General features: G+C 42.9%; 1 protein-coding gene across 3 annotated transcripts; it reads left to right on the plus strand.

Moving 5' to 3' along the window:
* Nucleotides 1-49309: 49309 nt before the first annotated feature.
* Nucleotides 49310-112992, plus strand: LOC148112429 (uncharacterized). 3 transcript variants are annotated; one of them, XR_015729505.1, is made up of 5 exons: nt 49310-49529; nt 57396-57650; nt 79818-79918; nt 91656-91766; nt 92080-92278. XR_015729505.1 is itself a non-coding variant. In XM_087876727.1 (4 exons), the coding sequence occupies exons 1-3, from the start codon at nt 49480-49482 to the stop codon at nt 79897-79899; spliced, it is 387 nt and encodes a 128-aa protein (XP_087732853.1). In that variant the 5' UTR covers nt 49310-49479; the 3' UTR covers nt 79900-79918; nt 111892-112992. The 3 variants fall into 3 exon arrangements, 2 of the variants coding, with proteins under 2 accessions (XP_087732853.1, XP_087732852.1); XM_087876727.1 differs by lacking the exons at nt 91656-91766; nt 92080-92278 and adding an exon at nt 111892-112992; XM_087876726.1 differs by lacking the exon at nt 91656-91766 and having other exon boundaries at nt 49311-49529.
* Nucleotides 112993-130530: the final 17538 nt, after the last annotated feature.

Here is a 130530-nt window from a genome sequence, read left to right on the forward strand (position 1 = left end):
GCCACAGCCACGTTGTGGCTCTTCAGCCAGCCTTGCAAAGTAGTCATGGCCACTGGCAGCACTCCTGGTCTAAGAGGAGGGGGGCCTCTCTTTGCGTGCTTTGGGACTGGAGGCAGAGGGGCTGGCCAGGGAGCTGGAAAGCAAGTCAAGGGGAGGGGGTCCTGAACAAGGGAATTTGCTCTGCAAGGCAGGCTGTGATGAGGCCATGGCCCAGGCTGAGACAATGGGCTGAGGAAATGATTCTGCCTGAGAAGAAGCTGTAAAAATGTATTTACTTTCACAGCTATTGCCATCTTCCTAAATGCTGAAACTTAAAATGTTTTCCTTCCTCCTCCTCCTCCTCCTCCTCCTCCTCCTCCTCCTCCTCCTCCTCCTCCTCCTCCTCTTCTTCTTCTTCTTCTTCTTCTTCTTCTTCTTCTTCTTCTTCTTCTTCTTCTTCTTCTTCTTCTTCTTCTTCTTCTTCTTCTTCTTCTTCTTCCTCCTCCTCCTCCTCCTCCTCCTCCTCCTCCTCCTCCCCCCCTCCTCCTCCTCCTCTTCTTTCTCTTCTTCTTTTCCTTCCTTCTTTCCTCCCTCACCCTTTTCTTTTTTTACCAAGTGCCTCTGGGTGGGATCCAGACTGGGTTCATATGCCATCCACAGCCCCCCCTCAAATCTCAGTGCAATAGATGGTGCTTGTGCCAGGTCTTGATTACACATTGTTCCCTTTTCTGAAGCAGAACATTTCTAGACGGCATAATTACTGTTGTGCATCAGATGCACAATTGTCTTAATTGTGCCTAATTAGGCCAACCGTTTTTTAAAATACCCAACCAGGATAGCCAGACATGACCCAGCTGCCTGTTCGGGGCAGAAATCTATAATTCTGCTTCTGTCTTTCTGACTGAAAGGGTGGTAAACCATGGATTATCTACGGCACCTTTGCATGCAGATTTTTATAGTAAGCTTAATGACTCATTCCTGGGAGGAATCCAGGTTTCAGTTGCATTTTCTTCAATATCTTTTGGGACATCAACTCAAGTCACCTGTTCCTCCAATGCTTTCCAAATGGTTTTGCAAGCAATGCTGAAGATTGTTCCGGGTTTTCACCAAACCAAGATGGTGCATATTCCAAGAGGAAGAAACAGGCCTCTGCCACATTGCCCATGCTCCTGCTTCCCACCTGGGACGAGAGGGAGGCCTGCTTGTTGTCTTGAGACAGGCAATATTTGAAAGGAAAAGGAAAGGGAAGCCCCTCACAAAACCCATGCCCTCCTCAGGGGTCTTGATGGGAATGGTCCTCCATCTCCAGAGGGGTTGAGGTTCTCCTCAGCTTCAGTCTTGCTGGAAGCCATCTGACAAAATTGTTCCTGGTTTTTGGGCTTAGAACTTAGAACATAGAATCATTGTATGGGAAGAGACCTTAGAAATCTTCTAGTCCAATCTCTGCTCAAGGCAGGAGACTATACCATCCCAGTCACATGGTAGTCCAATCTGTTTTAGAAAACCTCCAGTGACAGCACCCATAAGTTCCAGAGACAAGTCATTCCACTGATTAACTGTTTTCACTGTCAGGAAATTTCTTCTGAGTTCTAGATTGGATTTCTCTTTGTTAATCTTCCATCTACTTCATGTCCTGCTCTCTGGTGCTTTGGAGAATCAGTCAACCCCCTCTTCTTTGTGATAGCCCCTCAAGTGCTGGAAGACAGTTATCCTATCCCCCCAATTCTTCTCTTTGACAGGTTACACATACCTAGCTCCTTCAACCGCTCATCATATGATTTAGCTTCCAGACCCCTTAGCATTTTTGTTGTTCTACTCCGAACACTTGCACGGGAAGTCTTAAAATACAATTCACACCATAGTGCTAATTGCCAAAGTACATGGAAGAAGTAGGTTCTGGGCATTACTCTGTGTGTTAGCACACAAAGGCAGACACTTAATGAACACGACTTCTCCTGCTGTTCACCCATTAGCAACGAGGGTCTGAAACAGGGCCTATGACAACATATAGACTGGGCTTTGAGCCCTTCTGCACCGCACTGCTCTGTACTTCTCTTCTGACCCAGCTGGGAGGAAGTTGCTTGCAACCACAATGACTTCTGAAGGTAGTCCTTGCCTTACAACCGTTCATTTAGTGACGGTTTGAAGTTACAACAGCACTGTGAAAAAATGACTGATGATCAATCCTCACGCTTAACAATCATGGTAGCATCCACTTAGAGGAGGAAACAAACCAATCCCATCACTATTAAAAGGGGTGGTTGCTGCAAAGATGCAATGGCCAGTTCACCTTCACCTGAGACTAATTATTGCACAGGTAAGTCCTTGACTTACAATCATTTATTTAGCAACCATTCCAAGTTACACAAGCACTGAAAAAACTGGGTTACAACTGGTCCTTGCACTTACTACCATTGCAGAATCCCCACAGTCGTGATCAACATTTAGGCACTTGACAACTGGCACATATTTACAGTGGATGTAGCGTCGAAGTCATGAGGCTGCCCTTTGCAGACTGGCTTATGGCAGACAAAGTCAAGAGGGGGGGGAGCTGAATTCTCTTAACGACTATGTGATTCACTTGACAAATGCAGTGATTCATTCAACAACCATGGTTTAAAAAAAAAAGGCCACGAAATCAAGCACAACTTACTTAGCAGCCATCTTGCTTGGCGATGTAAATTCTGGCCCCAAGTCAAGGACTACTTCCGGGTTCAACCTTGGGTGATCCTGACCAGACAGTAGAATAGAAACTAAGTTTGGAGTGAAGCTGGTAGGCATTTCTCTGGTTTCTTGCATGACAGAATGGAGCACACAGCACAGAGCGTGCATACGTAGCACATAGAGATAACCCGCATTTTACACCCCTTTCAAAAGACAGAAAGAAAAACCTAAAAAGAGAACAACAAGATCAGAATGCTTCCTTGCTAGCAATCAACACCTAGATAAGCAAGAATTAACGCTAGGATCAAGGAACTACCCAGAAGAAAACAACGCTCCCACCAACATTGACAGGGTAAGCCACGGTGTATAAACAGAGAGCAAACCCCACTCCCTTCTAGTACTGATGATGTTAGCCTAGTTGGGTAATGAAACATCTGCACAAAAACAACCAAGCCCAGATGTCTCAAAAGTGCTCCCCCACCCCACAAGGTAACAGGATTTACTTGTTTTTCTTTGAAGACATCTCGCTTCTCATTCAAGAAGCTTCTTCAGCTCTGGCTGGATGGTGGGGAATGGAAGGATTTATAATCCTTGCAGACAGCTGGTCATTTGCATCCTTTTTAGAGAGTCGTTGAGGCCACTTGGAGGTTTATCTGTGTCCTCGGGGTCACCTGAGTAGTGCAAATGGGTATGGAGCCTACTTGGAACTGCTGAAAGGACTGTGGCTGTGGACTGGAGATAGATGATGTCATATCCTCCCCTCCCCCTCTGTTGAGAGAGGGCTGCTCACTGTTGACACAGTGATTGTGTCAACAGTGAGGGATCTTTGATCCCTCTTTCAAACTAGTGGTCCTCTCTGTCTAAAAGGTGGACTTTGCTGTCTTCAAAAGAGTGGCAGATACAAATATGACATCATCTATCTCCAGTCTACAACACAGTCCTTTCAGATCTCCAAGAAGGCTCCACGCCCATTTGCACTACTCAGGTGACACAGATAAAACCTCCAAGTGGCCTCACCAACTCGGTAAAAGAATGCAAATAAATCCTTGTATTCCCCACCATCAAGTCAGAGCTGAAGAAGCTTCTTGGATGAGAAGTGAGACATCTTCAAAGAAAATCAAGGAAGTCCAGGTGCCTCTTGAAAAAAAAAATTACCTTTGGGACAACCATGAGCTGGATGACTGAGTTGACAGCCGAGTGCCAAGGACTCTACAGAATCATCAACTAGTCTGATAACAATTTATTTTACAATTACACATTATCAAATAGAATTGAAGCCTGAACTGCTTCTTCTGGGGATCATTAAGGGAAAATATCCTAAAAAGATTAAATATTTGACCATTCATGTTATGGTTGCACTCGCACAAGCCTGGAAAATGTCCACCACACCGACAGATTGTGTAATAATCTGCAAAATTTTTGAATGTGCAGAAATGGGCAAACTTACCATAGAATTAAATAACAAGGAAGATTCAGAATATTACTCAACCTGGGAAAACTGGTATCAATGGATAGAAAATAAAAATAAGAAATATATAGATCAAAATAAGGCATAAATTGTGTTTACATTTATTTGATCAAGAAGGAATATCTGAGAATAGAGTTAAGATTTGTGTACTTTTGGAACGACGTTGAATTTTACAACTATCATGGATGTATTTTTGTTAAAGATATATTTGTATTAGTATTTTAATATTTTAATCTTTAATAAAGGTTTTTTGAAAATTTAAAAAAAAATATTTTACAGTCTGGTATCATATAATCCAAGATTTACCCCTTGATACTCTCCCTGTCAAAACCCTGATTTTATTATTTTAATTTGGAATGGAATTAGATCCAGATAGTCTTCATTTAGTGACCACCATTGGGACCATCAACTCGGTCATTAAGCAAAGTCATCATTAAGTAAAACACAATTTTACAATCCAATTTTAGATTTTCTTGGCTGGTCAGACCTACGAAGGTTGTAAATGCAAAGATCGGTCACAAAAGTTATTGTTTCATCACCATTATAGGTATGAACAGTTGCTAGATGATGTAGTTGCTAAACGAGAGCTATCTGTAGATAGAACACAACCCCTTTGCACAGTGGTGGGTGTCAAATTTTTTACTTCCGGTTCTGTGGGCGTGGCTTGGTGTGCATGGCAGGGGAAGGATACTGTAAAATCTCCATTCCCTCCCCAATCCAGGGAAAGGATACTGCAAAATCCCCATTTCCTCCCGATCAGCTGGGATTTGGAAGGCAGAGAATAGATGGGGGAGGGGCCAGTCAGAATTTTTACTACCGGTTCTCCAGAACTGGTCAGAACCTGCTGAAACCCACCTCTGCCTTTGCAGGAACTCTAATCCTTGCCCCAAGATGACAACAATTTCCACCACTTTCAGTTAGCGAAGGTTCAGTCAGTCTCCTTTTGGTCTCATTTCAGAAATGAAAAGAGAGATATGTTGCCCCTTCTCTTGGGGCCCATGGCTGGGGTGGGGGAGAGGCAGGGAAAGCCACCCAGTTTTCCCAAGTAGCCAGTGATGACAATTGGCACTTACATCCTCTTTGCACTGATGATTGGCGGTCACAACCTGGAGGGGTGTGATACCATCGGGAGCCTTGGGAGGTCCCGAGTGACCACCAAACAGAGGCCTCTCTCAGCGTCTTTCCTGGGGAGGCTGTATCTGATTGATAACGCTGGGCACATCCTCTAGTGCAGCCAGGCAGAAAGAGGAATGCCGGAAGGCAGGGAGCCATTGGTCCAGGCAACTCTGCTAACAAGCTGCTGGAGGAGGCCCCCCACCCCCCACCCTAGTTGATATTCTGGTCAGGGATTCATCAAGTGACTGAGTTACGGAGGTGCGTAGCTCTCAACAAACCACAGCGCCCAAGGGGGTACACCGGCCGATAGCCCCATGTGCAGCTCCCCTCCCTCCCTCCCTCCTGCTTGCACCAATGCACATTTCATGGTACGGGTGGCCTGGAGAAAGGTTGGATCTTCTGTGATGTCCCAGTAGCTGCACGTCTGCTTGCTGGTCCTTTATTGAAGATCTTATTTCATTCCTTTCTTATCTGCCTTTCATGAATGCAGAGCTGCCCAGGGTGCTTAGAGTGCACAGCCCAAGAAATCCCAACTCTGTTTTAAATGGTGGATCAGAAGACTCTCATTCAAGTCAAGCCAGATTCAAAACATAAAGACTCAAAAGTATGAGACTTACATCTAAAAACACAACCTTTTTGAAAGTCAAAATAAAAACACTTTAGAACTTCCTAACATGCTGGCTAGGGGAATTCTGGGAGCTGAAGTTCACACATCATAAAATTATCAAGGTTAAGAAATACTGCTTTAAAACAACACAACAGAGATTATAATGCCAAGAGCAGGGGTGAAATGCTCCCGGTTTGGACCGGATCGCCTGATCTGGTAGCGAGGGCGGCAGATGGTTCAGAGAACTGGTAGCAAAAATCCCTCCCCCCCCCTCCATGCCCAGCTGAGCCGCCGATCATCAGAGGCTTTTTTTTTTATTTTTAAAAGAATTTTTTCTACAACCTTTTCGGCCGAAAAAATGCTTTTAAAAGTAAAAAAAAAGCCTCTGATGATCGTGTGGTTCATCTGGGATCATCAGTGGCTTTTAAAAGCATTTTTTTCTACAAAAAATGTTTTTAAAAGGAAAAAAAGCTCTGACGATCAGGCAACTCAGCTGGGATTGTCAGAGGCTTTTAAAAGCATTTTTTACAACCTCTTTGGCCGAATAGGTTGTAGAAAAAATGCTTTTAAAAATTAAAAAGAAAAAGTTGGCCACACCCCTCAGTCACATTACCCCCCCCAAGCCATGCCCACAGAACCGGTAGTAACAAATTTTACATTTCACCAGTGGCCAAGAGCCACCAGTCCTATGATTCTATTTGACCCAAGGTAACACAGGTGGGTATATATATTAAGGGCCTTGACAAAGAGCCAAAATATCACACACCCATCTGCACACACCCAAGATAAGGCATTCTCTAGGTTAACCCTTGCAGGGCAAGGGAACTGACCAAGGAACATCACATCTGAGCATAAAACCCCTCGCCAAAGAACAGGGGGAAACTGCAACATGGTTCCTCCATTGTGCTCTGGCTTAAGAGAAGGAACATGTCTGCCATAGGAAGCCACCAAGTCCCAGAACAAGGCTGAGAGGGTGATGGACTCGGGGTCATGTGAAAAAGGGCTAAAATTGGGATTGCCAAGGATTTCCGCTGATGCTGTCTATTGCTAGTGCGGTAAGCCTTCAAGGAGGCAGAGGCAGGCACAATTATTCTGGAAGGCATGGTGGTTTGATCTTGTTAATGTCCTCAGGTGCTTTCTCTAAAGCCCAAGTCATCACGCTTACCTCTTCAAGCCTAGGATGCAATGATCTGAAATCTAAACAGAATTGCTGCCACAGGTAATCCACAACTTATGACCACACTTGGGACCAGAAAAGTTGTCATTAAGCAGTTAGGTCACTAAGCGAGACATCACTTAGTGACCTTCCCTGCTGCTTCCCCATTGATTTTGCTTGTCAGAAGCCAGCTGGGTAGGTGTTCTGCCCCAGCTACGGACCCCAAAGAACGCAGCACACACAAAGTCTGTACAAACCTTAGTTTACTAAATTAAATCAGACTTTTTCAAACAAAGGCTGTTAATTAACTTTCTTAACAGCCTACAAGAATCCAAAGAATAAATAATCGTAATCTTACTATGGTTGGCAGAAAGCCCAGAAGCAATTTGCAGAGAACTAAGATCAAGGCACGAAGGATAGTGAACTAAGTTGTTCCCTGCAAATTGTCTTAGTCATCGTCCTTCCTTAAATAGGCTAAGGGAGTGGCCAATTAGCCCCAAGCCTTACTCTCGTGGAGACCTCCTCCTGAGGAGCCACTCCTGCCTTTTGGCAGCTCTGTGCGCCCGTGCATCGAGAAGGGGCTCCTTCTATTCTTCCTCTTCACTTATGGGAGCTTCTGGAGGTTCTGAGGGCCCTGGCTGAATCCCTGCCTCTGGCACCACATCTTCTCCAGCCTCCTCACTGTCCGACTCGAGCGCCAGCTGCACAGGCTGCTGACGCAGCACCACACCAGCCTCCTCGCTGTCAGAATCAGCTACTAGCTGCACAGGCCGCTGACAGGCCATAACAGTAGGTCGCAAGTGATAATTGTGTGACCCCAGGACACTGCAACCAGTGTAAACGCAACCTGGTTGCCAAGCATTCTAATTTTGTTCCCATAACCCAGGGGCACTGCAATGGTCGTAACTTCAGGGACAAGTCTTGTCCTTTCATTCACCACCATCATAATTTCAAATGCTCATTAAAGGAAATGTAACTCGAGGACTCCCTGTAGTAAGAATCATAGAATTGAAAGGGATCTTGGAGATCTCTAATGGAATTTCTGCTCAGGACACGAATTCTTAGATCAGAGGTCTTCAAACTTGGCAGCTTTAAGACTTGTGGACTTCAACTCAGAGAATTCTGGGAGTTGAAGTCCACAAGTCTTAAAACTGCCAAGTTTGGGGACCCCTGCCTTAGACCATCAGACAACGGTTGTCCCAATCTTTGCTTGAAAGCTTCCAGTGATGGACCTTCCATGACTCCAGGAAGCAGGCTGTTGAGTGGTTTCACAACATTCATGTTCAAGAAATTCCTCCTTATCTTGAAATCGGATCTATTTGTGTAAAGATTCCACCCACTGATTCTCGTTCTACCCTTGGATATTTTGAGAGAATACCTAAATCTTCACCCTTGGGACATTCCTTCACACGTTGGAAGATGAACATTGTGTCCCCTCACCATCTTCTCTCCACTCCAAACATACTCAATTCCTTCCAGTCGTTCTGCAGAATTCAGTTCCACGTCCCTTACTGTCTCTGTGGCTTTTCTCTTCCCAATACCTCACCATCCTATAGAGTAAGGCTTTGGCATCTATGAGGAATGGTCACAGAAGGAAAAGTATTACAACAACTATTTTAAAGATGCATTTTTTTCATGACCAACGTATCCGCTGCAAGTGTTGCTACTACCCGTTGCTCTGGTGTTCGGTCGCACTGAAGACAGAAAATAATGGAAGACGCAACATCTCTTGAAAAATCAGAGACGTTTTTGGAGCTGGTGGATTCAGAAAAGGAAAAGAAAGGCTCCTGTCATGTGAGGTTAAATGAGGCTGATTTATATTTAGCTTTACATCTGTTGTGGCAATACTCTTGTTTTGCATGTTGTAGTTCTTCTAGATCAGCATTTCTCAAACTTGGCAACTTTAAAATGGGTGGACTTCAATTCCCAGAATTTCCCAGCCAACTGGCTGGGAAATTCTGGGAGTTGAAGTCCACCTATCTTGGAGAATATTTTTGGACAGGGGGTCAAAAAAGTCAAGATGGTAGCTGCAGCTGTGCTGTTGAAGCTCCGCCCCTTTTTAAGTGCTTCACAACCTGTAAGAAACGGTTTGGTCTTTGATTGGAGGGTTGCAGATACTATCTTGATATATTTTTTCGTCCCTGTGAATCTCCCACACAATTCATAGGTCCCCCCAAAATGGCCAAAGAAAAGGATAATTATATATGCAGCTATTGTCCACTTAAATTCCAAAAGTCAATTAAAGACACAGTGACAATTACCTGGTGAATCTCAAAATTTAGCATTGTTGATATCTTCACAAATTGGTGGAGGAAAAAAAGTGATCTTAAGAAAGAAAGAGTTTTAAGGGAAATTTCTTAAAGGAAGCATATAGAATCTGAACCATCTACTAGGATATATATATATAAGTTGCTGTTAAAACTTGACAAAGATAGAAGGTATAAAATGGATGCAAAATCTAAAAGAAATAATTGAAATACAACAATGGGAAGAATTATGGAGGGAAAAAAATCAATAAAATTTACCCCAAACTACATTTTAAGACAAAGTTGGTATGAAATGTTTACAGATGGTACATAACTCTCTCAGTAATGACAAAAAATAAATAAATCATATAATAAAATATGTTATAAATGTTGTGATATAAAAAGAACATTCCATTATATGTGGTCATGTAAAAAAAAACCTCAAAACTACTGGAAAGTAATACACATTTAAAAATCTCTTAAGTCTTAAAAATAAAGTTTGAATTGCATCTTCCATTTTTTATATATAATTAGGATTTCTTCCAAAACACCTAAATAAAAAAATATCCCGATATATTGAGATATAAACTGATGGCCACAAAGAAAAACATTAAAAGAACATTTTGTCAAAGATACCAGAGTAGGAAGGCCAGTTGGGAATACGCAGCAAAGGCAAAATTAAAAATCCACACTCAGAATATATTGACCAAATTTAAGCTGGAAAAGCTGCCTGTGTATTACACATCTTAGGATGAGATAAACCTAGAGAGCGTGGTTTTTAAGGGGGAAACAATTAACACAAGGACTGTAATCAGAAATAATTTTGAATGTTTATAAACATGTTGATTAATAATTCTCATTTGCGGTTTAAGGAAGGGAGGAAATTTGAAATCAAGTAGTATTTATGTATTTATCATTTTTAAAAGAAGAGCAAATGACCAAACAAACAAAAAAGATAGCTACAGAAATATATCATCAGTAAGCGGACAAAGGAATTACCAAGATTGTATATTAAGGGCTCAGTTTATCACTGATGATAATTTAACCACAACTAAAAACAAAAACAAAATACAGTTTGTATAGACATTTGATAGTTTGTTGTGTTTCTGATATCAGTTCTTTACATTAGTCAGTTCTTGGTACCCATTTATACTTTAAATATTTACATTTGCCTTGTGTAATATTTTGACTAGCAAGAGAATCTTCTCTGCCACTGCCCCCGCATTATGGAACATCTCAGAGGTGAGGTGGACTCCCACTCTCCTGGCCTTCTGTAAAGGGGTCACAACCTCACTCTGTGGCCTTGCTTAGTGGACACAAAGGTCCATGCAACCGTGGGGCTGGCTAGCGCCATGAGAGCCCTCCCTTTGCCCTGAGGTTAAATGACCACCTTGCATTGCATTGTTTTTAATTCTTTGAAATTTTTCAGTGCTATAATCTTACAATTTTAACAACAACAACAATAATAATAATAATAATGTAGCAAAGAACTGGTGGGATCATAAGCCTGAAAACGTGGTCGAAAATGAGCATGCAAAACTACTGTGGGACTTCCGGATACAGACTGACAAAGTTTTGGAACACAATACCCCGGATATCACGATTGTGGAGAAGAAAAAAGTGTGGATCGTCAACATTGCCATACCTGGTAACAGCAGAATTGATGAGAAACAACTTGAAAAGGTCACCAGATATCAGGACTTGAGAATCGAACTGCAGAGACTCTGGCATAAACCAGTGCAGGTGGTCTCAGTGGTACTCGGCACACTGGGTGCTGTGCCTCAAGACCTAGGCAAGCACTTAAAAACAATTGGCACTGACAAGATCACCATTGGTCAGCTGCAGAAGGCCACCTTACTGGAATCTGCTCACATAATCCGCCGATACATCACTCAGTCCTAAACGCTTGGGAAGTGTTCGACTAGTGACTTGGGATACGAAATCCAGCATGGTCATCTCGTTTGCTGTGTATACTGTCATAATAACTTTATTGTCGTTGTACATATATACACAGTATACCCATACAACGAAGCTCACTTAACACCCAAAGACCAGGTCCAACACACATAACAATCCCCACCCCCCCACCCCCCACCACAATTCTCCACCCCTAAACCACCCAAACATCCACACAACAGACTACGTAATGCTGTCCAACAGCTCACTGATGGTGGCCCTTTAGTTCATGGTTGAGTGCAATTATAGCTCTGGGATAAAAACGATTCAGAAAACGTGTGGTCCGAGTTTTAATCGTTCTGTATCTTCTGCCAGAAGGCAACAGTCCAAAACGATTGTAAGCAGGATGAGAAGAGTCTCTGAGAATGTTGTGCAACTTCCTCAAACAGTGAGATGCGAAGATGTCGTCCAGGGCTGGTAGTTGGAGTCCAATGATATTCTGGGCAGTTTTAATGATTCTCTGTAGAGCTTTTTTGTCTGCTGCAGAGCTGCTCCCATACCATGCAAGAATGCCGTATGTCAAGACACTCTCAATGGTGCTGCGATACTGTTTTATATTGATTAGATTCTACACTGCCCAGAACTTCTCCTTGAGGGAAATGGATGGTCTAGACCAGAGGTGTCCAACTCAGATCTGGCCCACAGGACCATCCTGGAAACAGCAAAGGACTGGCCCGCGGTGCCTTTGCCAGTGAAAGTACAGCTCCATTTTCGCTGGCAGAGGGTTGCAGGAGGCGATCTCAGCCGAAAATGGAGCTCGGGAACCTGTTTTCACTGGCAGAATGCTCGAGCTGCCACAGGTGCCCCCGATATGAGTGAGGTTGAGCTGGCCATGCCCACCCTGGTCCGACCCCTCCCCCTCCAAGGTACAACCCTGATGCAGCTCCTCAATGAAATCGAGTTTGACACCCCTGGTCTAGACATATGCAATATGAATGAATGAATGAATGAAGGAAGGAAGGAAGGAAGGAAGGAAGGAAGGAAGGAAGGAAGGAATAAAGGTGGTATATCTAAAAGCCAATCTTGCTTAAATTTGGATCGAATAGTTTATAAATAACATTTTACAGATAGTCCTTAACGTACGGCCATTCGTTTAGTGACTCTTCAAAATTAACAACGCCACTGAAAAAGTCTTTGCATTTACGACCGTCGCGGTGTCCTTGCAGTCACATGATTGTGATCTTGGGGGCTTGGCAATGGGCTCACATTTACAAGAGTTGCAGCATCCTAGAGTCATGTGACTGCCATTTGCAATCTTTCCAGGGGGCTTCCAACAAGCAGAGTTAATGGGGGAAGCCAGATTTGCTTAACGAGCACATGATTCATTTAACAACTTGTGACAAAAAAGCTTGTAATGACTCACTTTATGAACACATTGGTTAATCCAGAGGTCTTCAAACTTGGCAGCTTTAAGACTTGTGGACTTCAACTCCCAGAATTCTCCAGCCAGCATAGCTATGTTGAAGTCCACAAGTCTTAAAGCTTGAAGACTTCTGGGTTAAGCTATGGAAGTTCCTGTCCCTCCCAACTGTCTTTTTCTCATATTTCTCTTATATGATTACATACATTTATCCTTAAATAAAGATAGTGGTGATATTCAGATTCAGTGTTTTATAGCAAAAGGAAGAAATTGCTGAAGTGTCTCACCAACTCACACTCCCCCACAAATACGTTTACCCTCCCTCCTGAATATTTCGCAATCTAGAAATCCCTCTGTCTCACTTCTAAATGCTAGCGCATATCTCGAATATCATAGAAAACGTCTGTGGCAGACTGGAACGGGGTCGGAAACACTATTGTTGCATCTGAAATGTTGCACTGCAAGGCACCTCTAGTTGATAAAGATGACAATTTTTATTTGTCATAGTTACCATCACAATCTAATAAAAGTATTTTTAAATGGCTTCTCATGGCAAAAAAAAAAAAACCCCACCCCTAAAATGATTTAAAATGTAAAGATGCATCTGTCTAAAATTGTTGGCTCCATGCAGCTCATATGACAGTAACAGAGTTGGAAGGGATCTTGGAGGCCATCTAGTCCAACCCCCTGCTCACGCAGGAGGCCTATACTAGGGATTCGAACTGCCAAACTGCCGACCTTTCTAATCGACAAGCTCAGTATCTTAGCCACTGAGCCAGCTAGCCAGGGACAACAATTATCCAAAATTGCAAGTTGTATTGCTTTGTGCAGCAATGCATGGATCTAAGGATGAAGGTTCAATTGCACCATTGCAGCTGCCACCTTGATTTTCTCTCTCTCTCTCTCTCTCTCTCTCTCTCTCTCTCTCTCTCTCTCTCTCTCTCTCTCTCTCTCTCTCTCTCTCTCTCTCTCTCTCTCTCTCTCTCTCTCTCTCTCTCACACACACACACACACACACACACACACACACACACACACAGAGGGGTGAAATGCTCCCGGTTCGGATCGGATCACCCGATCCGGGAGTGATGGAGGCGGATGATTCGGAGAACCGGTAGCAAAAATCCCTGCCCCCTCCCCATACCCAGCTGAGCCGCACAATCATCAGAGCCTTTTTAAAAAACTTTTAAAAGCATTTTTTCTACAACCTCTTCGGCCGAAAAAATACTTTTTAAAGTAAAAAAAAAAGCCTCTGATAATCGCGCGGCTCAGCTGGGATCCTCAAAGGCTTTTAAAAGCATTTTTTCTACAACCACTTTAGAGGTTGTAAAAAAAATGCTTTTAAAAGCCTCTGAGGATCCCAGCTGAGTTGCCTGATGGGCAGAAGCTTTTTTTCTTTCAAAAGTCTCTGACGATCCAAGCTGAGTTGCCTGATCGTCAGAGGCATTTAAAAGAAAAAAAGCCTCTGCCGATCAGGCAACTCAGCTGGGATCGTCAGAGACTTTTGAAAGCATTTTTTTTCACAACCTCTTCGCCGAAGAGGTTGTAGAAAAAATGGTTTTAAAAGTAAAAAAAAAAAAAAAAAGGCCATGCCCACCCAGTCACATTACCCCCACCACCACCAAACCACACCCACAGAACCGGTAGTAACAAATTTTAAATTTCACCACTGCACACACACACTATCCACCGATAACACAAGGCATTTCCATTCTTTCTCGGCTCAGCTCAGTTGCGATCGCTGTAGAAAAGCCAATTAGATTTATAGCAGTCTATGATGCATTTTATTCCTACACACACACAAATACACAACCAACACCAAGTTTTCATCCCACTGATTGATTGTACCCGCAGGACCCTTGTTTCCTCTGTAAGGAAGTGGGATTGAGGGGAATGGTAGTTTTAGATACCCTCAGGTATCTACCCTCAGACCTGGAGAAAGCTGTTGCAACTGATCAATCTTGATTAAGATCAGCCATGCTTCCAGGCCAGGACTCTCTCTCTTGATAGCCATAGCAATAGCACTTAGACTTATATACCACTTCACAGTGCTTTACAGCCTTCTCTAAGTGGTTTACATAATCAGTTTATATCCCCCAACAATCTGGGTCTTCATTTTACCGACCTCGGAAGGATGGAAGGCTGAGTCAACCTTGAGCTGGTGAGACCCGAACTGCCAAACTGCAGTCAGCCGGCAATCAGCTGGAGTACTCTGCAGTACTACGTTCTAACTACTGCACCACCATGGCAGATCAACTTCTGATTCAACCTTCAGACGAAAACGAGACTCACCACACCAAAACTGCTTTCTTATTCAGAGCCTTGGACCTCCTGTTCTCCCAGGAGATGCAAGAAGAGACTCCGGGCAGCTGTTCTTCAGAATCAAAAGCTGCACATTAGCAGGGCGCATTCTCCTTGCCTGATGCGCCAGGCTCTTTCTGGGCTCAGGAACGCAAGTCTTCTGCCCCCAGGGGGCTCAGCTCCAAGGCACATCCCCTATACAGCCAGCTCAAGTCAAGAAAAGCAGCAGCACACAGCCAGCAACATTAAAGGATGGAAATGGATATTTGGGGAGGGGGGCGTAAAATCAAACAAACCAAGCAGCTGAGTCAATGCAAAATAGAGTCCTAGTATTTCATATTCTCTCACGGGGTTCAACTCGTCTTTCTGTATCAGGTCTGCTGAACACCTATCTGTGCCCATTGCTCTCCTAAACAGTGCAGGAAACCATATTCAAGGTTGTATTGCTGTTGCAACAGGGGTAGGTTCCACTTACCTTTACTACCGGTCCCCTGCATGGATTGCCCTTGTGATTATGTAGGACAGATGGGGAGAAAGCTAACCACCAGACTGACCAAGTGAGAGGTCAAACAAGAAGACCCAAACTCATTTGTAACCTCACATTGCAATAAACAAGGACATACATTCAATTTTGCTGCTACTAAGATTGTTGTACTAGCAGGCACAAAAACAGCCAGTGAAGTGATTGAAGCCTGTTGAAATGGGCCTCTTGTCAGTCCAAAAGCTCAGAAGACTAAACCTCTGGTTATGGTGGTCGACCCAGATTGGATCCTGCAACATTATCCTGGGACACGTCTTCATTTGTGAATTTCTGCTTGTCAGGGATACATAGGCAGAGGTGGAATTCAGCCGGTTTGGACTGGTTCAGGTGAACCAGTTGTTAAAATTCTGCCCAGTTTGGCAAACTGGCTAATCCAACCACTGGCTGGCCCTGCCCCGGCCTTTTTTGGGGGCATTTTTGGCCTTTTTCCAGGCTGTTTTCCAGGCTGTTTTCTGCCATTTTTGAGGTGAAAAAGGCCAAAAAATGGGCCAAAAACAGCTGGTTTGGGGGCTGTTTTTCAGCCATTTTCTGGCTGTTTTGGGGCTGTTTTCTGGGCTATTTTGGCTGTTTTTTGGGCAAAAACAACCTGAAAAACAGTCAGAAATTGCCTAAAAAAGCCCCGAAAATGGCCCAGAAAACAGCTGGAAATGGCCCAGAAAATGACCCCCAAAACAGCACAAAAAAACAGCCTGAAAAATGGCTGAGAAATAAGCTTTTAAAAAGGACCATTTTCAGGCTGTTTTTTGGCCGATTTTTCAGCCATTTTTGGGCCGTTTTTGGCCGTTTTCTGGACAAAAAATGTCAACAGCTGTAAATGACCCAAAAAATGCCCCCCAAACACCCCAAAACGCCTAAAAATGGCCTGGAAAACGGCTGTAAACGGCTCAGAAAATAGCCCGAAAATGGCCAAAAAAACAGGCTAAAAAAGGAAAGAAGGAAGGAAGGAAGGAAGGAAGGAAGGAAGGAAGGAAGGAAGGAAGGGGTTAATCCAGCTTTAGTTCAGTCTCTTTCAGAATTGCCTGCACAGAAGTATTGTCAATCCTTCTCCTGCTATTTATTTATTATTTTTGGGGTACAAATGGCCTTTAATTGTAAATTGCTTCTGTGGAGTCAATGGGATTTATTGGCTCTGCCACCTCAGGTGTGAAATATTGGCTGTTATGACACAATATATTGCTTTTTAATAAGCTCAGCCTCCAATGTCTTCCTTTCCATGGTGATGGGAGCAGAATGCTTTGCTGGTCTCTCCCCATCCTTTCACGGGGGAGGGGGGGCATTTGCACCAGGAAATGAAATTAAATGAAATGAAGTTAACCCTTTCATTTCTGGAGGTGTTGCGTATAGGCCAGGGGTGAAATGTAAAATTTGGTACTACCGGTTCTGTGGGCGTGGCTTGGTGGGGGGTGTAATGTGACTGGGTGGGTGTGGCCAACTTTTTTAAAAAAAACTTTTCAAAGCATTTTTTCTAATGCTTTGAAAAGCCTCTGCCGATCAGGCAACTCAGCTGGGATTGTCAGAGACTTTTCAAAGCATTTTTTTTACCACCTCTTCGGCCAAGTGGTTGCAGAAAAAAATGCTTTGAAAAGCCTCTGATGATCCCAGCTGAGCCGCGCAATCATCAGAGGCTTTTTTCTTAACTTTTAAAAGCATTTTTTCGTCGGAAGAGGTTGTAGAAAAAATGCTTTGAAAAGTAAAAAAAAAGCCTCTGATGATCGCGCAGCTCAGCTGGGCATGGTGGGGGGGGTTGCAGGGATTTTTGCTACTGGTTCTCCGAACCACCCGCCGCCATCGCTACCGGATCAGGCGATCCGGTCCGAACCGGGAGCATTTCACCCCTGGTATAGGCCCAAGGCCTGGGAAAAGGGAGAGTGGCCAGGAGGCGGGGCTGGGTGTGATGAGTGATGTTGAGTTGGCCATGCCCACCCAGTCACTTGACTACCTGGCCAGAGAACTGGTTGTTAAATTATTTTGAATCCCACCACTGTACATAGGGTACAACTGGAATTTATTAAGGCATCCAGAATTGAAGATTTGTCATGGATATTAATTATGGAATATTGGAAAGGCCAAAACAGGATCTGGTTTGAGCTATGGTTTGCATTAATCTGTTTGGTTTGCTTTTCTGGCAAAGGCAAGAAAGAGGACTTGGGAACAATCTGGTCAAATTTTCCCCAGTCATTTAATTTTGAACACAAATTCCCACACATTCTCTTTCACTTGTTATTCCTGTTGCAAATTTTAATCTTAAAAGACATATGGGCTGTTTGAAAGGCTAACTATTGTTTTAGTGTGCTTTGTCAGTATTGGTATCACTGAAAGCTTAATTACATTTTTATTTGTTATTTGTTTGCACCAATATTATTGCTATGATTATATTGTTGGAGCTTATCATCTAAGAAACTGAAACGAAGCAGGAAAATAATTTATTGGTTTCTGCCAATCCAAGAACTTCTTCATTTCTAATCCAGTCTTTAACAACCAAAACAATACCTACAGTATATACATGGACATCACCAGATGGAGTAAAAGTAGTCCTTGACTTACCAACCTCAACTGAGCCCAACATTTCTGTTGCTAAGTGAAACATTTGTTAATTGAGTGTTGCCCCATTTCACGACTTATCTTTCCACAGTTAATAATCAAATCACTACAATTGTTCAGTTAGTACAGATAGTGATTAACAGAGTTGGAAAGAACCTTGTAGGTTGTCATCTAGTCCAACCCCCTGCCCAAGGAGACCCTACACCAGGGGTGAAATCCAGCAGGTTCTAACAGATTCTGGAGAACCAGTAGTGGAAATTTTGAGTAGTTCGGAGAAGTGGCAAATACCATCTCTGGCTGGCCCCAGGGTGGGGAGAGAATGGGGATTTTGCAGTATCCTTCCCCCTGGAGTGGGGTGGGAATGGAGGTTTTGCAGTATCCTTCCCCTGCCATGCCCACCAAGCCAGGCCTACAGAACCAGTAGGGAAAAATTTTGGATTTCACCCTTGCCGTACACCATTTTTGACAGATGGCCATCCAGTCTCTTCTTGAAAGCTTCCAGTGATGAAGCTCTCACAACTTCCGAAGGCAACTTCTGTTCCTTTGATTGATTGTTTTCACTGTCAGAAAGTTCCTCCTCATTTCTAGGTTGAATCTCTCCTTGTTCAGTTTCCATCCATATTCCTTATTTGGCCTTCAGGTGCCTTGGAAAATAGCTTGACCCCTTCCTCTCCGTGAAAGCCCCTCAAGTATTGGAAGACTGCTATCATGTCTCCCCTGGTCCTTCTCTTCACTAGACTAGCTAGGCCCAGTTCCTGCAACAGTTCATTGTATGTCCCCTAATCATCCTGGTTGCTCTAGTAACATGGTTGTTAAGTGTATCTGGTTTCCCCATTGACTTCGTTGTCAGAAGGTTGCAAAAGGTGATCACATGACCCAGGACACTGCAATCGTCAGGTATCAAGTGTCTAAATTTTGATCACATGACCATGAGGATACCACAACTGTCGTAAGTGTGAAAAATGGTTATAAGTTACTTTTATATATATATATATATATATATATATATATATATATATATATATATATATACACTTTTTTATTTTTCAAAATACAAACATTCCATTTTTCCTTACACAGTGTGTCGTCTGGGTTCAAATATCTCTGGGTGCCAACCTTCAACATTTACAACATTGTTCACTTTAATATAATTCTCTAATCTTAAAATTAGAGTGTGTTCAACAATTAAACATTATAAGCCTATTCATTTTTCCTTTTAACGTGTCTTCTAGTAAAAATACAATAATAATAACATTACACATAATTATCCTCCTCATCCTAATACTAACAATTATCATCTTATTTATACCTCTATCTTAACATATTTTCTATTCTTCTTTAATCTTCTTCTTTTATTTCCAATTTCTCTTTTTTATTCTCTAACCATTGATAGAATACTTCCCATATCATATAATATTCAGTTTGTTCTTTCTCCTTAATTGCTAGTGTTAATCTATTCATTTCTGCACATTCTAATATTTTCCTAATCACCTCCTCCTCAATAGGAATCTCTTCACTTTTCCAATGTTGTGCAAATACAATTCTAGCTGCAGTTAATACATGGATAATTAAATAAGTATTCTCTTTATTATAGCTTTTGGGTAAAATCCCCAGCAAAAATATTTCTGGTTTTAGCTCAATATGTTGTTTTGTCATCTTTTCCAACCATGTCCTTATTTTTGTCCAATATTTTTGTGCTTCTACACATGTCTACCACATATGATAGTAAGATCCAGGTATCTGGTGGCACTTCCAATATTTAACTGACTTATCTTTAAACATCTTTGCCAATCTTATCTAATTCTATCGTGTAACCAAAATTTTTCAGCCATCCTATCATTGTCTCCTTTACTTGTTCCTCTTACAATTTTATACCTAGTAAGTAGCTATACAATTTCTTTATCAATGTTTCTTCTGTTCCTGTAAATATTTTATCTAATTCTGTTAGTTCTTTATAAAAACCATGTAATTTAGCATCTTTCTCATATCTAGAATGTATCTGCACTTGTAAATACCATGATATTTTTATTGATCCCTTGCTCATTCATTTCTTGTTTAATTTTGAGTTCCCCCTTTTCATTCAAAATATCTTTATACCTAACAATATTTCCCATATTAATAACATTTGGGTGAATCAATGCTTCCATTGTTGAAAGCCAAACTGGTATCCTCAAATAATGTTGTTCTTTAATTTTCTCCCATACTAGTATTAATGCATTCCTTATGTAATGTCTTTGAAGATATCCATGTATCTTATTTTTCCCATACCACAAGAAAGTATGCCAGCCCAATTGTAGATCATGCCCTTCCAACGTCAATAGTCTTATATTCCTCAATACAATCCATTCTTTCATCCACATTAATACAGCTGCCTGGTAATATAATTCCCAATTTGGTAACTCAAAACCTCCTCTGCTTCTTACGTCTTGCAACATTTTTAAACTAATTCTTGCTTTTTTCCCTTGCCAAATGTACTTATGTATTATTTTATTAAGTTCCTCAAAGTATTTTTTTCCCAATTTTATCGCAGTTGTTTGAAATAAGTATAGCAATCTTATTTATTATTTATTTATTAGTTTAATTTATATGCTGCCCTTCTCCGGAGACTCAGGGTGGCTTACAATGCTTTAAACAATAGCCTTCATACTTTTGTATATACTTGCTTAGTAGGGCTTTTATATTTATATAAAAATATTTAATAATATTCCAATGTATTTAGGATTGTTCTCATATTGTCTTTAATTTGTCTCTTGGGTAAAAACCATTTTGGTCTGAATGTATAAATTGATTTAAAAATCGTTTTAGCCTTTCTGCAATTATTGAAGCAAATATTTTGTAATCCGCATTCAACAAAGATATCAGTCTATAGTTTTTTATCTGTTGTAAATCTGCATGTTCTTTCAGTAAGAGGGTAATACAGTATATGCTTCCATCCATAAATTTAGTACCTTTGCCTCTAACAGAAGTTCATTGAATACTTCCAACACTGAAATACTTAAAATATCTTGCAAGTCTTTGTATAGTTCTACTGGTATCTTCCCATTCTTTTGTCTCTTGATTGCTTCTGTTAATTCCATCATTGATATATGTTCGTCTAACATTGCTTTCACTGTTTCGGGTGTTTTAGGTAATTCCATTTTTTCTAGGTATTGTTTTATTTTTTCTTCTGCAATTAACTCTTGGTCATATAAGTTCTTATAATAATTTTGAATCACTTTCATTTTGACGGTGAATATTTCCTTCATTGTCCATTAGTTTATGTATCAGTTTCTTTTCTTTTTCTTTTTTTCAGTTTATCTGCCAGCCATCTTCCTGGCTTATTTGCATTCTCAAAGAAGTTTTGTTTGACACTTTTAATTTTCCATGCTAGTTCTTCTTTATCTATCGAGTTCAACTTATGCTTCATTAAGTCCATTTGGTTCTTTATATTCTTTTTTTTTTGTGTGTGTGGATCTTTTTGTAATTCTATATCTGGTCTCTTATATTCTTCTTCTAATGTCCTTCGATTTTGTCTCTTGTTTTTGTTCTGTTTTCCTCTATATGTTATAGTTAATCCTCTAATATATGCCTTAGCTGTATCCCATACATTTTGTAACTTCAAACGGTCACTAAAAGAACTGTTGTAAGTCAAAGACTATCAGTACACAGAAATCAGATTGATTGTATATTTTGTACAAGCTGGTGGAAGACTCATTTACAACAATAAAGACAAGGCCAGGGATTGATGTTGAAACAGATCACAAATTGTTCATTTGTAAGTTCTGTTAAAGGGACGCAGTGGCTCAGGGGCTAAGATGCTGAGCTTGTTGACTGAAAAGTCGGCAGTTTAGTGGTTCGAATCCCTAGTGCGGCATAACAGAATGAGCTCCCATTACTTGTCCCAGCTTCTGCCAACCTAGCAGTTCAAAAGCATGTAAAAAATGCAAGTAGAAAAATAGGGACCACTTTTGGTGGGAAGGTAACAGCGTTCCATGCGACTTTGGTGTTTAGTCATGCTGGCCACATGACCATATTTAGTCGGGAACAACTAGCATATATGTGCGAGGGGAACCTTTACCTTTACCTTAAATTCTGTTAATCTACAGGTGATCTTTGAATTATGACCATAAACACACCCTACCCAATTTTATGACCTTTACTGAGCCATTCATTAAGTCAACACTGTAGTGATTAAGCAAATCCATGGTTTATCATGGGCAAAGTTTTGCCAAACACCAGAAGTAAATGCTGGTTTTCAACAAAACTAAAAGCAAGGCCACATTTAAGACTGCAAACGGCCTTAAATGTAGCTGTGTTGCCAAAAGTCCCCGAAGTTCGGTCATGTGACTGTGTGTGTGTGTGTGTGGAGGGGGCAGGTTGGACTTAAAATCCAGGTTGTAAAATAGCCCCAAAATGGGTCCATCGTAACTTTGAATGGTTGCTAAGTGTTCAGTCATTTGTTGATGACTACCTGTAACATACTGTAGAACAGTGTTTCTCAACCTTGGCTGCTGGATGATGTGTGGATTTAAACTCCCAGAATTCCCCAGCCAGATCTGCTGGTTGGGGAATTCTGGGAGTTGAAGTCCACACATCGTCCAGCGGCCAAGGTTGAGAAACACTGCTGTAGAAGAAAGCTAAGTAGTTTCCAAGATGTGATCTTGAACCCACCAGGAATCTCTTTGAAGTTCTGAACCTTGATGATGGGGAACCAGAGCAACTGGGGAAAATTGTTTAGAGAAATAAATTGTCAAATAAGTTGTTCAGGATAAATATCAGATAAATATCTTCTGCTCAAGATCAAGAAACACAAGAAAGCATACTGGGTGTCAGAACAAAACGGGAGAAATTGCAGTGTTGATGCCTACTATGACATCAGTCCCTTTCCTTTCCTTAGTTCCCTTCACATGAGCTCCAAAGCCTTCTCAGGTGGGCAAACCTCCTTCTGGGCTTGGTTTTAATTCTTCCTCACCTTGGAAATTCCAAAGTCTGTTGTTGGGGGTTCCATTTCTACAAAGTAAATTGCCTCTGGAAGTAGATGTCTCCATATCTGGATGGACAGGAATTAACCATTTATTCTGTAAAAGGGGCCTCCTGGACCCACGACACAAGGGCACTTTTGCTGAGATATCTTCCCCCACACGGAAGCTTTTGAACTTTGTGCTGCTAGTGTGTGCCTGGAAGCTGTTGTGCAGTGCCAGGGCTTCTCTCTACGTAAATGAGGAACTATTCCTGCTTCTTTAACACATTGCTACATAGAGTTTTCCTTTCTGCTGCTGCTGGGCTAGCCCCATTTCCTGTGGTTGGGCTTTCCCTCCAGCTGTTTTACCGAAAACCACTCCAACTCTAGTTCTTGCAATATTCTGAAGGTTCCTTGGTGGAATTCCCCCATTTCACTTTCTTTTTCACTTCAGGATGTCAGGTCCCCAGAGATCCCCACATTGGGCAAGGCTTGTCAGAAGCTAAGCATGCTGCATCAGCTTTCCAGCAGTGCCTTATTTCCAGAAGATGACTTTTGCTGAAGTGGCAGGAAGAACCGGAAAGTTGCGTCGCTCACTGATAGACATGGGCAGCAGGGAACAAAAAAGTGAAATGATGGAAGCGTAGGGAGTGGAAAGGTGAGCTGAGGATAGGTCAAAAGCCAGGAAGGCTGGAAAGGTCTAGGCCAGTGTTTCTCAATCTTGGGCACTTGAAGATGTGTGGACTTCAACAAATCTCTTACACTACTTTTTCTATTTATTTTTTTTTAGAAACTTAGATGACACCTGAGTAAATGAAAAAAGGGGAAGGAGGGGTAAAATGAAAAAAAAAGGTACTATATAAATGTACGTTAAGGATGATATGTGTCTAACCAGCAAAATAGAAAAGAAATTGAAAGGAAAATGTGGGTAAATATAAGATCCGGGTTGCTCGAATACCATCTTGACAAAATGTTGAATTGAAAATGGACACAACAACAGAGAGGGAAGGGAGAGAGGAGTAGGAAGAAGAGAGGAGAAGGGAGAGAAAGAGAGAGAGAAAGAGAAGAAAAGGAAAAAGAGAGGAAGAAAGGGAGGGGAAATAAGAGTAGGAGAGGGTTAGAAAGAGAAGAAGAGGGGAGGAGTGGGGGAAAGGAAGGGGAAGGAGAGGAGGGGAGGGGAATAAGAGGAGGAAAGAAGAAAGTTGAAAAGAATAGAAGAAGGTAGGGAAGGATAAGAGGAGAGAAGGAGAGGAATGGTTGTTGTGGAAGAAGGGAGATATGGAATGGTAGAAGAGCAACTCCAAATGTATTTTAAAATTTTAGGGTGAAGAATGAATCAATATGGAAACCACAAGATAATATGTGTGATAAGAATGGTTAAAGAGATTGTACATTTATCTATGTTTTATGAGAAATAAAAATAAAAAACTTTTATTTAAAAAAAGAACAAATCTCTTATACTACTTTTCTGGATCTCGCAGGTCAGTGCCTCCTGTTGCCAATTAATCCAGGGATGCCACCACAACAAGAGGATGATGTTGATGCCAACCGAACTGAGCACAAGGCCCCTGACCTACTTGGCATCAGGAAGATGGTTATAGAAGCTTCTTCAGCACTTGCAAGTCAACATTGGTCACTAATGCTTGGTGGAAAGATGTAGGAAAGGGCATACAAAAAGCATGGAAACTATGCGGCCTGCAACTGACCCTTTGACTCCTACCAGGGTTGGGGGCAGAGATTCAGGTCAAAGGTTGTGCTTTTTTTTTTCCATATGAAGGGATTGAGGACATGCCTTGCCAAGGTTTCCAATACTGATAGTCCTCGTTTAGCAACCACATTTAGGACCAGGAACTTAGTAATTAAGCGAAGTGGTTGCTAAGTGAAACCACAACTGTGTTTATGTTTTGATTTTAGCTTTCCTTTGCTTTACAGATCTGCAAAGGTCATAAATGTGAGGATTGGTCCTACAGTTACTTTTTCATCACTGTCAATTACGGCAAAGAGTTGCTAGAGAGTCACTAAACAAGGACTGCCTCTACCCATTTTTTCTTCTAAATGCACCCAATTCCCAATCACAGACCTACTTTGGGACTGGCCCTACTCACTTCTGAAGTCCTTCCTCCAAGCTGGCACCATGTGCAATAGTAGGGTGAGGTTGGAGGTCTTGAAATGAAGCTCTCTTCATACAACCATTTTAGCAGTATTTACAATGGAGATGTTCCAGAGCAGCAATCTTGTGTGTTTTCTTCCTAGCTTTTCCCACCAATTATCCATTATTTTCATTACCACCAAAAATCCATGAAGGAGAGAAAGATGGACTGATATGTGTCGGAGGCAGAAGCCAAAGAAACCAGAAAAAGCAGTAAGAAAACATAAGAGGAGGATGAATAGAAGACAAAGATGACTGAGCCCCCAATGAAATTCAACAAATGACCCAGAGGGATTGCACAGGATAAGATACAACTGAGAAGACCCAATTATTTTGAGTTGATAGTGCCCAGAAGTGCCCATTAGAAAACATCCTGGGGGAACTACAAGCCATCATGTTGAGTTCACGTTTCCCTCTCTCTCTCTCTCTCTCTCTTTCCCTCCCCCCCCGACACACACACACACACACACACACATTAAATCCCAAGTGTGTCCTCGAAAGAGAATGAGATTGAATCACTTCTAGGCATCTAACATATGGTTGATTAAAATAATTTACCGGTTTACTCATTTATTCATTAATTCATTAATTAATACTGGAAAGCAGACAGCCCGAGTTCGAGAACTGAGCATCATGCGACAGTTGAGCTCCCATTGCCTAGCTCCTGCCCACCTAGCAGTTTGAAAACGGGCAAATGTAAGTAGATAAATAGGTACCACTTCAGTGAGGAAGAAACAGCGCTCTGTGATGTCATGCTGGCCACATGACCATAGAAACATCTTCAGACAGTACTGGCTCAATGGTCCTTGAAACAGAGATGAGCATAGCCCTCATAGTCGGTTAGGACTAGCGGAGTAAAATCTGCAGAAACTTGTTTCCTTTCTTCCCCTTAATATAAGGTGACCAGATGTCCCGCTTTTGGCGGGACAGTCCCGCTTTTGAGCAATTTGTCCCGCGTCCCGCGGCGTTTTAAAAAAGTCCCGATTTTTCTTTTCTTTTTTTTTTTATTGCAAAAGTTTTACAATTACATTTTCACCCCTTTTTCCTCCCCCGCCTCCCCCCCCAGACTTCCCAACCTCCCTAACCCTCCCTAACCCTCCCCTCCCCCCAGACTTCCCTATAATATACTCATACTCATAAAAAACCCTTAATATAACACTTATATATAAACTTGAACCCCTCCCTCCCCTGTATAATTTTTTTCTTTACCTCATTACATTAAAATATTTCCAATACATTATTTTCAAATAAAAGCTATTTGATACTTTCTAGTTTGATATTTGTTCTGAACATATTCTATCCACTTTTTCCATTCCCATTCATAAGTCTCTTGTGAACAATCTTTTAAATATGCTGAAATCTTTGCCATCTCTGCAAAACTGGCCATCTTCAAAGTCCATTCCTCGATAGTGGGCAAAGCTTCATTCTTCCAGTATTTACCTATCAACAATCTTGCTGCTGTTATCATATACAATATCAATTTTGTTTCACCCAATGTAAAACCCTTAACTATACCCAATAAAAACAGTTGTGGAGAAAATTGAATTTTTTTCTTTAAAACATTCTGCATGACCCACCAAATTTTTATCCAAAAAGCCCTAACTTTCCTACAGGTCCACCAAACATGATAATACGTAGCATCCAAACATTCACATCTCCAACATTTTGGCTGAACATTAGGGTACATACATGACAACTTTTTGGGATCTAAATGCCATCTATAAAACATTTTATAGAAATTTTCCCTCAGGTTCTGCGACTGTGTAAATTTAACATTCTGAACCCAAATTTTTCCCCATGTTTCCAACATCACCGGTTCTTCAAAATTTTGTGCCCACTTGATCACACAATCTTTAACTAATTCAGTTTCTGAGTCCCTTTCTAGCAAAACATTATAAAGCCTTTTGATATGCATTGGACCTTTCTCTCTTATATGTCTAACCAATTCTTCCTCATGCAACATAATACCAGTTTTTTGGTCCTCTTTCCATCTCAATTGTAATTGATTATATTGTAACCAAGTTAAATTAATCCCTTCGTCCAACAGTGTCTGCAATGTCTTCAGCTGCCATCTGCCCGCATCTGTAAAAAGAACCTCTTTGTATAAAAACCCCCCGAGTGACATTATATTTGTATTCCACAAAGTATGACCAAGATCCAGCCATAGCGGTATTTTATAATCCCATTTGAGTCGATGCTTCTTCCAAACTCTCATCAAAGAGTCTCTAAGTATATGACTTTTAAATACTTTATCAACTTTGTCATCATAAAATAAGTAAGCATGCCATCCAAATTCAAGATCAAAACTTTCTGCATTCAATATTCCAGCCTTTTTACTTCCAAACCAATCACTTGTTAAGGTTAAAGCTGCTGCATCATAATATAGCTGTAGGTTTGGAAGTTTAAGACCTCCTCTTTCTGGAACATCTTGCATAATTTTCAATTTCACTCTCGGCTTCTTCTCGTTCCAGACGAACTTATTCACTCCAGATTGCCAAACTTTCAATTGTTTATCACTTTTAAGCACCGGAATCATTTGAAACAAAAAAAGAAATCTTGGCAAAATATTCATCTTAACTGCTGCTATTCTTCCAAGTAGAGACAGATGCAGTTTTTTCCAAGTCTCCATATCTTTTTGCACCTCTCGCCACAACACCTCATAGTTATTTTGAAACAATTTCATGTTTGATTCTGCAACCTGAACTCCTAGATATTTTACCTTAGGTACAGTCTCAAAACCTGCCCTCCTTTCAAGCTCATGTTTGCGATCTTGTGTCATGTTTTTAGCTATCATTTTAGTCTTTTTTGGATTCAATCTAAAACCTGAAACTTTACCATAGTCTTGTATAATGTCCTTCATCAAGATTATTGATTCCATTGGTTGTGATAGGGTAACAACCAGATCATCTGCAAATGCCTTTATTCTATAATCCTCTTGCCTAATCTTTATACCTTTCAAGATATTAGAGTCCCGTATTGTATTTAGCAAGACTTCTAGTGTTAAAATAAATAAAAGTGGGGACAACGGACATCCCTGTCTTGTTCCTTTTTCAATTTTAAACTCTGTTGTCAGACTTCCATTAATAATGATCTGTGCCTTTTGCTCTTGATAAATTGCCGAAATCGCCTGTATAAATTGATCCCCAAAGTCCATCTTTTTCAAAGTCTTTAATAGAAAATTCCAATCCACTCTATCAAAGGCCTTCTCTGCATCCAAAAAGACCAGCACTGCAGGGATCTGTTTATTCTTCTCAAGATATTCCAATAAATCTATTACTTGCCTTACATTGTCCTTCATATATCTGCCCTCGATAAATCCCGCTTGATCATCATGAATCACCTTTTGAATTACTGGCATCAACCTGTTGGCTAGTACTTTCGCAAAAATTTTATAATCTGTATTCAAAAGAGATATTGGTCTATAGTTCTCTGGTTTTTTAGGACCGATTTGTTCTTTTGGTATCAAAGATATATAAGCTGTTGTCCATGATGGGGGTATTTTACCCCCTTGCTGAATATTGCAAAATAAATCTCTAAGTTGTTCCACCATTTCAGCTTGCAAAGTTTTGTAATACACTGCAGTCAAGCCATCCGTGCCAGGAGCTTTGGCTGTTTTTAACTGTTTAATTGCTACTATTATCTCCTCCTCTGTTATAGGATAATTCATTCTTTCCTTTTGTTTGTCAGTAATTTTTGTAACTCTTTTATCATTTAAATATTTTTCTATAAGTCCGTTCTGCACCTCCTCTTTGGCATATAGTTTGGTATAATAGTCCACAAAAGCTTCTTTAATTAATTTTTGTTGAAAGATTTCTTTCCCTCCAATATCAATACTATCAATAGTCCGTATACTTTGTTTTTTCCTCAGTGTGTAAGCCAACCATCTGCCTGGTTTATTAGCATTACAAAATGTGTTATGCTTCGCATATTGTAAGTTTGTTGCAACTTGTTCCGCCATAAGCATTTGAAATTGGTCTTTCAAAAGTTTTATAGCACTACGTATTCTTTCATCTGTTGGATTATTAATAAGTAACTGTTCTTTATTCTTTATTTCTATTTCCAGTTCAGATCTTTTCTTTTGTCGGAACAGTCTATGTTTAGAGTTCATGTAGATAAGTACCCCTCTCATATAAGCTTTACTTGCATCCCACACAATTTCAATTGGGGTACCTTTATTCAAATTTATTTCAAAAAATTCTTTCAAGTGCTTTTTAAGTTCTGTTGTATTTTTTTCATATCTAAACAAATTCTCATTTAATCTCCAAGAACGTCTCTCAACCTTGTCCATCTCAATTTCTATCCATACTGGGCTATGGTCAGTCAAAGTTCTTGGAAAGATCTTTGTTCTTTTTGTTTTAACAAGTAAATCATCTGTCAACAAAATAAAGTCAATCCTAGAGAAGGATCTGTGTCTATCAGAAAAAAAAGTATAGTCCAATTCTTTTGAATTATGTATTCTCCAAACATCTTTTAGTTCCATATCTTCTTTCATGTCAAAAAAGGTCTGTGGTAATCTGAGTCTAGACTTTGCCAAACTCTTTTTATCTAATTTAGAGTCGATTACTCCATTCCAGTCTCCCATAATTAAAATAGATCTGTAATCCCATTGCAATATTTTAGTATGTAACATCTTATAGAAATAGTCCTGTTGTTGATTGGGAGCATAAATCCCAATCAGAAGAATTTGGCCATTTGCTATAGACAATTCAATTGCTACAAACCTACCATCTTCATCTGTTTCTATAACTTTAACTGTTAACTTTTTATTTACATAAATAACCACACCATTCTTTTTTTGCGAAGTTGAAGATATAAAATGTGTTCCTAGTTTGGAGTTTATCAAATATTTTTGATCTTGAGTTATGATATGCGTTTCTTGTAAACAAATTATATCATTATTAAATTGTTTCAGATATATAAATAGTTTCTTTCTTTTTTGTGCTGAATTCAACCCATTAACATTCCAGGATAAACACTTAAACATCATCAGCCTCTTTCTGGAGCAAAGAGCAAAATAATTGAAGGTCATCCGAAAGCTTCGATCTTGCTCCTCCCATAGCTCCAGTCTCTTGTGCAGTACTCTTATCTGCCTCCTTGTCTTGTCTTTCCTGTTGTTGTTGTTGCTTTTGTTTAAGTAACTTAGCTTGAGCTCGAGTTATATGTTGATCCTTAACTTCAATCATCCGAACCGGGTCCGAGATTGGAGAAGATTCCAGCAGGGGCTCATCCAGAAAACCTCCTTCTGCACCTTGCACTTCTTCTAATTCCTGCTTAGACTGTTCTTGCAGTTCTCGTTGGGGTTGCTTCTCTTCACTCTCTTTAATCTCCAAAACTGTAGATGTACGTGGAGATGGTGTTCTTTCCTTAAAAATAGTAGTGTAGAAGTGCTGTGCCTTCTCCACGGTATTCAAACGGTATCTTTCTCCCTTGTATCTGAAAATTATGCCAACTGGTGCGTCCCACTGGAAAGGTATCTGTAAATTTTGCAATTCCTTAACAAGAAAGCCAAATTCTTTTCTGGCTTTCAGCATTTTAGGAGGCAATTCTTTATAAATTCCAATTCGTGAGCCCCCCACTTGTACAGAAGTGTAAAAGGATTTTTGCAGGATATCGTTTCTTATTTCTCTATCTGTAAAATATATGACCACATCTCTAGGTAATTGTCTTTGTCTGGCCACCCAAGAGTTCACTCTGTAAATTTTGTCTATTTTATGAAAAACCACATCTGGATTAACTTGTAAAATCTTAGCCAGGGCCTCAGAACAAACTTGTCTCAAATCCTGTCTTTCCTCCTCTCGAATTCCTCGAAGCCGTATAGCAAACTCCATTGCCCTGAATTGTATCATGACAATCTCGTTTTCAACTCTTTGCATTTTATTATCAACATCAGCAATTTTATAATCATTGTCTTTCATCTTAACATTAACTTCTGATTTAAGTTCTTCAACTTTAAAATCAACTTTCCCAATAAATTCTGCCAGGCCAGATGCCACTTCTGATATTTTTTTGGTCACCTTGTTTTGATTCTGTTTCACCATATCTTTAACTTCATTAACTTCCTGCATAAACTCCTGATGTGATTTTTGAAGTTTATCATGTATCTCCTGTTGAGATTTTTGAAATTTGTCATCCAAAGTTTTAGAAATAAATTCTTTTAAATCTCCCACATCAAATTCTTTTTTCTGAGTCTGTAGCTGTTGAGCAGGGGGAGGCTGCGTTTCATGTTTGTGTGTGGGGGATCCCCCCCCTAATGCCTTCCCTTCCTGCTTCTTTGAAGCCATCCTGCCACATGATCTAGTTTTTCTAAAGAGGGAAGTTCCTTTTCCTTTCCCTCCTGCACAAAGACTTCTAAAAAAGTCCCCCAGATTTGATCAAATAAAGGTTGAAGTAAAGCAAAGTCAAGTATTGAAAAGGGAGAAATTTTCCACTTGTTTCTCTTATTACAAACAAGGCAACTTTGTAGCAACTTGGAAACTTTGTAACAAAACAAGATAACTTCACCAATCCACACTCGCTGGCTCGTTAACTCTAAGGCTGAGCGCCATGTTTTTTCAAAGCACTTTCACTCATTCGCATTTTTCTCAGTTTAAAAAGTCAACAAAGCGCTAATACTTGCGTTTCCAAGTTTCAGGATTCAGGTAACTTCACTGTTTATTAAAGCTGGTTCTTTTCGCTTTAAGTTTCCTGCAGCCGGCTTGTTCTGCGAAAGCAGAATCGTCCCACGTCGCCCGGAGTTTCAGCAGGTTGGGAGGGAGCCACGCCTGTTCTCTCCCCAGAAACTTCCCTGGGGGGTTGCAGGGGCTCGACCTGTGCCCTGTGATCTCTTCTTCCTCAATCCTACGGATTTGGAAGTTTTCAAGCCGCTTCCTCGTCTCGGAGCGGCTCTACGGGCGGCGGGGCTGGCGGAGCTTCAAAAGGCGCCGCCGTCGCCGAAGACAGGGAAACCCAAAAGTCCCGATTTTTCATTCTGCCTCCTGAGTCCCCGCTGATGGCTAGAGGGAAAAAAACTGTTTGAACTCTTGCCGCGGGGCTTCAAAGGGCCGACCTACAGCTGATCAGTGTTAAAAAAAAAAAAACCTTGGTATATTTGCGGTGCAAGGCAGCCCTCGTTTCCTGCCGACTCGGAGCGGTAAACAGCGTCTGGTTCAGGGAGCAGCCGGATTTTGCTCTCCATTGCTCTCTCGGTCCCCTGCAAGCTCTCATCTCTCGAGAAGCCCAACCAAAGTTTCCCGCGCCATTTCAGGGAGTGTTCCTCGAGAGACGAGAGCTTGCAGGGGGCCGAGAGAGCAATGGAGAGCAAAATCCGGCTGCTCCCCGAACCAGACGCTGTTTACCACTCCGAGTCCCAAGCGACAGGAGAGGAGGGCTGCCTTGTGCTGCAAATATACCAAGGTGGAATCCTGATGCTGCCCTTACAGCGGAGAGAAGAAGCCGGATTTTGCTCTCCATTGCAGACACCAGATCGTAATGCACCACCTGCAAAAATGCGAAAATTTCCAAATGTAGCCCTGCCCTCTTACAGCTCTCCTGATGTTCAACTGTTGTCTCTCAAGGAGGATACTTGGCCAGCCTCATGCTTGATGTCTCCCACCTTGGCAGCTTTAAGACTTGTGGACTTCAACTCCCAGAATTCTCCACAATTCCCCAGAATGGGCTCGGCGGGAGTTGAAGTCCAAACATTGTAAAAGAGCCACAATTGCCCAGCCCTGGGCTAGGGTAGGCTGATGCCGCGCAGATGGGAGGAGGGGCGGGCGACCCAGCAATTAAGTTGTGGTTTGGAGGTATATATGGGGGAAATTATTTGGTTTATTATTATTGATAGATATAATTAATTGATTTGTAAGAAATTGGATTGCATGGAAATAATTGGAGTATTCATGTTCATATTGATTAATATACAAAAAAGATAGTTATATAACTAATTGATTTATATTAAAATGTTGAATTTGTATTAAACAACTGTATTACATAATTACATAATTAACCAATGTGAGGATGGATATAAAAATAGATGACAATGGGAAGGGGTATAATATAGAATAGAAGGGAAAAATTGAATTTGATTAAGATTAGAGATGAGGATGAAGGCTAATATTGTTTTTTTAAAAAAATAGATGAGAAATAAATATGGCAAAAAGGAAATATAGAAATTGTAAATTTAATTGAAATGACTAAACGCTGTTTAAATTTGTGAACCAGCCAAATACTCTGTTCAAAGAAAATACATTGTATGTTTGTATGTGTGTTTCTAATTATTGCTATTCATTCATATTTGTTCTCTTTTATTCTTTAAAGTTTAACAATTCATTCTTTATCTTAATATCTTTATATTTGTTTGGGGTTGGTTTTCTTCCCTTTCATCTTTTTTATTGTACAGCAATCTTTCTCCTCAAACCTACCACCTCTCTCTTTTCTTTCCTTCTTACTTTCTCTTCCCCCCACCCTCTTTTTCTCCTCCCTACTTCCTCTTCCTTTCTCCTTCTCCTCCTCTCTTCCTCCCTCTCCCTCCTACTCTAATTTCCCTTCCCTTCCTTCATCCCTCTCTATTGCTGTATCCTTTAATGCATATGGACTACTCAGAGGGCTGAAAAAGTTATTTTTGACTGGTCCTCACACTTTTGACCAGTCCTCGAACTTACGACTGTCCTCACATTTTACATTTTTGCCCTATCTTGTCATCATGGTGAAGAGAAGCAGTTGTGAAATGAGTGACATGGTTGTTAAGAATGCTGCATGGGCATAAATGTGAGGATGGTCATAAGTATGAGGACCAGTCAAAAGTGCGAGGACCTGTCAGAAATGACTTTTTTCAGCCCTCTGGTTAGTCCTTTTGTGCATATGGACTACTCAGAGGGCTGAAAAAGTTATTTTTGACTGGTCCTCACACTTTTGACCAGTCCTCGAACTTACGACTGTCCTCAAATTTTACGTTTTTGCCCTATCTTGTCACCATGGTGAAGAGAAGCAGTTGTGAAATGAGTGACATGGTTGTTAAGAATGCTGCACGGGCATAAATGTGAGGATGGTCATAAGTGTGAGGACCAGTCAAAAGTGTGAGGACCTGTCAGAAATGACTTTTCAGCCCTCTGAGTAGTCCCTATACACATAGCCATGGCCACCCGGTCACATGACCAGCTAGCCACGCCCACCCAGTCACATGGCCTCCAAGCCACGCCCACACAATAAGCCACGCCCACAATGGTGTCCTTCTTACCAATGTTAAAATCTGTTCACCTTACCCTATACACATAGCCATGGCCACCCGGTCACATGACCAGCTAGCCACGCCCACCCAGTCACATGACCAGCTAGCCACGCCCACAAAATAAGCCACGCCCACAATGTCCCTCTTTACCAATGTTAAAATCTGGTCACCTTACCTTAATACTCATAAAAGGGAGGGCTAATGGAAGTGGCAACATCTAGCCAGTCTTGGCTAATTCCAGAACAGCTAAGGAGAGCTGGCTTTGGTTAGCCTTTGGATGGGAGAGTTGGAGGCTATAAGAATGCCATGGAAGTCACCCACTTCCATGCTGCTCCTAGGAAAACCACACAGTTTTGTCTATAAAGTTGCAATGTGCTGAGTCTGAACCAGGGGTGAAATCCAGCAGGTTCTGACAGGTTCTGGAGAACCGGTAGCGGAAATTTTGAGTAGTTCGAAGAACTGGCAAATACCACCTCTGGCTGGCCCGAGAGTGGGAAGGGAATGGAGATTTTGCAGTATCCTTCCCCTGCCACGCCCACCAAGCCACGCCCACCAAGCCACACCATGGCTACCATGCCACACCCACAGAACCGGTAGTAAAAAAAATTGGATTTCACCACTGGTCTGAACTCAGAGGAGTTATGGGACCCGGGAGGTGCATCCTAAGGCCTTCTGTTTATTTATTATTTTATTTTATTTTATTTTATTTTATTTTATTTTATTTTATTTTATTTTATTTTATTTTATTTATTTTATTTTATTTTATTTTATTTTATTTTATTTATTTTATTTTATTTTATTATTTCATTTATTTTTATTTATTTATTTTATTTTTATTTTTTTAATTTGATTTATATGCTGCCCTTCTCCGAAGACTCAGGGCGGCTTACAATGTGCTCAGCAATAGCCTTCATCCTTTTGTATATTTATACAAAGTCAGCTTATTGCCCCCACAAACTGGGTCCTCATTTCACCTACCTTAGAAAGGATGGAAGGCTGAGTCAACCTTGAGCCTTGGCGAGATTCGAACCCTGCAGTAATTGCAGGGTCTTAATAACCAGCTTAATAACAGGGTGCCTTAAACTCCTGTACTACCAAGGCTCTTATTTTATTTGTCAAGCATATATAAGATAACAGATAAAAGTATAAACATGATTATGAATACATGAGATGGATATGAATAAAAGGGAACATTAGGACAGGGACGCTGGTGCATTTATGCATGCCCCTTAAAGACCTCTTAGGAATGGGGTGAGGTCAACAGTAGACAGTCTAAGGTTAAAGTTTGGGGGGTTTGGAGAAGAAACCACATTCTATCCCACTTCCCAAGATGTTTGGCCACCAGAGTTATTGCCTTAAAAAAATAATGAGACATAATAAACCTATTTTTAGTAACTGTTCCAAGCTGGGAAATCAAGAAGTGTGAAAATGTTGGCTCCATGCCATCCAGTGATGCTACCATGTGTGAGCACCACGCCATCTCAGCCAATTGGAGGTTCAGATTTCTTTTAAAAATGGATGCACTGGTCATTCCAGCAAAAATAGATATTCTCTCCTAGCCTCCCTTGACCTGTAGCTAGACAATCATTGAGGTTGAGTCGTGGCGGCTCACAAGCTCTATTTCAGTGTTTCTCAACCTTGGTAGATTGAAGATGGGTGGACTTCAACTCCCAGCTGCTGGCTGGGGGATTCTGGGAGTTGAAGTCCACCCATCTTCAAGCTACCAAGGTTGAGAAACATTGCTCTATTTGATGCAGAATTTTTAAAACCTGGACATCCATGGCCTTTGTGAATATTCTGGCTGCACCAACCCAACTGAACATCCTGGGTCTTGTTCATGGGCAAATTCTGATCAGCCAGAACCCCAAAAAATCTGCCTCCAACTCCATTTTGCTGAATGATTATGGGTAACAGAACGTACAATCTCTAACTGGGAAATGTTCCAGGAAATGTGCACATCCCCGTGATTATTTGGCTGCTAAAACACACACACACACACAGACACAGACACACACACACACACACACACACACACACAAACAGTGAGCAAAAACAATTTAAAGATTTTATCCAAAAAGGTGATGCCTTTTTTGGATCACCAATAATGTTATAGAGCAGGGATGGCTAACCTTTTTACCATCGTGTGCCAAAAGTGAGGGGAGTGCCGGGGGGGGTCACACACGTGCGTGCCCTCACCCATAATTCTATGCACCCCATGCCCCATGCATGCATGGGTGACCCCCTCGCTTTTGGCATGCGATGGCATGGTGGGCCTGTTTTTTGCTTTCCCCAAGCTCCAGGGCCTTTCTAGAAGCCTTGGGAGGGTGAAAAATGGGTGAAATGGCCTGTTTCCCTACTTCCGGTGGGCCAAGAAGGCCCAAAAATCAGGTGGCGGGAGCTGAACTCACGTGCCCACCGATATGGCACTGCGTTCGCCATCACGGTTATAGAGGGAGGTCCCAATTAGTACAGTTAACGAACCCTATGATAGGATTGCTTTATTTGAAATTGCACTATTGGAAGTGATATTTCTATGGAAAATATGGTAACTGGTTCCAGCTTGATGGAAACAGGCATGAAAATTTCTAAACGTAAATGTTTCTATGTATACTGATGAAATATTACAATAGAGGATAAAAAGAATATAGAGTTATTATGATGAGTCATTTAGAGTGTCTTTCGAAATTATGAGCCCCGGACTTTCCCAGGGGTACTTCTTTATAGCCCTGTTTCAAACTTCTGGCAGCTGCCCCCCCTCCCCCCCACCCATTAACGTGACTGCATTTTTGACATTTAGAAACTGACCCGCATTTACAGCAGTTTACACAGTGGTGAAATGTAAAATTTGTTACTACCGGTTCTGTGGGCGTGGCTTGGTGGTGGGGGGAGTAATATGACTGAGTGGGCGTGGCCAACTTTTTTTTTTTTTACTTTTAAAATCATTTTTTCTATAACGTCTTCAGTTGAAGAGGTTGAAAAAAAAATGCTTTTAAAGCCTCTGACGATCCCAGCTGACTTGCCTGATCGGCAGAAGCTTTTTTTTTTACTTTTAAAAGCATTTTTTCGGCCGAAGAGGTTGTAGAAAAAATGCTTTTAAAAGTAAAAAAAAAAAAAACGCCTCTGATGATTGTGTGGCTCAGCTGGGCATGGGGGGTGGGGCAGAGATTTTTGCTACCGGTTCTCCGAATCACCCGCCTCCATCGCTACCAGATCGGGCGAGCCGGTCCGAACCAGGAGCATTTCGCCCCTGAGTTTACAGCATTCTTTGGTCACTTCACTGTGATTTATGGCAATTTTTCCAGACAGCAGTGTTTACTTCCGGTTTCTGACAAAAAACCCGCTTTGCGTTCAAAAGATTTGCTTAATGACCACAGTATGATCTTAACGACCATGGTGATTCACTTAATGACTGACAGACAAAAGTTTTTTTTTTAATTGGGCATGGTCACATAGTGCCTCACTTAGTGATCAGCATGACTTACATCGGTCATTTCAGGCTCAATTATGGTCGCAAGTCGAGATCTATCTGTACTTACAATTTACATTTATGGTTAACAAACTCACAGAGTAATGAGAGAAAGCAAAATAAATACAAAACAAAAAAATCTACTGCAGATTTAGGCTTCCCAACATCATCTCCTATTTTAGAGTTGCTATGACCATGCTCACCATTCAATTGCATCAAATATTTGCTCTAATGTAATAATGAGCCTTTCTTTTTAAAAAAAACAAAACAAAAACAACTTCCTTTTCTCCATGTTGCATGTCCAAAGATCAGCAGCGTCTAAAACCAAAACTGTAATTGTGCACATGCTAGTGTTGCATTAACTGATTTTTGGGCAGTATTAAAGGCAACCTGATATCAATTTACAATTTGCACTACATCAAATACTGCATTATCCAAACATGCACATAAGTAATCATGACTTACTTATATGTCATGATATAGTTCAGGTTTATTTGAAAACTCTACATGATTTTGTCTTGAAGAAGGTTCAAAACATCTTTAATTAGAGCCTTATTATGTTCATTAATGGCTGAATGAGCGCTGCCTGTGTGAAGCTGGACTTGCTATTTTTAACCATCCAAATAATATTGACACTCTCATTTTCTCTGCTTTTACATTTCTAACTGCAGAACAAGCCTCACATCTTTCCTTCCTTCTCTCCCGCTAACAAAAATGAAATAAAATTTTGAGCTTTGTTGATTTAAACTTTGTGTTTTATAGCAGTTCTTGATATTTTACTATTTTATACAGTTTGCCATATTTAAGACCCCTAATTTTTCATTTCATTTCATTTTATTAAATTTGTATACCACCCTACTCCCGAAGGACTCAGGGCGGTGAACAGCCATAAAATAAAACATATAAATACAAAATTTAAAATAGAGATAAAACAAATTAAACAAATTTGGCTGAACCATTTTAAAACCCCAATAATTTAAAACCAAATTTAAAATTCCCATTTAAAAAGAGGAAAAGTTTAGGTCAGGCCAGCTTGATGGAACAGGAACGTCTTAAGCGCGCAGCGGAAGGTACGCAGATCTGGAATCCTCCGTATCTCCGGAGGGAGCTCGTTCCAGATTGTAGGTGCCCCCACAGAGAAGGCTCTCCCCCTGGGGGCCGCCAGTCGACATATTTTACTTGTGAAGAAGGACTGTGTGTGAAAAATTTAGACTTTTATGAGGATTCTTTCGAAGATTCTACATCAATAAAAAATCAGCTGTGTCGAGTTCTTAGTGATAACGAATTGGAAATAAATAATGTTTCAGCTTACTCAGCAGATAATGCATCGGTCAATTATGGAGTGAACAAATCTGTTTACCAAAAATTATTGCTGGAAAATGACAATATTGTAGCTGCTCATTGCAATAATCACATTTTACACAACAGCGCAAAAAATGCATTAAAGCAGTTATCTTTTGATATCGAAAATGTAGTGCTGAAGGTTTTTGCCGAATTTTCGAATTCTGCGAAGAAACGAGAAGAGTTGAAATCATTTTTTGAGTTTTGCGAGTCAGAATTCCATGAAGTTTTGCACCATGTTCCAATACGTTGGTTAAGTGTTTAAAGCAGTCAAAAGACTTCTTTTAAACTGGATACCTCTAAAATCGTATTTTATTTCTCTTGGATCTGATGAGTGCCATAAGGTTATCTGGAACCTTATTTTGGATCAGGAAAATGAACTCGCAAAGGACGATGAACCAACAATTTCAGAATTGTATTTATATTTCACGCACTTCTTCATGTCAATAATGCAAGACACCCTACTGAAGCTGGAAAGCAAGAAAATTCTTGCATGTGATCTTCACATTATCATGTGTAAGCTGCGTGATTCTTTGCAAAAAAATACGATGAGCAGTTTTTTGGAATGAAAGTTTTATTTGCCTTACGTAAAAAACATTTGCCTGAGAATGCTGTGCAAAAGTTCAAGAAAGAAGCCATCAACGTGTATCAAAGAGCCATTGCGTACCTAGAAAAGTGGTATAATTTCACCGATTCAGTATATGAGACGCTAAGTTGTTTCAATCTAATTGATCGCAATAATCCTCCAACTTTAGAAGAAATGACGAACATCTGGTTATTATCACCATGGCGAGAAGAACTTCCACCCAACACTCCCTTCGATGAAATTTCTGCCTTAGAAGAAGTTTATGTTCATCTGCAGGGCGATTCATCCCTTGATAAGTGGACGTACTTTTTCAAGAAAGAGCCAGCGAGTGTGGATTGGTGAAGTTACTTTGTTTTGCTACAAAGTTTCCAAGTTGCTACTAAGCTGCCTCGCTTGTTATAAGAGAAATAACTGGGAAATTTTTTCCCTTTTCAATATTGGACTTTGCTTTATTTTAACCCTTGTTTGATCAAATCTGGGGGACTTTTTTAGAAGTCTTTGTGCAGGAGGGAAAGGAAAAGGAACCTCCCTCTTTAGAAAAACTAGATCACGAGCCAGGATGGCTTCAAAGAAGCAGGAAGGGAAGGCATTAGGGGGGGGATCCCCCACACACAAACAGCAAACGCAACTTCCCCCTGCTCAACAGCTACAAACTCAGAAAAAAGAATTTGATGTGGGAGATTTAAAAGAATTTATTTCTAAAACTCTGGATGACAAATTTCAAAAATGTCAACAGGAGATAGATGATAAACTTCAAAAATCACACCAGGAATTTATGCAGGAAATTAATGAAGTTAAAGATATGGTGAAACAGAATCAAAATAAGGTGACCAAAAAAATATCAGAAGTGGCGTCTGGCCTGGCAGAATTTATTGGGAAAGTTGATTTTAAAGTTGAAGAACTCAAATCAGAAGTTAATGTTAAGATGAAAGACAATGATTATAAAATTGATGAAGTTGATAATAAAATGCAGAGAATTGAAGATGAGATTGTTATGATACAATTCCGGGCGATGGAATTTGCCATACGGCTTCGGGGAATTCGAGAGGAGGAGAGACAGGATTTGAGACAGGTTTGCTCTGAAGCCTTGGCTAAGATTTTACAAGCTAATCCTGATTTGGTATTTCATAAAATAGATAAAATTTACAGAGTGAACTCTTGGGTGGCCAGACAAAGACAATTGCCTAGAGATGTGGTCATATACTTTACTGAGAGAGAAATTAGAAATGATATCCTGCAAAAATCTTTTCACACTTCTGTACAAGTGGGGGGCTCACGACTTGAAATTTTTAAAGAATTACCTCCTAAAATGCTGAAAGCTAGAAAAGAATTTGGTTTTCTTGTTAAGGAATTGAGAAATTTACAGATACCCTTCCGGTGGGACGCACCAGCTGGGATAATTTTTAGATATAAGGGAGAAGGATATCGGTTGAATACCGTGGAGAAGGCACAACACTTTTACAGTACTATTCTTAAGGAAAGAACACCATCTCCACGTACATCTACAGTTTTGGAGATTAAGGAGAGTGAAGAGAGGCAATTGAAAGAACAGTCTAAGCAGGAATTAGAAAATGTGCAAGGTGCAGAAGGAGGTTTTCTGAGTGAGCCCTTGTTGGATTCTTCTCCAATTTTGGATTTGATTCAGTTGACAGAAGTTAAAGATCAACGTATAACTAGAGCCCAATCCAAGCTACTTAAACAAAAGCAACAACAACAACAGGAAAGACAAGACAAGAAGGTAGTTAAGAGTACCGTACAAGAGAGTGGAGCTATGGGAGGAGCGAGATCGAAGCTCTCGGATGAACTTCAAACATTTTGCTCTGTGCTCCAGAAAGAGGCTGATGACCTTTAAGTGTCTATCTTGGAATGTTAATGGGTTGAATTCAGCACAGAAAAGGAAGAAATTATTTACATATTTGAAACAATTTAATAATGATATAATATGTTTACAAGAAACGCATATCACAACTCAAGATCAAAAATATTTGATAAATTCAAAACTAGGAGCACATTATATATCTTCAACTTCGCAAAAAAAGAATGGTGTGGTTATTTATGTAAATAAAAAATTAACAGCGAAAGTTATAGAAGCAGATCAAGATGGTAGGTTTGTAGCAATTGAATTGCTCACAGCAAATGGTCAAATTCTTTTGATTGGAATTTATGCTCCCAACCAACAACAGGATTATTTTTATAAGATGTTACATACTAAAATATTGCAATGGGACTATAGATCTATTTTAATTATGGGAGACTGGAATGGAGTAATTGATTCTAAACTAGATAAAAAGAGCTTGGCAAAGTCTAGAATTAGACTACCACAGACTTTTTTTGATATGAAAGAAGATATGGAATTAAAAGATGTTTGGAGAATACATAATCCAAATGAATTGGACTACACTTTTTTTTCGGATAGACATAGATCTTTTTCTAGGATTGATTTTATCCTGTTGTCAAATGACCTACTTGTTAAGACAAAAAGAACAAAGATTTTTCCAAGAATTCTGACTGACCATAGCCCTGTATGGATAGAAATTGAGATGGATAAGGTTGAGAGACGTTCTTGGAGATTAAATGAGAACTTGTTTAGATATGAAAAAAATACAATAGAACTTAAAAAGCACTTGAAAGAATTTTTTGAAATAAATTTGAATAAAGGTACCCCAATTGAAATTGTTTGGGATGCAAGTAAAGCTTATATGAGAGGGGTACTTATCTACATGAATTCTAAACATAGACTGTTCCGACAAAAGAAAAGATTTGAGTTGGAAATGGAAATAAAGAATAAAGAACAGTTACTTATTAAAAACCCAACAGATGAAAGAATACGAAGTGCTATAAAACTTTTGAAAGATCAATTTCAAATGCTTATGGCGGAACAAGTTGCAACAAGTTTACAATATGCGAAGCATAATACATTTTGCAACGCTAACAAACCGGGCAGATGGTTGGCTTACACATTGAGGAAAAAACAAAGTATACGGACTATTGATAGTATTGATATTGGAGGGAAAGAAATCTTTCAACAAAAACTAATTAAAGAAGCTTTTGTGGATTATTACACTAAACTATATGCCAAAGAAGAGGTGCAGAATGGACTTATAGAAAAATATTTAAAGGATAAGAGAGTTATAAAAATTACTGATCAACAAAAGGAAAGAATGAATTATCCTATAACAGAGGAGGAGATAACAGCAGCAATTAAACAGCTAAAAACAGCCAAAGCTCCTGGCACGGATGGTTTGACCGCAGTGTATTACAAAACTTTACAAGCTGAAATGGTGGGACAACTTAGAGATTTATTTTGCAATATTCAACAAGGGGGCAAAATACCCCCATCTTGGACAACTGCTTATATATCTTTGATACCAAAAGAACAAGTTGGTCCTAAAAAACCAGAGAACTATAGACCAATATCTCTTTTGAACACAGACTATAAAATTTATGCGAAGGTATTAGCCAACAGGTTGATGCCAGTAATCCAAAAGGTGATTCATGCGGACCAAGCGGGATTTATTGAGGGCAGATATATGAAGGACAATGTAAGGCAAGTAATAGACTTATTGGAATATCTTGACAAGAATAAACAGATTTCTGCAGTGCTGGTTTTTTTGGATGCGGAGAAGGCCTTTGATAGAGTGGATTGGAATTTTCTACTAAAGACTTTAAAAAAGATGGGCTTTGGGGACCAATTTATACAGGCGATCTCAGCAATTTATCAAGAGCAAAAAGCACAGATTATTATCAATGGAAGTTTGACGACAGAGTTTAAAATTGAAAAAGGAACAAGACAGGGATGTCCGTTGTCCCCACTTTTATTTATTTTAACATTGGAAGTCTTGCTAAATACAATACGGGACTCAAAAATTTTGAAAGGCATAATGATAAGGCAAGAGGATTATAGAATAAAGGCATTTGCAGATGATCTGGTGGTTACCCTATCACAACCAATGGAATCAACAATCCTGATGAACGACATTATACAAGACTATGGTAGAGTTTCAGGTTTTAGAGTGAATTCAAAAAAGACTAAAATGATAGTCAAAAATATGACACAAGATCGTAAACATGAGCTTGAAAGGAGGGCAGGTTTTGAAATTGTACCTAAGGTAAAATATCTTGGAGTTCAGGTTGCAGAATCAAACATGAAATTGTTTCAAAATAACTATGAGGTGTTGTGGCGAGAGGTTCAGAAAGACATGGAGACTTGGAAAAAGCTGCAACTGTCTTTACTTGGAAGAATAGCAGCAGTTAAGATGAACATTTTGCCAAGATTTCTGTTTTTGTTTCAAATGATTCCGGTGCTTAAAAGTGATAAACAACTGAAAGTTTGGCAAACTGGACTTAATAAGTTTGTCTGGAACGACAAAAAGCCGAGAGTGAAATTGAAAATTATGCAAGATGTTCCAGAAAGAGGAGGCCTTAAACTCCCAAACCTACAGTTATATTATGATGCAGCAGCTTTAACTTTAACAAGTGATTGGTTTGGAAGTAAAAAGGCTGGAATATTGAATGCAGAAAGTTTTGATCTTGAATTTGGATGGCATGCTTACCTATTTTATGATGACAAAGTTGATAAAGTATTTAAAAGTCATATACTTAGAGACTCTTTGATGAGAGTTTGGAAGAAGCACCGACTCAAATGGGATTATAAAATACCGCTATGGCTGGATCTTGGTCATACCTTGTGGAATACAAATATAATGTCACTCGGGGGGGTTTTATACAAAGAGGTTCTTTTTACAGATGCGGGTAGATGGCAGCTGAAGACCTTGCAGACACTGTTGGACGAAGGGATTAATTTAACTTGGTTACAATATAATCAATTACAATTGAGATGGAAAGAGGACCAAAAAACTGGTATTATGTTGCATGAGGAAGAATTGGTTAGACATATAAGACAGAAAGGTCCAATGCATATTAAAAGGCTTTATAATGTTTTGCTAGAAAGGGATTCAGAAACGGAATTAGTTAAAGATTGTATGATTAAGTGGGCACAAAATTTTGAGGAACCAGTGATGTTGGAAACATGGGAAAAAATTTGGGTTCAGAATGTTAAATTTACACAGTCGCAGAATCTGAGGGAAAATTTTTATAAAATGTTTTATAGATGGCATTTAGATCCTAAAAAGCTGTCATGTATGTACCCTAATGTTCAGCCAAAATGTTGGAGATGCGAATGTTTGGATGCTACGTATTATCATGTTTGGTGGACCTGTAGGAAAGTTAAGGCTTTTTGGATAAAAATATGGTGGGTCATGCAGAATGTTTTGAAGAAAAAAATTCAATTTTCTCCACAATTGTTTTTATTGGGTATAGTTAAGGGTTTTACATGGGGTGAAATAAAATTAATATTGTATATGATAACAGCAGCAAGATTGTTGATAGGTAAATATTGGAAGAATGAAGCTTTGCCTACTATCGAGGAATGGACTTTGAAGATGGCCAGTTTTGCAGAGATGGCGAAGATTTCAGCATATTTAAAAGATTGTTCACAAGAGACTTATGAATGGGAATGGAAAAGGTGGATAGAATATGTTCAGAACAAATACCAAACTAGAAAGTACCAAATAGCTTTTATTTGAAAATTATGTATTAGAAATATCTTAATGTAAAGAGATAAAGAGGGAAGATAATATAGGGGGAGGGATGGGTTCAGGTATATATATCAGTATTATTAGTTATGAGTACATAATAGGGAAGTCTGGGGGGGAGGGTTAGGGAGGGTTAGGGAGGATGGGAAGTTTGGGGAGGGAGGTGGGGGGGTGAAAAAAGGGGTGAAAATGTAATTGTAAAACTTTTACAATAAAAAAAAAAAAAGAAAGAGCCAGCTCTGAGTTTACTGAAACTGTTCCAGTATTGTGCATCAATTCCGGTATCAAATGCAAACGTTGAACGAATTTTCAGCGTCATGGGAAATTTGTGGACTGACGAACGTAACTGACTTCTTGTACCATCAGTTCGAAGTGAACTTTGTATATTTTTTAAGATTTGGTTGTACTGAAATTAAAAAATTATTCCTTAAACACAAAGAATTGATCAAAGCTGCGCAGTCAAATAAAAAATACACACGACAGTAAAGTAAAATGTAATTTAATATTTTACATATTATTATAATATATTTGATGTTTTGAATTTTAAGTAAAGTTTTGAAGTGATTATTTTAAATTATTTTAAAATGTTTGTAAGAAAATATATAATTTAATTGTAATTTTTTTTATTTTTTTACTACATAACCCCACCCCCCCACCCCCGCTTGTCCGCTATTTTTTGGAAGCAGACCTGGCAACCCTACTCCTTCACTTACCTTGCAGGATGGATTTGTAGCAGGCCAGAGAAACAAAAAATGTGCATATTTACTGTAGTGATGCTTACTACGCGGAGTGAGAGATGATCTATGATGAAGTAAGGAGTACTTCAATCGCTCTGAATAGCAAGATGGGTGGCATATAAATTTAATAAATAAAGTAAAATTATAGAAGATAGATAGATAGATAGATAGATAGATAGATAGATAGATAGATAGATAGATGGATGGATGGATGATAGGGAGAGAGAGAGAGGGAGAGAGAGAGATGATAGGTAGGTAGATAGATAGATAGGTAGATAAATAGATAGATAGATAGATAGATAGATAGATAGATAGATAGATAGATAGATAGATAGATAGATTGATTGATAGATAGAGATAGATGATAGAGATGATAGATAGATGGATGATAGGTAGGTAGGTAGGTAGATGATAGATGAGAGATAGATGAGAGAGAGAAATAAGAGAGAGAGAGAGAGAGAACACATTCAGAGAGAAATTTAGCCAGCATAAATTTGCTTTCTCCACAAAGCCTATCTCGACTCTGCCCCATTAAGCAGGTTACAGCAATCAATCATGGCCGCAACATGATTGAAACCCAGCCTCCTTTTTAAAGATGGGACAGACCTTAAGCAAAAGTTGTTTAAGCATTTTCAAATCAAAATGGGGGAGGGGGCCACATGTGGAGGTGCCTCGAGACCAGTGGTGAAATCTAAAATTTGTTACTACTGGTTCTGTGGGCGTGGCTTGGTGGGGGGGGGTAATGTGACTGGGTGGGTGTGGCCAATTTTTTTTTTTACTTTTAAAACCATTTAAAAATGCTTTCAAAAGGCTCTGACGATCCCAGCTGAGTTGCCTGATCGTCAGAGGGCTTTTAAAACCCTCTGCCGATCAGGCAACTCAGCTTGGATCGTCAGAGCCATTTAAAAGAAAAAAAGCCTCTGATGATTGTGTGGCTCAGCTGGGCATGGGGGGCGGGGGCAGGGATTTCTGCTACCAGTTCTCTGAACTGCCCGCCGCCATCGCTACCTACTCGCCCGAGCTGGTCCGAACCAGGAGCATTTCACCCCTGCCCAAGACGTGATGCAAAACCATTTTGTTTTCTTGAGGGAGAGGAAGACCAAAGGCCCCTTGCTGCACCTCTCCCAAGAAGAGAGTCCTGGGGGAAGTCTCCATGGGGCATCTGTGGCACTAAATCATTTACTGGGCTTATTCTGCTCAATGAATGGCTTAATGGCAAGGGGCAATTTGCAGCAGTGAATTAGAGGTCAGAGCAGTGTTTACCTCAGCCATTTGTAAGATAGGTGGACTTCAGCTCTCAGAATTCTCCAACCAGCACGTCTATCCATCCTAAAGTAGCCAAGGTTGAGAAACACTGGATTAGGGCTTTGAAACAGCAGCAGACAATTACTGCAAATCATTCAGGAATCAAAATATCTTTCCCTCCCTCCCTCCCCCCGTGTGTGTGTGTGTGTTACATATAATGAAGACCTGTCCCTTTCTTACACCCCTCTCCTCCCTTACAAATGCTCCTGTCTGCATTTCTGCCTGACTTGATGAAGCCAGAGGCTTCCAAGCCCTGGGCAAGGATGGGGATGAAGATGGGGACCAGCCCTGGGGCAAGACAGCATGGCTCAACAGGATTCCCTTTTCTCCAAACCCCAGAGATGTTGAAGACTGGTCCTGGAACTGCTGCGCTTCCACAAAATAGCCCCAAATCCATTCTCGGCAGCCAAGCCTTTTGATAGGAATTGATCAGAGACCGCCTGGCAAATTAAGGATTTAAAATATGAACATGTCTCAAAAGCCTCCCCCCCACACTTGCCAAAGCAGGGAGTGCTGTACAAAGAAGGCAGCAAATATATGGGGGGGGGGGACAGGACTGTTTATGTAAGGCCCCATGCTGAGCACAGTATGCAGCTTGTATTTATTCATTTATTTTTGCTCCTCCAGCACAAGGAAATGGCAAATTGCTCATTAAACCAGCGCCATTTCCTTTGCTTGAATTAACTGGCCTGGAAGCAGGGCTTCAAAGGCAAAGATTTCTGTCTCTTAAATCAGGGTTTGCAGTGTGAAATCAAAAATCTGCATAACTCCCATCCTCTTAACAAACCTTTCTTAGTCTCTCTTTCAGAACGTGTGTATAAAAAGAGACAAGATGGTGTCCAATGACCATGCAATTAAAGCCTATTCTCTCTCTTTTTTCATGTGCAATGCTACTTATGTAAAAAGGGACGGGGTTTGATTGCATAGTCAGTAGATGTCACTTTGGCTTTTTTGACGATGATGATGAGGAGGATGAAGATGAGGAGGAGGAGTATGACAAGGAGGAGGAGGAGGGTTTCTAAAACCCAAGAACATCAGAACATCCTCAATTTTAATTTTTTTTGGCCACACTTCTTTCACTCCCCAATCAGCACATAGCAGGGTTGATATTTTTCCTAGGAACTGCAGTCTGAAAGCCCACATGGCAATCAAAGGTGGGTTTCAGCAGGTTCTGACCAGTTCTGGAGAACCGGTAGTGGAAATTTTGAGTAGTTTGGAGAACTGGTAGTAAAAATTCTGACTGGCCCCTCCCCCATCTATTCTCTGCCTCCCGAGTCCCAGCTGATTGGGAGGAAATGGGGATTTTGCAGTAACCTTCCCCTGGAGTGGGGTGGAAATGGAGATTTTACAGTATGCTTTCCCTGCCACACCCACCAAGCCACGCCCACCAAGCCATGCCATGCCCACCAAGCCACGCCCACAGAACCAGTAGTAAAAAATTTCAAAACCCACCACTGATGGTAATGCAATGGCAGGGACCTCACCGCATGCCAAAATACCAGTTATCTAACTCCATTTAGTCTGGACTCTCCAGTGTGGTGTGGTGTCATAATGTAATATGGGGAGGGGGGGGTTCTGGGTTTCTTTATCTATAGGAGTAAGGAATTTGTCTATCTATAAATGAGCTTCTTAGGCTCTGCATGCCTGTTTAGCACTACATCCAATTATTCTAGGAGACCAGGGGTGGATTCCACTTACCTTTACTACCAGTTCGCAATGGGAGCGTGCGCAGATCGTCAATTATGACGTCTGGGCAAGTGGGCGGAACCTCCTGTTGCTTTTACTACCGGTTCGCAAGAACCGGACAGAACCAGGAGCAACCCACCATGGTAGGAGACCCTGCAGTATATCTGGCTATATCACAGGCAAGTGGCCGAATCTCTCTCTCTTACTCTGTGTGTGTGTGTGTGTGTGTGTGTGTATGTGTGTGTGTGTTTCTACAAACAAGCCCCAACACACATTTCTTAGTCCCACCATCCAGAGAAGCCCAGCTGCTGCTGGGATCAATTTTTTTCTTCTCTGTGTCAGGTCAGACATCACAGAGGGAATATAGTTTTTCAGAGGCTGCAAATGGAGCCCTTGGGGGCTATGGCTATTCCTGATGTCATGTCCGCATCTTTTAAAGATAGGGCCAGAGTCCAGACTTGCAGCCGATGGACTCACCGATTAACTGACAGGAAGCTCAACCGCATTGCAAGAACCTCCAACAAGAATCCAGAAGAATGATGTTTCCTGAAACAGCCCTCTTTGTGGTAAACTATATCTTGACTCGGTAGGTTCCTTCCTCGTACTTTCCTTGGGCAGAGGGTGGATGGGAGAGACAATTGCCAATTTCCCCTAAAAACGTGTACAAGAGGCTGGCAAGGATCTGTTCGTCTGGGGACCATTTGCAAGGCAGCTTTCATTTTAGCTGGCACTTTTAAATAAATTATCCAAATTGACAGATTGCTATAAAGTGCAACTAACCTCAAGACAGGGAGACAGCTCGGTGTAATAGTTAAAGGCAACTGGTTAGAAATGGGAGACGGTGAGTTCTAGTCATTCCTTAGACCTGAAGCCATCTGGGGGTCTTTGAGGTAGTTTCTCTCTCTCAGTCCTAGGAAGGGGAAGGTAAAGGCAAGCCACTTCTGAAAACCTTACCTAAAAACTGCACATTTTCCCATGGAGTCACCAAAGAAGTTCAAGAGAAGCGTGCCGAGCCCTTGTTCAACAGGAAAAATAAATAGCTTTAGATGGGGACACGTTTCCTTGGAAGATGTAGATCCAAAGTGTGGCGATGTCTCCTGCAAAGCATTGCATGTCTGGGTGTAAAAAGGACAAATTTTCGCATTTTCGCATTTTCGCACAGGGGAAACTGAACTACTAACTGTGAGTTGCTCTTCCTTGAAAAAGCCAGTCAGGCATTTCTTCCATTGCCGTGACCTCCTCTAGATTGGAAGTGTTGGAAGATCTCTTGGTGGGACTGTCCTTCATGAAGTTCAGGAAGGACAAGAGGAACTGGACCCTAGAACCAAATGATCAGGAAGACAGCTAGTTGAATGCATGTGCCAATGGTTTTATCTGATTTCTGCTGGCTTTTGTCTGCCACTCAAAAGGCCTGGTGACCTGCTCTCAGAAAACCTTCTGCACCCTTAGCATCTCACTATGAGCTCAATTAAGCTGAAATGCATCCTTTGGATACAGATAGTCCAGTGGCGGGTTTCAAATTTTTTTACTATCGGTTCTGTGGGTGTGGCTTGGTGGGCGTGGCTTAGTGAGCGTTACTGCAAAATCCCCATTCTCTCCCAATCAGCTGGGACTCAGGAGGCAGAGAATAGATGGGCCAGTCAGAATTTTTACTACCGGTTCTTCGAACTACTCAAAATTTCCACTACCGGTTCTCCAGAACGGGTCAGAACCTGCTGAATACCATCTCTGGAGTAATCCTCAATTTATAACCACAATTGAGCACAAAATTTATGTTGTTCAGTGAGAAATTTAAATGAGTTTGCCCCCTTTTACGACAATCAAGATCAAGTGAGGTACTAATACTACTCTATAAAGCCTTAGTAAGACCACACCTCATCACACTATAAAAAAGATGTTGAGACTCTAGAACAAGTGCAGAGAAGAGCAACCAGGATGATAAGGGGACTGGAAACTAAAACATATGAAGAATGGTTACAGGAACTGGGCATAGTTAGTCTAGTGAAGAGAAGGACCAGGGGAGACATGATAGCTGTCTTCCAATACTTGAGGGGCTGCCACAGAGTGGAAGGGGTCAAGCTATTTTCCAAGGCACCTGAAGGCCAGACACAGAATAATGGATGGAAACTGATCAAGGAGAGATTCAACCTAGAAATAAGGAGAAACTTTCTGACAGTGAGAACAATCAACTGATGGAACAGAAGTTGCCTTCGGAAGTTGTGGGAGCTTCATCACTGGAGGCTTTCAAGAAGAGATTGGACTGCCATCTGTCAGAAATGGTGTAGGGCCTCCTGCTTGGGCGGTGGGTTGGATTAGATAACCTACAAGGTCTGTTAATCTAATCTAGTTATTTTCGTATTTATCAAGTTATATGGCCACATCTCATAAGAAGTGACTGGGCTGTGTATGATAGTTAATAAAAAAAGTATACATACATTAAAAATACATTTAAAAATGGAAAAATCAGCATTAGAAATGGAAATAAGAAAAACTAAAAATACATACTGTGCAAACTCATAGTTAGGGCTATTGGGGAAAAAAAGCAAAACAGAAAACCACAACAACCAGACAACCACTAGATGGCAGAAAAGAGTCCATTTTTCTGAATCTCTTTGCTACCTCCTAGTGGCTGCCTAGATATGGCAGCTCTAGACTTGGGAGTAGGCATGTCAACAGTGAGTGTGCCCAGCATGGGCCTGCAAGCAGGCAGCAGCCACAGAGAGTTGCTGTGACAGGGCTCATTACAGGACCTTTTCCCGTACCTAGAAAAACGTCAGCAGAGGAGTGGGGTTCAGCATCTCACTTACTTATTCTTAAAAAGACATGATCTTCTTGTCCTTTCTAGAAAAGAGATTTCTTTCGTGATCATAGGTAGTCTTCGACTCTTGACAACAGGAGCCAGCATTTCCATTGCTAAGCAAGGCGATTGTTAAGTGAGTCACATCTGATTTTATGACCTTTATGACATATGATCTTTATGATCTTAAGGGAATCACTGCTGTCGTTAAATGAATCAAATGGTTGTTAAGCAAATCCGGCTCCTCCCACTGATTTTGCCAGTCAGAAGCCAGCTGGGAAGATCACATAACCCTGGGACTCTGCAACTATTGCAGACAATGTACTGTGTTTCCCCAAATATAAGACCCTGTCTTATACTTTTTTTTGAACCCTGAAATAAGCGCTTGGCCTTATTGCCATGTGCTCAAAAGCCCGATTGGGCTTATTATCAGGGGGTGTCTTATTTTGGGGGAAACAGAGTATCTGTTTATGTCTGTCTGTCTGTCTGTCTGTCTGTCTGTCTGTCTATCTATCTATCTATCTATCTATCTATCTATCTATCTATCTATCTATCTACTGTGTTTTCCCCAAAATAAGACCCTGTCTTATATTTTTTTGAACCTGAAATAAGCACTTGGCCTTATTGCCATGAACTCAAAAGCCCGATTGGGCTTATTATCAGGGGATGTCTTATTTTGGGGAAAACAGGATAGTTGCTAATTTTGATCATGTGACCATGGGGGATGCTGCAGTAGTCATAAGCATGAGAACTGGTCATAAGCCATTGTAAGTTCGAATGAGCACTGAACGAATGGTTGTAAGTTGGGGATTGGCTGTATTTGCATCTTCTCCGTTGAAGTTTTTATTTATTTATTCTGTCATGGTTATATAGTGTATATTGGGAGGTGGGGACCCTTTGATAGCTGTATGCAATGAAATTCCATTTTAACTTATGGCCAATTAGTATACATTCAACGTGACAGTAAAGTTATTCTTCTATTCTACATATGACTATCTAAAAGAGAGTGGGGGAAATAAGCCTTGAATCATAGTTTAAAATTATCTAATAGTAATACCGCTTTCCCCCCACTTTGTTTCCAAAAGTCAAGGCATCTCTTGCTATTGTGGCTGATTTTAGTTGCTTTAGCTGGTTAGAGTATCTTTCAGTCTTTGTTTTTTTTCTTGATTCTTGTTCGTTTATTTGCATTCTGCTTTTGGAACTTTCACTGCAATAAGGAAGGAAGTTAATAAATAAGCCTCCTGATTTTAAAATTATCACTTTATAAATAACAGCTCCAACCACTTGCCACTCAAAAAAACCCTCACTAGCTTTTGAACTTGGCCAAGAAACTTTGCTCCCTGGTCCTACCCCGGCCCTTTTTGGCTTTTTCGCCAGAATTGTGGTTCTGGCATGTGGAAATTGGGATCGTAGAAACACCCAGGAGCATAGAAGAGTCCAAAGGCAGATGCATGAATAAATGTGATAAATGTATTTATTCATATAACAGAACATATTAACTATATACAAAGGCTGTCTTAATATCCATTAGGATAGGGGGCACACAGCGTGTGTGACTACCCCTATCAAAGATCATGTCTCCTGGAGAACAAACGTAAAAGAGAGCATGGTGGAAAGGTTAGAGGGGGTTTTATACTCAGTGTAAGCCCCTCCTCTCCACATAGGGGTGGGGGCACTTTCTGCCTCCACTAGTGTCTGTATGATATATGTGCCAATGGCTTGCAAATACTTGACATGGCAACTTAAAGGATGAGTGTCTGCAGCAGTGGTGGAGTTCAAATTTTTTTTACTACTGGTTCTGTGGGCACAGCTTGATGGGCATGGCAGGGGGAGGATACTGTAAAACCTCCATTCCCACCCCAATCCAGGGGAAGGTTACAGCAAAATTCCCATTTCCTCCTCCCAGCTGGGACTCGGGAGGCAGAGAATAGATGGGGGCAGGGCCAGTCAGAATTTTTACTACCGGTTCTCCAGAACTGGTCAGAACCTGCTGAAACCCACCTCTGGTGTGCAGCCTTGTGATCCCAGCAGCTCCATCCCGGTGCCTGGCGACAGCTGTGAGCCTCCTGCCGTGGGGTCTTCGCCTGTAACAGGAGAGGGGGCAGCTGCAGGATCCCCAGCCACGCTTCTGCTCAGCCTGGATGAAGCCGGCTATCCGTTGTCATTGTCTGCTGAAACAGCTGCTCCTATCAGCCAATCTTTTAATTCCAATCTGCAATCTTTACATGTTAATCTCTGTTTTAAATTTAGATAGCTTTGAAGTTTGAATGCTTGTTAGTTGCCCCCTCGCCTAGATTCAGGGCTCATTTCAGCTTTTTTAGGGATCAGGGAGTCTATCTTCTTAGTTGTTTCACACTTTTTTTGGTTTTGTATAGTTTTACATAGTTCAATCTTATCACTTCTACTTCTAGGGTACTTGCCCTATGGCAGTTTTTTCAATATGCCTTCAAGTCAGTTTTGTTTTTGTTTTTTTTTACTCCTGGCAACTGCCTGGACAGGTCCCTGTCATTGCCATTGCCCCTTTCCTAGGCCTGAGAGAAAGTGACTGGCCAAGGGTCACCCAGCTGGCTTAATGCCCAAGATGAGACTAGAACTCAGGATCCATGGTGTCTAGCCTGGGCCATTAACCATCTCTCATTGCAGATTTAGTTTCAATTTATTTTGCATGTATAATGTTCTTGAGCCACTGCAATAAAGATTATTTTATTTTATTTTATTTTATTTTATTTTTTATTTTTTTGTTGTTTCCTGAAAAAAACCACCAGGCCTTGAGTACAAGGACAGCAATACCCGTGCTTGCCACTTCATGCCATCTGCTCCAGCACCTTGAGAACAGTGTCTGTGCATTAAAACAATTTCTGGGCTCCAGATTTGAACAATATGGACAATATGCTCTTTAAGGTTCCCCAGCCCCTTCTGGTATGATTACATCTCTTATTGATTTAACTGGGCTAGGCATTTGCACATCAAGTTAAACCAGTAGAGAGGAATTTTGAATTTCAGGTTCAGCCAGGGATGCAGACAATCCCCTTGTTTGGAGCGGCCCCGGGGAACGCAAAGTTAGGGAGACATGCAGGACAAAGTATCGTCCAAGTCTTTGCAAGGATGCACCGTTGGCTCTTTGCCAGGCTTGGTCAGGTTAACAACACCTCTGCATCAGGTATGGCAAATCTAGACTGTTGACAGCCCTTTGAGGTAGGCCAAGTCATGAAAGAGACACTGCAGTGATTCCAGGAATGTGACTTGATTGCTGTAGGCTGGAGTTTCCCAAACTTGGCAACTCTGAGTGAACTTCATCTCTGGAGTTCCCCAGCCAGGAAGGATAGGCTTCAATCCCCAGCTAGAATAGGTGGATGTGCTGGCTGGGCAGAGGTGGGTTTCAGCAGGTTCTGACCAGTTCTGGAGAACCGGTAGTGGAAATTTTGAGTAGTTTGGAGAACCGGTAGTAAAAATTCTGACTGGCCCCGTCCCCATCTATTCTCTGCCTCCCAAGTCCCAGCTGATCGGGAAGAAATGGGGATTTTGCAGTATCCTTCCCCCAGAGTGGGGTGGGAATTGAGTTTTTACACTATCCTTCCCCTGCCACGCCCACCAAGCCATGCCACGCCCACCAAGCCACACCCACAGAACCAGTAGTAAAAAAATTTAAAACCCACCACTGTGGCTGGGGCATTCTGGGAACTGAAGTTTATCCATTTTAAAATTGGTGAGGTTGGAAATCAGTGGTGTATTAACAGAATCTAAGTTTCTCTCTGCCCCCCAAATCAAGGCAGGGCTATTCTGAGTTTCTGTCTCACACTTGCTTCTATTTCTATCTGGGCCGGAACTGCTTCTCCAATTCCCCTCAAGGCTCTTGTACACCATTCCCAAGGTCAGCTTTACATCTACTTGGCCCTCCCTGTACCCACCTTGGCTTCATGTTTCCTGCCAGGGTGCCCAGTTACCACTATCTCTTCCACCTCTTTGTCTTTGCCAGCCTAGCCATGCGTGGATGTTTTACACTCAAGCCATTTTGCTCTGCAGCTGCACCTGACCACAACGGTTGAATATTGGCTGCCATTTGCTCCCCCTTCTAAGGTGAAAATATATGAAAGGGGCAAAGTTTGCACTCAGGGCACAGAGTTCAACACACCTCAGGTAAAGGTTCCCCTCGCACATATGTGCTAGTTGTTCTTGACTCTAGGGGGCGGTACTTATCTCTGTTTCAAAGCCGAAGAGCCAGCGCTGTCCGAAGACGTCTCCGTGGTCATGTGGCCGGCATGACTAAACACCAAAGGTGCCCGGAACACTTTTATCTTCCCACCAAAGGTGGTCCCTATTTTTCTACTTGCATTTTTTACGTGCTTTTGAACTGCTAGGTTGGCAGAAGCTGGGACAAGGAACAGGAGCTCAGCCCGTTATGCAGCACTAGGGATTTGAACTGCTGAATTGCCAACCTTTCGATCGACAAGCTCAGCGTCTTAGCCACTAAGCCACTGGGTCTCCCGCTAAATATATATATATTTATATATATATAAATAAATAAAAATAAAGACCACTGAACTCCTGGTGACTTTATGGACATCCCCATGTATTTTTCTTGGACAATCCATGTAGCCACTTCAGGGATGTACTTTCAACTTCTGGAGTAGCTGCGCACTCCCAGCCAGAGTTATCCTGTTTGGCTTTCCAAGATCCATCAGATTCTATCATCAAAACCTGGGGAGGGAAATCCAGGAAGACTTACCCACAACACACATGACATTGGCACGACTGATTCTGCACTAATGGAGTCTTCCTCCCACAAAGACAAGCATTTTTATTGGCCCCTTGCTTAAAAACGTAGTCTCAGTTGTGGTTATAAGTCAAGCCTGTAATGGCAATATGCTGACATTATAAATCATTTAGCGGGTGCTATAAAGCAGGGGTCCCTAGCCTATGGGCCACAGCCCACTATCGGTCCACGGCCTATACGTAACTGGGCGGCTTGAGTGGCTGGCTGGTGCATGTGTGTGTGTGCACACAGCCCCACTTGCACGAGCATCCCCTGCACTCTCAGTCCCATTCGCACAAGTGTTGCAGGCGCTCTCGGCCCCACTTGGGTGTGCAATAGGTACTCACTCTCGTGCACGGACATGCACATGCCTGCCCTTCCCACAAAACCATCCCCTCTTTCCCCCCGCCCCCCGCTCTGGGCCACCAACCTGGAAAGGTTGGGGAACTCTGCTATAAAGCATTATGAGGTGGTATATAAGTCTAAGTACTATGCTATTTATTGCTACTTCAGCCTGCAGACTGACTCCCCTTACAAATGGGCTGGTGCCTTGATTGCAATCACAAACACTATCTTGATATGTTTTGATGCCACGCTCTCCCCAGGGAAGCCCTTAGCCGGCAGATTACCATCTGATATTAGCACGCCAGCTTCCTGGTGGCTCAGCTGTGCCTTTCTGGGTAGGGAGCCCAGGATTCTGTAACCTGAGCATGAAAGAAGTGGAATTATATGATCCAATAGGTAGCCCACCTTTCCGCTCAAGTGAATCTGCCAGGTGTCTATTGATGTGCTTCCTGGACATTGCGTCCCATGAACTTTATGCAATGATAATTAGATTCTTTTCATGCCATGTGAATCTGTCTCTAATGAGCTCTCCTTCTCCGGCTCCTTCTTTTCTGCAGGAGGCCATGCGCTCCTCCTCCCCGGCGGGTGATAGAGGATATGCCCTGGAAAAGGCTGGTCAGCCTCCATCCGGCTGCTTACTCGAGCCGCCAGGGCCTGCAGGATTACTGGATCAGCCCCCAGAGGCGCCATCCAGCAGGCAGCACAGAGCGCACTTCCAGAAAGCAGTGGCTGATCCTTCCAGGGAGCACCGGCGTCTCGGATGTGGAGTCTGTCCACTGGCCAAGCTCGGGACAGTACAGGCACAAACTCATGTGAGTAGGGAGGCTGGGCTGGCAGAGCCACAGGCGACACTGGTCCTTACAGCTTATATCCCCCCAGGCAAAAGGGCAGCTCTGAATCTTCCGCCAGGAGGAGTCTGGTGCTTCCACCCACTTGGTGCTTGCTTTGTCCTCATGCAGTAGACGCACCTGATGTGCTAGGCTGAACTGGAGAATTAGTGCATCTGGATGTCTTCAGACCCTCACAACTAACCCAGAGGGAAATCTTCCAGCTAAATCCCACCACTCAGTCCTGCTGTATGCTGTTGCCCTCTTCCTCATGGCAGGGGCAAAACACTAGAGAGATCTCCAGAATTGGATCTTCTCCAAGAACTCCACCATCCCCTTGTGGTTGTACTGGGAAAGGGGGAACAGATTTTGATCTTATGCAGAGGGAGGGGAGAAACAGGGAGCTTCAGTTCTGCCCCTTCCCTTCCAGTGACGTGTGTGTGTGTGTGTGTGTGTGTGTGTGTGTGTGTGTGTCCTGAAAAACATCCAACCCACCACTGTGCCTGCCCTTAGCAGAGCTAAGGAGGGTGTCCATTTTCTCAGGGCAGGGAGGACCAGGTCAATCGTGTTGTGCCAACAGGACTAAATGCATTGCAGCCTCTTTTGTAAATTGTAAAGGGAGAAGCTTTTCCACCTGCTCCTTTCCCTTCCCCATCCAGCCACGGATTCACTGCCTTGTCTAAGAGGAGGGAAGCGGCAGACAAAACCTTTTCTGGCCAATTCAGGGGCAAAAGGGAAGTGAGTGGGTGGGATTCAGGCTCAAGTAGGATTTTGGCAAAAGAAATTTGGGTTCTTTCACTCCATCATGTCCAACCCAGCCAGCCAGCCACTCAAATGCAAATCAGCTCCTGGCAGTTGCTGGGTTACCGGTTCCTGCCTCATAGATCCTTTCAGCCAATAAGGGCTTCTTCGGGTGATGTCATGTTGCTAGCTGATGGGTCATTGGCCAGAACAAGCTTGCCATTAAATATTCTGCCAAGAGGATACCTGGATGAAGGTGGATCTGGGGCTGGACCGGTCCTGTTTCCAGGCTGGCTGAAGCATTGCTCCACCCCCTCACTCCCCCACCCCATAAGGTCCCTTGTAATTGTGGCTCCCGGCCAGGGCCAGGGCCAGGGCGGGGTGGTGGTGGAGGGGGGAGGCAGCTAGCAACCAGGAAGGTTCGCAAGTTGCAGCCATCGTTCCAGAAGAAATGTCAGGCAACGCCCCATTTTGACTCTTTCCTGGCCAGTTTGAGAACAGGCACATGCCAAAGGGTGCCCGAAGTGGGCACTTTCACAGAAAAGCTATGAAAGAGCTGGATTCTGTGGGGGTCCTTCTGCCTGTGCCCACTTGAAAGCAAAGTGGAAACTCAAGTATACCAGCTTGAAGCTCTCTAATCCACTCAACTAGAAAGGCAAGAAACAACGGATGGAAACTAACCAAGGAGAGAAGAGAAGCAACCTAGAACTAAAGAGAAATTTCCTGATGATGAGAACAATTAACAGGTGGAACAGTTTCCCTTCAGAAGTTGCGGATGCTCTATCTCTGGAGGCTTTTAAGAAGGGACTGGACAACCATTTGTCTGAAATGGCATAGGGTCTCTTGCTTGAGCAGGGAGTTAGACTAGAAGACCTCCAAGGACCCTTCCGACATTGTTATTCTGTTTTTCTGTTTGGCCGTATATCATTCACAAGCCATGATTTATCCTGGCTGCTGAGATATATCGAGAAGAACAAAGTGGGGCATCTTAATGCTAATATTCATCATCCAGAAAGGAGTAAGGAGGGTCTCCTGCTTGAGCAGGAGGTCAGACTAGAAGAGGTGCCTTCCAAATCTGATATTCTGTATTCTCTCATAACAGTAAGGACTGGGGTTCACTAAGGACCCCTAATGAGGAAAAAGATTTCCTTAATTATTTTCCTCTTCCAAGGGCAGATGTGAAAAGACTTTGCAGGGAAGTGGCAGGGAAGACCAACGAGCTCATCGTAGCTACAAAATTCATCAAGGTTGGCCTTGCTTCTCTCTGCTTTCCCACCTCTTCTGGAACAGGGGGTCCCCCAGGCTCTGTTTAGACCAGGGTTTCTCAATCTTGGTACCTACCTCTAAGATGTGTGGATTTTAACTCCCAGAATTCCCCAGCCAGCAAGGGAATTACAGTCATTTAGCCGAAGAGGCTGTGCATTTTCCGTTAAATAAATTACGTATCATATCAGTGGAGCACCTGGATCATGAAGGCTGTTTCACCTCATTTCTCCAGGCAATAAGAAAACATTTAATAATTTGATATCCACATTGGTGATGATAGATTCTTTCTTTTTTCTTAGATTTTTTTTTTTTTAAAGGTTGTTCTTATCAAGCGCAACAGTAATATTTATAATGACCTGGGCAGCATTTTTCTGGATCCAAGGCTGTAAAAAATGAAGAGAATCCTAGACATGCATGCACATACACAAATACAAACTTGTGGTCAATTTCCTTTTGGGTACAGAATTGGGGGGGGGAGGGGAAGCAAGCAACAAAAATTCTCTTCATGTTGAGAAATTTGAGCTCAAATCAACTGGTAATCCACTTGGACTGAATTCTGGGAACTAAAGTCCACACATCCTAGAGGTGCTAAGAAAAACACTCATCTTGCAGAGCACATTCACAAGACAGTCTCCTCCTCCTCATTGGGATTGGGATTGTTTTGTGGCCATTCTAGAAGATGTAATTCAGAGGTCTTCAAACTTGCCAGCTTTAAGACTTGTAGACCAGCTATGCTGGCTAGAGAATTCTGGGAGCTGAAGTCCACAAGTCTTAAAGCTGGCAAGTTTGAGGACCTTTGATGTAATTTCTATCTTTAGTGGGTATTAGAGTGGAGGAAGGAACAGAGTCCGAATCTGCCCCAAAAGAATAGGGTGATTCCTATCACCTTCTATCCCTCCGGATTTTGTTCAGCATCATCGACCTGAATTACACAGTTAGTCCTCGACTTACAATCACAATTGAGCCCAACATTTCTGTTGCTAAGTGAGACATTTCTTAAGTGAATTTTGCCCCATTTTGCGATCTTTCTTCCCACAGTTGTTAAGTGTATCACTGTCGTTGTTAAGTTGGTAGCCCGGTTGTTAAGTGAATCTGGCTTCCCCGTTGACTTTGCTTGTCAGGTTGCAAAGGGGGGGGGGTGTCACATGACCACGGGACATTGCAATTGTCATAATTGTGAGTCAGTTCCCAAGTGTGTGAATTTGGATCATGTGACCATGGGGATGCTACAATAGTTGTAAGCAGAGGTGGGCTGCTGACGGTTCAGACCGGTTCGAGCAAAGCGGTAGTTCCAACCAACAGCTGGGCCCACCTATTCGCCCAGACACTATCCTGCCCTATATAATCGACGTGTGTTTGATGCCGTGTGCATATGCAGAAGGTGCGCTCGCTCACATTTTCAGTTTTGTTACATAGTGTGACGCCCACCTCTGGTTGTAAGTGTGAAAAATAGTGATGAGCCACTTTTTTCAGTGCAGTTGTAACTTCTAACAGTAACAAAATGAACTGTTGTAAGGCAAGGACTACCTGTATAGCTTTAATTGTCGTTTTAGGCGCCTGGCTTTTAGAGGATCTTCTTCCACTGCCAATCCAATTGTTTCACTTTACAGAACAGTCTTACTGTGTCTTACTTTTTATGGTGCTGTGTTTGCATTACCAACTGAATACATTCTAAATTGAATCTAAAGGATTGCACAGCTCTGGTTTTTAATGATTAAAAAACTGGAATGGAAGGCCATTCATCATATATGGATGAAGAAACATTTGATAAATTAACTTTTGGGGAAGGGGGGCTGTTCTTCCTTAGAGGGAGACTGAGCCCAAACACATGTCAGTCTGTCTGTCTGCAAAATTTGTACCCTTTTCCACCACTCACTTTCCCCTTCAATCTCAATGGTTGTTTTGTTTTGTTTTTTTGGTAATCATTTAAAAAACAGCACATCCTGATTCCCATGGTCACAGCCCCCATATTGATTTTTTAAATTTTCCTTTCCAGATACCCTTGCTACTGTTCATGTTGAACTCTGTTCTTTATATGCAACTTTCTCCCCAAAGCCATCTTTAAAATATATATATATTCTCTGTTTCATGTAGAAGCTATGGGAACCCATAGCTTCTACACGAAACAGAGCCTGAAGATGACAGGGTTGTGAGCCTATCGAAACGTTGCTTTAAGAAAAACTTTTAAAGTCATTGGTAGGATTTTAGCTGAGGTTTTAAAGGACCTTGCAGAGTGCTCTGTAAGGATTTTTAGAAGATTTTAAGCTGGGATTTTAACCAGGATTTTAAATATTTTAACCAACTTATTTACAGTGACGTGGGAAAACACCAGAGATTTTAATTTTTTGCATATGCACACCCGCAAAAACTTAAGAATATATATATATATATATATATATATATATATATATATATATATATATATAAGTTTTTTATATATATATATATATATACATACATACATACACACACACACACACACACACACACACTAGCTGGATCCCCATGCTTCGCTACGAAATTATGTGATCGGGCTTGATAAATCAACACTTACAGCTTGAAAATTAATGAGTAGTTACAATCGGCCTCTCCTCTCCCCTTCTCTCTCTCAGTCTTGCCCCATAGAAGTCTCTCCTCTCCCCTTCTCTCCCTCAGCCTTGCCCCACAGAAGCCTGTCCTATGCTATCCCATTCTCTCCAGAGTTATTTTCAAGTTGGGCGAGGGAGTAGAACGTCTAACTCATTAGCATCAGAGCATGTTATAGTCATATAGGAAATACTAATGCTCTGATGGTCATTTCGAAAAATCCTTTCTTATTGAGCACCTAGAAGCCAAGAGGAACATACGTGGCAAATTTCAAGTTTGTAGGTTTTACGGTTCTGGAGATTTCGTGATTAATGCGTGAGTGGTTTTCGCTTTTATATATATAGATATCTGGCTGCTATTGTGACTAAACCTTTTAGCAAATGTGCTAAAATGCAGTGTTTGAAAAATAACAACATGGTCTCTTTTTCTTCTGGGAAGTTGTTGAAAAGAGGTGCCAGTTACACCTCTTTTCCCCTAGCAGGGAAAATAAAATTAAGAGAGTTTTTGATCAGCATTATGAAACTGATTGTAGAGCTATGAAACTGACCACATTGGATTCTAAGATTGGACTTCAGATGGAAAAACTGGCATGGGAAAAGGGATGGTGACTCCAGAGGATTCATGATCAGGAAAATATATCTTTCCTGTTGAAAACTCGGAAATTCTATACCTCAGTGCTACCAGTATTAAGATTTAGGAAGGCAATGAAGGCTGGTTATTTCAGCAGGCTGTTCAGGGGCAAATTTGAGAAGAATTATATACAGTTATATAGGCTTTGGGAATTCCTCAGCATAGGAATATTTGAGTGTACAGTACAGGTAATCCTCAATTTATAACTCTTCAATGGTTCAAGGTTATGATGACTTGGGAAAAGTGATTAATGACCTGTATTTGCACTTACGACCATCACATCCCCACTTGATCATAATTCAGAGGTTGGCAACCTACTGGTATTTACAACTGATTGCAGTGTCCTGTGTGGGTCATGTGAATGTGAATTACGATCCTTTTTGCCGATAAGTGGTAATGCCCATTGGAGAAGCTAAACTGACTTTAACTACCCCATGAGTCACTTAATCACTGCCATAAAAATTGTTGTAAAATCGGGGTCCAACTTGACTTATGACCACAACAAGTTACAATGGAAATTCTGTTCCCTAGTGTGGTTGTAAATGGAGGATTATTTGTAATCTTGAGTTATTTGGTTTTCATTGTTTACATATGCCAGGATTGTAAAATCAATCAACAGATCAATAAGGGTGGGGCTTTGATTGTACTATCATGGCTGCATCGTGGCTTTTTTGAGCCACCTGCAGATGTCCTTGGGGCTTGAGCTCAACCTTATTTTGCTTTCAGAGACCAGCTAAGATGCATGAATTGTTCAATACATTGGAAACCTAATAATTAAACAATGAAAAGCATTGTAACCGGCTTGCAGTTCTAACTAGGATGTATCGATCTGCTTGTGGGTGGACCAACCGTCTTCTCTCTCTCTCTCATTCTGTCTCCACCATAACGTCACCACATGGTAATTTTTTCTGAAGGCAGACACAATGCGTTATTGGGGGACTAAAAGATGTCAGATATGCAGAGATTTATTTACATTTTTCTAGCTGTAAGAAAACCATTTTGGTGTAGAAGTTAAGGTGCTGGCTTAGAAACCAGGAGTTCTAGTCCCATCTTCAGCGTAAAGGCTGGCTGGAAGACTTTGAGCCAATCACCAGGAGACAGTGAGCTCTAGTTTCACCTTAGGCATGAAAGCCAGCTGGGTGACTTTGGGCCAGTCACTCTCAGCCCAATCCACCTTACCTGGTTGTTACTCTGGGCAAAATAGGAGGAGGAAGGAGTATTATGCATATTCACTGCCTTGAGTTATGTATAAAGTAATAAAGGTGGGATAAACGTTGAATAAACAAACAAACAAATAAATAAATAGTTTCTCTGTAGCTCAAAAGCTCTCCTAATAGGCTGCAAACAGGTAATGAATAGCATGGGAGAAAGAGAAACAGTAGAGAAAATGAAAGTTGGCTTGATTCTTAGCCACTTCCTGATTTGGGGGACTTATTCCTACTTCTTTACTGTGGTTTTTGGAAGCAGCATCAACCTCAGCAACCAGGGTCCTCTGTCTTTTATCAGCTTCTTGTCTCCCCCATCTGCTGCAGCTTTCCTGCTCTGTGATCCCAGATGGAGTTCTTTCTCCATCTGTCCCTCTTTTAATGGGGTCTCGGGGAGTGGCCCTCACGAGAGGCTCCTAAGACCAAGGAGGGGAGGCTGCAGGAAGGCAGAGAGAACTAAAATGGGGGTCTCTGCCAATTGGTCAGCTCAGTCACACTGTTGCATCCTTGGGATTTTTTTTTTTGCCAAAAAATGGCCCTGTCAGGAATCTGAGCAATTCACACAAAGAATGAGGTTTAGCTATTTTTTTAAGGCAGCGTTTCTCAACCTTGGTAAATTTAAGATGTGTAGACTTCAACTCCCAGAATTCCAGTCATCGCTGGTTGGGGAATTCTGGGAGTTTATTTATTTATTTATTTATTTTTCTTATACTTATATGCTGCCCTTCTCCCAAAGGATTTGGGGCGGCTCACAGAAATTAAAAATGATGAAACAATAAAAATAGCTACTAAAATAATCAATTAAAATCTCCCAATTAAAAATCACCCATCAGATCAGCAAATTTGTTGGAAAAGCCATGTCTTCAGGTCATGGCGGAAAGAGCGGAGGTCGGGGGCCGTCCGGAGCCCCGTGGGTAACCCATTCCAGAGGGTCGGTGCCCCCACAGAGAACGCCCTCATCCTGGGCGCCACCAGACGACATTGTTGAGTTGAAGTCCACACATCTTTAAGTTCCCAAAGTTGACTAACTCTAGTAAATATAGAGCAGGATTTGTTTAATAATTGATCCAAGCCAACTTTTGTTTCAGATCAGGGCTGAATTTAATTTAATTTAATTTAATTTAATTAATTCAATTTATATGCCACCTTTCTCCGAAGACTCAGGGCAGCTGAAGGAGCACATTGGAGTCACAATTGCTGCAGTCTCTCTGTTGACATATATAAACTGTGTCCACTTTTCAGAACAGGTTCCTATAAGCAATAAATTGCCAGAGAGCTTTTTTTATTAAGTACATCTTGTAAACGTTGGACCTGGCCTGGGTCTTGCAGCCTGCTGATACTTATTTGTTCGTTTGTTTAATTAAGTTTATATAGTCACCCATAAAACAGAACATTTAAAAATAAAATTTTAGAAAATCATAACTAAACATAACTAACTAAACCACAGGCGAGTGCCCTCAAGCTCTTAAAACAATGTATCTACACTTCCATGGGATCCTGAAGCCTATTGACAAAGCTATTTTGTGAGATTTGCAGAAAATCAGTAGATCAGGGCCAGTCTATAAACAATGCTATTTTTAGGTAACTTCCAATAGTGATTCATATAAATCAAAAGCATAGATAGATAAATGAAATAAAAGCAATGGATATCTTATGTGTCAAAAACAAATCCAATAGCAAAGTCACACATAGAATTCATAGAGGTAGAAGGGACCTTGGAGGGCTTTCTAGTCCCTGCCAAGCAGAAGACCCTATACCATTCTGGATAAATGGCTGTCCAGTTTCTTCTTAAAAACCTCCAGTGAGGGGGCACCCAGAACTTCTGGAGGCAAGCCCTTCCACTGATTAATTGTTCTCACTGTCAGGAAATTTCTCCTTAGTTCTACATTGGATCTCTCACCGATAAATTTCCATCCATTACTTCTTGTCCTGCCCTCTAGTGCTTTGGAGAATTGGTTGTCCCCAGTGGTGGGATTCAAATAATTTAACAACCGGTCCTCTGCCCTAATGATTTCTTCCAACAACCAGTTCACCAAACTGCTCAGAAAGTTAACAACCGGTTCTCCCGAAGTGGTGCGAACTGGCTGAATTCCACCACTGATTATCCCCCTCTTCTTTGTGACAACCTCTCAAATATTTCTATCATGTCACCCCTAGTCCTTCTCCTTGTTAGACTAGATGTAGAAGAAAAAGTATATGTAGACACAGAGTTAGGAAACACATTATGTGGAACGTTGTAGTAGAATACGATGACTTTCTGATGGTCTTTGATTCTTATGGTGTAAAGGGGCTATGTGCAGGCTGAGGCGCAACACGGTCTACCCTGTGATTTGTTGAGCACTTTGCATGGCCCCAGTGATGGTGACGCTTTTAAGGTCATGCTGACGTACTGTACTATGACACAGGGAAACAGGTGCTAGTATTTGGACCTGGGATGCATCCTGGCTGTTTTGGAAGTCTGAACATTATATTAGTGATGCCCAGTCACAATATGCAGTTATCGCGATTCATTTTCTTGTGGCTTTGCACATGGTATAAAGCTGGTGAGTCAACCCTGTAAAGCCAGAAAAATTGTTAACCAAATAACTGCATTAAGTTCATGGTGTATAATTGTGTCCACCGCAGCCACACCCATCTTAAGGACCAAGCTCTCCTGAAGCAAGGACTGGACATGTTAGAAAGTACAGCTGCTGTACATATGGACTTGAGCCAAGGTGACTTTAATTGAAGAATGTTCTCTGTTCTGCAGAGAGGACCTCTGAAGTTGAGGTATCAGGGAGACCGACAGATGTTTTCTGAAGGAGCAAAAGAGATAGACTCTCCAGGTTAGCAGAAAGCACATCAAAGCAAAGAGGTGAACCACCATCTGCCCTTTGGAGAAAAAAAAAGCAGACCTGGGGGAAGGAACAAAGAAGGAAGGGAGGGAGGAACAAACACATTGTGGTTTGAAGCCACTGACCGAAGAAAGTCCCATTGGGCTATGGTAGCCAAAAATCAGGACTCTGGTTACACCTCTGCAAAGGTGCAACCAGTCTCCTGATTTTCTGCAGTTTCCATGAGCAGGATGCTAATTAAGGAAGAGAGTTCAGCAAGGGCTTCACGAAAACTGATTTCAACCATCTCTTGGTCAACTTTGTTCCAATGCCCCCGATGCCACCTGGCTCTTGCAGGTGAGACTTGTCTTGACCTGAGCTGTGGGTGAGTCACACAGCACCACCCAGGTTACATGGAACAATATGTTGGTGACAACTACCAGTTCCCTCACCACCACTTCTGAAAATAGACACTCCTCCAAGAACTTTAGGGCAGGGGTCTCCAACCTTGGCAACTTTAAGACTGGCGGACTTCAACTCCCAGAATTCCCCAGCCAGCTTTCTGGGAGTTCAAGTCCGCCAGGCTTAAAGTTGCCAAGGTTGGAGACCAGAGGTGGGTTTCAGCAGGTTCTGACCAGTTCTGGAGAACCGGTAGTGGAAATTTTGAATAGTTCGGAGAACCGGTAGTAAAAATTCTGACTGGCCCCACCCCCATCTATTCTCTGCCTCCCAAGTCCCAGCTGACTAGGAGGAAATGGTGATTTTGCAGTAACCTTCCCCTGGAGTGGGGTGGGAATGGAGACTTTACAGTATGCTTCCCCTGCCCCGCCCACCAAGCCATGCCCACCAAGCTACGCCCCGCCCACCAAGCCAAGCCCACAGAACCGGTAGAAAAAAAAATTGAAACCCACCACTGTTGGAGACCCCTGCTTTAGGGCACACCTGGGGGCCTGCATGAACCTGCATTAGCCAGTTTAGTCAAATGGTGAAGATGCTGGCCTAGAAAGCAGGAGTCTTTTGAGTTCTAATCCAGCATTAGGCATGAAAGCGACTGAGTGACACTGGGCCAATCCCGCTCTCTCAGCCCAGTCCACCTTACAGGGTTGTTATGGGGAAAACAGAAGGAAAAAAAGGAGGATTATGTATGTTCACCACCTTGAGTTACTTATAAAGTAACAAAGATGGGAGAAAGACAACAAAAAAATAAAATAATAAAACAGAACAAAACATCCTGAGTTTATGTGACCTTCTCAGCCAAAGAAAATGAAATGACAAAGAAAATCAATGGGGTTAGCCAGATTCACTTAACAACCCCATGGGTCACGTAACAACTATAGTGGTTGACTTAACAACCATGGTAACAAAATCAGGTTTGACTTACAACAACCATCTTACTATGGTAGCAGTGGAAATTCTGGTTCTAATTTTGGTTGTGAGTTGAAGTCTACTCTTACCACAGCTTCATAGCATTCTCTGAAGAGAGCTACAGTTAATGCATGTTTAAAAATAAAATACTAAAATAAAGTAGCTCTTTCTAAGGACCACCAAACCTACTTTTATAAGGAATCCATGCAAAAATTAAGCAATTTTGGGAAGTGTCTCGTAGGCACTGCAGAGCTAAGCTACCAAGAGCCAGGAGTCTCTCCAGATGGAGTCCAGACCCCCTTAGGGGATAGTTCCCATAACTTTAGGACTAGATGAGGGAGCGCAGGGGTGGGTGGGTCACGCACATGTGTGCCCACACCCATAATTCTATGTGCCCTGCGCATGCGCACATAACACCCCCCCCCTGCGATGGCACGGTGGGCCCAGTAGGCCCGTTTTTTGCTCTCCCAGCAAACAGCAAATGGCCCGTTTCCGGCCTCTGGAGGGCTTCCGGGGGTGTGGGGAAGGCTGTTTTTGCCCTCCCCAGGTTCCTAGAAAGGCTCTGGAGCCTGGGGAGAGCGAAAAACGGGCCTTCCCCACCCACCACCCAGGCCCTCCGGAGGCAGGAAACAGCCTGTTTCCCTACTTCTGATGGGCCCAGAAGGCCTGAAAATCAGCTGAGGGAGCTGAGCTCGCGTGCCTACCGATATGGGTGGCACGCGTGCCATAGGTTTCCCATCACGGCCTTAGAATAAAGTTGCCTCTGCTGTGAGCTGGGTTAAGATAAGGTCATCTAAAGGATATGCCATGAAAAAAGAGGTACCTGTCTATGTTTGCACTATGGTTATGGGCAGGGGTGGGTTCTACTTACCTTTACTACCGGTTCGCAATGGGGCTGCGCATGTGTGCTTGTTTCGCTTGCTCACACGCGCTCTTCTGCGCATGCGCAGAAGCATTCTGATGATGTTGGGGTCGGTGGGCAGAACCTCCCGCCGGTTTTACTACCAGTTCTTTAGAACCGGTGCGAACCGAGGGCAACCCACCACTGATTATGAGGCTTGAAGAGAAATGCCATCTATCCCAACAGGCAAAGTGGCCCTTCCACACACCAGAATTCAAGAAGGCTCAGGTGGGAATTTTTCTTAAGTATCATTCTGCAGAGCAGACCTGCATTTTTCTCCACTGCTTTGTCCCCAAAGGGAGTCAAGTTGACTCAGCCTTCCATCCTTTCAAGGTAGGGAAAATGAGGACCCGGATTGTGGGGGCAATAAACTGACTTTGTATTAAAAAAAAAGAACACCGCTTGGGGGGGGGGCGAAAGCCCTACTAAGCAGGTATATACAAAAGTATGAAGGCTATTGCTTAACGCATTGTAAGCCGCCCTGGGTCTCCGGAGAAGGGCGGCATATAAATCGAACCAATAAATAAACAAATAAATAAATTCTTAAGGTTCCTTTTAAAAAGTCACCCCCAAATTCACCACAATCATGAGCTGCCGCCCTATGCAAAAGAGGCTGGCACGGATGGAGCGTCATTCTTTCGCACCTGGCTCCTGGGCACACCTGCTTGGCTCATCACCTTCTGCCTCCCACGTGGCATTTGTGTGGTGCTACTCGTGCCCTGGTGAGATGCAGAACAGAGCGGGCCTGACAGCCTGGGGGAGAGACGGAGAAGCAGCAGCCGGAGGAGAAGCTATTTTGGCTACCAAGCAGGACCAGAATAGCCAGTTGCCTACACGTGAGAGCAGGTGGCTCTCTGAATTACGGCATCAGACTTTGCAGCAGATGGGCTGGAGGGGGAGAGGCAGCTAAGGGGGAGGGGGCCCCACTAAGCCAACTCCTCATGCTTCCTATAAATACTGCACAACCTCCCAGCTCCCTGCTGAAACTGACGTTGTTAACTGGTCTCCCGGTCCCACCGGGAAAAGACTGAGCTGCAGTACCGAAGAAGGGAGGAGGTGTCAGCGGCACCCTCAGCCCCTTCCTCTTGAGCTCCCAGCTCTTTGTTGCAGAAAAGGATTTGCCTTTTCATCCAGGGGCCTCATTTCCATGTTCAGGAGAAGGAGCTCTGAAGATTTTAACAAGGTTGAGCACAAGATTCCCAGCTAGGTTTCAAAGCACCCGGAAGAGACGGCGGTAACAAGGCCAAGAAGCAAATCACCCGCTTTGTGTACATTGCATGGTTGCTGGTTGCGGTACAACACACAATCGTTATCAAATCATCAGCATCTGGGTGTAGTCCTGTGCAAAGTCCATCTTGGTGGTGAATGGCAATATTTAAAAGCTCCAAAGCTCTGGAAACAAAAGGCTTCTTCTCTGCATTTCAGAGAGAGAAAAAAACCCCCACCAGGCGGAATTCCTGTCTGAGCTGGATAAAGCCCTGGATATTGCTGAATTTTTCCCTTGATCACAAGGAAGCAGCAATCAAATCACTGTGGCTCTTGGTGAAAAAGTTGGACTGCAATTCCCAAAATTCCTAGCCATCTTGGGAACAGCAGTTCTATAAATCTAGAGCACGCAGAGTGGGCAAAGCTGTTCAAAAGGTTAGTTTGGTAAGTTGGACTTCATGGTACTGCAGTTGAAACCAAACCAATGAAAAGGCAATTTTCAACAAGAGTGTTTCCACCTTAAACTTAACCACTGGATTCCTGTACCTAACCCAGCTGGAAACAAACTTAAAACTCCCTTTCCAGATTAAAACCTCTTCCATTGCATTGGTCCCAGTGATGGCCTGGGAGGCAAAGCGCATGCACGAAGCGAACTGGTGGGAACACTGGTTGAAACCAACCACTGACCTGGAGTCCTGGGGTTTCAGCTGCAGCCAACTCAGGCAAATCTCATTCACCTTACAAGAAAGGAACTATTGGTGATTCTTTACATGCTGTTCCTGCCTTGGGGGAAGGGCAAAACCTCTCAGTAGTGACCCCTGACCTTTGGGACGCCCCCCCCCTCGAAGATCCTGCAGGCCCCTACCTTCCCAGCCTTCCAGAAAGTTGGAGACCTGGCTTTTCCCTCAAACCTTGTGGTGATTGCGTATAGGTAGTCCTTGACTTACAACCACAATGGAGCCTGGATTTTCTGTCATAAATCATGACGGTCATACGTCAAGGCACCCCTGTGACCAACCTGATTTTACAATTTTTTGTGGTTGTTGTTAAGTGAGCACCATAGTTGTTAAGTGAAGCAGTGTAATAGACAACGATGAATCTGCATACAGACGAAAGGTTGAACAACTAGCCTTGTGGTGCAATCAGAACAATCTTTAACTAAATACATAGAAATGATGGTAGATTTTAGGAGAAACCCTCCTATACTACCACCTCTTACAGTACTAGACAACATAGTATCAACAGTAGAGACCTTCAAGTTTCTAGGTTCCATCATATCTCAAGACCTAAAATGGACACCTAACATCAAAAACGTCATCAAAAAACCACAACAAAGAATGTTCTTTCTGCACCAACTCAGAAAGCTCGAACTGCCCAAGGAGCTGTTGATTCAGTTCTACAGAAGAATCATTGAGTCTGTCATCTGCACCTCCATAACTGTCTGGTTTGGCTCTGCAACCCAACAAGACAAACACAGACTTCAACGGATAATTAGAACTGCAGAAAAAACAATGGCTACCAACCTGCCTTCCATTGAGGACCTGTGTACTGCACGAGTCAAAAAGAGAGCTGTGAAAATACCTACAGGCCCCTCACATCCTGGACATAAACTGTTTCAACTCATACTCTCAAAACGACACTATAGAGCACTGCACACCAGAACAACTAGACACAAGAACAGTTTTTCCCCCGAATACCATCATTCTGCTTAACAACTAATTCCCACAACACTGTCGAATTATTTACTAAGTCTGTATTACTATTATTCTTCTCATCCTTCCTAGTACTTCTCTCTTCCCACTTATGACTATAACCATGTTGCTTGTATCTTTACAATTTATCTTTACAATTGTTTTATTTGTTTCCTAGTATGATTTGATTGCTTATATTAGTAACCTATGACTATCACTAAGTGTTGTATCTTATGATTCTTGATGAATGTATTTTATTTTTCTTTATGTACACTAAGAGCGTATGCACCAAAGACAAATTCCTTGTGTGTCCAATCACACTTGGCCAATAAAAAAATTCTATTCTATTCTCTTCTTCTATTCTATTCTGTGGGAATTTTTTCCTGGAAACCCACCCCAAAGGCTGGAAACTGGCAAAAAAGTTGGAAATCCACTGCACAACACTGCACAACACTGCAACCAGCTCTAAAGCTATAAAGGTGAGTTGGTTGCCAAGACCCAAAATGTGATCATGACACTGTGTGTGTGTGTTTGTGTGTGTGTGTATGCGCACACATACACATGCATGTATCTCTGAAACCAGATCAACAATAGGTTTTGTGGGGCGGGGTAGTGTCCATCATAACTTTCAATGTTTGCCAAGCAACCAGTTGTTAAGCAAGAACTACCTGTAAAATCATGGTTTGCTTGACTGTGGTTCATGGATTCAATCTGGGTTCACACGACCTCAAACATGCTTTAGAACAGTGTTTCTCAACCTTGGAAACTTGAAGATGGGAGTTCTGGGAGTTGAAGTCCACCCATCTTCAAGCTTCCAAGGTTGAGAAACACTGCTTTAGAAGCCAAGTTAGCAAATTCAAACAAACCACATGGTGCGATTATTAACTAAGCTCCTAATCTTTCTTCCCATCTCCCATCTCTTTTTTTATTTCATCTTACCACCATGTCACATTATTTCCCTTTTCTCAGAACTGTTAACAAACAGTTTGCAAAAGTGAACTCTAATAAACAAAATTGCTGAATATAATACAGTTGTGAAGGAAAGGAAGGGCCATGAACGGGTGTGGGAGAAAGCACACAAATTTTAGTTCAATTTATCGGAAAGTTATTTAAAAAAAAAAAAAAGCTAGAAACAAACTTCTGTCTTGTTTTTAGAATTTTTGGGCTTTGTCAAGATTAGTCACGAAGGTTAATCTGGATTTCTGCTCTTGTAAAACCCACGGTCTCGTGGCTGGGGCTGAACCTAGCAACTGTGTTGTGAGCCCTTTGCTCTGGAAAAGGGCTTCTTGGTTTTCATGGTAGATAATGCAAATACCCAGCTGCATCACAGCCTCTAGGAGGAAGTACATGTGGTTTAACCACAAAGATGGCAAGTGGGGGTTACTGTGGGATTGTCAAGCAAGTCAGAATAGCAGCCACAACTGTGCAGTTGAAGCTCCACATATTATCTTTTTATGTGCAACACACATAATCTTGACTTTACAAGAGAATATTCGTAGCTCAGGTTTGAACTGTGAGACCCCTGGTGCTCTCTGAACTTGGTGGTTTTCTTGCAGACATTTCATTACCCAACTGGGTAACTTCATCAGTGTTAGAAGGAAGTGAGGTTTACTGTCTGGTTATATACCAGTGGTTTGTCTTGGTAGTGCCTTGATTAGGCTGTTGTTTATTGTTTGATAGTTTGTCTGAGTTGGTAATTTTTGATTTGGATATTGCGTAGTTCTTGATTCTGAAGAGGTTGCTTAGTTGGGTAATTCCCCAGATAGCATGCTGGTTGAGTTGAAGTCCACACAACTTAAAGTGTCCAAGGCAGTGGTGGGTTGCCCCCGGTTCGGACCAGTTCGCAAAAACCGGTAGTAAAACCGGTGGGAGGCTCCGCCCACTGCCCTGGATGTTGTCATAGGCCAGTGATGGCTAACCTTTTTGCCGTCGTGTGCCAAAATCGGGGGAAAGCGGGGGGGGGTCATGCGTGCATGTGCCCACACCCATAATTCAATGCACCCCCCCATGCATGCACAAGGGAACCCCCCCGCACTCCCCCCACTTTTGGCACATGATAGCATGGTGGACCCGGTAAGCCTGTTTTTCGCCCTCCTCAGGCTCCAGAGCCTTTCTAGGAGCCTGGGGAGGGCGAAAGCGGCCTTTCCCACCCCCGTGGAGGCACTCCAGAGGCCAGAAACGGCCCATTTGCCAACTTCTGGTGAGCCCGGAAGTCTCGTTTTTCATTCTCCCCAGGTCCAGACCCTTTCTAGGAGCCTGGGAAGGGCGACAATGGCCTCCCCCCCGGAGGCCCTCCGTTTTCTGACTTCCACTCCCACTGGAGCTGAGTTACAGCAATGCTCACGTGCCCACTGATATGGCTCCGTGTGTCACCTGTGGCTCCTGTGCCATAGGTTCGCCATCACAGTCATAGGTGATCTGCGCATGCGCAGAAGCTTGGTGCATGTGCGCACGAGCGAAGCAATTGCATGCACGAGATCCCGTTGCAAACCAGTAGTAAAGGTAAGTAGAACCCACTTCTGGTCCAAGGTATACATTGGCATAATACATTGACATAAGCTCACAGTGGTCAACCAATTGCCATAAAAGCATACTGTCATCTCAGCAGATGGCCTTCAAAAAGCAATCACATTGCCATCAAGGCTGATAGACACTGATCCCCCACATTGGCCTCAAGATCTAGATCAAATCAAGAAATCCACTTCGTATGGCAACTACATTTATTAAGAGTGGCTATGGTAACCAAATCCCAATCTTCCAAGACTGATTCTGTTTTATCCCCTCCCTTTCTTTTAAGCATGTGAATGTCTGAAAGATTTATGCATAGCTTCTTCCTTGTTTGGGCTTAGGTATTGTTTCCCTTCAGATCTTCCTTCTCGCCATCAAGGCCATCCTCTTTACTCTCTATATCCCATGACTTCCAGGAATTGGCCCAACTCTTTTGGGAGGTAGCCAAGCTGGTGGCCAACACATCTCATGGCAGCACAGCTTCTCACGCTATTGGGTGCCTTGCTACCTTCAACTGCTCATATATCAGCACAGCCCAGAAGAGACTCTGGTACAATTCCAGCCACATCCACAAATGGCTTTGCTTCAATACTGCGCCCACCTTCACCTTGGCTTCCTCATTCTCCACCACCAAACCAACCCACCACAGTCCCTTCTCTACTAGCTTCTGAGACTTTTTTCCTGTCCCTTTGAGCCAGGGGTGAAATCCAACAGGTTCTGACAGGTTCTGGAGAACTGGTAGTGGAAATTTTCAGCAGTTTGGAGAACCAGCAAATACCACCTCTGGCTGGCCCCAGAGTGGGGTGGGAATGGAGATTTTGCAGTATCCTTCCCCTGCCATGCCCACCAAGCCACACCACACCCACCAAGCCACGCCCACAGAACCAGTAGTAAAAAAAATTGGATTTCACCACTGTTTTGAGCCACCTTTTTTTTTTACTTCTGACAACTGCCTAGACTAGTCTCTGCAATTTTCTTGACAATAGTTTGGAAGTGGTGTGCCATCACCTGCTTCTCTGTAGGGCTGAGAGAGAGGGACTGGCCCAAGATCACCCAGCTGGCTTTGTGCCTAAGGTGGGACTAGAACTCACAATCCCACGTTCTAGTCTGGTGCCTTCATCATTCCACTAAAAGGACACAATTAGCTGGTTTGAAATCAAGGTAGCACCTTCCTTTGATATCACTATTGAGTCACCACCATTTTCCTCAATGGCCACTACAGGTAGTCCTCGAGTTACAACAGTTTATTTAGTGACAGTTCAAAGTTATGATGACTTATGAAAAAACTGACATGACCATTTTTCACACTAAGGATCATTACAGCATCCCCATTTATTTATTTATTTATTGGTTCGATTTATATGCCGCCCTCCTCCGGAGACTCAGGGCGGCTTACAATGTGTTAAGCAATAGCCTTCATGCTTTTGTATATACCTGCTTAGTAGGGCTTTTGCCCCCCCCCCAAGCGGTGTTCTTTTTTTATACAAAGTCAGCTTATTGCCCCCACAATCCGGGTCCTCATTTTACCTACCTCGGAAGGATGGAAGGCTGAGTCAACCTTGAGCCTGGTGAGATTTGAACTTGCAGTAATTGCAGGCAGCTGGTGCTACTTAACAGCGCTTTGGTCTGCTGCGCCACCAAGGCTCATGATCACATCACTTACATTTGGATGCTTGACAACTGATTCACATTTAGGATGGTCCCAGTGCCATGCAATCCCCTTTTGTGACCTTCTGACAAGCAAAGTCAATGGGGAAACCAGATTCACTTAACTAATTTAAGAACTGCAGTGATTCGCTTAACAAATGTGGTGAGAAAAGTTGTAAAATGGGACAAAACTCACTAAATTACTCACTTAACAACTTAACAACCCAACCAAAACAGGTCTCAAGACCATCAGCCTCATTAGATGCCATCATCACCATGGCTCCCTTCCAGTTTCAAATAACATTCCCCAGTGTCCAGAAAGACTTCATCAACTTTAGCACTTCTTCATCCCTTCTCCTGCACCAACCCAGCTTATCATCTTTCTTCCCTACAATTCAGGAGAAACTTTTACCATTGTTACTAACTCAAAAAGAAGAAATAGCAGAAACAGCATCTAAGGAAACATTAACAGCCTTTGCATAAAAAGAGTTCCCCTTTAGTGATTAAAAAAAAAAATAGTTGAGGAAGCTGGTCAGAAAACAACAAACAAAGCAATAGGGTGAGTACCAGAGCCCCAAAATTCAGCATGAAAAATGAAGAGGATATCCTTACTAAAAATGTATTTATCATTTTAGGAAGTTCGCATGGCTGCCCATGTTAAATAACTACTGTAACTGTGGGCAATGATCTTTCAATTTATAAGAAAACAATCTTTTAAAAAGCCCATGAACAAAGTTAAAAAGAATCCAGCAGAGGGAAGAGAGAATTGAGGCATTCTATGAAACGCTTTCAGAAAACAAGCATGTGTAAATTGGACTCTGCTAATATTTTAGCCTTGAGGCCTGAGAACAAAACCAATTATTTATAGCCATCCAGAAGGCCATAGAGTTGAGATTCTCCAAATCTCCTCCCCCTCCCCCCTCCTCCTCCTCGTCCCCCTCCTGCGCCTCCTCCTCCTCCCCCTCCTCCTCCTCCTCCTCCTCCTCCTCCAAATATTTGCAATATTTTCCATTTTAACAGCCCATGTGAATGATGTTTTTAAATGTTATCTAATTCTGGGTTTTATTTAATTGACCAAACTAAGTAATAATTTTAATTAGCAATTTTATGATGTTTGTGTGTCTATATTTTTCTTGACTGTACACCACCTTGAGTCCTACGGGAGAAAGGCGGTATAGAAATATAATAAATAAATAAATAAATAAATAAATAAATAAATAAATAAATAAATAAATAAATGGCAGACGTAGAATCTGCTGGCCATCCTCACTAAGGATGGAGGTCAAGAGGCCCAGAAAATCATCTTAGTCTAGATGGCAGCTGTTAGTCCTTTGAGGTAGACCAGGCTAGGAAGCCACATGACAAAATTTCCTAATTGGGTCTACGGTACCTTGAAGGGTTGACATCACCAGAGGAACAACAGGCCAGGTTGTTATATAAGGGCCACTGACCACAAAGGGGGAAAGATCTTGCAACCCTTTTCCTGAAAATAGTTCTTAAATACACAAAGCATGTGTACAAATAACTGGGAAGCAAGCAAGGCTCCCAGACACATGCAGGAACAAAATTTTGTTCAAGCAATGTCAATGCTCCAATGGTAAAAATGATGCTCTTTTCGGGTAGCTGACTATTTTTAGAAAGTTGAGGATGGAGAAGGGCCCCCAACCTGAAACCCATCTGAACACACTCTGTCCCTCAACCAGGGGTGAAATGCTCCCGGTTTGGACCGGATCACCTGATCCGGTAGCGATGGAGGTGGGTGATTCGGAGAACCGGTAGCAAAAATCCCTGCCTCCCCCCCACCATGCCCAGCTCAGCTGCACGATCATCAGAGGCTTTTTTTCTTTTAAATGCCTCTAACAATCCAAGCTGAGTTGCCTGATCGTCAGAGGCATTTAAAGAAAAAAAGCCTCTGCCGATCAGGCAATTCAGCTGGGATCGTCAGAGCCTTTTGAAAGCATTTTTTCACCGAAGAGGTTGTAGAAAAAATGGTTTTAAAAGAAAAAAAAAAAAAAGGCCACGCCCACCGTCACATTACCCCCCAAACCACACCCACAGAACCAGTAGTTACAATTTATAGATTTCACCACTGCCCTCAACTGTGTATCTAAAGAGACTCCAGTTTATTTCTTTGAGTTTTTTATAAATTTTATTAAAGTTTTAAAAAAGAACATTAAAAACTAATGCAAACTATAAAGAGTAGTAAAGAAAGGAAGGAAGAAAAAAGAAAAAAGCAAGCGTACAGAAAGAAGGAACAGAAATAGAAAAAAGCTTCCAATTTCCTTTGCATCAAAATAAGTGCAATTACAAAATTATCTCTTACTTTGATTACAAAAAAGCTTACTCTCTTCTATTATCCATTTTTTCCCTAATCATCAAAACCACAAATCATGTGCATTTTTCCCCGTTTCATGCAAAAAGTCTACCGAGGTTTCCCATCAGCCATAAATGTAGATTTATTTTCTCTAATCAAGGAGGATAATTTAGCCATTTCTGCAAGTTCTGTCATGTTCCCCAACCATTCCTCTGTTGTGCGTAGTGTTAACCCTTTAAAGCCACTTTCAACTAAGAGGTTTCAGATTGATTTGTTTGCTTGGTGTTTTAACAATAACAAGTTATGGGGCAGGCAAGGTTAGCCCATTGTGGCCAGAGGTTCAGGCACAGCCAGGGCTTTGTTACAGACTTCCAGGCAGTAAACCAGTGGTGAAATCCAATTTTTTTTACTACCGGTTCTGTGGGTGTGGCTTGGTGGGCGTGGTTTGGTGGGCATGGCAGGAGAAGGATACTGCAAAATCCCCATTCCCTCCCCACTCCAGTGGAAGGATACTGCAAAATCCCCATTCCCTCCTTACTCCTGGGGGAAGGATACTGCAAAATCTCCATTCCCTCCCCACTCCAGTGGAAGGATACTGCAAAATCCCCATTCCCTCCTTACTCCTGGGGGACGGACATTGCAAAATCTCCATTCCCTCCCCACTCCAGGGGAAGGATATTGCAAAATCTCCATTCCCTCCCCACTCCAGGGGACGGACATTGCAAAATCTCCATTCCCTCCCCACTCCAGGGGAAGGATACTGCAAAATCCCCATTCCCTCCCCACTCCTGGGGGAAGGATACTGCAAAATCTCCATTCCCACTCCACTCCAGGGGGAAGGATATTGCAAAATCTCCATTCCCTCCCCACTCCAGGGGAAGGATACTGCAAAATCTCCATTCCCTCCCCACTCCTGGGGGAAGGATATTGCAAAATCCCCATTCCCACCCCACTCTGGGGCCAGCCAGAGGTGGTATTTGCCAGTTCTCTGAACTACTCAAAATTTCCGCTATTGGTTCTCCAGAACCTGTCAGAACCTGCTAGAATTCACCCCTGCAGTAAACTCAAAAGGCTCAGTTCCTGGGAAGATACTGGATGGCTGTGCGATGCCTTCCATTTCATAGGAAGCCAGATATGCTGGTTGGGTTAGACGAGGGTTGCCGACACTTCCACTGGTCCTTGTTTCTGAGCAGAAGGTCCCAATAGAGGACCCCATCATAGGAGGATCCAGCTGGCAGATCCTTTGTTCTCTTGGTCAGTGATGGACTTTCTCTTGTAGATGGAAAAACCGCTGGCAATACCTGAACTATTACTACCTGGGCAAGAGGCCCTCCCGCCGCTTCCTCCGGGCGAACTTCTGAACTCGATCCAAAGTTTCTGGTAAGTAGAAAAGGCTGATTGAAGTGAAACCACAAGGAAAAGGGGGGTGGTGGTGGTAGGGGAATCTAGGCTGCAAATGGCTCCAGAGAGGTCCCATCTGGGTGTGTGTGGAATCTCTTTGTACCCTCCTTGGAAGATGCAGTCAGCCTTCTTTGCACAACATCCCTGATGTTGAGCGATCAGCCTTCAACAACCTGCTCTTCTGTCTTGGACTGACTCTCCAATTCCTGAGCCGGTTTCTGGCAGGAAGTGCTGGGAAGCAGAACCTAACACAAGAGGCAAGGCAGGGATAGGCTGGTTGGCGGTCATTCTCAGCCAAGGGTGGATCCAGGTTGAGAGGCATCCTGGGGGGTGGTGTGGGAGATTAGGGGAGAAAATTCTGAAAGCCTCCTTGTGTCCTTGTGATACAAGAGCAAAGTTTGAAGGTAGAGATAACTCATCCAAGTTCATCTCCATCCTCAACTTTGGAAACTCCTAGTATGCTTTGGAGTTAGACATCCTTGCTTAGTGCAACCTACTTTGCAGGGTGGTTGTTGTAGAAATATTGGAAGAGGGAGGGCTCTGCATCCTTCATCTTGCTTTTAAAGGGCAAGTGAGATATATATCTAACAAAAAAATAATGATAAATAAATCATTCCAGTCCTTAACTGCAGGAATTGGCACGTCAGTTAATATACAGCTAGTCCTCTTCTTATGACCATTTGTTTAATGACAGTTTGAAGTTACTGTGGTGCTGAAAAAAGTGGATTACGACCTGTCCTCACGCTTAGGATCATTGCAGTATCCCCATGCTCAGATTATCAAAATTCAGGCACTTGGTAACTGGCATATATTTATGACAGTTATAGCATCCCAGGTCCCTTGATCACCATTAGCGACCTTCCGGGGGGGGGCAAGGGGGGGGGGCAAGATGGGAGGGCTTCCAACAAGCAAAGTCAGTGAGGGAAGCCAGATTCGCTTTAGGACACATAATTAACTCAACAATCATGGGCAAAATGGTCATAAAATTGGGTGTGGGTCACTTAACGACTGCAGAATGCATCACTAAGCAGTGGAAATGCCATTGGGATTTTGGTCATAAGTCAAGCACCACCTATAAAAGGATCAGAATTGAAAGATCAACCAGGGAAGCTCTTCCCCTGGGCTCAGGAATGCAAATGCTGCAGCAAAGTTAAAGAATCTGGCTGACTATCTGCTTTGCCCTTGAAGTTTGTTCACCTGAAATCTCTTAACACAGGATTAAGGACTGGATCCACTGATACAACAACTTTTACCCTGGCCAGTTCCTCATCGTACAGTCAGTCTTCAGTGAAGCTGGAAACTGGTTTCCTGTGTTTTGCTTAAAAACCACACAGAATACCGCTACTGTATCTGTCATCTCTCGAATCTCATCTCCCCCCCCCCACCCCAGCCCAAATCCTACACTTGCCAAAAAATGTGAGAGGAAGAACAGGCCTGTTTTTCTCCTTTTCTCACAATACTTGAGCCCCGGGAGTTCACACAACGAAGCCGAATGGTAAAGGATTCAGCACAGAAAAAAGGAAGTGCAGTTGAACTTTTACTGTCAATTAGAATTGCCTTTGAAGAGTGAATTATTATTTTTTTAGAAAAAGTTTTTTTTATTTTTTTAAAAACACAAACATAAAACACATCTTTTCCAAAACGAAGCATTGATCCGGTCACAAATTTATACAAATCACTAACAAATCATTAACTTCCAATTAACACAACTTTACTCAGTTATTTTCCTAAATTCTATCAATTTAACTATGGCATTATCCCCAAAAACCTGTTACTTAAACCAAATATCATTCCACTTTTCTCTTCCTTTTTACTTAGATGGATATATTTTGACAATATAAATCATTACAGTTATTATAAACATTTTAAAAAAATATTTAATCCTAACACAATCATTTCATTTTTACTATTCCTAACATAGTCATTTTTATTTTTTAGCTGTTAATTCCAACATAATCCTTTTATTGAAAAGTGAATTTTGATCACCTGACCAGGGGAATGCTGCAAAGGTCGTAAATCACATTTTTCAGTGCCGTTGCAACTTGGTCACTAAACAAACTGTTATAAATTGAGGACTACCTGTAGTCTATAAAATTCGCTTTTATTCATTAAAATTTAATCTGTACGTGTTCCCAGAGGCTGATGTGATTGGCATTCCCAGGGCTCCCTTCACCTCCTCTGTTCATGATGCCAAACTATTCTGAATAGGGATAGGCTGGGGAAGAAAATTTTAATATACATCTCAATAGGATTTTTTTTTTCATTCTTTCCCCTGATTTAAACTTTGTAAGGAGACCGAGATGCTATTTACTCCAACCCTCATTTATCTGCCAGGAATATTCAAATCTTGGGGGCACCATCACCACCTGAAGATTGTATGGATTTTATAGCTTTATTCAACAACTCCAAATGTATTAAAAGCAAGCAACAGTGGCTGCAGCAATTACACCAATTAGAACAGGGGTCTCCAACCTTGGCAACTTTAAGCCTGGAGGACTTCAACTCCCAGAATTGGAATTCTGGGAGTTGAAGTCCTCCAGGCTTAAAGTTGCCAAGGTTGGAGACTCCTGAATTAGAACAGGGATAATGCAGTATTAAATGTGTTGCACAATGTTCTTCAGTATTAACATGAATGAACTATTAACAATACAGTATATACTGTAAGACCTTATAATATATAACATGTATGTAATCCAAAAAAATAAATAACATACGGTAGTTCTCAACTTATGATCAGAATTTCCATGACTAAGCCAGGTGACTGTTAAGTGACGCATGCTCGATTTTCAACCTTTTTTGTTTTTTGGCCATAGTTGTTAAGCAAAGCAATACAGTTATTAAGTGAATGATGCAATCATTAAATGAACCTAAGCTTCCTTTGCTTGTCGGAAGCTTGCTGGGGAGGTCACAAATGTGTCGCTGAAACCGTCATAAATGCATGCCAATTTTTGCCCAAAGTTTGATCATGGGAATGCTGTGACAGTCGTAAGTGCAAGGACTGGCTGTAATTCACTTAGGAAATAGGACTACCTATTTTGAAACTTTAAAAAGCCTAGATGATGCGTTAATGGGTAGGACAATCCCAGAAGCCCTGACAGTAGAAGACGTCTAATCTGTTGAAAACATTGTAAGACTCCACTGGAACAAATTGGGGGAGGGGAGATGTCCCTTTCCACTGCTGTAGGCTCATTGCTTGGTTCTCCCCACCCCCGCCCCGCCCCACCCCCATTCTCAAGAAAAGGTAGCCTCCCTTGCAGGAAGTTTTGCCGTGATGCCTCCAGCCCAGCCGGAAATTCCTGTGGCCTGCTGGTGCTTGCAAGGTCCACACAGGAAACGGGCAGGATGGGCTACAATGGGTTATACTGCAGTCCAGTTAAGCCACAAGCCCCTTGGCCAGCCAACTCTAAGGCTGCCACCATCACCTGACTCCCACAGCTTGTCTCTTATGCCAGGGTGGGCAGATTTTGGCTTCAGAGCCAGGCAAAACAATATTCCAGCCACAGAAAAGGGCTGTTCCTTCTGTTCTGCAAAGCTCCTTCTCCAGCAGGAGGAAATCCAGAAAGGGTCAGTTTTGCGCACCTGCCTTTCAGCAGCATGCCAAAGGAGGGTTAAAAAAAAAGAGAAAGATAGCATGACTTCATTTGTTGTTATCCACATTCAAGTGAAAGGAAAGATTGCATAAAAGTATCTGATGAAATTTCCCCATTGCGTTTTTAAGAGAGACTCTTCTCGGCTACCAAAATGTTGCCTGCTCCTGCTTTATTTGAGGGGTTGTAAATGTTGGGGAACAGCTGCCCTTCAGTGACCCCTCTCCCCCAAAGGTTCTCCAAATGCTACCATTTGTTACTTCAACAAATTGAGAGATTGAGAAATCAGACCCAAGTTATGCATGTTGTCAAGTTAGATCAGGAGAGGCTGGGCAGAGACTGTGTGAGAGAGAGGGAGACAGAAGCATTCCTGCTTTCATGTTTAATACTGCAACTCCCCATGTCAAGAATATCTCCAAACTGCACTTTGGAAATGCTACAAATTGGGGGTGTCCTCAGGCTTCTTGAGTACCACCTGTGAACAACTTGGATGCAGAACAGCAGAAGCTATTCTTTTAAAACATGACCCATTGTTTAGTTTGGACATGGTAATAGTGTTTGAGCATATTATACGGTGTGAAGCTCTCCCCACAAGGCAGAAAAATGACATTTTGACAAGAAGCATTTGCAGGCTCTAAAGCAGTGCCCTTTTCTTAAGAGTTTTGTTTTGAAAGAATGTAAGTGTGCTGCAGCTGGCAAAAGAACCAATGCAATCCTGAGCTGCATTACCAGAGGGATAGCATCAAGATCATGTGAAGGGACTTAGCTCTATAATGCACTAGTAAGACCACATAACGCTGCATCCAGTTCTGGTCACCACAATGCAAAAAAGATGCTGAGACCCTAAAGAGAGTGTAGACAAGAGTAACAAAGATGATTAGGGGACTGGAGGCTAAACCATATGAAGAACAGTTAAGAGAACTAGATATCTCTAGTCTAGTCTAACAAAGAGAAGGACTGAAGCAGTGACATGATAGCAGTTTTTCAGTGCTTGAGGGGCTGTCACAGATAACCTGTTCTCCAAAACATCTGAGAGCAGGACAAGAAGTAATGATACAGATACAAATATAGATACAGATTAGCAGAGTTGGAAGGAACTTTGTAGGTCATCTAGTCCAACCCCCCGCCCAACAGACCCTACACTATTTTTTACATATGGCAGTCCCATCTCTTCTTGAAAGCTTTCCCACAACTTCTGAGTAGATGGAAGCATTAAAGATAGACCTAACCTAGATTTAAGGAGAAATTTCCTGTGAGTGGAATTAATCAGTAGAATCGCTTGCCTTCAGAAGTTGCGAGTGCTCCAACACTGGAAGTTTTTTTAAAAGAGATTGAACAGCTATTTTTCTGGAAATGTATATATAGGGTCTCTTGTTCGAGCAGGGGGTTGGACAAGAAGACCTCCAATATCTCCAAGACCTCCAATAACTCTGTTATTCTATGATTCTAAGTAAGAAAAATAGAGAACGTATCAAAAGACAAGGCAGTGAAATACAGACAGATCAATGACGAATCCAATGTATTGTGAGGACCACTGTCTTCTAAAGTAACTTTGAAGACTTAAGATATTGTCAAATATGTCAACTCCGCTTTCCGGAGACAATCTGAGTATCCCTATTGGGTTTAAAGCTGCCAAGGCTGGCTTAACATAGCAGCATCCTTTTCTCTTGCGTTTTGTTTTTTTTTTAAAGATGCTTTGACTATGCTCCAAAAATCTTTGGGCAGGGGGCTGTGCCCATCCACCTTGCAACTTGCAATGAAATTAACCCTTGCCACTCTGCTCCCACCTCGCTTGGAATTCCCCAGCAAACGGGGACTCTTTGGAGGTCACCTTTGGGGTGCACCCAGCAGCTGTTTCAGCCTGCCGGCGGTTGCTGTACTTTATGAATGATGGCATTATGTTTTGAGGTCGCTCCCCCTCCCAGCTTGACCTGTTATTTTACACTCCTGCTACCCTGGCTGCGTTTGATCATTTTTTGGCTGGAACTGCACCTGCTGCATGCTGGCAGAAGGAGGGAGGGAGGGAGGAGGACAGGTGCAGCTCCAGACTCTGCCTGCTGCCAGATGCTCAGGCCCAGAGGAGTCGGGGGAGAATTCTGGCAGCCCAGCCTACTCCTGGCAAGGAGGCCACAATGGTGCACTCCAGAGCAATTCTGGCATCTCTGTAGTGTGCAGCGATGAAGGCTGACCTTGGAGTAAACAGGCAATACCTGGTTGGGCCAATTCCACGAGTCACTAAGGTTGGAGATGTTGTAAAAGGAGAGCTGGGTTCAGCAAAAAATCAGGAGGAATCCAGTAGCACTTTTTCAAACTGACATGTTTGACCACTTTAAGATCCTTGGCTCAAGGCAAAGGATCAGGTTGCAGGGGGCTTGGAAGTCCCTTGCAGACACCCTGGCAGGGTAGTTTAGAGCTAAAATCCAGCACATCGGAGGAATGTCTGAGGATGCTGATAGAGACAGTGGCTGCCTAATTTAATGAAAGGATGGATAATACGTCAGCTATTAGTCCTCTGAACATCTAAGTAGGATTTGATCTCATTGGTCCTCAGATGGAAAAGCCAGAATATTCTAGGTTGTGAACTAAACTGGAAGTGGCCAAACCACCCCAGCAAACTGACTCTGACTAGTTGTCAAGCATATTTCATCAGTGTGTTGAGTGGACACCAGCAGATGAGCTGAATTCAAAAGCATCTTCACCTTGATCCTGGAAAAAGGGGAACCGTGAATCAGGATGAAGCAATGGATGGAGACTAAGCAAGAAGAGATCCAGCCTAGAACTAAGGAGAAATTACCTTACAGTGAGAACAATTAATCAGAGAATGGACTTCCCTCCAGAAGTTGTGAGTGCTCCATCACTGGGAGTTTTTAAGAAGAGGTTGGACAACCACTTGTTTGAAATACCGTGTTTCCCCAAAAACAGGATATGTCCCCAAAATAAGGCCAAGACTGATTTTTTGGGATGGGCCTAAATATATGCCCTCTCCTGAAAATTAGCCCCCCCCTCTCTCTCTCACACACACAGGTCCCTCACCCCACCAAACCTCCCAAGGCAGCCTCAACCTTGCAAACTCAACCTTGCAAACTCATCTCGGCAGGGATGGCTGAGGTGCTACAGGTGTTGCTGCTGTCACCACTGCCAGCTGGGGAAGCCTGGCAGCCCCCTGCGGCCAAGCTCAGCTGTGGACAAGGAGCATTGGCCATGGTTGCGCCAGCCGAGCTGTGTCTGTTGGGGCTGCCTGGCATCTTGCTGCCAGGTGCCTGGAAAGAGTAAACTAGACCTGTGGGAGGAAGGGAGGGTGGGCAAGGGTCCTGCGAGTCTCCCTTCACCAGGAAGAGGCTATCTGATCGCTGTCCAGTCCGGTGACTCCCGAGGCGGACAGGCTTCCCGGGTTCGCGGTCGGGCGCTCTGGTCGATCAGCACTCAGGTGGGGGGACTGCGGAGCGATCGGAGCAGAGAGGACAGGGGGAAAGGGGAGGCCTCCAGAGACCATCACCATAGAGTGGGAAGCACACTCTTAGCTGGCTGGGGTTTGGAAGCCGCAGAGGCAGAGTTTGGGGGAGAGAAAGGAAGACTTCTGCTGCTTCTGCTTTTGGCTGCATGCAAGGAAAGCAACAGAAGTCTTTCTTTCTCTCCCCCAAACTCTGCCTCTGCGGCTTCCAAACCCCAGCCAGGGCAGTGGCCACTCTGGGAGTATGCTTCCCACTCTGGTGATGGCTGGAGCTGGACCTTGCAGGGAGAGCTGGCCCAGGCCATGGCTTCCACATGGGTGCTGGTGGTGGGCACTGGCGGCATTGGCTACAAGCTCCTGAAGGACCTGGTGCTCACCGGCTTCACCCACATCAACGTGGTGAGGCCTGGGAGGCGCGTGAGCGGGGGTGGGGACAGACACTCATGCGGCTTTGTGCCTTCGGGCCACTCACGTTCTACACACACACCCCCACGGGAGGGGAGGATCTTGATGGTGGCACACGAAGGGACCCTCTCTCTGCCAGACTCCCAGCTGTGAGTGCGCAGGCTGCCCGGGGCCTCCTGCACCCCCAAAATAATAAGACCCCCGATAATAAGTCCAAGCCCTTATTTTGGGGTTCAAAAGAAAATAAGATCCTGTCTTACTTTCAGGGAAACATGGCAGTATAGGGGTTTTTTGCTTGAGCAGAGGGTTGGACTTGAAGACTTCCAAGGTCCCTTCCAAATCTGTTATTCTATAAGATTCTGAACAAGACCCTTCCTCTTTTTCAAGGGAAGAGGTCTCTGATAAATCTTGAGGGCTGCATTCCTGTTCCCATTAGTATGGCTCTATCAGCATGGTCTGTTTTTTCAATTAAGCATTTAATTTGCACTAAGTATTCAAATGCTTGTGCAATCACAGTTAAATTATGTTCTAGCTAAGTTTTCTTTAAAGACTAAAAATAGTTTTGATTTAGATTTAGAAATTAAACTTCTCTTCTTCGCTGCAGTCTTTACATTTGCACTGTAATAATACTTTCATTTTACCCTTTTAAAAAGATAATCTTTGCAGGATTGTGTCTCTTTAAGAAAAAATGTGCATTAATGTGAAGCCAAGACTTGACATTAAAAATGTCATCCTCAAAACCATCTTTTCTTCATTCAGAAAGCAGCAGTTGTAAGCTCACAAATTGGAAATAGGATGCATATGGGAACATGTAACATCCATTGGAAAAGCAACGAGCTGTTCTGGCCAGCTCTCTGCATTAAAGAGAACTCAGGGAAATTGGAACCAGTTCAGAGAGCAGCGAGAATAGTGAAGGTATTGGAAACTGAGCTTCAGCAGGAGAGATGGAGGAACCGAGTATGTTAAACCTTGAGGAAAGAGGAGCATTTGGGGAAGTTTCCTGCCTGAGCTGGGGATTGGACTAGAAGACCTTCCAACTCTGTTATTCTGTTAAATTGTAATCCTTCTCCTGTATCTGAAGACTTAACAAACACACCTAAACATTTGTTGCTTTTCCAGAACTCCGGTCAGTTAATGATAAAATTAAAGAAAGGCAGATTCCAGATCAATGTGAGGATAAATTTCCTAACAATAAGAGTAGTTTGATCAAATCAAATCACGGCTGCGTTGCAGGCTGGACAGCCAGCTTGGGGAGGAGTGTTAATTGGGCTGAACCGGGTGCCTTCAGAAGCCTCTTCCAGTTCTTGAATTCATTCCCCACTTTCATTTGCATTTAATATCAACAGCCTCTGTAAGGTGCTGGTTTTGACCCGCCCAATGCTCTCTGCTTAATTCAAATTTATTATATGTTTGCGTGCTTGTCTGTTAGATCAACTCCACTGCAACTCTGGGTTCAACAGAAGGCAATGCAAAATAATGAACTACAAGATGCAAAAGGAGAAAAAAAAAAAACACCAAGAAAAGACATTCACCTGGCAACGTCCTTTTTCAGCTACATCCAATGCCTTCATTTCAATCAGCGCAAATTATGGTTAGCTCTCTTCCTATTGAAGCCTGCTTTCTCTCCCTCTCTTGACACCCTGTTGGGCTTTGTCTCTGGTCACAGGCAGGAAAGTCTGGCATCTGCAGGCTCTTCCTTCCTTCCTTCCTTTCTCTTTCTTTCTTTCTTCCTTCCGTCCTTCCTTCCTTTCCTTCCTTCCTTCCTTCCTTCCTTCCTTCCTTCCTTCCTTCCTTCCTTCCTTCCTTCCTTCCTTCCTTCCTGGTTTGGTCTAATATTAAGGCACCAGGCTAGAAAGCAGGAGACTGGGAGTTCTAGCCCTGTCTTAACCATGAAAGCCAACTGGGTGAACTTGGGCCAATTACCTTTTCTCAGCCCAACCCACCTCACAGGGTTTTTGTTGTGGAAAAAGATGAGGAGGAAGGTGTGTTGGATATGTTTGCCACTTTGAGGTATTTGTAAAAATAATAAAGGCAGAATACAAATAAATAAAAGAATAAAACACTTCTATAGCCACCCATCTTGTAACCAACTTTGGGTGACTCCCAAAGGCATCAGGAATGGAGACACCAAGGAGGTCAGCAGTGGGGACATCGAATTTCATGCCATTGAAGTTTTCTTTTCTTTGAACAGAAGGGCAGACAGCATTCCAATACAGCAGTGGGGAAAGATCCTGGAACTGTTAGCTTGGATCTCAGCTATCATTGCCTATTTCTTGGGTGCTCAAATAGATTTCCTGTCTTATTGTAAAAATGGCACCGCTCAGAGATGTTACTTCCCCTCTGTTTTATATGCATTGTGGCTGCCATTTTGAATTTTTACACACACTCATGCACATGTGCCAACACCACGTGCACACACACACACACAAAGTGATACCCCTCACTAAATAGTATATTTTGCAATTCCTGTTCTCTCCTGACCACCTTACATGAGATTCAAATGGTTACAAGGGGACCCCACATGTGGCTCTGGCAGATAAGGACTGGAGGGGGGGTGGGCTTGACTGAAATTCCACCCCTGCTTCCTCCCTCCCTCCCGGCTCCAATTCCTCTTCCTGTTGACCCTGGCTTTTTTCAAGCTGCCTTCCTAACCCTGTGCTCTTCCTTCCCTTGGCCATTTCCTGCCTTCGTTGAGTCTCCTGTGCCAATGCCCTGCTTTGATTTATGGGCTGCTTCCTTTGCCCTGTCCCAGTTCAGCATCACTGCACATCCAAAAGAAAATCGGCAGGAATCAGAGCCCCTCTTCCCTCAGCTCCTGCCCAGCTGACTGACGTCTTTCCAGGAGGAACCCTGCAAGGGAAGGGCCAGCAAGCTGCTGCCATGTGGAGGTGCAAGACGGATGCTTGGCATATTCATTCAGAGCAGTGAGGGACGTCTGGGCAGCGGAAGGAGAAAATGGGGTCCCTCCCTGTCTTCTACATTCCTATCTGTGCAGTCAGCTTCCCTTTGGGGCTTGTTGCTTCGCGCCATATCCCTTCCAGAGCTATTCCTCCAGCCCTTTGTTCACAAGGCAATATCCGCTCAACTTTCACGACTTCCTCACAAGCCTCCTCAACGAAATGTGATTTGGGAAGGCCCTGAGCCAGCTAGGAAGAGGTATTTAGTATCTAGTTGCTAGTCTACTTAATTCCACCTTAAGCACTGGAATCGCCTCTTTAAAATAACCAAATGAAAGGGTTTCCCTGCTTGGAATCGTGCAAAGCTATAACTTAAAAGATTTGCTTGCAGGAAGTGCCTGGCCTTTAATAGCACGGAGCGCTCGTGTTTATTATAGATGGTCTTTTAAGTTACCACCACTTGAAGTTACAACAGCACTTAAAAATTGACTTAGAACCGGTCCACGTGCTTGCAACCATTGTAGCATCTCCACGATCACATGTTCAAAAATTGGGCACTTTATTATTTTATTTTATTTTTCAATTTATATACCGCCCTTCTCCCTGAGGACTCAGGGCAGTGCACAGCCAGAATTAAGAACATGAACTACAAATATTAAGAACAATTAAAATATATATAAATTTGGCCCAAAAATTTAAAAATCACACACCAATTAAAACATTTTAAAAATTTAAAAATTTCTTCTTAAGCCAGCCCGGCTTGCTGGAAAAAGTGGGTTTTAAGGGCACGGTGGAAGGCACTGAGGTCTTGGATTCTCCTTATCTCAGGGGGCAGCTGATTCCAGAGGGTAGGTGCCCCCACAGAGAAGGCTCTCCCCCTGGGGGTCACCAGCCTACATTGTTTGGCTGATGGCACCCTGAGGAGGCCCTCTCTGTGGGAGCACACAGGTCAGTGGGAGGTCGACGGTAGCAGCAACATAAATGCATCTTGGCAACCAAGATGCATTTATGATAGCTGCAGTATCTTGGGGTCAAAGGATCCCCATTTGGGACCTTCCTAGCCAACTTCTGACAAGCAAAATCAATGGAGGAAGCTGGATTTGTTTAACAATTGTGTGATTCACATAACAATTGTAGTGATTTGCTTAATAACCATGGCAAAAAGGTCACAAAATCAGATGCAACTCACTTAACAACTGCAATGGAAATCCTGATCCCAGTTGTGGTCGTAAGTTGAAGACTACCTGTAGTTATTTACAGTATCATCAGAACAGCTTGGCAGCTCCAATTTTATCTCCTGGTTGCCATAACACTCCCAGGCCATGATTTATTTATACAGTCTTATCCTTTTGTTTCTTCTATTGCAAAACACCAAGGAAATGGAAGGGCAAGAGGATGAGGATTTCATTAAACTAGAGGATTTTGGATATTGTCAACCTTCCCCAGTAAAGGCTCAAAAGATGATCTGCAGAACTAACACTACACAGGTATTAATTGCCACTACATACCTTTTACATCGAGCAGAGTGAGGCAACATTATCATTACTTCCTTAACAAGTATTCCCTTGATTAATTTGAATTAATGATAACGCCTTCCTCCAATCCTCCATTGTCCATCACCAGAGGTTTTTAAATTCCATTTCTTCTTCTTTGTGGTTATCCATTTTAATCTATCAGTGTGAATAACTTGTTTAACCAGGCATTAAATCTAAATGTAGTTATTAAACATTCAAATTTAGACCTTTCATCTATTCTACTAAGAACAATTAACAGGAAGTAAATGCATTTTCTTTTAAACAGGTTATGTTCAACAAAGGAAAACCCACCTTTGCATCTGTAGAAGTAAAGATAATTCTCCTTACAGAAACAGGAAGAGTTATCCATCACGAAATCAAAACTGCTTTTAACCCATTTATTGTATTACAGTGACTGTATTTTCCCCAGTATATTATTGGCATTAAGCTCTTCATTATAAAGAAATTAAAACATTGGAAAAACATCCAGGGCTCAGAATGAATCTATAGTTTTACGTGTATTTTGAAGAGTGCTTTCAAGATTAAGATTATACTCATTCTTGTCCTAATAACAATTCCATGATGCATCTCTTAACAAAATTTCAAGTTAAAATTTCAAGAGCCTTGATAGTACAGTGGTTTAGTGCACCCTGTTATTAACACAGCTGCCTGCAATTTCTGCTGGTTCGAATCTCTCCAAGGCTCAAGGTTAACTCAGCCTTCCATCCTTTCTAAGGTAGGTGAAATGAGGACCCAGTTTGTGGGGGCAATAAGCTGACTTTGTATAAAATATACAAAAGAATGAAGGCTATTGCTTAACGCATTGTAAGCCGCCCTGAGTCTCCGGAGAAGGGCGGCATATAAATCAAATTTAAAAAAAAAAAAAAAGTGCTTGGGAGGCTCAAAAAATAGGGAGTTAGTACCCATAGCCTTGAAAAAACAAGTAAAAAAGAGTATTTGAATTTCAGGGTGCAAATGTGGTGTCCTTGGTGCTCTCTGAGCTTGATTGGTTTTTTTTAGACATTTTATTACCTGAACTAGCTAGCTAGCACTGATGATGTTATCTAGTTTGGGTAATAAATGTCTTCAAGAAAACAACCAAGCTCAGAGAGCACCAAGGACCCAGCATGAAAAAAAAAAGCTGCTTTTTTTTTTACACATACACAAAGACAGGGGTACAGAAACCCCGGAATGTCAGCCAAGCCCCTGGCACATCACTTTAAGCCCCAAAGCCAACATATGATGGAATCTTAACACAGACAACTGTCTCCAAAATTAACTGGCTTGTCATGAATGTGAATTTTGCCTGCGTGGAATAGTGTAGAGCAGTGTTTCTCAACCTTGGCCGCTGGACGATGTGTGGACTTCAACTCCCAGAATTCCCCAGCCAATTCTGGGAGTTGAAGTCCACACATCGTCCAGCGGCCAAGGTTGAGAAACCCTGGTGTAGAGAGTAGGTGTGAAGACGTGGTCCCTTGTCTTTGAGGACATTTTGGATCACAGTTTCTTAACATTAGCAGCTTGAAGATGTGTGGACAACTTCCAGAATTCCCCAGCCAGCTGAGGGTTTCTGGGAGCTGAAGTCCACACATCTTCAAGTTGACTAGATTGAGAAGCATTGTTTTAGAGTCTAAATCCAATTCATTGTGCAAAGCTGCATTTAGTATACAGGTAGTCCTTAACTTATGACCAGTGCTTGGCAACCAAAGTTACAACAGACTCCCCAAAACTACCTATAACTGATAAGAAGTTATGACAGTTGTGGCATATGCCTATAATTGGGCCCTTGACAACCAGCCTGCATTTACAGCTGTTTGAAATCACCTTTACAAGGGTTTTGTCCCAAACTGGCATTTACCTGCACTTTTCAGCAAAATTGACCCATAACAAACTATTGCTTCATTTAACAACCTGGCATTCACTTAACAACCACCACAAAAAGGGTCCAAAATTGGCTGAATCACATCCTTAACCCGATTTACGACTGTCATGACTCATGACTTACCACCACAATGGACAGGTTCCATTATGATTGTAAGTCAAGGTCTATATGTAACGACTGTGGAGTGAAGCACACAGATTTCCACCTTCACATATCAGATTTGAAACAGGAGGTGGTTGAAGTACATCTAAGAGCTTTAGCAGATCAGATTCATGGGTGTCAAAAGTGCCCCTGGAGTCAGGGATCATCTTCAAAACTTCAGCTCATTTCCAGAATGTTTGGACTCTCTTATGATCAAGAAGACCTGGGCCATTCAGTAATCACCCAGAAGTGCTAGTAAAGGTAAAGGTTCCCCTCGCACATATGTGCTAGTCGTTCCCGACTCTAGGGGGTGGTGCTCATCTCCGTTTCAAAGCCGAAGAGCCAGTGCAGTCTGAAGACATCTCCATGGTCATGTGGCCGGCATGACTCAACACCAAAGGCGCAGAGAACGCTGTTACCTTCCCACCAAAGGTGGTCCCTTTTTTTCTACTTGCATTTTTTACCTGCTTTTGAACTGCTAGGTTTTCAGAAGCTGGGACAAGTAACGGGAGCTCACCCCGTTACGCGGCACTAGGGATTCGAACCGCTGAACTGCCGACCTTTTGATCAATAAGCTCAGCATCTTAGCCACTGAGCCACCACATCCCTTCTAGAAGTGCTTAGGAAGTGGTATTTATACCCACAATTTCTCCGCCAATTTTCTGCAAGATTAAAGCACAAAAGTCATTGCTCCCTGAAAATTTCAAGCTTCCACTTTTGAATCACATTTCCAGCTCCTGTGGCAGGAGAGCCACACTGGTGTTCTTGGAAGCATGTTGCATGATATGACAGGAGAGCGCTGGACGATGGTGGCTCCCATTGCATTGTTCCACACCTCTCCCACGACCAGCAAAATGAGCCTTGGTTTTTTGTTGCTTTTTTAAAATGCAGAATAAATGATGCAAAGGAGGAGAGGTGCTGGAAAGACATTCAGTTGAAAGGGACGTGTGAGGTTTCTTTGGCAAGCAATTTAGGTTGCCTGGCAGCAGAATTTCATTTTAATTTAATCAGCCGAGATGCTGTGCACGGAGCTCTTTATGTCCCAGGGCTGGCCATGGTTTACATGAATGCGTACTTCAAAGCCACTCCCCCCTGCCCCATACCATGTTAGGGTCTTGTATTTCCTGACTGCTGTTTCTAGGTGGCTGGCTCAGCTGGTCCCCAAACTGCCAAGTTTGCTTTATTTTGTCAACAGCATTTCCGGTTTTGTGGCGCTAAGCAAGACTCAGAGAAGATGAGTTTGTGAGTCAGAAGGTGACTCACCCCTCAAGCTTGCAAGGGCAAGATGTAGCCAGTGCAGACATGCCCAGGAGAAGCAGAGGTCAGTGTGGCAGCTCACGTCAGGAAGACGATTCAGGGAGTTGCAATGTTTGGTGCAACACAGGATGAGCACATTTCTGGTGCGGCCGTGCCAAAGTCCTGATTCACCCCAGGAAAAAGGAAGAGCATCAGCTTCCTTCTCCTGGTTGCGCCACTCTCCCCTCTCCTTCACTCCCAGGCGAGAGTTTTCTCCTCTCCACCCTGGAGCAGCTGTGGCCCAAAGAGCATGAATGAAGCCGCATGGGCGGGACGTTGCTCCCTGCTTGGAAAGTCTCCTCCCTGGAATGGGTCTGGCCTTGGCATTTTGAGAGCAACCAACATTGAACACAACTTCATTCCTCCTTGCAATCATCTGGGCAGCATTGAGTGGTCCAATGAAGACTGTGGGGGAAGATTTGTCCAAGGCGGAGATTAGCAAATTGAGATTCTGGGCTACTTGTGGTAGGGGAGCAGGAGGGCTCCAAACTCCTAAATATGTTCCCTAATTGTCACTTTTTATACCATAGAAGGGAGAAAGGCTAAAGACAGAACATGGGTGATAGAAGTAGAATCATTTCAATTATATATAATTTTAATAAAATTCAAATGACATACATTGCAATGCAATATAGTTTTGTTTTGGTCCCGTCTCCTATTTTGGGGAACCAGCCCCCATCATACTCCCCCTCTCCCCAAGCCAGGTCCAGGCTGTGAAGTAGAAAAAGTTGAACTCTTTGAACTGTGCCCATCTCTGAGCTGACAATTCACCACTAAGCAGCGCAGGTGAGGATGTTGAACATGAGATGCTCATCAGCTATTTCTATCACAACCAAGATTAAAATTATGGCAGCCATAGTCTACCCAGTGGTAATCTCTGCCTGTGAAATCTGGACTTTGAAAAAGATTGAGAGCAGAGATCTCTGCAGGAGGTGGTCACAAAGCCAAGATGGAAGTCACAAAGGCACAACTGAAGCATAGCAACAAATGACATTAAAAACAGGGAGAGGTTTAATTGCCCTGTGGCCGCCATATTGACTTCTTTCAGCAGTTCGATTCTCATCGGCTCAAGGTTGACTCAGCCTTCCATCCTTTTGAGGTTGGTAAAATGAGGTCCCAGATTGTTGGGGGCAAGAGGCTGACTCTGTAAATTGCTCAGAGAATGGTGTGAAGCAGGAGATCTTTCGGAATCTGACCATCAGCCATTCTCATGACATGCCCAAGCCAGCATAGACATCGTCGTTTCAATAGTGTATACATGCTAGAAATTCCAGCACGTTCCAAGACTGCACTATTTGGAACTTTGTCATGCCAGGTAATGCCAAGGATAAGTTGGAGACAGCACATATGAAAGGTATTCAACTTTCTCTCCTGCCATGTGTAAAGGGTCCAAGACTTCACTGTATGGAGAACTAGTGCCTTAGAGCAGTGTTTCTCAACCTTGGAAGCTTGAAGATGGGTGGACTTCAACTCCCAGAATCCCCCAGCCAGCAGCGCTGGCTGGGGGTTTCTGGGAGTTGAAGTCCACCCATCTTCAAGCTTCCAAGGTTGAGAAACACTGCCTTAGAGGGAGACCACAGCTGCGATATAAGGATATCTGCAAGAGGGATCTAAAGGCCCTGGGAATGGACACTAATGACTGGGAAACCTTGACCTCCGATCATTCAGCTTGGAGGCTAAAGACGCAGCATGGCCTTCTCCAATTCAAAGAGACACTTGTTCGGCAGGCCGAGGCAAAGAGGCAGTCCCGGAACCAGCGAAATCTGGGGGCTGGGCAGGGGACGGAATATATCTTCCCTCAGTGTGGAAAGGATTGCCACTCTTGAATTGGCCTCTTTAGTCACACCAGATGCTGTTTTAGGACCTCTTTCCAGAGCACGATACCATAGTCTTTTGAGACTGAAGGTTGCCAACGCAAATGGTGTGAAGCACTATGAAGCAGTATATAAGTCTAGGTGCTATTGCTATTTCAGAACTATGGATTTAGAAAAGGTTAAGAACACCACAAATTGCCCAAAGAGCCAACGAATCATTCCTGGACCTCATATGGACTGTCTGCTCCTACAAGATCATAATCAGCAAATTGCAATTCACGTTTTTTGGGCATGTAATGCGAGTAGACGATGGTCTATTTAAAAAAAGTGGTGATGCTTGGCAAGGTTAAGGGAAGCTGGCAAGGAAGATTAAAAATATTTTTGGAGTCACTGCTGGCTATCGCTGGGGACAAACCAAAATGATGAGCATTTGGTGCTCTTTGTCAAAGACAGACCCAATGACAAGTAGTCCTCAACTTACTAGCATTTATTTAGCGACCATTCAGAGTTAAGATGGTGCTGAAAAAAGTGACACAACCAGTCCTTGAACTTACAACTGTCACAGCATCCCTGTAGTCACGTGCTTGTGATTCAGGTACTTGGCAGGCAACCATTGCATTTACAATAGTTGCAACGGTCCCTGGCTCACATGATTGTCATTTGCAACCTTCCCAGCTGGCTACAAAGCAAAATCATTGGGGAATCCAACAGGTAAATCGGCAAGTCGTGGTCACATGATGTCTCATTTAATGACTGCCCTCCTTAATGATGAATTTTCCAGTTCCTATTGTGGTCATAAATCAAGGACTACCTGTAAATAGCTAATCTTCCTATTGTTTCAGAAGTTCTAGGGCTGAAGTACAGGAAAAAACACCCAAAGGAAAGGTCGCAAAGGAAAATACGAGACTCAGCAACACAGACACACACAGACACAGACACAGACACACACACACACACAAATACACTTGGACTTGGAAGCACTTTGCTGTTCATTAGAATTCTGATCCACGTGTGTCTCTTTCTTGTGTAGTGTTTCTCAGTCCCCTGAAGATGTGTGGATTTCAGCTCCCAGCATGGCTGTCTGGGGAATTCTGGAAATTGAAATCCACACAACTTTAAATGGCCACGGCTGAGAAGCCCTGCCTTTGAGGCGCATATTAGCCTTGGATGTGACACTGTCTGGGCCATTGGTGGCTCTGAGCTGTAAGAGCCCGTCTGGCACTGGTGAATAAATATTTGCTCAAGTCCTGGATGATAAGCCCTGGAGATTTAAAAAGGGTAGGAAATCTTGTTTACTAACACCATGACAAAATGGTCTGTGGAGTGAAAAACGCTGACGAATCCACCCAGATCACAATAGAATGAGGTTTCCCAAACTCTGGCAGCAAAACCTGTTAAAAGGGGTAAAAAGAAGAAGAATCTGGGAGCTCTTAAATCAAGAGTCAAAAAGGAAGAGCCAAAAAAGCCAATGCAATCCTAGACTGCATTAATAGAATCAAGATCGTGTGAAGTTCTAGTACCACTTTACAAAGCCTTAGTAAGATCACACTTGGAATACTGCACCCAGTTCTGGTTACCACAATACAAAAATGGTGTTGAGACTCTGGAAAGAGCGCAGAGAAGAGCAACAAAAATGATTAGGGGCAGTGGTGAAATCCAAATTTTTTTACTACCAGTTCTGTGGGCGTGACTTGGTGGGCGTGGTGTGGCTTGGTGGGTGTGCCAGGGGAAGGATACTGCAAAATCTCCATTCCCTCCCCACTCCTGGGAGAAGGATATTGCAAAATCTCCATTCCCACCCCACTCCAGGGGAAGGATACTGCAAAATCCCCATTCCCTCCCCACTCCTGGGGGAAGGATATTGCAAAATCTCCATTCCCACCCCACTGTGGGGCAGCCAGAGGTGGCATTTGCCGGTTCTCCAAACTGCTCAAAATTTCCACTACCGGTTCTCCAGAACTGTCAGAACCTGTTGGATTTCACCCCTGATTAGGGGGCAGGAAGCTAAAGTATACAAAGAATGATTACAGGAACTGGATATATCTAATCTAATGAAAAGAAGGACTGGGGTAACATGATAACAGTGTTCCAATATTTGAGGGGCTCCTACAAAAGTGAGAGGGTCAAACTATTTTTCAAAGCACCAAAAGGCAAGGCAAGAAACAATGGTTAGAAACTAACCAAGGAGAGAAGTAACCTAGGAGAAATTTCTCAACAGTGAAAGCAATTAATCATTGAAATAGCTTCAGAGGTGGGTTTCAGCAGGTTCTGACCAGTTCTGGAGAACCGGTAGTGGAAATTTTGAGTAGGTCAGAGAACCGGTAGTAAAAATTCTGACTGGCCCCACCCCCATCTCTTCTCTGCCTCCCAAGTCCAGGAGGAAATGGGGATTTTGCAATATCCTTCCCCCTGGAGTGGGGTGGGAATGGAGATTTTACAGTATCCTTCCCCTGCCACGTCCACCTAGACATGCCCACCTAGATATGCCATGCCCACCAAGCCACGCCCACAGAACTGGTAGTAAAAAAAATTTGAAACCCACCACTGAATAGCTTGTCTTCAGAAGTTGTGGGTGCTCCATCGCTGGAGACTTTCAAAGAGAGACTGGACAACCATTTGTCTGAAATGGTACAGAGGGGTTTGAACAGGAGTTTGGACTAGAAGACCTCCAAGGTCCCTTCCAACTCTATTGTTTATTTATTTATTGTTTATTGGTTCGATTTATTTGCCGACCTTTTCCGGAGGCTCAGGACAGCTTACAATGCGTTAAGCAATAGCCTTCATACTTTTGTATATACCTGCTTAGTAGGGCTTTCGGCCGCCCCTAAGTTTGTATTCTTTTTTATACAAAGTCAACTTATTTCCCCCACAAACAGGGTCCTCATTTTACCTATCTTTGAAAGGATGGAAGGCTGAGTCAACCTTGAGCCCGGTGGGATTTGAACTTGCAATAATTGCAGGCAGCTGGTGTTATTGTAACAGTGCTTTAGTCTGCTGCGCCACCAAGGTTCTTGTTCTAATTCCAGTTGACTGCACTGGATTGATTTTCTTTCCTCCTTCCTCTCACACCTTCCCAGGGCATCCTTATCATTACCCACTAATAAAGATGCACAGATTCTCTCTCACCCGCCCAAGGGGACCATGTGCAGAGGGCATCTTTAAAAGCAGGAAGAATTTGGGTTTTTCAGAAAGGCAGAACTAAATCAAGAATCAGCCAAACTGAGAAAGGAATAAGGGATGATCCCAGAGTGCACACTGGGATTTCCCCCCTCTATTCCTTCTTTTCCTGTATTTTGGGTATTTGTTAGGGGGGATGAACTTTTTCTTGTTTTAATGGTTAAGCCTAGAGTTGTCATGTTGCATGTAAACAATGGGCAGAGCTTCCATTGCAAAATTGTAGCTCCCATTGGCTTTTTTGAAACCTTCCATGGGGACACCCCAAACAAGGTCTTTTCTGCCTCCCCCCCACAGGCTCCCCTGGATCTTAAATGACTGCTTGCGTTAGTTTGCCAATTTCAGCCAACAGAAAAACCCAGTGACAATTTCAGCTGTCACTATTCAGTACAGATAGTCCTCAACTTACGACTGGTCACTTAGCGAGTGTTTGAAGTTACGACAGACTTCCCTGGGGGTATTTATGACCCATTCGAAGTTCTGATAGTCGGGGGTGTGTGTGTCCCACATGGTCATGTGACCACACTTTGGGCACTTTGCAACCGGGCCACAATTATGGTCATTCCATGGTCACATGACCACATTTTACTACATTTTTGCCTTAATTTCCAGTTCTCAGCAAAAATGCCCCATAATGAACCATTGGTCCACTTAATGACCATGGCAGTCACTTAAGAACCACCACAAAAAAGCTTGTAAAATCGGTTTAGTCCCAATTTACAATTTAATGGGAAGGCTACCTATACTTCAGTGACTGCTTTCTGAGCCGTGGTGGTGCAGTGGTTTGAATACAGTACTGCAGGCTGCTTCTGCTGACTGTCGGCTGCCAGTAGTTCGGCAGTTCGATCCTGACTGGCTCAAGGTTGACTCAGCCTTCCATCCTTCCGAGGTTGGTAAAACGAGGACCCAGATTGTTGGGGGGCAAGAGGCTGACTCTGTAAACCGCTTTGAGAGGGCTATAAGGCACTGTGAAGCGGTATATAAGTCTAAGTGCTATTGCACTTAAATGACTAAGTGTGGGTTGGACTAGATGACCTCCAAGGTCCCTTTCAACTCTGTTACTTTACTACTGTTACTGCTATTGCTATTGCTTTCTACTGCAGAAAATGGATGTCAAGCACTGGAAAAATCAGGAGATTCAAGCAGTTCAAATGAGTATAAAGATTTATTGCAAGCTTAAGCTCTCTAGAAGAATCTGAGCTACTAACAGTCAAAGGAAATGCATGGGAATTAAGAACGCATTCACGGTGGGCTGGACTTAGATCTCTTGTGGATGCACAGGGACTCCTGATTGATGATGCATTTGACCCCTTCCTTGGGCTCAACCTGATAGAAATCCTAAAATGGATTTCTGCAGCTGCAGATTACACACACACACACACACACACACACACACACACTGGAAGATCCATTCCCATCCCAGCATTGGAGGAGGAGGAGGAGGAAGTGGCCTGACTGTGCTTGTGTAATGCATTGCAGCCCTTGACTTCAGACTAGAGCAGAGAAATCAGAGGATTTTTTTTTTTCAAGGGGGAAGAAATTCCCAACTGTTTCTTCAGGCAGGAGGAGCCCAGCTGATCAAAAGCCCCTTGGAAGTATTCTGTGTGAGCTTTGTTCCCTGGGGATTGAATGGGAGCGTGGGAAGTCAGGAGGCTGGAGAAACAGTTGTGCAATGAAAGACAAACCCTTTGGCCACCTCATCATTAAATACGTGCAACGACACTACCCTCCATGTTGAGTTTCCTCCAAAATTCCCTTTGTCTTGGTAAAAAGATTTCAAAAAGCAAACGCAAAGAAAAAGAGAATTTCTCTGCTTGGCACTTCCTCTTAATCCAGTGTTTCCCCACCTTGGCAGCTTTAAAATGGGTGGACTTCAAGTCCCAGAATTCCCCAGCCAGGAGAAAACAAAGGGGAAAGTAGTATGGATTTTACACTCAGCCTCTGGAAGAAAATTAGGACCTAAATTTAAAGGACAGATCATTATTAACTAAATGTCGCTCCTTCTTATGAAACAGAATACTTTATACTACATTATAAGAATCATAGCAGCTTCCATCACTGCTTGTCCTTGTACAACACTTTCAACTTGGTTTTGGAATTAACCCATTTGCAGGAGAGGGTTGTGCAATACGGGAATTCCCAAAGGATCAGTGGTGGGTTGCCCCCGGTTCGGACCAGTTCTATGGAACCGGTAGTAAAACTGGAGGGAGGCTCCGCCCATGGACCACGATGTCATCAGAACGCTTCTGTGCATGCCACCCCTGTTCTGGATCTATTTTTTATTACTACAGAAACAAGAAAAGGGGGTATAAAATTGCAGCTTCTTATTTTTTTATGTCAGTATAAAGAACAACATTCTGACAATAAGAATTACAGGTGGTCCTTGGCTTATGATCATTTACCAACTGTTGGGGTTTTTTGGGGGGGGGTAATTTTTTTTTTATTTTTTACACAAACACACATACAAACATACAAAGTATTTTTGCTGAACAGAGTAGTCGTCTGGTTAACAAATTTAAACAATTTTTAGTCCTTTCAACTAAAATTACAATTTCTATACCTCCTTTTTTGCCATAACATTTATTTTCATCTATTTTGTACCAATATTACCCTTCATTTTCATCTCTAATTTTAAACAAATTCCATTTTCCCTTCTATTCTATATTAAACCCCTTCCCATTATCATCTAATTTTTATATCCATCATCAAATTAATTAATTATGTGGTGTTACAGTTATTTAATTCTTATATTAATAATAAATCCACTTATTTTATAATATACATTTTCTTAACTAATACAATCCAACATTTTAATATAAATCAATTGATATTTATATATGAACCAGAATGGGGAAAAAAAACCTTAGTTGAATTTAAAAATATTCTAACTATTATCCTCTAATCATATAGCTTTCCCCTTGTATCACTTAATCGTTTGTACACACACCACCGTAAACCATTAAAAACATTTCAATTATTATTCCAATTATTTTTCAATTCATTTTCACCATCATATGATTTTACATTATTTCTTACTACAATTCATATTTCAATTCTAGTCATATACATCATATTCCTCTTTCATTTCTTTCCTTTTTTCCCTTTCCCTTTTTATTTTTCCCTTTTTCTTTCCCCTTTTTTCCTTTTGTGCCTTAAAATCCTGATCTCTCCTGTTGTTCCCCCTCTCTTTCTTCTTTTACATTTACCAACTGTTCAAAGTTAGGACAGCATTGAAAAAAGTGACTTAGGACCAGTCCTCACCTTTGCAATTGTCACAATATCCACCCCCCCCAGTCACATGATCAAAATCCAATCCTTGGCAATCATCATGTATTTATCATGCTGCAGTGTCCCACGGTTACGTGATTTGGGATCTTCTCAGCTGGCTTCCAAAAAGCAAAGTCAGTGAGGGAAGCCAGCTTCGCTTTACAATCATGTGATTCACTTAACACATAATGACTGGCAAAATTGGTTGTGACTCATTTAATGACCATCTTGCTTAGCAATGGAAATCCCAATCCAATTGTCATCATAACTCAAGGTCAGTTAGCAGGGCTGGCTGGGGAATTCTGGGAGTTGAAGTCCACATGTCTTCAAGCTGCTGAGGTTGAGGAACACTGGATTAAACCATGGCAGTTCTTCCATCTGCCAAACACAGAACCATTTTGCACACCATGCTGCAGAAATTATCATTATTAGCCTGTTCTGGGATTAGAGCATTTAATGAGCTCTCAAACAAATGTCGGCTCTGGGATAGCTTCAGGATGTGCTTCCTGTTGAGAGTCTGGCACAGATCTAGAGATCCTCCCAGTGATTCTCGGCAGACAGGCATTTTCCTAAATAGCTTCGAAATGCACAGGGTTGCAAATGTTTCCCAGTGGATATTGATGCAAATCCTTTGACATGCAGGGCTTTCTTTCCTCTGCCATCCACAAGGCCAAAAGGCACAGTTCTCTGAACTATGCACATCTTTTAAAATACATGCACAGGCAGAGCGGGATGCAGTGCGCACACACTTAAACACATTGCAATGTTTGCACATGGGAAGTTTATGCTCTCCTCTGGGTTCCAGTTTCTTCTGCACAGAGGAAATGTGGCAGGCTGTCCCCAGCTGGACAGCTGCCACTGGGGTACCGATTTCCTGTTCATTGGGGAAAGACCGAAAGGGTGACACTCCTGCTCTCTTCCTTCTTGCCCTCAGATTGATTTCTGGTGTGGATCAGGCCCAGGGTTATACAACTAAAAGAGAAGGCCTGGAAGGGAATGCAAGAAGCATCCTTTAAAAAGGATTCTCCCAGGTTCTGTGCTAAAATCTGGGGATGGAAGGAATCCACTAAGTCAGCGGCCTCCAATCTTTTGGACACCAGGGACCCGTTCCGTGAAGAAAGGTTTTTCCACAGACCAGAGAAGTTTTGCAGTTTTGTGTGATGCCTGCATCCTGTGGATGGTGCTTCACTTGTTTGCGTGGCCCAGTTGCTGGCATGCCATGGACCGGTGCCAGTCCATGGGTCCCCTGCCTGCACTAAGGAAATGTGCAAGATGTGGGCAGGTGGGATGGAGGGACGCTATCAGCGAATGCAGCCTTTCCTTCCTTCTCAATTCAAACCCCTTCATTCAGGAAATGCTCTTTGTAAAGCATTTTGACACAAATGCAGGATCAACATAAATGCTGTGTTGATCATGCATCAATTTAAATTGTAAGCAAGTGGGCAAGCTCAGAGATTTCACAAGGCATGATTTGCAGGGTTTGGCTCCCTTTAAGACTGCCTTTTTTTTTTTTTTTTTTTGCTCCTTTGGCCTCTTTTGACCAGCCATAGCCCCTCTGAATGACTCATTTGCTTCAGATTACACACAGGAACATCCTTGGCATCAAAGATCGCTTCACTTTCCCCAATCACCTTTTCCCTGGAGGACTGGTCTCAGCTCAGCTTTTCTCACACTGTAGTAAAACGGCTCAAATGCTTTTCCTTCTCTCCTTCTCATCACTCAGCTGCCTCACCGCAGCCGTTGGGGTTGGGCTGTGAGGCTAATTTGAGAAGGAGATGTCTCAAAAGTCAGGATGGTGGCCACTCTGCTCCTGCTCTACAAACAGTAGGTGTCATATACACAACACACAAGAAAAAGGGCAAGGCTTCAATTGTGTGGTCCTAGTGCCATCTTGTCCATTTGACCCAAATGCAGCACTTTGAAAGAATAAAAAGAATCAAGATCTGAATCAAGTGTACAAGGCTGTATCAAGTGTTCAGATGTCCCAAATGGCCAACGGGCACTGCAAAGACACAGTCTGGGTGGGATCTAGTTACAAGGTTATGATTTTGCATAAACCCATGCAGGGGTTTGAATGTCCACTGAAGGGCATTTTTGAAAATAAGTTAAGGTGGTAATTTTGATCACATGATACTGGGAACTTCTTTTTTTTACTCCCTTCCCCCATGTTCTCACTGGCAGGGGTAATTTGTTGAGCTCAAGGAACTTTGAGGGTCCTTTATTGTGGCCTTCTGTTTTTATTTTTCAATTTTTATCAAATCATATACTTCAACAGATGCACAAAACACTATTTTGAGTTCCAGGTTAGGAAAAGGGATTTGGATTAAACTGGGAGACAGAAAAAATGCTCAAACTGTGACTTTTCTTGAAGTATTAACAGTGGCCCTTTTCCGCATTTTATTCGTTTATTTATTGCATTTAGAACTTAGGGTACTTTCCTGCCAAACAGTTGCTGTGAATAATAACAAAAGCATCCTGGAACTGGGTAAACTAATTCATTTAGCACATGGACTGAGATGAAGGGGGAAAAACCTTTATCCTGATTCATGCCACAGGAAATCGAACTGAACACTTTCTTTAAGTGTAAGTCAGCAGTTTCTGGTCTCTCTGAGAAGTTTCTTTATTCAAGAATGGCTATTTTCTAAGGCAGTGCCAAAGCACACAGGGATGTCCAAGTCTTTTCTCAATCCTTTTTTTTTTTTTTTTAGTAATCCTTTCCTGCATCAATTTCTTTCATTCGTGGGTGCCCTCTTTTTCTTTTTTCTCACTTCTATTGACATCCACCTCTTAAAAACAGGGAAGCAGATTCATAAAATGAGCCTGTTTGGTGTAGCGGGCAAGGCACAAAGCCAGCTGGTGACTTTGAGACAGTCACTCTGTTTCAGCCCTGGGAAGGAGGTAATGGCAATCTAACTTCTGAAAAACCTTGTCGGTGTAGAACGTTAGCACCCATCCCTCTCCTAGAAGAATGAAATATTCTAGGAAATATTAAAAAGGCAGAATATTATACTTCCCTGGATGAGAAAAGGAGAAACATGCTCTTGGAAAGCAGACCCCCACCTTTGTTAATAGCCTCAGAAAGATGGGCCATCCTATCTACAAGACAAAAGGCCTTCAACTCCAGGGTGATAGGATTAGCCCTCACTCAAGATCCAAACCAGGACAAACCAGAACGTATCTTTTCTTTTATGTACTCTGAGAACATATGCACCAAGACAAATTCCTTGTATGTCCAATCACACTTGGCCAATAAAAAATTCTATTCTATTCTATTCTATTTGTAACAAAAGACTGTGCGTCACCATTATAAGCACATCATAAAGCACCATAAAAATACACAGTCATCAAACATACCGAATACATCTCATATAAATGTAACAAGCACAGAGACATCAAGGACAGTCACATCAATACCAACTGATCTTCCAAAGTCCCAAGGACGTCAAAGGTCTTAACTGGGATCTGTCCACTTCTTCAAGCTCCACAGATCGAGGAAAAATCCAGATGACATGGTCAGCCATTGTTCCAGTCATCTCAGCAGATCAGTGCTTCTCAATCATAGCCACTTTAGAATGTATGGACTTCAACTCCCAGAATTCCCCAGGGACACTGCAGTAGATTCTTCCCATGCCATGCCCACCAACTGGGATGATCTTCCTGATGGTTTGCAATCCAGCTAGTGGAGCTACAGTGATATAAAAAATCTCAGAATCTCTAATACTTGGCATCATTGCTTCAAGCCATGGATGTTTCTGTAAAAACTTAATGGCAAAAGAGCTGAGGACAGAATTCCAAGAATAAGTCTCTTTTATTATAACAAAACTGGGGATCAAAGCATATAGGGCACTCTGGAATGTCAGTTTTGTAATTTGCAGTGGTAAGAAAAACATTTAAGTAAGGCTTCTAGAAGAAACCCATCCACATCCTGCATATTACCAGGAAGTTCCTCCTGCACAATTGTTGTTAGTGTTCAGTAAGTTCTGAGATTTAGACCCTAAAAGTATGGTGTGGGAAAATTATTTTTCCTGATCCCATCTGCCATTCAGCTTGTAAATGACAGTAACAGCTTCACCCCTTTCAATGGCATTATATTCTGTACGGCTGATTTTGCAATGCAGTTTATGGGCAGAGTAGCAAGATTATCCTGTGGAAAAATCTGGCGGAATCTTATCTTTTTTCCCCTTGTTTTTTAAAAGCATATTTACAAGTGTCAGGATATTGATTTTTAAAAAATGATTCATGTAGACCTTGACATATGACCACAATTGAGACCAGAATTTCTGTCTCAATTAAACAAGTTGGTTATTAAATGTGTCGTATCCAATTTTATGATCTTTTCTGCCCCAGTTGTTAAGTGGATCACTGCAGTTGTTAAATGTATCACACAACTGTTCAGTGAATCTGCCTTCTGTTATTACCCTAGGCCTAGAAAGTGGATCCTATTAGAAAAGGACAAAAGGCCTTGAAAAGCCCATGAAAATAAAAAGAAATCAATGGTGGGGTTCAAAAAATTTACTACTGGTTCTGTGGGTGTGGCTTGGTGGGTGTGGCAGGGGAAGGTTACTGCAAAATCCCCATTTCCTCCCAATCAGCTGGGTCTTGGGAGGCAGAGAATAGATGTGGGTGGGGCCAGTCAGAGTTGGTATTTACCGGTTCTCCGAACTACTCAAAATTTCCACTACCGGTTCTTCAGAACTGGTCAGAACCTGCTGAAACCCACCTCTGAAATAGATGTGAGTCTCTTTCTGGCACTTCATTTGAGTTCTAGCCAATCTTGTCCGGGCTCAAAAGTTCAGTAAACCTGGGTTTACTGAATAACCCTAAACCCAGGTTATGATAAAGCCCTACGTGGCCTAGGACCAGAGTACTTGCAAGACCACCTCCTGCCACCGGTGGCCTCCCATCGCCCGGTTCGCTCCCACAGAGTTGGCCTCCTCAGGGTACCTTCAGCTAGACAATGTCGACTGGTGACCCCCTAGCGGGAGAGCCTTCTCTGTGGGAGCCCCTACCCTCTGGAATACGTTACCCCTGGAGCTCCAGATAATCCCCGACCTCCGAACCTTCCACCATGCCTTGAAGACCTGGCTCTTCCAACCGGCGGGCCTGGGTTGATTCTATACTGATTTTGTAGCTTTTTATATTCTTAAATCTTAAATTTGAATTGGTATTCCCACGGGGAATACAATAAACAGAGTATTTATTGGATACTCTGTTTTAATTTGTCTTTTAACTTTTGTATTTTCTGTTTCTTATTGTTGTGAGCCGCCCTGAGTCCTTCGGAAGAAGGGCGGCATATAAATCCAATAAATAAATAAATAAATGATGATGAAGGCTGTCAGGAAATGTCAGGGCTTTAAGCTATACTGGGAAATCAAAACATATTCCAAATAAGGCACTTCTGCATGACTGCCAAAAATTGAAATGAATCTGTTCAACAAATCAGCAAGGTTATTCTGAATTCCTTTACTTTCACTTTTTGTTTGCTATACAAAGTTAAGGATGGATCATTCAGTTGTTTTAGAGAAACAGAGGCCAGGTACGGAATGGAGATGGAAGATTTTATGATTCTTTTCTCCTAGGAGGAATGCAAAGGATGATAATGGTCGATGTCTACATGTACAGGTAGTCCTTGACTTATAACCACAATTGAGCTGAAAATTTTTGTTGCTAAGCGAGACATTTGTTAAGTGCGGTTTGCCCCATTTTATGACCTTTCTTGCCACAGCTGTTAAGTGAAACGCTGCTGTTATTAAGTTAGTAACATGGTTAAGTGGATCTTCTTTCCCCATTGACTTTGCTTGTCAGAAGTTTGCACAAAGTGATTACATGACCCTCGGGACACTGCAACCGTCTTCAATGATTCAGTTGCCAAGCGTCTGAATTTTTATCACATGACTATGGGGATGCCCCCAATGGCTGTAAGTGTGAAAAATGATCATGTCACTTTTTTCAGTACCGTTGTAACTTTGAATGGACACTAAATGAACTGTTGTAGGCTGTGGTGAAATGTAAATGTTACTACTGGTTCTGTGGGCGTGGTTTGGTGGTAGTGGGGGGTAATATGACTGAGTGGGCGTGGCCAGCTTTTTTTTTTTTTTTTTTTTTTTTACTTTTAAAACCATTTTTTCTACAACCTCTTCGGCCGAAGAGGTTGTAGAAAAAATGCTTTTAAAAGCCTCTGATGATCCCAGCTGAGCCGTGCGATCATCAGAGGCTTTTTTTTTTACTTTTAAAAGCATTTTTTCAGCCAAAGAGGTTGTAGAAAAAATGCTTTTAAAAATTAAAAAAAAAGCCTCTGATGATTGTGCAGCTCAGCTGGGCAATGGGGGGGGCAGGGATTTTTGCTACTGGTTCTTCGAACCACCCGCCTCCATCGCTACCGGATCCGGTCTGAACCGGGAGCATTTCACCCCTGGTTGTAAGTAGAGGACTATCTGTATTTCTTTGTCAGCTCCAATGGATTGGGATGCATTTGACTAACTATGTTTGGTGTATCCATTCACCTTTTGGTTATTTGTCATTTAACAGCTGAAGGGTGAAAAGGAAGATTTGCTAGCATGACAAGGCTAGAGCCTCCATCTCAGTGATTCTCAACCTGGACAATTTTAAGATGGGTGGACTTCAACTCCCAGGACTGGGAGTTGAAGTCCACCCATCTTAATGTTGAATAACACTGTGGGGGTCCTGAATAATTCTGCAACAGCTTTTAGGAATTCCTCTTTTGCAAAGAAAAATGGAGTGGCTTTCTGCTTGGTCTACAGAAACATTTGTGGGTTTGGGGCATTTGTTTTGGTGGTGTGTTTTTTTAAAAAAACAATATTATTAAATTTTTCAACATTTAAAACACAGGACACAAATTTATACTCATTAGAGCTTTTCCATATCAGTGACAATATCCTTCGCATCGATCATATTTACCTAAATTCTATTTCTATAAATCTATAACTATCCCAGGTTATATCATCATTCAATTTATAATAATATCTACTCACCTACAATCATATTCTCATCAATATTATATAGTTCTTATACATTTTACATTATATATTCTACTTTTTACAACTTTTTTTTTAAAAAAATTATTTTTCAAAACCAAAACCAAAACAGAATATAAAAAAACATTATCATTCCGTACAATCAAAGACAGTGTTTCAGTCGGTGGCATTTTTTGTGCTCCTCCTCTCTTCAAATTATCACTAAACATGCTAGCTTATTTCCAAAGATTTCAACATCCATTTATATCATAATTATTTCCAATTCTTATTCTCGTATTCTCATTGGTAAAATAAATCCCATATCATTATTATATTATATTATTATATATTATTACAATATTATTATATTGTCTATCTTCCTGCTCTCTTATTTCAAATGTCAATTTACTCATCTCAGCACATTCCATCATTTTCTTAATAATTTCTTCATCATTAGGTAACTTTTCTCCTTTCCAGTTTTTAGCAAATACAATTCTGGCTGCTGTCAAAAGATTCACAATTAAGTATTGCAGTTTTTATTATACGCTTCCGGTACGATCCCTAATAAAAATATCTCTGGTTTAAAGTCAATATATCTCTTTATCATTTTTTCCAACCACGTGTGTATCTTAGTCCAATATCTCTTTACTTCTACGCATGTCCACCACATGTGGTAATAGGATCCTGGGGTCTGATGACATTTCCAACATTTCTCCGATTTATTCTGGAACATTCTGACTATTCTCGACGGGGATAGATGCCACCTATAAAACATCTTATACAAATTCTCCTTATATGCTGTAGACATTGTCATTTTATAATTATGTGATCACAATTTTTGCCATTTCTCTAAATCAATATCATAACCAAAATTCTTCCCCCATCCTATCATTAATTCTTTAACTTGTTCTTCTTCCAGTTTAACCTCTAGCAAATAACCATATAGCTTTTTAATTACATGATCATCAGAACCCATCAAAATCTTATCTAAATTAGTCAATACATTATAGAAACCTTCTTGTTTAAGATCTTCTCGATATCTAGAGAGTATTTGCATATATGAAAACCAATCCATCTTATACCCTTGATCTTCTATATCTTGCTTTAATTTAAGTTCACCCTTTTCATCCAATAATTCCTTATATCTTATAATTTATTTCCCTTTAAACGTCACTGGACAACTTATACCTTAAGTTTTACGCTTATTCTCAAGCCAGGTATATCATCTATTCCAAATTTGGTAGTATTCAGTTTCTTCTTTCTCCTTCATTTCCATGGACAGCTTATCCATTTCTGCACACTCATAAATTTTCCCTATTATCATTTGATCTGGAGGGATATCGACCCCTTTTCCAATTCTGCGCGAGGACGATTCTACTTGCTGTCAATATATGTAACACTATATATTGCAATTTTTTATCCATTTTCCCATCAAAAATGCCCAAAAGAAATTCTATCGGCTTCAATTCTATTTGTTTTGGTAGTGTTTAGTGAGCTGTATCCTCACAGTGAGCTGATGACCAACTCTGTGTTTTCCTCCCATCATACAGGAAGGAAGCATGATGACAAAGCAAGACTGAGAACTGTCCTCCTCCAGCCCTCAGGGCCCTGGAGCCATGAGATGTATTTACTGCCTTGAAGCTCCACCAGACTCTTTAGACTTCTGCCCCTGAAGATCAGCTGCCTGTGGGCAAGGCAAGCCGGGAATGTAAAAGGAAGGTTTTTCACACATGCTGAATTCTAATCTGCTGCAGCATCAAAATGACAGCCCTGTGGGCAACTATCTCAACCACCCAGGAATGAGTTCACATAAAATGGGCCGGTTGTACATTTTGCACTGAATCATTTGGCTGTTTTGTTGTTGTCAAGTACCCAGAAGAAAGGTCTTTCAGATTTCAGATGATCTCACTTGCAGGAAAGGATCTCTACACATCGATGAAAAATGCACATTTCATTCATTGTCGCCAGATCTGATCACAAGCCCAGACAGGGAACTGCTATGCAGGTAGTCCTCGACTTCTGACCACAGTTGAGGCCAGAATTTCCATTGTTAAGCAAGGCAGTCACATCCAATTTTAAGGTCTTTTTTGCCATGAATCGCTGCAGTTGCTAAGTGAACCATGCAATTGTTAAGCGAATCTTCTTTCCCCATTGATTTTGCTCATCCAAAGCTGGCTGGAAAAGTCGCAGATGATGATCATATGACCCTGGGATGTCATATGACTGGGATGCCACCCTCATAAATACATGCCAGTTGCCAAGTGCCCAAATTCTGATCACGTGACCTTGGGGATGCTATGACAGTTGTAAGTTCAACAATATCATAAGTCACTTTTTTCAAGGCCATTGTAACTTTGAACAATTGCTAAAGGGATGGTTGTAAATCAAGGACCCTGTACAGCTAGATGAGTAGGGTTAGGTGAATGGTGGCACATGGAATCCTGGGTCTTCTGGCCATGTCACCCCTTCCTATCTGAGTTGAGAATTGTTCTGGCACTTTCAAGAGCCACACTGCAGTAGGCAAAACCTCCTAACCCCACTGTGACTTTCACAACTTCTGGAGCACTGCTGGAAATGTGCACCCCTTCAGATACTCTTGTGGTATGTGTGTCGGTATTAATTCTTGGCTGAAAAGAGCATACTGAAAAAGGTTGCTGTGTTTAAAAACTCTTTTCATTTCGGAAGAAGCAAAACAGCTGGATAGGCAGCATACTTTAAAGCCCGCATTCTGCTGGACCACAAGCCCCATCACTCTCCATCTTTGTATGGGATGCTATAGCAAGAGCATTTAGGGGCCACATTACCTCTCCACAAGCTAAGGAGCGGGAATGGCTGCAGCACATACATGTAGTCTAGGACAGTGTTTTTCAAACTTGACAACTTTATAGACTTCAACTCCCAGAATTCCCAGCATGAGTGTCAAGTTTGAAAAACACCAGCCTAGGAAACAGAAAAGGAACTGAAAGAAGTTCCTTTAATTCAAACAATTATTTTCCACCCGGTTCTTTGCTCCAGGTGAGGAGTTGGTGTGCCCTAAAGATTTCTCCACGTTTTTAGAGTTCTGGGCCACCACTTTGAAAAATGCAATGGTTAGGCTGGATAATAAAGGGTTAGGACACTCACCAGCACCCACAACATGTTTACCAACTCTTAAAGTCCACAATTATCATAATTTAAAATAAAGCTTGTAATTACTGCATGGTCACCCAGATCCCTTCAATTTCTGACTACTTTTGCCCTCTACAAACAGAACAGAGTGAGATTTTCTATTATCTGTCTGTCTAGTTATTTATAATAAAAGATAAAAATTAACAAGAATGTCCATTTAAAATGGAGAGAGAAGAAAGAAGACAGAACAGAAGACAGAAAATGCAGGAAAAAAAATAGAAAAGTAAAAAACATAAAAAACGACTTCTGATTTCCTGAATATATTATCATATTTCTATGGCACTCATCACACTTGCATGCCTCGGTTATTAGCATTAATGTAAATTAACCTCTCACTCCATGGCTGCAGCATTGCTTACAATTTTTCATAATCTATTTTTTTTTCCTAATTATCAAAGCCACACATCATGATTTCACTTTTTTTCTATTTCATGCACAAAAGTCAATAAGGGCTTTCCAATCAGCTTTAAACTTAATATCTTGTCTCTAATTAAAGCTGGCCATTTCGGCAAGTCTCATCATCTTCACTGTGCATTTTCTCACTGTGGGTAAAACAAATCGTTCTACCTTTGTGCGTAGAATAGTCTCACTACCAAACATGGTGCGATTTTCCAGGGTGGCAGATTTTTTTTTTTCTTTGAGTTATTCTTTGGGGAAATTACTCCAGCTATATAGCAGGGAACCATTTTAGATCAATTTCCAAGTACAGTAAAGGATGGAGACAGCGATCAGCTGCCTTGATGCCAGTAGCAAAAACAGACTCATCAGCTTTTGAGTAGGCCTGTCTTTAATGGTCGCTTAGGAAGAGAAGCATCTGCAGGTCAAAAAGTCAAAATGGCACCTGCACTCATGTGATTAAATCTCCACCTTGTCATGAATCATACATAAGATTCATGTAAAAAAAGCTGCAGGCTACAATTGTGCCGGTACGTCTTCCATCTTGACTTTGTGGGCACACCCTGTGGGACATCCCTGCTTGGGAACAGGTGTCCAGAGGGAAATGGGGCCAACGGCAGTACTCATTTTATATATCCTTTACGTAAACAAAGGATGCATTTAACTTATTCACATGGCCTCCTATTTCATAACAATAATACTGGGAGGTGCGCAAGAATTAAAAGCAGTGATAAGAACACCTGATTCTGGTCACACATGTCGGAGGTGGTAGAAGTAAGACCCAACTTCTGGCAGCAAACAAAACCCAACAATGAAGTTCAAGCAACCTGCAAAGATTGCTTAATTTCTGGGGCCAAATGCCAGGGGCAGGGGAGTGAGCAAGTGGTGGGTTGCCCCCGGTTCACACCGGTTCTATAGAACCGGTAGTAAAACCGGCGGGAGGCTCCGCCCACTGACCCCGATGTCATGAAAATGATGCTAGCGCAGAAGAGCGTGCGTGCGGCCCCGTTGCGAACCAGTAGTAAAGGTAAGTAGAACCCACCCCTGGTTGGGGGCATCCAGATCTCAGAGGAAAACTGTTCCACTTGTTGTTTTTTTCTTCTTGCTCCTATAAAACCCATAAAGAAGAGTTTTCAACCTTGAGAACCTTTAAGACATGGGGATATCAATCCCCAGAATCCCCTAGCCAGCATGGCTAGCTACGGAATTTTGGGAGTTGAAGTCCACGCATCTTAAAGTTCCCAAAGTTGGAACACTGCCATAAAAGAACCCCTTAGCAAAGAAGCTGCATCTGATGCTCTTCTTCACTTCTCAGAGCCAAAAGTAGGGTGCTGCTGGGGTTTGGATCTCTGCAGAAACTTCTCTCCATCTTGCAGCTATCCTTCGGAAGAGGCATGCACATGCACAGTACAGAGCTTTCTCCAGAATTTAGCAGAATTATAGAATAACCAATTCTATAATTATAGTTGGAAGGAGCCTTGGAGGTCTTCTAGTCCAAGCAGGAGATTCTATTCCAGTGTTTCTCAACCTTGGAAGCTTGAAGATGGGTGGACTTCAACTTCCAGAATCCCCCAGCCAGCGCTGCTGGCTGGGGGATTCTGGGAGTTGAAGTCCACCCATCTTCAAGCTACCAAGGTTGAGAAACACTGCTCTACTCCATTCCGGACAAATGGCTGTCCAATCTCTTCTTAAAAACCTTGGCCATTTCGCAGCAGGGTTCAGACCTGAACGGCTTTTGCTCATTCTCATGCTTAAGTATTCCAAAGCCCATCTCTGAAGTCCCCATCTCTGTCCTTCCCAGTTTCTCATCTTCTCCAAGGCAGGTGGCAGGAAGGCAGCTGCTGATTTGGGGCCCAGCCTTGGCCACTCCAGGGTTGCCCTGGCAACCGCAGCAAAGCCCCAAGAAGCTGCGAAGAGGAAGGAAAGAAAGACCTTTGTGCAGCCTCAGAGATCCCTGGGGTCTTGCCTCAAAAATCTGTGTGTCTGTGTGTTCAAAACATACGTTGCAAGCTAAAAGGTTCCCCCTTCTGTCTAGGAGTGATGCAAATAGGGGCAGCGTCCCCCATCTCCCTTTCCTTGCCAAGGAAGTCCTGAAGGCAGAAATCCTAGCAGTAGGGAGGAAGGTCTGGAGCCAAAAAGGAGGGTCAGCAAAGGAAGCTGCGAGTAGCTGTCCTTCAGGATGCCTGCAAAGTGACAAAAAAGAGTCAAGAGTCTGCTGGCACCACTACCACCCCAACTGATGCCTTATTCCATTTATTATTGTTATTGTTATTATTGGAAGTTCACTTCCGTCTATCCAGGACATGGCATATAAGTGCTGCTTGACCAGGGTCCACAGTATAGTCTGGGATGCTACACGTCCTCTCCATGACCGGTTTTCTTTGTTACCTTCTGGGAGGAGGCTTCGTGCTACCTGAAGCAGAACAACTAGATTCTGTAACAGCTTTGTACCACATAGCATCAATCATTTTATCTCTCAGGACTCTTTTTTATGCTATGTATTCAAAATTGACTGTGATTAAAGTGTGCGTGTGTATGTATGTGCGTGTACTTGTATGTTTATGTATGTATATACATACACATACACACACATACACATATACCAGGGGTGAAATGCTCCCGGTTGCAAAAATCCCTGCCCCTCCCCCCCATGCCCAGCTGAGCCGCACAATCATCAGAGGCTTTTTTTTTACTTTTAAAAGCATTTTTTCTACAACCTCTTCGGCCGAAAAAATGCTTTTAAAAGTAAAAAAAAAAGGGCTCTGATGATCGTGCGGCTCAGCTGGATCGTCAGAGGCTTTTTTTTCTTTTAAATGCCTCTGACAATCCAAGCTGAGTTGCTTGATCATCAGAGGCATTTAAAAGAAAAAAAAGGCTCTGCTGATCAGGCAACTCAGCTGGGATTGACAGAGCCTTTTGAAAGTATTTTTCGCCGAAGAGGTAGTAGAAAAAATGGTTTTAAAAGTAAAAAAAAAAAAAATTGGCCATGCCCACCCAGTCACATTATACCACCACCACCAAGCCATGCCCACAGAACAGGTAGTAACAAATTTTAGATTTCACCACTGACATATACATATATTGAGCAGAATATATGGGCATCAGAATTTCATTTTTTAATGTGTGCCAGTGTGTTCACAGAAAAAAGTGACAATAAAGGTTGTTATCTTGTTTTCTTACCTTATTATTTATTACATATCTAGGTCACCCATCTCATTGCCAAGAGATTCTTGGTAGCTTACAACAATATACATGCATATAAAAAACAATAAGAACACCAAATGGATTAAAAACCTTCAGTATTAACATCAGCCCAAAAGTAGATCAAAAGTGCAGTGCTGTCACTCACCCGTCTGATCCAGGTCTCTCTCTTTTTTGTGTTTGCAGCATGTGGGGTTTTTTTGAACCACGTGTGTGTGGAGATACTGGTATACCTCAACTTACAACCATTTCCTTAACAGATGTTCAAAGTTACAACGGTGCTGAAAAAAAGTGACCTAAATATGACCGAAGTTGTCATATTTAATGATTGTGGCAGCGTCTCTATGGTCATGTGATCAAAATTTAGGCCCTTGGCAACTCGCGTGTATTTATGATGGTTGCAGCATCCTGAGATCATGTGATTTCTATTCGTGACCTTCCCTGCTACCGACCAGCAATATCAATGATCATTTGATTCACTTAATAACTGCAATGATTCACTTAACAATCATGGCACATATATAGTTTGGGGTCAATTACTTGATGAACAGCCTCTCCCCAGTTACATCTACCTGGCCCACCAGAGTGGGAAGGCAGGCGAACTATCAAGGAAATACATCTGGTGGCACCTAGGAAAAGGGACTTCTGTGTGATGGCTCCCACACTGTGGAACATCATTCCTCCAGAGATAATCTTGTTGATTTTCCTTAAAGACATAGTTTTGTCAGTGGGTCTGGAGCAGAGGTGGTATTCAGCCGGTTCACACTGGTTCCCGCAAACCAGTAGCAGAAATTTGGCATGGGTTGCCGAACTGGTAGCAACCGCAGGCTGGCCATGCGACAGAACCAGTTGCCCACTCACCGCTCCCTGCTCCGTCCATCCGCTCAATGCTCACTGGCCCCGCCCTCCCACTTGACGCTCGCTCGACTCTCGCTCGCCCCGCCCATCCCAGCCCTATATATGTTGCCTTCGCTTCACCATGTGGCCAAGCTACGTGCCTCACCAGTCCCCTCCGTGCCTCACCCTCTCTGCTCAGCTCACCAAAGGTAAGTAAGCATGCCGCCTGCTCACCATTTGCCTTGGGTCAGGGGCCGGGGCTCTGGGGATGTGCCATTCCCCGAGGCCCCGGAGCCACTGTCCGCCTCGGCTGGGTCGGGGAATGAGCCATTCCCCGGCTCCTGCCTTGCCCCGGAGCTGCCGCCCGCTTGCCACCTGCTCTCCCTTCGTCAGTCACACGTGTTGCCCCATTTCCCTTCCTTCAGTGGCCCCGGCCCTAGCCCCGCTTCCTCCCCCACCACCGCCTCTTTCTTTGGGCTGCTTACCTTCCTTTTTTTCTACCTTTTTCTGGGCATGGGTTTGAGTGACGTCAAGTTGGCCACGCCCACTCAGTCACATGACACCCCCACCTAGCCACGCCCACAAAACCGGTAGGGAAAAAATTTGAATCCCACCTCTGGTCTGGAGACTCCATTTTGAGAGGAACAAGTGGCTTGTCTTTTTCTGTTGTCATCACCCCAGGCTGGGAGTTTTAAATTGTGGTTTTTAACTATGAATTTGTAATATTGTACATCGTCTAGCATCACTGTGTATGAGTTGAGTGGCTATATAAATTTGTTTAACAAATAAATTAATACAATTGCACAACTGATGGGAATAATGCAACAGGGGAGTTTTGCATCACACAATTAATTCTCACCATTTGTGCAATGATGCTATGACCACATGTTTTCACTTACAACACCCCTCTTCCACGGACAGTACATTCGCATCTGCTACAGTTTGTTTTTTTATTATTGACCATTTTTGGGCCCCTGCAGCTTTACTTTCTATGAAAAAAGTTTCTAGATCTCATTGTCAAAGCTAAGGTCATACAAAAACAGGATACTCCTTCAGAAGACAAAGAAAATTGTGAGCCAGTCTGGATCATTCCCCACCCACTTGCCTGCAGAGCTCAAAGTGCAAAAGTACAAGCAGACAGGAGGCCAGGCCTGTCGGGAAGCAGGCCTGGCTAGTCGAGGAACAGGCTCAACCAGTCGAGGAGACCCACTCAATTTCTGCAGCTGTTTGTTTTGTCCTCTCTTTTGTTCACAGATTCATTTTCTGTCAGAGACACCAAAGAAAGTTGTCTGGCTTATTCCAACAGCTTCCTTCCCAGAATCTGGAAGACTGAAATATGTTGCCTGAACCAGCTACTCTGGATTTCAAGTTATGGTTGAAAAACTGCCTGTGGTGGGAAAGCATTCCGCTGTGATTGAGCCAATCACCATAAATGCATTGTGACTCGCTAGAGCTCGCAAAAAGAAGGTTAGCATCAGATAGAAAAAGAATTGTTGATGTACTTCCAGCTTCCTCAGCCGGTTGTCCTCCAGATGGGTTGGAGCGCAGCTCTCCTTGACCCAGCCATGGGCTTTGTGGGTTGGGGATGATTGACTCATGGCTGAACAGACCCAAAGCAGGCCTGGATAAGAGAAAGGTAGTTCACACTCCTTGCTTTCAAGGGTATCCAGAGAGGAGATAAGAAAAGGCAAGATGGTGGCCCCAATCAACCCATTAAAGCCCTGTCTTGTTTACGTGTGTTGCGTTGCACATACAAAGAGGTGTGTCTTTGACCAACATGACTGAGGTGGTCATGGCCACCATCTTGAGTATTTTTCCTCATTTTCCAGGCTCCCCTATAACTTCTGCACCTCGACTGGGGCCTCCGTCTGATTGCTATGCCCTCAATCTTCCACCTGAACCTTTCCTTTCCAAAATCAGCTCCAACCAGCCTTTAACCAACTTTTTGAAAAGATGCACCAGGATTTTGAGATGCAGAGCAAAAGAGGGTGGCTGGTCCCTGACCAGGCTGCCTATCCGTTGAGCAGAGTGTAAGATTTTCTCTTTCACACAGGTTCAGGCAGGGCCTTTTTGATGTTCTGAGCTGATTTGCATAGCTTTCATTGCCCAAACGCCTCCTTTTCTCACCTCTGATCTGGCTCACTGCCAGATGGGGCTGTCTTGACTTCACATGCCCAGAGCGCGAGAAGCAGAAATCCTGGCTTAGCTCATCCTCAGCCAGCGAGGAAAACAGCTCTGTCATTATCAATGCAATGGGAATAAGGCCAGACTGGCTGCAGGTCTCTTACCTGTTTTTGTAACTTGGCAACTAAGATGTGTGGACTTCAACTCCCAGAATTCCCCTACTTGGGAACACATCATAAAGTTGCCGGGTTTAAAAAAACATTTCTGATCTGATGTGATTCAGTTCATGCAGCACCTGTGCTGAATTTTCACCTTTGTCCATCCTCCAGCATCCAGTCAGTCATAATCTCAGCTCAATAAAGTTAAACTAAAAAACAAGAACAGATTCATAAAGGGCTGGGTCGCAAAGATCGCATTTATTTATAATCTTTCTGTTTCCTTTGTTACTGGTACTTTAGAACTCCCAGGCCTGATAACACAATCAGATCTTGAGGGATGTTCTGGAGATCAGCAGGGATGGAGTTAACCTGATTTGGGTTGAAAAGACTGTTCTATAGGGTGGGTGCCATGGGCACAATACCCACATCTTGGGACCCGCCAAGCGTAGGCCCCTACCAGGTTGAACCCACAGCATCCCTTCTTTGCCAGACCTGATGCTGATGTAATGTAATGGGGAGAAGACAGTTCCATAGATAACCTGGTTCCATGCCATTAAAGGCCAAAACCAGCATCTTGAATTGGGCACGGAAGCAAACTGGCAACCAATGCAGTTTATGGAGCAGAGGTAAAACCTGTGCTGTTCTGGAGGTACACATACTGCAACTGCCAACATCACTGCATTCTTCACCAATTGAACCTTCTGGATACTCTTCAAGGGCAGCCCCATGTAGAGCGCATTACAATAATAGATCTGGAGATGACTAGGGCATGAGTGATTATGACTCACATTAAGCTCATCCAGGTCCAAAGTCCAGTATTCTTGAGTGAACAATCTGGCTTTAGGGCACAACTTTGCCCAGTCACCCTTGAAATTTTAGTCACCAACTGCTTCCAACCTTGTGTAGAAATGCTGGAATCTCTGAATCTTATCTCCCTGAACAAACTAAGAGGTACTGGGGCAGAGAACCCTTGCATGCAGCCATAGAGGAAGGTCAAGGGATGCCTCTTCCTTCCTTCCTTCCTTCCTTCCTTCCTTCCTTCCTTCCTTCCTTCCTTCCTTCCTTCCTTCCTTCCTTCCTTCCTTCTTTCTTTCTTTCTTTCTTTCTTTCTTTCTTTCTTTCTTTCTTTCTTTCTTTCTTTCTTTCTTTCTTTCATGCCTAAGGTGGGACGTGAATTCACAGTCTCCTTCTTTCTAGCCTGGTGCTTTAACCACTACACCAAACTGGCCCTCCTAAAAATTATGGCTGTACCACTGTTGTGCAAATCCAGAGGACTATCAGGATAATGTTGCCCTGCCCGGTTCTTAAGGATGTCAATTGCAGAACGGCTGCAGCCAAGGAAGCAGAGGAGGCAGTAAATGCCCGCTTCAGTCCACAACACCAAGAAGCTGCATTCAGTTTTCACCCCCTTCTGGTTTCCTGACTGATGGATTGTGTGACAAAACGGGACAGACTTTACACACTGTGCAGCTGTCATTAGAGGCAGTTGGCTTAAGGGGAAAACTACTTTCATACTAGTTCAGATAAGGATGACTTAAGTCGGCCTCATTTAAGGGCTGGGGAGGGGATGAAGGCAACATCGAGGGGTCATGGCAGGACCAAGAAGATACCAGGTCATGCTGGTCCTGGCTTTAGCCGCCAGGGGAGACCTGTCTCAGCCGGAGAAATCATTTATGTCAGTTTCCACTCAAGCTTAGTTCACATGACATGACACCTCTCCTGCGCGAGCTACATTGGCTTCCAGTGGTCTTCCGGGTGCACTTCAAGGTATTGGTTCTCATCTTCAAAGCGCTCCATGGCTTAGGGCCCGGTTATTTACGAGACCACCTTCTGCCACTGATAACCTCCCACCGGCCAATACGCTCCCACAGAGAGGGCCTCCTCAGGGTGCCGTCTGTCAGGCAATGTCGGCTGGCGACCCCCCGGGGAAGAGCCTTCTCTGTGGGGGCACCCGCCCTCTGGAGTGAGCTACCCCCAGGGATACGACTGATCCCGGACCTCCGGACCTTCCACCGGGCCCTGAAGACTTTTTTATTTCAGCAAGCCGGGCTGGGTTAAAAATCTTTTAATTGGGGAATTTTATGGGTAAGGGGTTTTAAATTGGGGAAGCCATAGATTTAATTTCGTTTTAAAGTATTTTAATATTTGTATTGTGTGTTTTTAATTTTGGCTGTTCACCGCCCCGAGTCCTTCGGGAGAGGGGGCGGTATAAAAATTTTAAAAATAAATAAATAAATAAATAAATACAAGACACCTGTGGTGAACAGAATTGGATTCTTCTTTCTGCCCGATGATGTCAATGACCCCCAGAAACCACAATGACTGAAACAGCTCTCGGGATTCTATTTTAACTGAGATAGGGATGGTGTTTTTGCTGCTGCCTTTGGTGGCACCTTTGCACCCACTTTATTTTGGCTGATATTTATCCTTGCTTCACAAGAGCCCCTCACTCATCTTTGGGGTCTGGGGCTAGCTTGATTTGCTTTCACCTAGGCCCGCCATCAGAGGTGTCTGCAGGATCAAAACAAGCAAAATGCAGTTGCAATGGTGCAGGTCAATGTTTTTTCAATCTTGGGCTGTATGACTTCCCCACATCTGTATTGGCCTATTTATAGTGGACTGTGCAAACATCTGGCGGATAGTCCAAGAGATTGACTACTAGTTCTAATTTCTTTAGCAGCCACCCAGAGAACCTGACTGATCAAAGTTGCCTGGCTCTTTTGCTCAACTTTGGATGCCAACCTGCAAGCAGAATTCAAAACAGGATCCAGCCAAAAATGCCCATTTACCCCAGTTGTAATATGGTTTCCATCAGACTTGAAGAACTGGATGGCAAACAAATGCCCAGACTGGCTTGTCTATTGAGGGATCAAAAAAGTCCATACAGTGCCCTCAACTTCACCATTGCAGCTGCCATCTTGACTTTTTTGACAGCACATGTCCCGACCCTACCATGCATGCTCCTGTCACAACAACAGGCGGCTGCTGACTTGGTGATGGCATTTATAGAGATGGCAGGAGCTTCCTGCAGTTTAAGATGGCAGATGCTAGTCCAATGTGAAAAAAAGCTGGGCCTCATTTTTGGATTTACTGTTAGTTGGTTCACTACCTCAGCTGCTGTATGTATTTATTTGGGGTGGGGGGGGTGTATTTGTTTTAACGGTTTTAGAATTGTAAACTGCCAAGAATTACTTGGCTGAGATGGATAGCTATAGAAATTAGGAAAAAGGAAGGAAGGAAGGAAGGAAGGAAGGAAGGAAGGAAGGAAGGAAGGAAGGAAGGAAGAAAGAAAGAAAGAAAGAAAGAAAGAAAGAAAGAAAGAAAGAAAGAAAGAAAGAAAGAAAGAAAGAAAGAAAGAAAGAAAGAAAGAAAGAAAGACCTGATTCATATATGCATCAAAATCCTACTGCCATGCCTGGAACAGCACAGAGCATTTCAGCCATCTTCAGCTACTAGAACTTCTGCTGTCTGATAATTCCATTCTCATATTTTCTTTCCTCTTCAACGCCTTCTGTCTGGACTACTACAGTATGCTTTACATGGGGCTGCCCTTGAAGACAATTCAGAAATTGCGATTTGCAAATCACAGACTCACACATGTTGTGGTTCCTTCCCAGTCTTGGCAGATTGGCCATAGACAACAACAAGAGTGATATGATAGTACTTGAGCGACTCTCACAGAGAAGAGGGGATCGACCTATTCTCCAAAGCACCTGAGGGCAGGACAAGAAATTATGGGTGGAAACTTATCAAAGAGAGATGCAACCTAGAACAAAGGAGAAATTTCCTGACAGTAAGAGCAATTAATTAACAGAACAACTTACCTCTAGAAGTTGTGGGTGCTCCATCACTGGAGGTTTTCAAGAAGAGACAGGACAGCCATTTGCCTGAGATGGTATAGGGCAGGGGTCTGTAAACTTAAGCGCTCAAAGAGCCATTTGGACCCGTTTCCCACAGAAAAGAAAACACCGGGAACCAAAAACCTGGGTGGGCATGGCCAACTTGATGTCACTCATTTCCACCAGTCACATGACCCCCCCTAGCCACACCTACCCAGCAGATCATTAGGACAGAGAACCAGTTGTTAAAAAACACCGGGAACCACAAAATCCTTTTGACATCTCTCTCTCTCCCCTCCCTCCCCCTCTCTCTGTATCTCTCTATGTCTCTCTCTCTCCCCCTCTCTCTGTATTTCTCTGTCTCATTCCCTGCCATCACCCTTACCTTCTCAGGCCAGGTGAGGAGTGACTGGGAGGGGAGGGCGAGGGGCGGGGCCAGCCAGTGGTGGGATCACCCGACAGGGAGCAATAGCAGAGGGCCCAAAGAGCAACATGTGGCTCCGGAGCCACAGGTTGCTGACCCCTGGTATAGGGTCTCCTCAGTGGTGGAATTCAAACAATTTAACAACCGGTTCTCTGCCCTAATGATTTCTTCCAAAAACCAGTTTGCCAAACTGCTCAGAAAGTTAACAACCGGTTCTCCCGAAGTGGTGCGAACTGGCTGAATCCCACCACTGGGTCTCCTGCTTGAGCAGGAGATTGGACTAGAAGACCTCCGAAGTCCCTTCCAATTCTGTTATTCTAACAGGATAAAATCGTTTGACAAGATATAAAAGTAAGTCATACAATGATGGCAAGAAAATCTGGAGGAGACGTATGAAAAGGCATAAGAGTTCACAAACTGCTTCCTTGTTCAGAATAAGCCATGACTTGTGGGTTACTATGGTATGCAAACATAGTTATAGACAAATCATCCCTCTTTTCATTTTTCTGTGAAACAAATTGCTCCGTGAAATACAGTAAATAGTTCTATGGAGCCCCTTTCCCCTCAACTCATTTTTATGCAGCTTAAGAGTCACTGCCTTTGGCCCAAGGCAGATCTGAACAAAATGGTGCAAAGGAACAGTTGTAAAACAGGAAGAAATAGATCTTGTCCTTTACAAGATCCCGTTGCCCACAATCAAGAATGCAATGTAGTCTTTAGCAAATGAAATGGTCTGGCTGCTTCTCCATCTTCCTGGCCTTTGATGGTATTTCAGGACAGAGGACGCTCATATATGTAAAAATTTATTTTCTTTCTTTCTTTCTTTCTTTCTTTCTTTCTTTCTTTCTTTCTTTCTTTCTTTCTTTCTTTCTTTCTTTCCTTCCTTCCTTCCTTCCTTCCTTCCTTCCTTTTCTTTCCTTCCTCTGAAAAGCTTGACTTCAAAGAATATTTTGAGTTAGGAAAAGGGTCTGATTAAATATTCCAAAGTGGGTTAAGACCAAAGGAAGTGTCAGCTCTGTGTCCTGTGTGAATTTGGAGCTGTGCATGTGATGTCTGACAGCAGGGGGAGGGGCCCTTACCCCAAGAGACCAAGGCAATCGCCTCCCCTTGCGTCCCCCAGAGCACGTGCCAAAAACAGGCCCCATCTGGTGCCTCTGCGGTGCCTGGCGGTTGTGGATGGGGGCAGGGGGAGGCCCATTGCTATAAATACAGAGGCCACGCAGCCTGCTGTGACCCTGGGAATGAGATTGCACAGGGAGGAGGTGGAGGAGGAGGAAAACCCCTGTCTGGTGCAGGGAGGGGGGAAGGAGAAGGCAGTGGGTGGGGGGAAATTATTATTCAAGCTATGTAGCTGGCCCAGGTCGCACCATTCAGATTCCCGGTGTTTAGAGGGCAGGAAAATGCACAGCCACAGAGATTTGGGGAGATCAGCAAGGAAAGCCTGCTTGGAACCTGAGGATAGACAGAGGTACAGCCGCAAGCTTTGCAAAAGGGATTGGAGCATTGTAGAAGGTAGACGTTTCATCCTCTTCTTTTTCTGTGCTTCTTTCTCTCTCTGGTTTATCTGGGGAGAAAGCCAGCTGGTTCTGCTATCCTCTTCAGCATGCTAGCAAATCTTTTATGGCCGATCTTACACAGCAGTGGAACTCAAAGCGAATCCTATCAGGATAATATGTGAACCAGGAATATCCATGGGGGAGTATTTTTTGAAAAAAGTCAAGACTCAAATGTACAATCACAGCCACCATCTTTTTTGAAGCCCCTCTGGCAGTTGCTCTTTGATGAAGGACCATCTTCAGAAAACTCTTACTATACATCCTACAGGAAAGAAACATTTCTCTTTTAAAACTAGAAAGGGTCTCTCTCGCAGTAGCCCTGCTCTGTAGAATTTCCTCCCCTCAGAGGTTAGACTTTGGCCTTTTTAAAAACTTGACTGTGTTCTATTAGATATCAAGTACAGTTCAAATGAGCCAATCAGGAATTAGTCCTGAGAGCGGGAAATTAGAAGGCACGCCAGTGGTTGCAGCCGGGGACAGCCCCTTCCTATATAAAGGGTTGCCCGGGGTTTGAATCGCCATTGCTGTTTCTGGAGTTAAATAAAAGAATTACAGTTACATTGTTTCGAGTCTTCCTTCAATCGCCCACGATTTAACATTGGCGACGAAGGTGGGATCTGAAGGAACAGGACTGCACATCAATCTCCAAGCAATCATCAGCCACCCATCCGATCCACTGCATAATACTGGTCAGATCATCGGCTATCGTGATGTCTGCAATCACACCGCCCGCTCCATTCAACCCAACCGGGGAAGATTGGGAAGCTTACATGGAGCGATTCTATATGTTCATGGAGGCGAACGATCTGCTGAGCTTATCAGAGCAGAGGAAGAGGGCCCTTTTCCTCACCCATTGCGGCCTGGCAGTGTTTAAAATGGCAAAAGCGCTTGCCGCCCCAGCCGATCTGAAGACCATGACCTGGACAACGTTGCAAGAAATACTCAAGGCACACTACGCACCGCAAGTATCATCCCTGGTAAGAAGGCATGAGTTTTATCGGAGGGACCAAAGAGAGGGAGAGACAATCAGTGCGTTCGTGGCGACCTTGCGGGAAATAGCTGCCGCATGCGATTTCCTGAATCTAGAAAAGGCCATGAGGGACCGTCTAGTACTGGGACTGAGGGACCTCACGTTACAGAGTAGGTTGCTGGCCCGGCCTCAAATTACATTCAAGGAGGCCTTGGAAGAAGCATCCGCAACCGAAGCTTCCCAGAAATCGGCGGCGGCTATGAAGAAAATGAAAAGCGGGCCGCCCGTAAAGGAGGAGGCGGCCGTGCACTATGAAAGAGTGGAATCGGGTTCGGAGGAAGAGGACGAGGAGGATGAAGTCCATCACCTCCGAGCCGATCGCAAGGAGAGACAACAGGGGAAGAGAGAGGCCTGGTGCTCGGGATGCGAAGGGAACCACCCGAGAGCCGAATGCAGATTCCGGGACGCTATCTGCCAAAGATGCGAAAAGAAAGGGCACATAGCGAGGGTCTGCAGGGCATCCCAGCCAGCCTCAAGGAGGACCAGACCCCCCCGATCGCCAACAAACAACAGAAAATTCCAGACAAGTGGGAAGAGACAACCGTTTGGGCGAGGACAAAGAAATGATGACCATTGGGCAGATCGAGGCGAGACCCATCAAACCATCGTGATCGGCCATGCCAGCGCGGGAAGGGCAAATAAGATGGCGGCAACAGTCTTGATCGAGGGGAGACCCTGCAGAATGGAGGTGGACTCGGGATCCAGCCTGTCGATGGTATCCTAGACAACAATCAAGAACCTCCTGCCACACATCACAGCCCGCGACCTCAAACGACAGCGCCTCACCCTCATCGACTACCAAGGGAACCGAATTCCTGTGGTAGGCATTGGCAAGTTCAACGTAGCCTACAAGACATTCAAAGCCACGCTACCCCTCACAATTGTGGACAGAGACCGGCCCAGCCTGCTGGGCATGGAGTGGTTCGAGCCATTGGGGCTAGCCATCACCGGCGTCGATCACATCGGAAATGACATCTGGGAGGAGGACTTGATGAGGGAGTTCGCAGAGGTCTTTAACAACGAGCTAGGCAAGTACAAAGGGTCCCCAATCTCATTCAATTTAGACCCCCAGGTAGCCCCAATCCGAATCAAACCCCGGAGAGTCCCTTTTGCGCTACGGCCAAAAATAGACGAACAATTAGATAAACTGGTCGCGCAGGGAGTGTTAGAGCCAATAGACCACGCGAGATGGGAAACCCCCATCGTGACACCGATTAAACCGGACGGGTCAGTACGCTTGTGCGGAGACTATAAAAGTACATTAAATAAGGCGCTCCAACAAAGCGCATACCCTGTACCAGTAGTCCAACACCTCTTGCATTCCTTGGGGAGGGGAAGAATCTTCGCAAAATTGGATTTAGCACAAGCATACCAGCAGCTGCCCGTAGATGAAGCCACCGCGGAAGCACAAACCATCGTTACACACAGGGGCGCATTCAAATGTAAGAGACTGCAATTTGGGGTGAGCGTAGTGCCCGGGCTTTTCCAAAGCCTGATGGAACGACTCCTACAGGGAATCGAGGGAGTCGTCCCATATTTCGACGATGTATTAATATCAGCAAGGGACACGACTCAATTGAAGCAGCGTCTGAGGGAGGTGCTGACAAGGTTCCAGAAAGTGGGACTCAAAGTTAAAAGGGACAAGTGCCAACTAACAGAGACTCAGGTCGAGTTCCTGGGATACTTGATAGATGAGTCGGGAATTAGACCCACCCCCGGGAAGCTGAGAGTGATCAAGGAAGCACCCCCCCAAAAAAATAAAACCGAACTGCAGGCATTTTTGGGGTTGCTTAACTTTTATAACTTTTATAACTTTTATAATATCTTCCTACCGCAGAAAGCTACCACTGCTGAACCACTCCACCGGCTACTGGACAGGAAGGCAGAATGGAAATGGGGGAGCGAGAGAGGAAAGCGTTCGAAGACATAAAGAACCCTTTAATGTCAGACAGAGTTTAGTGCAATACAGCGGGACATTACCCATAAGACTAACTTGCGATGCATCCCTCTTCGGCATCGGAGCTGTATTGAGCCACAAGATGCCTAATGGAACAGAGGCCCCCATTGCATTTTTCTCCCTGACTTTGTCAAAACCCGAACGGAACTATAGCCAATTGGACAAAGAGGCGTTAGCCGCAGTAGCCGGAATAAAAAGGTTCCATGAGTATCTCTACGGTCGGAGTTTTGAACTAATAACTGACCACAAGCCATTGTTAGGCATCATAGCAGGGGACAAACCAACACCCCCCGTTTTGTCGCCCAGAATGCTAAGATGGGTGGAGTTTCTGGCGGCCTACAACTACACACTGCTCCACCACCCGGGAAAATCAATCGACCATGCAGGTGCCCATGCAGGTGCCCACTTCCAGAAACGGGGGAGGATCCAGCGCCAGCGATGACCACCCTGCTAATCGAGACGATGGAGGAAGCCCGAATTTCTGCAGCCGACATCGCGAGGGCCACCTCAAAGGACAAAATACTGGCGCGAATTTTAAATTGGATCTGGAAGGGGTGGCCGGAGGAAAAAGACATAAGCACAGAGTTCCTGCCATACAAACGGAGGCAAAATGAACTGTCAGGACTAAGGGGGTGCGTGTTGTGGGGGGATAGAGTCATTGTTCCAAACACACTATGACAACAGACGGCCAGCACTGGAAAAGGCACATCGACCAGCTCAGTGGAAGATTAACGAGAGTCGAGAGGGAAACCCAGCACAACAACCAGGGGGAAGGAAAAGACACGCAAGCGGTACCAGAGCGGGCCAATACACAAACGCCAGTTCTGGACACGCCTAACACCAGCCCGGAAGAAGATAACAGCGAGCACGTACCTGAGTCCACGGAGGAGGCGACAGGCGCCGAAAGGAGCCGGCGGGGACAGCCAAGTAAAGTGGGAGAAGGAGGCGAATCCACGCCGGAGACCGAGTTCGAGAGAGTTCCGGAGCCCACACAGAGGGAGCAGCGGACCTCAACCTCTCAACCCGAAGGCACCGGAACGACTGAACTGCGCAGGTCCGGTCGAACCTCCAAGCGACCCGCCTACTTACACGACTACGTAGCATAGAGACCCCGGACGGGCGGACACTGAACTAGGGGAGAGGAGTGTTAGATATCAAGTACAGTTCAAATGAGCCAATCAGGAATTAGTCCTGAGAGCGGGAAATTAGAAGGCACGCCAGTGGTTGCAGCCGGGGACAGCCCCTTCCTATATAAAGGGTTGCCCGGGGTTTGAATCGCCATTGCTGTTTCTGGAGTTAAATAAAAGAGTTACAGTTACATTGTTTCGAGTCTTCCTTCAATCGCCCACGATTTAACATGTTCCTGGGTTGCTGGATGTGCTAAGCAGCCCATTTGCTGGCTATATTGCTTAACTCAATGTTTCTCAACCTTGGAAGCTTGAAGATGGGTGGACTTCAACTCCCAGAATCCCCCACCCATCTTCAAGCTTCCAAGGTTG

Source organism: Pantherophis guttatus, chromosome 10, assembly GCF_059756535.1.
Source record: "Pantherophis guttatus breed Tessera chromosome 10, ASM5975653v1, whole genome shotgun sequence".
NCBI classification, from domain to species: domain Eukaryota; kingdom Metazoa; phylum Chordata; class Lepidosauria; order Squamata; family Colubridae; genus Pantherophis; species Pantherophis guttatus.

Excerpts from the sequence above, each read along its gene's own strand:
- LOC148112429 (XM_087876727.1), top strand. The coding sequence starts at position 49,480 with ATGATGTTTCCTGAAACAGCCCTCTTTGTGGTAAACTATATCTTGACT. Across the intron at positions 49,530-57,395 it reads GTAAACTATATCTTGACTCG|GAGGCCATGCGCTCCTCCTC; the intron begins GTAGGTTCCTTC and ends TCTTTTCTGCAG. Across the intron at positions 57,651-79,817 it reads CAGTACAGGCACAAACTCAT|ATGGAAAAACCGCTGGCAAT; the intron begins GTGAGTAGGGAG and ends TTTCTCTTGTAG.